The 144,179-nt window shown below is 33.0% G+C and overlaps 3 protein-coding genes and 2 long non-coding RNA genes across 5 annotated transcripts; 1 reads left to right on the top strand and 4 right to left on the bottom strand.

Moving 5' to 3' along the window:
* Positions 1–15,598: 15,598 nt before the first annotated feature.
* LOC127701099 (acidic phospholipase A2 Cc1-PLA2-like) lies at positions 15,599–37,091 on the bottom strand. The gene is made up of 5 exons (XM_052204908.1): positions 37,048–37,091; positions 35,894–35,953; positions 20,394–20,544; positions 19,611–19,717; positions 15,599–16,010 (listed from the first exon to the last, which is right to left on the bottom strand). The coding sequence occupies exons 2-5, from the start codon at positions 35,949–35,951 to the stop codon at positions 15,832–15,834; spliced, it is 495 nt and encodes a 164-aa protein (XP_052060868.1). The 5' UTR covers positions 35,952–35,953; positions 37,048–37,091; the 3' UTR covers positions 15,599–15,831.
* A 4,475-nt stretch (positions 37,092–41,566) lies between these two features.
* Positions 41,567–83,391, top strand: LOC127701090 (polyadenylate-binding protein 2-B-like). The gene is made up of 8 exons (XM_052204899.1): positions 41,567–41,697; positions 51,856–52,011; positions 55,660–55,780; positions 72,250–72,311; positions 73,033–73,139; positions 74,581–74,668; positions 79,567–79,694; positions 82,285–83,391. The coding sequence occupies exons 2-8, from the start codon at positions 51,856–51,858 to the stop codon at positions 82,319–82,321; spliced, it is 699 nt and encodes a 232-aa protein (XP_052060859.1). The 5' UTR covers positions 41,567–41,697; the 3' UTR covers positions 82,322–83,391.
* On the bottom strand, positions 82,893–86,209 carry LOC127701120 (uncharacterized). The gene is made up of 2 exons (XR_007981826.1): positions 84,084–86,209; positions 82,893–84,032 (listed from the first exon to the last, which is right to left on the bottom strand). It is a non-coding gene; the product is annotated as an uncharacterized LOC127701120 (long non-coding RNA).
* Positions 86,210–90,787: 4,578 nt separating this feature from the next.
* Positions 90,788–103,954, bottom strand: LOC127701063 (uncharacterized). Its single transcript, XM_052204856.1, has 4 exons — positions 103,872–103,954; positions 96,601–96,939; positions 95,524–95,706; positions 90,788–92,030 (listed from the first exon to the last, which is right to left on the bottom strand). Exons 1-4 carry the CDS (start codon positions 103,927–103,929, stop codon positions 91,414–91,416), a joined length of 1,197 nt encoding a protein of 398 aa, XP_052060816.1. The 5' UTR covers positions 103,930–103,954; the 3' UTR covers positions 90,788–91,413.
* Positions 103,955–121,582: 17,628 nt separating this feature from the next.
* LOC127701113 (uncharacterized) lies at positions 121,583–124,844 on the bottom strand. Its single transcript, XR_007981820.1, has 3 exons — positions 123,852–124,844; positions 122,561–122,672; positions 121,583–121,702 (listed from the first exon to the last, which is right to left on the bottom strand). It is a non-coding gene; the product is annotated as an uncharacterized LOC127701113 (long non-coding RNA).
* Between the last annotated feature and the right edge of the window lie 19,335 nt (positions 124,845–144,179).

The following is a 144,179-nucleotide window of genomic DNA, read 5'->3' on the forward strand; positions in this document are numbered from 1 at the left end:
ACAAAGCTAAAACAATAGAATCCGATGCTCTAAATTAAACTCGATCAATTCACGGGTAAACAAGAACACCAATTTCCCTAAAAATTTAGAATTTGTTTTAAACCTAAATAACAAAAGGCCATATCAAATAAATATCTTGTTCGTCGTAATCGCCGTTATTAATTTTTTCGATTTTTTGTGTATCTTGTTATATATTTCAGATCAACTTTTGCCCAGTACGTACATTCCCGGATGTTAGTGTCACGAGAATTAACAGCGCATGAATTTGCTACGGTTGGTGTGGTGTTAGAAAAAGTAACCAGAAAGGACAAGCTAGACGTGTTGAATGTTGTGCAATGATCGATGTCAGACGGGAAATTTTTTCTTTTTTTTCATGCACTTTCTTTAAGTCTTTATATTTTATGCAGGAAATATTAAGAAGAGGGATGAAATTTCATGTTTTTTAAAAACATTTGGAAGATGATTTTTTTTGGTTAAAATACTTAAGTGATTTGGTTTAGTTTTTTTTTTAAAAAGTCAATAATCAACTGTCAAATTGAATTATAGACCCCTTTATCGCAGAGTTATCTTATCAAATATTAACAGCAGTAACTGTCCTTTCCTAGATTATGTTATTTCAGTTTTACACGAGAAACTCTTCACAAAAACTGACGACAAAAGGGACGATTTTTCTTTCACTATAATTGTTAATTTCCCTTTTTTGGACGGTCATGTTCCTTTGGCACCGTCTTACGGTGTTTATATATTCCAACTCGTTCGCTATGCCCGTGTCTGTAGTGACGTTTTGGATTTCAATAAGCGTAATCTATGTATTACTGGTATATTAATAAGTCAGGGATTTCGTTACCACAAATTACTTAAAACCTTTACTAAATTATTCATAGGTACAAAGTTCTGGTTTGCAAGTTTGGCTGTATCTGTAGAAAACTTATTTCAAACGGAATAGCACATCCTAATTTTTCGGTGATGTTGTTTACCGAGCCCGGAAATTTAGATTCGATCCGGGTAAACTTATCAATTCTTTAATAAACTTATTCTTTAGGTTACCAATTCACCACTGTAATTAGATCTTTGAATATTGTATTTCTTGGTATAAATATTGATTTTGTTATCAGTAAATAAAAACCATACTAAATATTATTGTTATACACATATGCACATTCACGGTACTACAATCTGCCGATACCTATATTTTGACATTGCACAAGGTCATGTTTTTCTCTGACTGTTAATGATGTCTTTACACTAAATCCATTGGATCTTGAATGTGTACTGATTGATATTTTAGTCTTAGATACATGATTTTTTTATTAGTTGTTATTGGATTTGAACTAGCTCTCAGTAACTGCGAGTACTCTCAGATATGTACTTATTTGTACTATTTGTTGTTAGGGACGAGGGATGTATAAATTCCCTGTCATGTCCGGTCTATGTTTTTGTTTGATGTTTTTCGGCTTTGTATCGAACTGATGAGTTTTAAAAGTCCTTTTCAACTGATTTTTATATTTTTTCTATGTTGTGCCGTTACACCACTGTCCCAGGTTAAGGGGGTGGCGCCTTCAAACATGTTTTACCCGCCACATTCTTTATGTGCCTGTCCCATGTCGGTAGCCTGTAGTTCAGTGGTTGTCGTTGGTTTATGTCTGTCATATTTGTTTTTCTTAAATGTTTTGTTATAAATTAGGCCGTTAGTTTTCTCAGTCGAATACTTTCATATTTTTCATGTCGGGGCCTTTTATAGCCGACTATACGGTATGGGTTTTTCTCGGCATTGTTGAATGCCATACGGTTTCCTATAATTGCTTACATCCACTTCATTTGAACTTTGGTGGATTGTTGTCTCATTGGCGATATCTCCTTATTTTTTTTTTATATCGTTGTAATATTCTTACGTAGGGTGAATATAGTTAGTTTCAATGAAAGATGTTTTTTTTTATTTTGAACATGTCCAATAAAGATTTTTTTTAAACTGTTGAAGCAGTATTATATCTATTATAAAAGTATGAAAGAAATCCCTAATGAAATGAAAAAATATATAGATATACATAGACACATACATACAATATATATCTATAATACTAAACAAGGAGACCTATTTTTGTGTGTCGCTTCTCCATCTTCCAGATCAATTTAATTAATATGGTTCTCTACCCTAAATGTATTATTCAAACTGCAGTGTTTTATCTTCCCTAATGATTATTCATTTTGAGTTAGTTGAGGAATAATTTCGGATCGCTCTAAAACAATATGATTTTCTAATGTCCTTCCCGTCATTACCATCGGTTACGGTTTGTAAGCCTACTACTGAAAAAGTCATCGATGATGGACATTTCATATCACACACACACAAAAACAAATATTATAACTATCCAGATACAGGAGTCACCAAGGGCGGTTGCTAAAAATAATCATTATATATATATAAATGATTAAACTTTACACAACATGCATGCAAACATGTTTACAAATATATTATATAGTCGTCGTTGCGGATGTCAAATGAAAAGTATACTAATCAGTCAACTACATGCAAGAATCACCAAGGGCATGTGCTCTAACGACATGTATACTATGTTTACTGTTGAAAATTATGAGCACGGTGTAAAGGTGATTTATTTGGATTCGAAGAAAAAAATGATACTTACATTATGCAGCTTCTAGCATAAATTGTCCCAGGACTCTGAAAAACATAAAAATAATCATAGACAATGGTATGAATTATACTATTTTTTCATTTTTTGCTTTTAAAGTAAAGTTCATGCAAATAAGTTATCCTTATTTTCAAAATCTGAGAGTTCTATAACGTTAAAGTAGTCTCAGTCAAAATTAACAGATTCTAATAGCAGTCAACTTATAAAGTTAGCACAATATTTTCTAGCACACAGTAATAATGTACTTCTATCCTTTTTTTAGCGAAGAACAATTCCAAAGAAAATGCAATTCATCTTTAATTCACAACTGGATCATCTGGGACAAGGTCTATATATCGTGACGAGGAATACCCTGATATCGACCCTTTTTAACTTTAAAAGAGTCTACACGTAATCTTGTAAATCTTTTTTCTAATATCAACACTGTGAATTAAAGATAAACATTTTTTCTCAGTTACATTTATATTTAAACAGTACATAACAGCTCAGTTTACTACTATCATGAAATTATAATCTTGTAAAAAAAGATTACGAGCTCTCTTTTGCATCAAGGCTTTGTCTGTCCAAGGCTTTGTTGAATAAATATACAGTGACATTCCATGAAGACAAATATGATAAACTCATCGTAGATACCAGGATTTAAATTTTGTACGCCAGACGCTCGAATAAAAAAAGATAAAATAAGGTCAAATAAAGTACGAAGTTGAAGAGCATTGAGGACATTTAGATTCTTGAAAGGCACTATCTGTCAAGTAGTAGAAATATTAACTGCATTCGTTCAGCAGTATTGAAATATAAAGAAAGTCTGACTTTTTCAGACTTAACAGTTATAGTTGTTGCTGTCGAAGGAAATCAAGAGTATATTTACAGAATTTCAAATGCAATTTTTCTGCCGGACAATTGTCATAAATTTGGATAAGTCAAAAGATCCGGGATAGTTGATAAATTGAACATATCAAAGTTCATCTGTGACCCGGATATGTTATCACGATCAACCAAATCATAATGACATCCGTAAACGAAATTACTTGAATTTTTCAATTTTGCCTATAATCATTGGCGGATCCAGGGGGCCCTGATTATATAGGGAATCACTGAAGCATGACTGGAGCCCCCCCCCCCCCCCCTTATGAAAAGTTCAGGATCCGCCATTGATAATTATTGTAAGACGCAACTCAATACCAGGAACGAGTCATCATGATTATTTATTACTGTCTGTCTTATTTCCAATTAACTTTTAAGCGTCGGAATTCCAAAGAGACACTCCGTTGTTTCCCTTTTTCATCCCACTTCTTTCCGCTTAGTTCGCATTCAATATTTAAGTTAGATAGAAAACCTTACATTTCATTTTTAAATTATGAAATTTTGTCGTTTAAAAATTCATATTTCATATGTTTTCTTGTTATTACTATTGGTTTGATATTCGTATATATATTTGCCATTTCCTTAATTGGAATTTGAGATTATTAATCATTTATGTGATACTGCTACACGCTAAATATAAAACACGTTATGGTATGATTTCTCAATGCTCTTACACGTCGTGCTGTATTTGGCCTTTATAACCATTTTGACTGACTCGAGCGTCACTGATGAGACTTTGTAGACGAAACGCGCGTCTGGCGTACACATTTTTTTTAAATCCTGGTATCTATGATGAGCTTATATTAACCTAAATGTTGTATTATGGAAACAGTTCTGTATTGCTATCATATAGTATAAATCTTGCATAACTATTGAATGTGTAGCAAGAAAAGTTCCAAATTGGCCTGATGTTGCCTTGAATTGTAATATTTAAATTCAATTTATTCATTTTTGATTCTAAGTTTAGCAGTTTTATTTGAATAGATTATAATTAATATTATGAAAATAAAAAAAATGAACATCGGAAATGTATATACAACTTACTCGGAAAATATTAGAAGTAGGAAGAAAATGTTTTGTAGCAAGTAAAAACTCATTAAAGATACTAGGCTTACAATTCCGTACGTCAGACGCGCGTCTCATCTTCAAAACACTCTTCAGTGACGCTCGAATCGCAAATGTTTTTAAAAAGGCCAAATAAAGTACGAAGTTGTAGAGCATTGAGGACCACTAATTCCGAAAGTATTTGCCAAATACAGCTAAGGTAATATATTCATGGTGTAGAAAAGCCTTAGTATTTCGAACAATTCGAGGTTAAAGAGTTACTTTATGAATATATCCACATCAATGATAACTCATGTCAACACAGAAATGGTTTCTAACAGAGACTAGTCTGGTTTCTCTTGGTTGAAGGCATGAAAGGCTTAGTTTAAACAGTATTTATTAATGAAAAATTACAACAATAAAGTATTACAAACTTGCATGAAATTCAAATATGGGATTCGGAAACAAGTTTGGAAAAACTTTTATAAATCCGTCTAAACTACACTAGATCACTGTCTATAGAACAACGCACATCTCGCATACTACTGGACGTAATCTGATATGTATACGACGGCAAAATTGGTACTCGTCACATTAATGTTAAGGTCAAGTTACAGTAAATGAACGCCATCTAGCGGATTCCGCGAAATGTTGCGACGTTTTGTACGAGTTACGTCCCATTCACCAGATTTAGCAATGTTGCAACCGGCGACTTTCTGACGAGACAACGTTAAATTTGATGGAAAGTATGTTACTTCCAGGAGAATGAAATTGTTTGCTAAAATTGAAGATGAAGAAATGCTACAGAATTTTGAAAATTAATATGAATATAGTCAAGAAGACTATCTTCAAAATGAAAATAGGGAACTTGACTTGCGTCAGGGAGGTAGGGTGGTAACGTTTGAGCTTGGATATCTCGCCGACCAGTTAAAACAGTGTAAAAACTGTAGCTCACCACTATTTCTACATAATTGTGATGAGGAAAAACAGTGTGATCTCGGAAGTATTCTATATGTAGTATGTTAGAAAACGTCCCTACAGAAACCCTATATTCACTGGGAAAAGATATCGTCCAGCAGAAAATAAGAAGAAGGGGATGCAAGTTTGGGACATTAATACTAAACTTTTAGTCTTGGTAAGATATCCCCTATTTTGAAAATTACCACACCAGTCGAAACAAGTAAAAATATTTTCTAATTCCAGAAAAGGGAATGAACCACATACAATTCTCAGCTGCGTCAGTCAGTCTTGAAACAGATGACACAAAACGATTTTAAATTAACATTAACCCTCTTTACGATTGCAACAATCATTTAATATTTATACATCACAATTGTTAAGACTAATATAACACATGATGATAAACAAAACGTTAAAGAGATTCATCGCTATTTTGTTTTCTAACGATTTTTTGTAATGGTGTTTTCTTTCACGTCCGCAATTTTGTGGAAAGTTTTCGAAGCTAAAAATAGAACACAAATCCTTAAATAGATACATGTATAAATAGTATATGGTTTGATGTGTTATACATGGTATATTTTTCCTAATAAAAGAACATCCAGTGAATCCTAAAAGAATTTTCTTAGTACTGATTAGTATTGTTATTTCCTCAAGGTAATTGATATATCAATGGTTAAAAAAATAACTGGAAACAAATAAAAATTTGTAGCCTGAAAGTTGCATCTCAAATATAGAATAGAACTGTTCTAAATTTAGCTGCGGAACCGTAGCTCTTAGGTCCTTGTGTTATTTTTTTGACTTTTTGCGGACCATCTATCTAAAAAATAACATAAGGACCTAAGAGCTACGGTTTCGCATCTATTCTCAATTCTATTTCACTCATACAACTTGAAGGTTAAGAACGAGATTCTATCGATCATGTCGATATCAAACTACTAATATATACATGTGTGTGTATCTACTAAAAAAATATGCACACACACCTTCAGTACCCAAAGTAAAATGAAAAAAGTACTTCAGTAATACAGCAACCAGACAATAACACCAGGCCACAAAAAATAGAAAAGGAAAAGACATCTGATGATGTGCATGTTGTGCATTTGTGCAGATGGAATTTAACATGTTAAAGACAAAATTTTCAGTCATGTTTCAGTCTGTGTGTGGTTGCTTTTTTTTAGGGTTGATACGCTTTTCAAGAGCTTCATTAATATAAATTGTTTTGTTAAACATAAGGCCGTTAGTTTTCTTGTTTGGATTTATTCACATTTTTAAAATCGGGGCTTTTTATAGCCGACCAAACGACATAAGTTTTTTGTCTTTTTTAAGTCCGTTGTCTACGATAGTCTGTAATTGTTTATATCCACATCATGTGAACTTTGGTGGATAGTTGTTTCAATGGTAATCAGACCACATCACCTTGTTTTTATATTTATTGGTGTCAAATACAGTACGTTGCTCTCTGATGCACATTAATTTATTGTCACATATAATAAGATTTAAAAGGGGGTTTGCAGAATAAAAGATAATGGCGAATTGAAAATTGAATAGAGAAAAGAGCCAAAAAATAAATAAAGGATAGAGAAGAATGGTTCGCAAAAGTATAAAGAATAACAATGGAAAATAAAATAATAAGTTAATATACAAGTGTAGTGGTTAAAGACATGAACCATGTACAGAATAAAGCAATCATGCAATATTAGAAGAATTGTACAATAAAATCATTTATTGAGGATTAAACAGAATAAGCGTTATATTCAAAATTAAAGAAATTTGCCATTAAAATTAATTAAAGAATACAGAAGTTAAGGAGACACACTTCATATAGACCCTTAAGTTAATCGTTGTATTATCTCGGTGTTGTTGGTAATAAACAAAAAAATCACTAGTCAAATTATGCAGAGGGTGTTGTATTTGATGCACTATATTCTTATCTTCCCGTTCCTAATGTATCTTCCATTTTTATTGAAGTTCACATTGATAAAAGCCTTAGTTTAGTATAGTTTCATGTTAATACTATACCCCCACTATGTTGTTGCATTTTGTGTATCGTGTACTGATTCTATATATACTTCGAGCATATACGTGCTCGCTTTTGGAGTAATCTTTAACGTTTTTATTTATACAATAAATTTTATACAGAACGAAAAGAAATTATCAAAGATGTCAGTTTGTATGCGTGTTTTACTTGTTAACTTGCAGATGTATTAATAACCACATGACACTCTTTCAATAATTTGTAGAAAATTCATTGATGATAATATTTGTCGATATATGCGATGTAAAATTCTATTAAACAATTGTATAATCTTTGTAAAACAGACGACTGTACAGACATAATACAAATTGCAGCAGCATATGAGCAGAACACTTTCTGTCGTTATATAGTACCAAAAGAAGCTATCAAATGTTCCGCTTGTAAAGTTACCGGTTTTTCAAAAAGTGGCCAAATCTTATATCGGAACGGAGAAATAATGCAAACAGATGACCTGCAAGATAGTCTAAGAGATTTTATTAATTGGTTACCTGACACAATGCAAAGCTGTTTATTCGAGAGTTTTAGTTTATTCCATGGAGAATAATTCTTTCTTTGATAGTTTTGAACAAAAATGTAAGGGTTCTGTTGACTCGCTATCTTTGCTGAAAACTGTGCTACCAGAGAGGAAACAAACGGGTAAAGGTTATAACCAGGAGAGCCTAGTATTTGACATTCTTGGTGTCAAATACGACGCACATATTGCCGTTGGAGATGTTCAAGCATTACAACAACTAGTAGAACATGTGTCGCTTCCCACTGAGAAAGTGGCACAGGCACCACACTTATTCTCAGTGGAATATGTTTCACAGTCTTACGAACGTGAGGGGTCTGATGGTGTTGCCAATCTCCTATCGGAACTTCTTTTTTTGAAAAAGCCAGAGTCACAAAAGATAAAATAATTATATAACATCTTTTTTTGAGTCAAGACATTGGGATGATTTCTATTTTTATGTTATTATTTTTGCGTTCATGTACTTACAAAGTATTTTCTTCTGAATTAGTAATTGTTTTAAACATTATTATTGATAATGAACGTATCACATTTTTTACAACTGTAACAGTTATAATTTAATTTGAAATACGTGTCCATAAAAGAGGGTCTGACTGGGGTTTACGGAATACAGAATAAAAGGCAAAAACTGCAGAATAACAGGCAAAAAAAAATAAAAGAATAGAGAATGATGAGGTGCTTAAATATAAAGAATAAAGAATACAATACTGGTAGTACAAAATCAAAAAAAAATAAATGAAGGACCCTCTATCCAGACCCTTATGATAAAAAGAACCTATCAATACAAAACACATAATCATCATGCGTAATCAACACCAAGAACTTTGAAATTCATACCATGATAACTTGACGTTATGTAATAAAAATGAAGACGTCACGATTTTTGATGTTTTTTTTTCAAAATGATGAGGTTGCGTCGTTTCTAGAGGGAAAACGAAGTCGGTGACCATATATTTTTTTCACATCATCTTATTTGTTAGACATAGAGGAAGAAATCATCATTTTAAAAAAAAATTCTATGGAGTGAATCTCGTGATTTATACAGGAAACCGAAAAGAGTAGAAGAAAAATAAGGATTTTCCCTATATATTCAATGTAATTTAGTACCCTCTCGGACCATTTTAAAAATGGCTTTTTCTCGAAAACGAAGTCGGTGACATATACTTTTTTTTTAATTTTCTGATGTATATTTTCAATATCTAATTGAATTCTAAATTTTAAAAAAATCTATGGACTGGTCATTTACTGATCCTTGACCTTAATCGGAAAAACGTCCGGTCACTACAAAATCTAATGTTTCATCTCTGAATGCTGTTTCGTCTGTTTTGTATCATCCATTTGTTTCAAGAACTTTTCCTTCTTTTCATTCTTTGAGAGAATTTATGCTTTTTTATCGATTAAAGTCATTTTCAGTCCTACCAGTGATTAACCGACATTATAAACAGTGAAATCGGACGATGCTGCAAAATTTGTGTAGACACGTATTCGAGTTTTTGAATCTATATACTAGTAAGCCAAAAAAACTCTTTACAATATGTATGGAATGTATAATTGGAGCATATTTTGCAGAACAGGAAATCAACTGGTAGCAATAAAACCTTGACTGTTACAAACGTTATGTTTACTGTAATTCTCTGCAAAGGTTCCAAGGTAAAGACTAGTAGAAATCGCAACACAGTGCACTTTCATAGTTTAATTATTTCAAATGCAAAGTTTCAGATTTCAGGGATACTCCATACAATAATGAGACGATGTAACATGGGCATATCAGCATTAACCAGAAACAAGTAGCGATACCCTGCTCCGCTATTATTCCTTTTATATGCAATTGTTCATCCCAGTAATTGCTAGGTTGGCTTTTAAAAAAAAGTTTTGACAGTTTCACAATGATTCCAATGATGCTGAACTTTTTAATCAACAAAATATTTGTTGAGTTTGGTGGATTGATTCATACAGAACCTTCACAAAGAAAAAAAGAAAAAAACATATTTCTGTAATTTCACTTTCAGATATCGTGATAATGTCCTGTCACTCAATAAAAGAGAAGCGAAAGATACCAAAAGGAGATTCAAACTCATATTAAAGTCAAAAAAGAACTGGCAATGTAATGGAAAAAACTCACATTTCTGTGAGTGTTTGCATTTCATATATTCCAGTGAACTTGAGATAACCAAAACTAGAAGGTCTGCTTCATATCTTGATCTTTTCCACGATATTGACATAAATGGACGACTTTATATTACAAGCTATGATAGATATGATGATTTCAACTTTCCAATTGTCAACTTTCCGTTTCTCAGCAGTAACATGCCATTCTGCTCCATTTTATAAAGAGTATGCATATCTCAACTAATACGTTACGCGCGTTATATGTTATATGTCGATGCACCCGGTCTCGCTCCTTTCGGAGTACGTGCGATTTCCTCAGGTTTTTTGTTGTTGTTGCCTTGATTCGACTCTTTCTGGTCAATTTAAACGATTTAAACGTGTGTAAACTACTGTTGCCTTAATTTTGATAAAATTCGTGATCTCAGTTCCAAAATTCAATATAACATTTTTCTACTGATACGGATAATTATTCCATCTTCCCTATATCCATCAATATAGCTTTGCAGTTCTTAAAAAATTATATGATATCTCGTTAAATACCACCCTTATATTTGAATGACATATGTAATGGGATGCATTTAGCCATTTGAATCCCCAAACGTTGACACTAGACAGTGTCTGCTGTTCGAAAAATAAAATTTCACATGCCATTCTTTACAATTGAATATTTGAATTTACTAGGTTAATCTTAAAGTAGTGTCAGAAACGACCATGAATATGAATAAGGGTAACAGGACATAGAAGTTTTATTAAACGTGGTAGTAGAATAGTAACATACTGCTAAATAGGATATTGTTAACATTTTGCTTTATGTTTATCTGCATACAAGTGACATGGTTAAACTCTATTCAAATCAACTTCAATATTATTCAGATAATAAAACGTTATACCAGTGTTATCGATCCAGTAAGTATTTCATCAACGTCAAACGAGAAAACAAACGATCTGATTAATGTACAAAACAGTAAGCGAACAATAAATATGACATACAGCAACAAACGACAACCACTTAATTACAAACTCCTGACTTGGGACAGGTACATACGGTTAAAGACTGACCCTCGCCTACCCTGAGACAGTGGGATAACACCACAATCATAACATAAGAAAAAACTATACAAACTAGTATCTCGACTGTTTGCAAAACAATTGAAAGGTCTTTCCCTTTACGACCTTTCATTTGATATGCGACACTTGATGACCCTATCCACCTAAATGTTTGAGATCGGAAGTACGATACCTGTAATGTAGACTTGATGGCCTTTCATTTGATATGCGACAACACCATCTTCTAGAAAGTTTGATTTTTGCACTTAATAACCCCATCCAACTCATTTTATGGGGACAGGAATTTAATATTCGAAATCTACACATTATGACCTTTCATTTGATATACGACAACCTTACCTTAGAAGACAATTTATTTTTTGCACTCAATGACCCCACCCATCTTATTTTTGGGGGACGTAAATTTTATATCTAAAATGTTCGCTTTATGGAATTTCATTTGATATGCGAAAATACCATCTTACCATCTTAGAAATGTTAATTGTTGTACTTAATGACCCCAACCTCCTCTTTCGGAAGGGAAAGGGGGTTTTAAATTTTCATTTTTGAATAGAGCTCATTTAGATGTTCAATTTCATATGTCACATGACCCTGTTTTTGCAAATTCCAAAAAATGATGCAATACCAATTTAATGAACTTATGAAACTAGTTAATGTAAATATGAAAATTTCAAACTGCTTATTTTTCTTTGTTTTTTATATCATGTTTTTGGTATTTAGTCAAACATATGACCATGTTAAACTCTTCAATTTCTGAAAATTTCCGGGTGCTAGCTGCTGTTGATTAAAAAATTTTGCCTTCCCCCCCTTTCCACAAAATTTCAAACTGCAATATCTCCAAAACGACAACAGATATCTCAAATCTGCTAAGTGAAAAATGTTCTGCAGATGAAGTAAAACAATGTTACAAAAACATTGGACAAAGTTCATTATGGTCACAATCAATAATCAAATATATGATGCAATACCAAACTTGAGAACCGGAGGTCGTAGAGACATTGGACTATCACCATTCAACTCAGGCCCACTTGACCTTTTAAATGTCACAAGGTCAAGTTCATAGTACACTTTGAAGGTCAAAGGTAAAATTTCATCATGACCTTGACATTGACCTCAAACTGAAGGTCTTGAAATACTGATCATTTTTTGCATTTTTATAGTAGGTTGATATCTGTTACCGTTTCAAAGATATACACAAAATACTGTACTTTTAAGATTTATCTCGTCGTAACTTTTGAACCGATAGTCGGACAGTTTTTCGCCTTTGTATAAAATGTAGAGCTCTTCGAGAGGAGCATTTTATGTATGCAGCGATCTCTTATCGTTTTCTTGATATGTAAGCTTGAAATTTCAGCGTAAAAACTTTTTTGCACTCGGTAACCTTTGACCTTAGGTGCAAATGAAAGGTCACATGAACTTAAGATTATTGGTCAATTAAAGTCCAAAGTCTCCACAACTTCCGGTTCTCGAAATATAATGTTTCAAAAATTGTGTATAATATTTCAAGGGAAATACATGTAACTCTTATGAGGGTTGATAACGAAATAATTGTTTTTGTTTATTAACATTCCCATCTGTTCCTGTACATGTTGCCATTTTCAAATCGATTTTATCTGTAATAATTTTTAAAGAAAAATGCAAATAAAAGAAATTGTTTCAAGGAGATGATGAATTTCTACGCAGCCTCATCATGGTAATACTTCATGACTAGATCTACCTATTGTCCAACTAAGGTCATGATATCTTCAACAATAACGAGGGGGCAATGTCGGAAAAAAAAACAATAAAAGGGAGATAACTTCTCAAGGGGATGATGAAATCCTACACAAGGTCATCTGGTAATATTTCATGATGAGGTCTATCGATGGTCCAAATCTGGTCATGATAACTTCAATAGAAACGGGTGGAGGGCATGTAAAAAAAAATGTTAAAAGAAAAAAAAACATAAGAAAAACAATAAGGTCTTTCCTCACGTAGGGGAAAGACCTTAATTATTTGAAAAGGGCTATACACATTGGATCGATAAAAAGCATGAAACGACTTACAAAAACACTAAAGACACAATGTACAGCCTTTATACTATTACCTTGTTGGCACGTCAAGAAGCACAAATACATGGGAGATAGAGAGAAAAAGGAGACTGAACAACAGCTGATATATTAACGAATGATACTACTTTCTGCGCGAGTGATTCATGTTTTCAAAATCATTCATTCAGTTGGACCGTGACCTAACTTATACTTTGAAATATAACAAAACGTCAAAGCTAAAAAGACGTTAACAGAACTTAATAATAAGATGTTTTCTTATTTGTATAAATGACCTCCCAGAATACGTGTCATCATCAAACGTAAGACTCTTTGTATAAGACTGCGTTCTGTACCGTCAAATAAGAAATGAAAGAGATGCAACTATCCTACAAAACGACCTCAACGGATTGCAACAATGGGAAACAGACTGGTAGATGGAGTTCTACCCCAAAAATGTCATCTCCTAAAAGTAACAACAAAGCGGAACACAGTTAAGGTAAACTAATCCATTCCCGGCCATATCCTAGAAGAGGTTGATTCGGCGAAATATCTTGGCGTCACCATACACAAGCCATTCAGTTGAAACAATCATATTCATAACATCGCAAAGTAAGCCTACTCCACCAGAGGTTTTTTTTCAAAGAAACATAAAAACTGTCCTAAGAGAAGCATATTGACTGAGGACGAAGTCCGAGGTCGATATGCTTCTCTGGGTCGATATAACATCGTATTGACCTCAACCAAAGGCTACAATTGTTATATTATTAATCAACAACTATTGCATGAACAATGTAAAATTGGGGATTTTTAGAATCTATTTTAAGTAACATGCTGTATACCCTGTGCAATATGCTGTTTTTGACCTACGAAAAGCTAAACACACAGTATTGGCGTGCAAACTGAGCAAATACAAATGTACATGTGATCAAGTTTTAACGAATCACAAATCCTTAAAAATATTCGATTAATAATATATATACATTTAGTTAAGTACCATGCAGTATATTTTTTAAATCTTTAGAGAAAAGCGCATATCTTCAACTTTTAGAATCGCCAGCCTTTTGTCGTCAAATTGTGTGCAATTTTTTTTTTATCTACAATGTATGGTAAAAAAAACCTGATAAAGATTAAACTCTATGCTCACATCTGAATGTGTCAGATATCTTTTTTAAAGATAGTACTTGTTAATCTTTTGTATGGAGCACATTTTCACTGTAGGTAATTTGCACATACCCGCACATGTGTTGTTTTCACAGCAAACGTGTACATAAAACAGTGCGATAATACTCCCCTGGGAGGACTGTACTCTAAAGGAAGAAGAACGAACGAAATAAGTCTACTGTTATTGATAATAAATGAGGGAATCACAATTACAATAATAATGTTTATAAATGGATAATATTTTAATCTCATCATCAAGACATAGGGGTTACACACTTTCCTTTTAATTGATATTTTGTCATGTCGGGCCTTTAATCGCCAACTTATCCCTCATGCAAAGATTACCTTAGGTTAGAAGGATTTTGCTATAATTTTAAGGTCCTTTTGGGTCATATAGAACTTCACCTGTGTCGGTTCTAATATATCCTTGGCTTTCAAATATTCGGTTTTGAGTATTCCTCATGAAAGTAAATCTAGAAAAGCGCTTCGACTTAGTGTTATTTTAATTTTTATAGCACCAAGTCAATACCGCGCTGCTTGTGGACTATCGGTCTCTGAGGAATATGTATCATCAGTACTTCGGTAATTACATGATTTATAACATTCCTTTCTTAAATTGTCAGTATATCAATTTTAAAAGAAGTTATTAAAAAAAAGATAAGGGTTCAACTCCTTCGGGCAAAATGAAACTTGATTTGGCAGTTATTTTAGCTCCTTCGCCTGTTTCGGTTCTTATACATCCCTTGCTTTCAATTATTCGGCTTTGGGCGTTCCCGATCTAGGTTAATCCAGAAAAACGTTTCAGACACATACAATCTATAAAGGGTTATGTTCATTTTTTACTTTCGGGTATGAATTTCTATCTTTGACGAACGCCATACGGCTTCACTACATCTACTTCATTTGGTCTCTGTTGGATAGTTGGCTCATTGGCAATCATACCATTTCTTATTTTTATAGGATTAACTTTGCTTGCGGGACATGTGCCATTATAATTAGTCGTAAGTACAGTTGAACTGAATTAACTGAGGTTTAACCTTTTATACGTTGTGTAAAAATTTCGAACTTCGTGGCAACTGCCAAAGCACAAACTCCTTGATGACAGTCCAGTCCACCATCGGTGGATGTACATGTTTTACCAGAGTCACGAAAACGTAATACCAAATCTTGCGGTGAACTTTTATAAAGGAAAAACAATATAAATACTAAACACTACAAAAAAACACTCAACAATATACAGTCATTAATAATTTAAACGTTAACAAATAAATATTTTTTACAGATATGTAGCTATTACCAAGAAAGCAAATTCAATGCCAACAAAATCAAAGTATTTGAAATTGAAAAACAAAAAACAAAAAAATAATCATTTGTGTATACAGTTCGATCCTCATAAAGTCACTTATGCGTGAAGAAATGTAAAGCCGGATCAAGAATATGAAAGAGTCGGTTGGCAATTTTATGGATTGACCTGAGTAAAGAGGGTTCGTAAAACTCGTTGTTTTCTGCAAAGCATTCAGCGCATCTCCTATCGCATTCACAAAGATGGCGTCTGCAAAAATCTTCTGGTGCGTCACCTGCAAATAAATCAAATGGAATAAATTAGATTTTATAGACACGTTTATCCTAACCTAGGAGAAGAAAGAAATTCTGAGGAGTAAAACAATAAAATGTTACATTTTCCAGAAAAAAAAAACCAAGTCATGTAATTCTTACGACAAAATATAATACTTTCCTACCAAAATTACTTTCTTCGCATACTTGATGTTGGGTGTGTTTAACGACCTTGACTGGCTTTAAAGCCCTCGCATGGTCGGGATTTCGCATACTGATCCATACTTGAAGTATATCACATGAAGGTATATTTGACAATTTAGTTCTATTACAGACGATGATCACACACAGGCGATGTTATTGATAACTCTCGACATCATAAAGGTATATTATTTTCTTATATGTCGTAAAAATAATTCATTTTACCATGGAACTGTATATTTTACTTTCTCACTGTATATGTAAACAAAAATGTCGTACAATCTACTATACAGATAAACACATGAGATTACTACTAGAAATACGTAATAAAATATCTTTAAACCCGTTTTTATTCACTCCTGATTTAATCATCTAACTATGATAATCCTTCTAATTTAATTATATTTCCATGATTTTTTATATATTGATTTGTTTAACGTCCAATGGCAAATATTTCATGCATGAACAGGACGACACGATTTTTGAAGCGAACATTTTTATTTTGATTGAAGTGTCCGTTCGTCCTGACATCACACTTTTGTATCCTCTACGGCTCCTGTTTTTGTTAAACAGTGTCCGTTCGTCCTGACATCACACTTTTGTATCCTCTACGGCTCCTGTTTTTGTTAAACAGTGTCCGTTCGTCCTGACATCACACTTTTGTATCCTCTACGGCTCCTGTTTTTGTTAAACTTTCACAAGATCTGAGATTACTATAATACATGTTATAGTTATCTCATACAAGTTAAAGTAATCTCATACGAGAGGGGTTTACTTTTGCATGACCAGGAATTGTCTTAAAGCCATAATCAGTATGTTATGAAACTTTTTAGGGGAGGCAGTGTCCCTTAACAAATCGTGGACTTGTCCATTGCAATTGCAAAACAATTCAAACGAGAAGAGTTATGAACAAAACAACAAAGGGAAAACAAATATGATATACAGCAATAGAGACTACCACTGAATTACAGGCTCCTGACTTGGGACAGGCACATACAGAATGTGGCTCGGTCAAGTCTGACTTGGGACAGGCACATAAAGAATGTGGCTCGGTCAAGTCTGACTTGGGACAGGCACATAAAGAATGTGGCTCGGTCAAGTCTGACTTGGGACAGGCACATACAGAATGTGGCTCGGTCAAGTCTGACTTGGGACAGGCACATACAGAATGTGGCTCGGTCGAGTCTGACTTGGGACAGGCACATACAGAATGTGGCTCGGTCGAGTCTGACTTGGGACAGGCACATACAGAATGTGGCTCGGTCGAGTCTGACTTGGGACAGGCACATACAGAATGTGGCTCGGTCGAGTCTGACTTGGGACAGGCACATAAAGAATGTGGCTCGGTCGAGTCTGACTTGGGACAGGCACATACAGAATGTGGCTCGGTCGAGTCTGACTTGGGACAGGCACATACAGAATGTGGCTCGGTCGAGTCTGACTTGGGACAGGCACATACAGAATGTGGCTCGGTCGAGTCTGACTTGGGACAGGCACATACAGAATGTGGCTCGGTCAAGTCTGACTTGGGACAGGCACATACAGAATGTGGCTCGGTCGAGTCTGACTTGGGACAGGCACATACAGAATGTGGCTCGGTCGAGTCTGACTTGGGACAGGCACATACAGAATGTGGCTCGGTCGAGTCTGACTTGGGACAGGCACATACAGAATGTGGCTCGGTCGAGTCTGACTTGGGACAGGCACATACAGAGTCTGACTTGGGACAGGCACATACAGAATGTGGCTCGGTCGAGTCTGACTTGGGACAGGCACATACAGAATGTGGCTCGGTCGAGTCTGACTTGGGACAGGCACATAAAGAATGTGGCTCGGTCGAGTCTGACTTGGGACAGGCACATATAGAATGTGGCTCGGTCGAGTCTGACTTGGGACAGGCACATACAGAATGTGGCTCGGTCGAGTCTGACTTGGGACAGGCACATACAGAACGTGGCTCGGTCGAGTCTGACTTGGGACAGGCACATACAGAACGTGGCTCGGTCAAGTCTGACTTGGGACAGGCACATACAGAACGTGGCTCGGTCGAGTCTGACTTGGGACAGGCACATACAGAACGTGGCTCGGTCGAGTCTGACTTGGGACAGGCACATACAGAACGTGGCTCGGTCGAGTCTGACTTGAGACAGGCACATACAGAACGTGGCTCGGTCAAGTCTGACTTGGGACAGGCACATACAGAACGTGGCTCGGTCAAGTCTGACTTGGGACAGGCACATACAGAACGTGGCTCGGTCAAGTATGACTTGGGACAGGCACATACAGAACGTGGCTCGGTCAAGTCTGACTTGGGACAGGCACATACAGAACGTGGCTCGGTCAAGTCTGACTTGGGACAGGCACATACAGAACGTGGCTCGGTCAAGTCTGACTTGGGACAGGCACATACAGAACGTGGCTCGGTCAAGTCTGACTTGGGACAGGCACATACAGAACGTGGCTCGGTCAAGTCTGACTTGGGACAGGCACATACAGAACGTGGCTCGGTCAAGTCTGACTTGGGACAGGCACATACAGAACGTGGCTCGGTCAAGTCTGACTTGGGACAGGCACATACAGAACGTGGCTCGGTCAAGTCTGACTTGGGACAGGCACATACAGAACGTGGCTCGGTCAAGTCTGACTTGGGACAGGCACATACAGAACGTGGCTCGGTCAAGTCTGACTTGGGACAGGCACATACAGAATGTGGCTCGGTCAAGTCTGACTTGGGACAGGCACATACAGAATGTGGCTCGGTCAAGTCTGACTTGGGACAGGCACATAAAGAATGTGGATAGGTCAAGTCTGACTTGGGACAGGCACATACAGAATGTGGCTCGGTCAAGTCTGACTTGGGACAGGCACATAAAGAATGTGGCTCGGTCAAGCCTTTTTCAAGGAGATGTGAATTAATAAACTGATAAATGCAGAAGGTCAGTTTTGTTTTTGTATGGGAAACCGGCCCCAAAAATCACTCAGATCAAAACTTAAATTAGAAGGTGTACAACTACATGCTCTGAAGAAGAAATTATGCAAGTTGATTGAAGTCTGTCAAGCTCTTTAACAAGGAATTGTGGATTTATAAAGAGTTGCGAGGATCACGGCGACAACGCAAGTGACCCCGATGTACCTCTGCAGATTCGCTGTTAGACGACATAATAAATTTGGCCACAGTGAACCCATGTCTTGATGTACAATTAAATTACTATATGTTTCTTCAGCAACTTTTCTTTAGCTATCAAACTAAAAAAACATGTTGGCTTATACTAGTTATCTAATGAGAGTTGTAAAAGGGTATGAGTACGGAAGAACTGACAAATGTTCTCTATCTATTTGCACACACGACGACGTTGTACGAAAATACCATGATTTGTCCTCTGAAAACGATGAGAAATGATTTTCGAATTACTAAATCTTACTACAAGTTATTCCCATGTCGCTGAGAAACCACGAATATTTCGGCAAATATATACCACAGTGTGCTACTTTCTGGTCACCGTAACAGTCGTCATGTTGTGCGCAGCATCTGAAAAAAAAAAACACCAAAATGGTACAAATAACTATCTAAAGTAAATCATGACAAACTTCCTGGTGTATAATTAAAGTTCCTGCAGGTCAGATTGAGAACACAGCGTTCATCTTAAATGGTCCTCTTTTGCCATTTTCATCTTCAATTCCTTCTTCATTTATTGTAATTTTTGTCTAATGGGTTAACTTTTGGGACCCACTTTTTGAAGCCGAATATGTTTTGAAAATCTAAATTTAATCATGTTTTTTAAACATCTGGAACAGAATTAAAAGTACAAAATGTAACACTGAAAATGCGTATAGTTACTGATTATTAGTCATTTGACTTGTACTTTTCTAAATAAAAAAAATTCATGAACAGGCACAAAAAGTACAACAGGATCTGAAATAACTCATTACACAACACACAGAAGTCTACTCTAAATCTGCGAGGAAGAATGATAACGGGGCATGGACAAAAGCCCTTGCATTTCATTTAGGTAATGTAAAAGTTCGATGAAATCCTTAAAATAGTTTTCATTCGACTGTCATGAAATTTCTCAATCGCCAGAAGACCTTAGATATTATAGCACGATATTTGTTCATATATGTTGAAAGTTCTGACCTAGCAAATTCGATTGAATAAAAAGTTACTCATTCTGTAAGATTTCAAAGACTATGAAAAAAAAACTTACGAGTCAATAGGGTCTAAAACTACGCCACGACCACCCACGCCACAGTAATGTCCATATCCATAAAAGTCCGATGGGTCTCTGCCAGTGACTGCACCTACCATATCACCAAATTCGACAACATTTCGCTTTACTCTGCCACCATATATGACACCTAAAAAACAAATATTTGTTTATAATATAGTATCATATGTTTGTTAATGCTGTACGTCATTGTCTATCATTTCATGCAGGTGACAATTTTCGTTCAAACCCGGAAAATAATTAACAATCAACTTTCTTATTTAGAATAGACTATTCACTCAATATATGAGGGTCTGGATGGGGTCCTTCAATTGTGAATTCTTTAATTTTTTACGCCATTATTCTCTACTCTTTATACTTTCACACCCCATTATTCTCTATTCTTTACTTTTTGGCCTATTTTTCTCTGCTCTTTATTTTTTTTGGACTTTTATTCTCTATTCGGAAAACCCCACCCAGACCCTCATATATTGTGATCTATACTTTTCCCTTTTGTATGTAGAACTGAAAAGTAAAACTTATTCCGTTTGATGATATTTAAATGCTTTTTGTTAAAATATACTTTTTCACTTTTTTGGTCTTTTGGAAACTGTTTTTTTTTTTTGTGCTGTATTAAGACCCCTCTACCAAGAAATTTGTTTTGCATGCACATGTATAAAATTTGCGGATTTTATCCAATGCAATCATAGGGTTGAACGTTGTTTTCAATTTAGACTTATTTATATTTTTTCGTTTGGGCTTGTATTATATTTGCCTTCGGGTTTATATAATCCGTTCATCCTATTTCGACTCTTCAAAATTCAAGAGTCAATCCTAAATTGAGGTAAATTATATGGCCTTCCAAATACCGTGTCGATTCCTAACATCACTGAAGAGAAATTAATTGTCGAAATCCGGATATGGTGTACCAATTTTTGCACCTTATGTTTGCGGTATACCATCTTTTCCGCAAGTTTATTGTTTTTTGTTTGGTATTAAATTAATAATTAAGATCCATTGTGTTACATCTGGTGATCCGTATATTTGGCAATCGCCATGGCAGTCTGCAGGGTTTAAGAACATCTGTTGTTCGACCTGCTAGTCAAATTCGTTTTGTTAAAACATACTTTTTCACTTATTTGGTCTTTTGGAAAATGTTGTTTGTGCTGTATTAAGACCCTTCTACCAAGAAATTTGTTTTGCATGCACACGTATAAAAATTGCGGTTTTTATCCAACGCAATCATAGGTGTGAACGTTGTTTTCAATTTAGACTTGTTTATATTTTTTCGTTTGGGCTTGTATTATATTTGCCTTCGGGTTTATATGATCCGTTCATCCTATTTTGACTCTTTCAAAATTCAAAAGTCTATCCTAAATTGAGGTAAATTATATGGCCTTCCAAATACCGTTTCGATTCCTAACATCACTGAAGAGACATTAATTGTCGAAATCCGGATATGGTGTACAAATATATATATACAAGTCTAAATTGAAAACAACGTTCAAACCTATATACAAGTCTAAATTGAAAACAACGTTCAAACCTATGATTGCCGCGTTGGATAAAAACCGCAATTTTTATGCGTGTGCATGCAAAACAAATTTCTTGGTAGAAGGGTCTAAATACAGCACAAACAACATTTTCCAAAAGACCAAATGAGTGAAAAAGGATATTTTAACAAAACGCATTTGACTAGCAGGTCGAACAACTGATGTTCTTAAACCCTGCTGACTGCCATTGGCGATTGCCAAATAAACGGATCACAAGATGTAACAAAACAGATCTTATTATTAAATTATTACCAAACAGAAAACAATAAACTTGCGGAAAAGATGGTATACCGCAAACATGAGGTGCAAAAATTTGTACACCATATCCGGATTTCGACAATAAATGTCTCTTCAGTGATGTTAGGAATCGAAACGGTATTTGGAAGGATATATAATTTACCTCAATTTAGGACAGACTCTTAAATTTTGAAAGAGTCAAATAGGATGAACGGATCATATAAACCCGAAAGCAAATATAATACAAGCCCAAACGAAAAAATATAAACAAGTCTAAATTGAAAACAACGTTCAAACCAATGATTGCGTTGGATAAAAACCGCAATTTTTATACGTGTGCATGCAAAACAAATTTCTTGGTAGAAGGGTCTAAATACAGCACAAACAACATTTTCCAAAAGACCAAATGAGTGAAAAAGTATATTTTAACAAAACGCATTTGACTAGCAGGTCGAACAACTGACGTTCTTAAACCCTGCTGACTGCCATTAGCGATTGCCAAATAAACGGATCACAAGATGTAACAAAACAGATCTTATTATTAAATTATTACAAACAGAAAACAATAAACTTGCGGAAAAGATGGTATACCGCAAACATGAGGTACAAAAAATTTGTACACCATATCCGGATTTCGACAATTAATGTCTCTTCAGTGATGTTAGGAATCGAAACGGTATTTGGAAGGCCATATAATTTACCTCAATTTAGGATAGACTTTTGAATTTTGAAAGAGTCAAAATAGGATGAACGGATCATATAAACCCGAAGGCAAATATAATACAAGCCCAAACGAAAAAATATAAACAAGTCTAAATTGAAAACAACGTTCAAACCTATGATTGCGTTGGATAAAAACCGCAATTTTTATACTTGTGCATTCAAAACAAATTTCTTGGTAGAAGGGTCTAAATACAGCACAAACAACATTTTCCAAAAGACCAAATGAGTGAAAAAGTATATTTTAACAAAACGCATTTGACTAGCAGGTCGAACAACTGACGTTCTTAAACCCTGCTGACTGCCATTGGCGATTGCCAAATAAACGGATCACAAGATGTAACAAAACAGATCTTATTATTAAATTATTACCAAACAGAAAACAATAAACTTGCGGAAAAGATGGTATACCGCAAACATGAGGTGCAAAAATTTGTACACCATATCCGGATTTCGACAATTAATGTCTCTTCAGTGATGTTAGGAATCGAAACGGTATTTGGAAGGCCATATAATTTACCTCAATTTAGGATAGACTCTTGAATTTTGAAAGAGTCAAAATAGGATGAACGGATCATATAAACCCGAAGGCAAATATAGTACAAGCCCAAACGAAAAAATATAAACAAGTCTAAATTGAAAACAACGTTCAAACCTATGATTGCGTTGGATAAAAACCGTAATTTTTATACGTGTGCATGCAAAACAAATTTCTTGGTAGAAGGGTCTAAATACAGCACAAACAACATTTTCCAAAAGACCAAATGAGTAAAAAAGTATATTTTAACAAAACGCATTTGACTAGCAGGTCGAACAACTGGTGTTCTTAAACCCTGCTGACTGCCATTGGCAATTGCCAAATAAACGGATCACAAGATGTAACAAAACAGATCTTATTATTAAATTATTACCAAACAGAAAACAATAAACTTGCGGAAAAGATGGTATACCGCAAACATGAGGTGCAAAAATTTGTACACTATATCCGGATTTCGACAATTAATGTCTCTTCAGTGATGTTAGGAATCGAAACGGTATTTGGAAGGCCATATAATTTACCTCAATTTAGGACAGACTCTTGAATTTTGAAACAGTCAAATAGGATGAACGGATCATATAAACCCGAAGGCAAATATAATACAAGCCCAAACGAAAAAATATAAACAAGTCTAAATTGAAAACAACGTTCAAACCTATGATTGCGTTGGATAAAAACCGCAATTTTTATACGTGTGCATATATATATATAACTATATCTCGTCTAAACATCAGCCGAACAATGTTAGATCTGTAAATTTGTTTCGCAAATTTTTTGTTCTTCTCTCGCCGGGATTCGAACTCATGCTACTGAGATATCGTGACACCAAATCGCCTGCACTGTATCCGACGCGCTAGACCACATGACCACCTAGGCTTCACAATAATAATGCTTTCGGTGGCCGGGTATTACCTTTGCTCGTCAGTGTTAATCTAGCGTCGTAATACAGTACATGATATATAAGACATGAAGATGGAATTGTTACAGATCAGCTGAAATATCTATTGTAAAGGATCCTACAAATTACTGCAAGATACAGTCACAGAAATAATTATATTTATAAGTACGTCTGAACCAGTGACAACTCTACAACAGATTTATCCATCGGATCACCAGCAGTGATGGTGATACATGGTTGTGTACATTCTGTACATACAACTAGTCTAAACATCAGCCCAATAATGTAAGATCTGTAAATTTGCTTTCGCAAATTTTTTGTTCTTCCCTCGCCGGGATTCGAACTCATGCTACTGAGATATCGTGACACCAAATCGCCTGCACTGTATCCGACGCGCTAGACCACACGACCACCTAGGTTTCACAATAATAAAGCTTTCGGTGGCCGGGTGTTACCTTTCCTCGTCAGTTTTAATCTAACGTCGTAATACAGTACATGATATATAAGGCATGAAGATGGAATTGTTACAGATCAGCTGAAATATCTATTGTAAAGGATCCTACAAATTAATGCAAGATATACAGTTTCGCATTATGTGCAGCACACGTTGATGGGTTGGTGCAGACAGGTGAGCAAACATTTTTGTTTTTCACCTCATAATCGGCAATTTATTAGTTACTTTTCTTTCAAAGATATTTATATAAAAATAAGGAGATGTGGTATGATTGCCAATGAGACAACTATCCACTAAAATTCAAATGAAGTGGATGTAAGCAATTATAGGCAACCATACGGCCTTCAACAATGAGAAAAACCCATACCATATAGTCGGCTATAAAAGGCCCCGACATGAAAAATTTGGAACAATTCAATTGAGAAAACTAACGGCCTAATTTATAACAAAACAATTTACGAAAAACAAATATGACCGAAATGAACCAACGATAACCACTGAACTACAGGCTCCTGACTTGGGACAGGCACATAAAGAATGTTGCGGGGTTAAACATGTTTGTGAGCGCTCAACCCTCCCCTAACCTGGGACAGTGGTGTAACAGCACAACATAAGAACAAACTATAAAAATCAGTTGAAAAAGGCTTAACTCATCAGATCGATACAAAGAAAAACATTAAACAAAATCAGACAGGACGTGGCAGGGTATATACCCATCTCTCATCCCTAAAAACAAAAAGACACTATAAGATCTGAGAGTATCTTCATTCTAAACAACTAAAAATGAAAAAGAAACAAATATAATGCACAACATTCATTGGAAAGTAAGAAAAAGTGAACATTTGCGACAAGTACTTCAAATTGTGACTTTTTTTGTTCAAATTGATGAACAAACCCCAATTTAAAAATTGTTTCTCCTTACTTTTTCCCAATTTTCAATCTGTTTAACAATTGCATGCAAACACACTGACAGAAAATCTAATTTATAGGTGAACTGTGGTTTGATACATATTTTGCGGTGTACTGTGTTGTCAGGTGTCCCGATCATTTATAGTGTACTTAGGTTTCTGGATCAATAAAGAGACAAAATTAAACTTAAGCTTAAACAAAAGTTGACCACCAATAATTGTTTTAAAAAATAAACAACACAAAAACCAATATGATCTTTCCAAATGTAAGCTCCAAAAAGGGAAATTGTTTTGCTCTGCAATTTCTTTCTCTATGACCTGCTGATATGAACTTCGTCCGCGACAACTATCCACAATCAATGTATGCTTTATGTTTTGTATAACCTGATGGTCAAAAGGTAGAAACCTGGAGTTACTTGATAAAATTGAAAAATTATTAGCAAATCTCTGTAACCACCAACCAAGTTGCGGCACGCATAGTCTCAGACTTTCTTGAAATTTTGTTTGTTGGTAGCTATCGATAAACATACAAAACATATGTTGACAAAAAAATTTGTTTATGTCCTCGTTACCATGGTAACCGGTCCCTTGGATTTTGCCTCAAAAATGCATATTTTGACGTAGAAAAATGGTCAATTTTAAGCAGTTATCATGCACATATTTTAATTTTGATGAATATTTTGACATCTGTTCATTAAAATATAACACTTAAAGAGTAAGATGAAAGATAAAATTTAATTTTAATAAAATGGGTAGAAGGGGGCAGCACTGATTGACATAAGGGAACTTTCATTGTATACAAGAAGGTAAATTATAGGCATTTTGCATGCCTATATTTCACATTTTTGCATCCACACACATTTATATATAGGTTATAAATGTAAACTATCACTGTTGCCTAGGAATAATTTACAACTAAAAGTTTGGGATTCAGGTTGCTAGGATGGTTGCTATGGGAAAATAAAAGTGTCATTTTTGTTATTTTGTAAAAGAATTTTGACCTTGTTATTAAAATAGCTCATAAACAGCGACAGACGAAGGATGAAAATCACTTGAAAAATGTTGCGCATTCAATGACCTTCAGTTTGACCCAAAGGTCAAAGGTTTTTGATGACCTTGACCTTTGAACTTGAGTATTTTTTTTATTAAATTTTGTCAAAAATTGTAACATATAAACCAATACCGTATATAGAAAAAGTGTTCAGAATGATTATTGCTTTTATGTGGTAATAAAGCGAAATGTCAGAGTTCAAGGTCATATCAAAAGTTCTTAGCAACGACTCTTACTAGATATAAAAGTACCTAGCAACCATTCATATTAGGGTTCAGATTAATATGAACTATGATATAGATCCTAATTGAAAGATAAGGGGTCAATATTGTCACCATAGACTTTATCCGATATTCTCATATAGTAAGAAAATGCCTAGCAACCATCAATGTTTTGGTCCCTTGGGTCAAAATTCCGAAATTTTAAAACTAAACTTGTTCTGACTTGAAATACAAATGCTGTTTTTTCCAGGCATATATATAGGTTTACAACAGTGGTCAATATCGTTACAAAATTCTTTTGTAGCCATTCTCATATTGTGGAAAATGACTAACAACCATAAATTTTTATGTCACCGTAGACAAAAGGTACAAAAAAATCTTTCTGATCATGATTCAAAGATCTTTCCTCTTGTGACTCTTAAGAGCCTTTTGAGGTTTATACAAACACTGGGCGTTAGTCATTGTCATCATTTTATACATTGTCCGTCTAAAATATTTCCCTTTGAAACTGCATAATCAAATGTTAGTGATAATGCATATATGTAGCATATATTCTGTAAACGCCCCTTATTCTGTTACTACCTGATAACAATTATGGCTGGTACAAATAAAATAAAACACTGAAATTCAAACGATAGCTCTTGGCTTAATTCACAAAAATTAAAGCAGTTAGAGCAAGACAGAAATGTTATGGGTAGTAGGTATTGATCTATCGTAAAATTTTCAGAACAACTGGACAACATTAAATGTCAGCTTTGAGCAAATTTCGCAGTTATTTTACTTCAAAACTTTTTTTAATAAAAAGTTAAAAAAAAAGTTGAAATGACTTTAACGATTTTTACCCTTTTTAATTTTGCGAGCCTAGACTACAGGGCCAATTGAGCTTTCTCATCTCTAATCGTCCGTCGTCGTCGTCTTTAAACTTTTGCAAAAGTCTTGTCCTTTGAAATTACTGGGCACATTGCAACCAAAACATATCATTCTTATGGTATATAGATAAAGAACGTATGAAGGGACATAAATACACTATAATATGAAATAAGGAACACGTCAGAATAATAATTTGATTTTGCGTTTTTGCTTGAAATGTTATTCTAATTTTGTTGTATCAATTTCACGCAAAAATACTAGTTGAATCATAATACAGCTTCCTTGGGGCCTCATGTTTTACTTGTTTGGTCTTAATCTTGAAACTTCAATAAATTGATAGAAAGTAATACCCCCATCACACTAGGACCACGATCCCGCTACGACCTCAGAAATTATGAAAAATTCTGGAAGTCGTTGTAAGATCGTGGTGGTCGTGGTAAGGTCGTAGTAGGACGTGCCAAGGTCTTCATGATCGTGGTGGTCCACAACCAACCTTGAACATGCTCAAAACATTCGTAGTACTGTCGCGGCCAAAACTAGTTGTAGTAAAAGCGTAGGAAGGTCGTAGTAAGGACGTTGTAAGATCGGGATGGGCGTAGAAGCATCGTATTGGAAATCGTGGTGCAATCGGGAAGCCAACAGAAAAGATTTCGCTGCGACCTTACTACGATTTCACTGCGACTATCCCGATTTCACAACGTCTTTATTATGCTTCTACTAAGATAATGATATGATAATACTGCAAAGAGGAAGAAAATAGTACGCTGCCGTCCTAAGTAGCACCTTACTACGATACTACTAAGTCCTAGCCACGATAATTGCACGACCTCATTCTGTTGATATTAAAACGGATGCAAAAACTTCTACCTGTAGTTCAACCATGGACACACATGAGCAAAACCTATTTCTGCAATCTTTAATTCAGCTACACTGTATCAATTTGGCTGATCAGGATTCACTTTTAGTTATAAGAAGAAGGAGAAGACACACTAGACAGCGTAGGTCTTGTTGGGTACGCCCTTGGCTTTATGTTGAAAGAAGACTCCAGTTTGGGCATTGCGACCGACTTATGAAAGAATTAAGAACGGAGGATCAACAGTCATTCTTTATTTTTTTAAGGATGCCTCCAGAAACGTTTGATGAACTTTTGAACAAATTAAGTCCTCGAATACAGAAGATATACACACGATTCAGAAAGACACTAAATCCCGGTCTGAAAGTTACTATTACCTTAATTAAGGAACTTAGCTTCTTGCAATAGGTATCCAACCCTTCGCTACGATTTCAGAGTCGCGGGCAATACAAAAAGTACTTTTACTTCTGAGGTTTGCCAGGCAATTTCAGAGAAGATGGATCGTGTCACAGTTTGTGGCGCACTCGATGAAAAGCATGTTGCTGTTACGGAAGCCCGCCTTAAAGCGGATCCTTGTTTAATAACTATAAAGTGCTCCTTGCCTTGGTGAATGCGGATTACACATTTTTATGGATAGCAGGGGCGGATCCAGCCATTTTTAAAAGGGGGTTCCCAACCAAGGATAAAGGGGGGTTCCAACTTATGTCCCCATTCAAATGCATTAATCGTCAAGAAAAAAGGGGGGTTCCAACCACCGGAACCCCCCCCTCTCGATCCGTAACTGGATAGATGTAGGAGGATATGGTTCCATGTCAGACGCCCAGATTTACAACGCGTCAGAATCAAAGGAGTGTTTTGAAGATAATACTATTGGATTTCCAGAATCAGATCCCAGACCTAATGACGACTTGAACATATCAAACTCCATCTTGGATGACAACGCATTTGGGCTGAGAACTTATTTGATAACACCATAGTCTTGCGTGCATTGTATATTTCTTATTTATTTACTCTTGTAGCTATACATAGCAAATTCTTTATTAATATATGTTTACACTCAATGACGATTGCTACCAAAAATCGTCATTAAAGGGTTATAACTCTAATAAGGGGTCGTCAGACAATTCAAGCATGATGAATTATTTGTAATATAATTATTATTGTCTTGCTGATATTTTTTGTAATTTAAAGTTTCTTTATGATATTTTTTATATCAGGCAAAGACGCAAAAAAAAAGAGATAAAAATCGTCATTTAAGGGCAATAACTCCATAAGGAATCATCTGACGATCTACCAAGTTCAATTTTTGTAGATCTTGTGTTACTGATCATTTTTTATATTCAATGTTTGTCTCTATCTTTTTTATTTGTCAAGATAATAGGCAAACATGAAAAAAAAGGTTAAAATTCGTCATTGAAGGGCAGCAACTCCTATAAGAAGTTGTCGAACAGTTTTGATGTAAATAGACAATAGGTAGATCTCATCATTCGGAATAGTTTAGCCCCTGTCAAATTTTCTCTGTTTATAACAGTTTTCATGATGATAGACAAAATTTGCATTTTACCCCTTTGTTCTATTTTTAGTCATGTCAGCCATCATGGGACAAATTTGTTAAAGGACATACCCTAATGATGATTGAGGCCAAGTCTGGTTAAGGGTAAACGATACAGTTTTGATCCCACGGTGATTTTTTTACAAAAATTTGCATACAAGCTATTTTTCACTTAGTTAATTCAGATATGTAATAAAAAAATATACCTTCATGTGCTTAATTTAGAGATAAATGGGGTCCAATTTTTAGACATTTATTATAATTTTCGGTTTCTTGGACATTTCTATCCTTTGGAAAGACATTCTTTTTTGTTTTAAAAGATAAACACATGCGGATTTTGTAAAATAATTTGGAATATCTGCGTTACAAAGGTATGCTCTTAATTTGTGTAACAATTTTTTTTAAATAATTCATTTTTATTAAAATTTCATGATTTTGGTAAAAAAAAAAACGGCATTTTTTGCTGCATATTAATCTAATTTAAAAAAAAAATCATCGGTGATTTTTTCATAAAATTTGGTACAAATAATCTTTATGCAGTATCAAGTCAAATGTCCTTTTAAAAAAGAGGGGTCCATGTACTCGTTTTCAAGCTAATGATGAAATTCACTCGAAAAATGCATCTTTTCCCGATATGTCGCCGTTTGACGAGGGGCGTTAAGGGGTATCTGCACGGAAGAACGCGAAATAAAATTGCCATTTCACGAAGAACGAACAATTAAAAATTTCATGCATGTTGATCTTTTTACCGATTTCACGAAACACGGCGAATAACGAACCTTTTTCACGGCTGCACGTTAAATAAAAATGGCAAAACACGTTGCACGAAAATAACCCTTTACCACCCTCTTTGACATCGCGAAAAATAACATATTACGTTAGCAACGTCATTACCTCCCTGTAACTGTATCGTATGTCCTTAAATTTGGCCTATTACATTCGGAGGTGAAGATTTTTGTAAAAGTTGACGACGACAGACGCAATGTGATGGGAAAATCTCACTTGGCCCTGTGGGCCAGGTGAGCTAAAAAAAGTAAATTTTGCAGAACACACAATGTATTTTTTTTAAAGAAAGATTTTTTTTAATTATCCACTATTAGAATACAATCATAGCAATTGAGCTGATTCAGAGTAGTTCTTTTAGCTAGGGAAGACCATTTTATATTCTGTGATGGGGATAAGAGATGCTTAATGAAATGAATGTGATGGTGTCTAGAACTGAAGATCAATAATATTGCCCAAGACATGCTGAAAAGGAATTTTCTGTACATTCAGATGCACATCAGCCACATACGATTTGAAATAGGAAATAGGTGATTACACAATGAAAATCGTTTTTTTTTTCGACGGAAAAAAGAATGAAATGAGTAACCCAGCCTTATAACGTGTGAACATTATTGTTTTGTCTATGCAAAACCTCTTGCCCATAAGCCCAACCCCAACCAAAGAAATAAATTGGTCGTCCTCTTAGCAGTTCTGTTCCTTTTGTCTTGTTCTTGTAGATCCAAAGAACCAATCTTAAAAATAACCTTTGGTGTCTGGTGGAGAGTTGTCTCATTGGCAATCACACCACATCTTTTAATTTTTGTTTTTGAATTTGAAATCAATCCCTAGAAATTGAATTTGCCATATGATTTACTATTCTGTATTATACATGTGTTCTTAAAGAAAACTGCATGTTTAATATTCTTTTATTTCTGTTTTTTGTCCCAAAGAAACCGAAAATACTTTGTTGCTAGGCAGTTTTCCAATATTAATAAATGTTTGCTAGGCACTTTGCCGATATAAATGAATGGTTGCTAGGCTTTTTTCCAATATAAATGAATGCTTGCTTAAAACGTATGTGATGAAATCCACCCTTGGCCTTTTAGTTAATGTCTATGTAATAGTTTATATAGTCCTGAATCAAAACATTTATGGTTACTTGGTACTTTTTATACGACCGCAAAAAAATTTTGTGGTCGTATATTGGTATGACGTTGGCGTCGTCGTCGTCGTCGTCGTCGTCGTCGTCGTCCGTCGTCGTCGTCCGGCGTCGTCGTCCGAATACATATTGGTTTTCGCACTCTAACTTTAGTTTAAGTGAATGGATCTTTTTGAAATTTGACCATAAGGTTAAATACCACAAAAGGAAGGTTGGGATTGATTTTGGGGGTTATGGTACCAACAGTTAAGGAATTAGGGGCCAAAAATTAGCATTTTCTAGTTTCCAGACAATAACTGTGGAACGGTGTATGGATCTCTCTGAAATTATACTACAAGTTTCCATACCACAAAGGGATGGTTAGGATTTGCTTTGGGGGTTATGGCTCAAACTGTTTAGGAATTAGGGGCAAAAAAGGGGGAAAAACAAGGTTGTCCTGGTTAATGGACAAATACTTTAGTACAAAACATAATTTAAAGCAGTGTAAGGGAGATAAATCAAATACATCATTGAAATTATCTCCCTTACACTGCTTTTAAATTATGTATAAAGTAATGGTTAATGAACAATAAAGATAATCTAAAACAGTGTAAGGGAGGTAATCCAAATACAACGTTTTGGTTACTTCCCTTACACTGCTTTTAAATTATGTTTTAAGAAATGCATATTTATAAAGGAAGACCAGTAAAAATATCTGCAAATGTTTTCATCTTTTTTTTTTACAAAAAAATCCATATGAAAGATTTGACACTATATTTTTATTAATTCTATTATAAAATAGATTAAGTTAGCACTATGGTAAATTTAAATGGGTAATTATGGTTGCCAACTCCATTGGAAATTTGAATTGAGATTATGACCATATCTTGAGGGAAAGAATTTTTTGGGGGGAAAAAGGGGGGGGGGATAAAAAGAAATTGTGGGGGGCCAATTTTTTCTCATTTCAGATTTCAGAAATTAAAAAGAATTATTCTTCAAATATTATTTTTTTTTCAAATGTCAAATATTGAAAAATTTCAAGAAGTAATCTTTAATTGCACAGTATGGTGCATTAGATTTGTAAAATCTTTGATCACATTTATTTATTTGTTATGCCGAATCTAACAGTGTATTTAGATTTTTAATTTTGGGTCCAGTTTTCAAATTGGTCTACATTAATGTCCAAAGGGTCCAAAATTAAACTTTGTTTGATTTTAGTAAAAATTGAATATATGAGGTTCTTTGATATGCTGAATCTAATCATGTATTTAGATTTTTGATTTTTGGCCCAGTTTTCAAGTTGGTCCAAATTGGGGTCCAAAATTAAACTTTGTTTGATTTCAACAAAAATTGAATATATGGGGTTCTTTGATATGCTGAATCTAACCATGTATTTAGATTTTTTATTTGTGGACCCCGTTATCTAATTGGTTCATATTGAGGTCAAAAGGGTCCAAAATTAAACTTTGTTTGATTTCATCTAAAATTGAATTATTGGGGTTCTTTGATATTCCAAATCTAACCGTGTATTTAGGTTTTTAATTTTGGGTCCTGTTTTTTAAATTGGTCTACATTGAGGTCCAAAGGGTCCAAAATTAAACTTAGTTTGATTTTAACAAAAATTGAATTCTTGGGGTTCTTTGATTTGCTGAATCTAAACATGTGTTTAGATATTTGATTATGGGCCCAGTTTTCAAGTTGGTCCAAGATAGGGTCCAGTATTTAAACTTTGTTTGATTTCAACAAAAATTGAATATATGGGGTTCTTTGATATGCTGAATCTAAACATGTATTTAGATTTTTGATTATGGGCCCAGTTTTCAAGTTGGTCCAAATTGGGGTCCAAAATTAAACTTTGTTTGATTTCAACAAAAATTGAATATATGAGGTTCTTTGATATGCTGAATCTAACCATGTATTTAGATTTTTTATTTGTAGGCCCCGCTATCAAATTGGTTCATATTGAGGTCAAAAGGGTCCAAAATTAAACTTTGTTTGATTTCATCGAAAATTGAATTATTGGGGTTCTTTGATATGCCAAATCTAACCGTGTTTTTAGATTTTTAATTTGGGTCCCGTTTTTTAAATTGGTCTTCATTGAGGTCCAAAGGGTCCAAAATTAAACTTAGTTTGATTTTAACAAAAATTGAATTCTTGGGGTTCTTTGATATGCTGAATCTAAACATGTGTTTAGATTTTTGATTATGGGCCCAGTTTTCAAGTTGGTCCAAGTTGGGGTCCAAAATTAAACTTTTTTTTATTTCAACAAAAATTGAATATATGGGGTTCTTTGATATGCTGAATCTAACCATGAATTTAGAATTTTTATTTGTGGGCCCCGCTATCAAATTTGTTCATATTGAGGTCAAAAGGGTCCAAAATTAAACTTTGTTTGATTTCATCAAAAATTGAATTATTGGGGTTCTTTGATATTCCAAATCTAACCGTGTATTTAGATTTTTAATTTTAAGTCCCGTTTTTTAAATTGGTCTACATTAAGGTCCAAAGGGTCCAAAATTAAACTTAGTTTGATTTTAGCAAAAATTGAATTCTTGGCGTTCTTTGATATGCTGAATCTAAACATGTGTTTAGATTTTTGATTATGGGCCCAGTTTTCAAGTTTGTCCAAGTTGGGGTCCAAAATTAAACTTTGTTTGATTTTAACAAAAATTGAATATATGGGGTTCTTTGATATGCTGAATCTAACCATGTATTTTGATTTTGGACATTGGACCATAATAGGTAAATTAAAAAAATTCAAGTTCTTAGACCACATTCTTTCTGTGTCAGAAACCTATGCTGTGTCAAATATTTAATAACAATCCAAATTCAGAGCTGTATCAAGCTTGAATGTTGTGTCCATACTTGCCCCAACTGTTCAGGGTTCGACCTCTGCGGTCGTATCAAGCTGCGCCCCAGCGAAGCATTTTATTTTATATCAAATAAGGGAGGTTGCTAAGCACTTTTGACATGACCTTGACTTCTTACTGTTGATCTGTTAACAAAATAGTGGCTTTAAACGTCCGGAACATTTCCCCCTTGTATTTTATGCTTCTTTCTATTATCTTTTCTTACAAAATTCAATTAATAAACACAAATAACCATAAATTTGACCCAAGGTCAAAAGTCATTGATGACCTTGACCTTTGGTCAAATTTATGGTTATTTATTTGCCAATAGTTTGCACATCATAGTCATTCAATAGTTATTACTTTTTGGGGATTATCTTAATAACATCGTTAAATTTCAGAGGTAAAAAGGTAAAAAATGACACATTTTGGTTTCCATAGCAACCATCCTAGCACCCTAAATCCCAAACATTTTGTTATAATTTATTGACTAGAAACATTGATACTTTTATTTATAACCACAGCTTAAATGGAGGTGGATGCAAAAATGTATATTTTGTTCATGCAAAATGTGTACAATTTGCCTCTAGAAATATTATGAAAAATGACCTCCACTCCTGCGGTTGCGACAATATTCAGCAAAAATATTGTTATATATGACATCGCTGTTTTGTTTTTGAGTATCATGTTTCTGAAACATATTGTTAAATATCATTAAATAAAATCTGGTTTTGATTCCGAATGACTGCAAAGTAGTTGTTTTTTTCAATGCTAAATTCCCTGAAATGTACCGGAAAAATCATTGACTTTAATTTCAAAGATTTACATTTAATTTTAAGGTCTATAGGCAAGATCACATTAAGAACAGTTAACTATTATATTTGTATACTTACTTATCAAACAAATAGTGACAATTACAGGCAGATTGAGTTTCAGAGCACTGCAACCCATTCCTAAAACAAATTCAAATTCATTTTAAGTTATTTTATTTCTCACATTTTAAATTTCTATGATGAAAAGCACCAATAACAAGCGAACATTTTCTCGCTTATATTTCTTTTTTTTTTTTCTGCCTCATTTTTTGTTTTGCAGTTAAATGATTTATATACGTTCTTCTGCACTATCAAATTGTTTGGTGAAAAATTGATTGGTGATTGCTCTCAATCTTTTCAGACGTGTCTCGTGGTTAAGGCAGCCTGGATCACTATTAATATAAAAACAAAAAATATGGGGTATCCATCCATGACACAAAATCAGTACATGCACAGCAAAAAAACACAAAAGCAAAGGAACAACGCTTTTATTGTTTTTCTTCATCTCAAAGTGACATTAAGGCCTTCAACACGGAGCAAAAAAAATCTCACCTTTGCTTATCGAAATGATTTGCAATAAAAACACTACATTTTGCATGCAGTTAACAATAAGGAACTTCATTGAATGGCATTGTCTCGCAGAATAACGTCATGGAAACTCACAAGGCTCACATTTGTTTCCAAATGGTGATGTTTATTTCAAGTCATATTGACATTGAAAATTTTACCTTGAAACACAGAGGAAAAGTGCATAAAAAATGATTGCAAACAACTTGCATATAACCCCGTCCAACCTTTCCAAACTCACCATACACCAATAAAAAAAAATTGCAACCTGGATGAAAATTAAACTGAGGTACACAATAAATAAAAAAAAACCATTGATACTTATTATATAAAAACAACATGAGTACATACCTTCGTGGGTATTTCATACATTCGTGGTTTTTGTTATGCCATCACTATATGAAGTAAGCAGATAATATCATGTAATTGGCTTTGGGGGATATATCGTAATTAATATTACATTGATAGAAATCCGGAAGATCTAAGGCAATAAATACTGAGCATCAAAATCCACGCATGTAACTGTTAATTGACTAGGGGGATATATATTCTTTTTTACAATTTACAATTTACAACAACTAAAGAATCAACCACATTTCGAAGAAATTAATTTTCTAATTAACTTTAATATTTTAAAACTTTCTTTAATATTAGGTAGGTTTTTTTACCTGTGAAAGTACCTACCACGCGCAGGTTTGAATTTACAACCTCAGTGTTGACAGGCTAGTGGAACGGTAAATGAACTACTAAGACAACCTTGCCACATGAGCCCCTTGGTCATTTCATAGAGATACATGATTCACGGTTTAATAATTAGACGTCCTGGTTAAGTTTTAAAAGGTTCATCTAATACAAAGTGTCAGCAGCATGACTTTAACCAAAACGCTTTAAATCTATATGTTATATATACCAAGTACCAGAAGTCCATTACTAGAAAAATTCTACTACATATACTTTAAGGGCGACAATCAAAACCAATATAACCCTAATAAACGTAGTTAATATAAAAATTAGGAGATGATGAATGGCTACTTAACGTCCAGCGGCAGATTAATATGCATATTCAGAACGAGAAAACAAATGTGGTATGATTGCCAATGAGACAACTATCCACCAGAGTTCAAATGAATTAATTGTAGGCAATTATAGGCAACCGTACAGCCTTCAACAATGAGAAAAATTCATACCGTATAGTTGGCTATAAAAGGCCCCGACATGAAAAATTTGAAACAATTTAAAATAGAAAACTAACGGCCTAATTTATAACAATACAATTTACGAAAACCATCTACGACAGACATGAACTGACGACAACCACTGAACTACGGGCTCCTGACATAGGATAGGGACATAAAGAATGTAGCGTGGTTAAACATGTTTGTGAGCTCTCAACCCTTCCCCTAACCTGTGACAGTGGTGTAACAGCACAACATGAGAACAAACTGTAAAATTCAATTGAAATTAGCGTAACTCAAAAGATTGGTACGAGAAAAAAAGTATAACAAAAATACTGTAGTTTTAAATTAATATGTTCAAGTATATATATATATAACTGCCATTTGATGATCGATTGTTTCTTTGTCACAATTGCTGGCTCACCAGAACGAAGTTAATGTTGTTTAATATCACATTCAAGAGATACTATATTTCAAAGTATCAGTCTGTTCATAAAATAAATTCTTTTTACTCCATGCTAGAAGTGTAAAATTTCCCAGTCTATGTTATCTTGTTAAATCTAATAGTTTTCACATAAGGCTTTAAAATAGCCCATCCGAGTTCATGAATAATGTTGCAATGGTCTTTCTATATTCATTGATCATTCATAAATGCTTAAAGAAAGAAAGAAACACGTGTGGTCTTTATCCATTTCATTATTATCTTTCATTTCCCGATCACTTTATAATATTGTATTTTTTCGTATTTTGTATTAAATTTTCATATTGTAAGGGAGCTACCATTTGATTTTTAGGGGGGAGGGGCTAGGATGAAATTTGAAAAAAATTAGCAGGACAGGAGTTTTGAGGATGAGACACTTTGCAAAAATAAAAGGCAGGATGATAATTTATGTAAAAAAAAAATCAGGATAAACTAAAAACAGGACTAAAGGCAGGACCGAATAGAGTGAAAAATAAAAAGGCAGGACAGAAATTACAACTAAAAAAATGCAGGCCACAATTTTTCATCCTAACCCCCCCCCCCCCCCTAAAAATCAAATGGCATCTCCCTAAGAAGAATATATCTAAATACAGCTAGAAAAACACCACTACAGAAGAAAAGTGGCTGCTCGGCAAGAATAAAATACAACATATAAATGATAAATATGTTCCATCTAAAACATTAAGACAAAAAAGCTAAATATGCAGTGGTAAACACAAGAAATAAAAAGACTGTTAAGAAAATAGATAGAACATAAAGAAAGTCAAATCAAACAAAACCAGAACATAAACCAAATACTGTTAAAACACACATATCTTTGAAACATCTAGTACAGCAAAGCTCAAACAATCTTATTGGAACTATAGAGAAAATAGTATTATATAAGACAAAGTAAACTAAATAAAGCAAACGTAAAATATTGTCAAATATTGAAAAAAATGAGTCAAGACGAGGATATAAAGTAACTTTGAAGTGTAGCAAAAATAAATTTGTCATTCAAAAAAACAACAACAGAAAAGTGAACATATAGGTGTCGTTCCACTGTTTCAGTCTCATCTTCGCTATCCAAGGGGTACGATCCCTTACAACTGGCTCTGGAGAGGAGGGGATCGTAACCCTTGGCTAGTGAAGATGTTTCAGCCTTAACCATACCAAAACATATAAAAATATCATACATTTTTGAACTTATACCTAACCATTGCAGTCGAGCCAGGCAAGATATCACCACATTATTTGAAAAAATACTCCATAAAATTTCGCCCATATTTTTTTTTTTTTATCTGACTTGTTTAAATCATCAGGCAATATTTCCTGTAACATATGGAGTACCTCAAGGCACAGTGCTTGGACCTATCTTATTCTTAATATATAAATATGATTTGGAAGAATATATCAAATATAGTGCATGAAGATTATTCGCAGATGATAGCATTATTTATAGGAAATTGAGAAATCGGATGACACATATAAATTACAGTCTGATTTAGAAGCGGCATGCAGATGTGAGCGGGACTGGCTCATGCATGTTCATCCTGATAAATGCAACATTCCCTGTGTAACACAAAAACGAAAACCTTTAGACTTCACTTACAAATAACGTAATCACTCACTCGAAAAACTTGATTCTACAAAATATATAGGCCTAACTCTCCAATCTAACTTAAAATGGGATAAACATATAGATACCATGACATCAAAAGCAAATCAGTCTGACTCTTGGATTTATTCGCAGGAACCTTAAAATAGCCTATGAGACCTAAAGTTAAAGCTCATGCTTTCAAAGCTCTTGTCCGAACAAAATTATATATATATATATAGAGTACTGTTCAACCATTTTGGATCCACGTCAAAAACAACAAATTTCACAAATTGAATGGTACAGAGAAGATCAGCCCGCTTCACATGCAACCGCTTCCACAACACCATGCAGCTCAGTTACTGATATGATGACAGACCTAAATTGGTAACCACTTGAAATAGGCGATTGAGATACAGACTTGTTTTCCTTTACAAAATTATACATGACATTGTTGCAGTCCCTACATTTAACCTTTTGATCCCACTAGACCATAGAACCAGACATAGCAATCCACTCTCATTTAAGGCAAATACAAACATCTAAAGACAGTTATAAATATTCAATTTATCAGGCAATATTTCCTGTAACATCTGGATTACCTCAAGGCACAGTGCTTGGACCTATCTTATTCTTAATATATATAAATGATGACAGTTATAAATATTCATTTTCTCCACGTACAGTTATAGATTGGAACCAATTGCCACAACAAATAGTTTCATGCAATACAGTACATGATTTTAAGAGTATGATACCAGAATCTGCTCTAATCCCTATTGTCTATCCTTAACTGTTAAGGTTATCAAGTGTATATAGTTTTATCTAAATGTTATTTTTCAAATGTACATATATTATTTTGATTTTTGATTTTGTTTTTTTTGGTTTATCTTGTAAAGTAGCTGAATCAAATTTTATAGTCGACACCCGGAAAATAATCTTCAATCAATGAATGATCGCTAGAAACTTAAATAAGAAGATGAATATACAGGCACGGTACCAAAATGACCGGAGAGGGGCCATTGTTGTCATTGTTCAACCAGTATTCACAAAGAGAGCAAATTTAAACCAGACAAATATATATGCCAATTTCCTTCGTCTGTATTCTCTGGTCTCTTTATAACATATATATAAATGTTTCATCTGTATAAACGAAACTCCTAGACAATCACAGTTTACTATACCCACTAATGCTTGGTTTCAGTTCAAAAGTCAGTAGGCTGTCAAACACAACTACTCGCATTCACACATATCTTTTTAAAAGGTTATATTGCAAATGGTGGCTGAAATGGTTGACAAACTGATTTAGTCGTGATGGATTTTTCGGAGGCTTTCAATAAAGTGCACAATTAAAGACTTGTTCTAAGATAGTTAAGTGTTGTCTATGACCCCTTGCAGAAACCACAAATATAATAATCGAAGTGATTCAGAGTAGTGCCAGCTACTTAGCTAGACATACTTTAAATCGATACAGCTATCAAGGAAATGAAAGTGCCATGCTTGAAAACTGGCCAACTATTCAACTAAGACAAAATCTAACAAATCTTTTTTCAAGGCCCTAGAGCAATAAGGTTCTGGAATTCTTCACAGCCCTGACTTGGATTCCTTCAAGCAAAGGTACATGAGCCAGTATGGCTTTTATATCTATGCTTCAAGGATCGTACAATCACGGTAATCAATTACTAAAAATACCCTCCCCCCCCACAAAAAAAAATGCTTTGATATTTGATTGTAAAATATGTTCAGATTTTAGTTTGCCTAGCATGTGCCTCCTTATAATTTTCAACACATTGAAGTTAAAAGTATTCTGAAGACGATGTATTTGGTTTTTCTTTCTCAGTTTTATTGAAGTTAAAAGTATTCTGAAGACGATGTATTTGGTTTTTCTTTCTCAGTTTTACTGTACGTTTTTGTTCATTTTATATTTTAATGCCACAACCGGTACTGAGTTGTATCAAATCTCCTATGTTGAGGATAACTTTAGTCCTTGTGCAAAATCAACAAAGAGCCAAAACGTCTATACACGTTAAATAATCCACTACCATCTGGGATTAAAACCATACTTTTAAGAAAAATCAATACAAAGGTGAAATAGAGTGATAGTTCAAATGTTTAATTTTAATCATGTTGATTATAAAATTATGCATTTTATATAGTCGGTTTATTGAATGAATGATATATCCGGTGAAGCATTTTTCACTATGGATGCTTGTTACTTCCCTATAACGTTTTATGATGACCAAGACAGGTTAAGTACTAGAGATTGAGGTCTTTGTGCCAGTGATTAACGTTTATCCCATGAACATATTTTCAATACCGCCACAGTACCCAAATTAAATTGCACCAAATACCCAATTTCCACCCATTTCATTTTCAAGCATTTGGCAAATAATATGAGGCAGGCGTTACCTGTGAAAGGGGACGAAGTCTGTATGAATTATTTTTTTTTTAATTCAAACATATTTTAACTTCAAAATCTGTTCAAAAAAGAAACGGAAATACCCTTACGTTTCCGATTTCGGTTCTGTTCACTGTTGTTCGGAATTTTAGTTGTGACGTTATTTATGTTATGACGTCATATTCAATGTAAACAAAGGATCGCTATCAGGTAACGTTTTTTCATATCAAGCCATTCAAGGAATTATTGAAAATGGAATTGGTATTGCGTTCCTTCCTATATTTATAGGTTACAATACACCATTAGATTTTATGGGCGCAGCCATTTTATGAGCTGAGCATAACATGGTATTCAGAATTAAGAGTATAGCTAATCCTGATTGGTTGATATGTGCGCCCGTTATTTTTTGTTATTAGAGACTTCGTGCATTCTGCATTATACCAAAGGCCAAATAAATTATTTTCCTTAGCCCTAACGGAACTGAGATGTCTTTTAAACGCTAGGATGAGACACATATTTTTAAGTGCAATATGGATAGGCATGGGAGAAGTACAAATTACGCTAAGAAAAGCAACGCGAACCTATATTTTTTGGACCAAAACATACTGTCCTAATAACTTTTCTTTAATTCTAGCAAGGTTTCGTTAAAAAAATCAACTTTCTGAAGTCTGTATCTCGAAAAAGGCTATCATTGTCGCCTATGGGGAAATTAATTGTTTATTTCAATCTTAAAGACTCATGCAAACGAGACCGGAAAAAGGAAGTAGATTTCTGCGCAAATGCGGGAAAATAAAAAAGTTAACGATTTTGAGTTCATTAGTAGAATGAAAATTTCGGTCAATTTTCCCGATTTTTTTTTTTTTTTTTTTTTATTGATTTTTCTACAGTAATCACGCTAGAAAATTGACTCCTCAATACATATCTTTATGTCTCTATATCCCATGAGCCCCCCTCCTCAAACCACCTGAATGACCCAAATGCATCCTAAATTCTATCGTAAAATCGAAATATCATGTATTAGTCTAACCAGAAAAATCATAGTACTGAAGTACTTAACATCCGATGACTGCAAGTTCTTGTGGATGGTCTAAAGCACTTGTCACAGAAAAAAATCACATTTCTATACCTGAAACTGAGGTTAATGTACAGAGATATTTTTTTTTCTGAGACAAGTTCGTGCGTGGATGATGAATTAATGACAGGAAATTCAACCTCACCGTAATAACTATTATATTGTAGTGATACAAATCAGTATACACTGGTTTGTTGTTATATATTATATTAATATAACAGTTACATGTATATATAATTTTCATCCATTTGTATATATCATTCTATTCTACTCTTCTAATAATAGTGCAGTGCAAGTGCATGGTTGACACTCTTCTGTAAAAAATCGATGTTTCTAAAAGATTGGATATGAGTAGGAATTCATATTGTTCCGCGAAAACAATCTTCCATGCAGAGTAACCGGTCCTTGCCGGGATTGTAGCAAAACTTTCTTGAGATATTCTTCCGCATGCTTTAACACAATTTTTTGGTACGTGTGCATACATGTAAATATTATCAATGATTTTTTACTCATATATATATATATATCTAACGACAAAACATTTTCATATTATTAATTTATGTTCTAAACAAAAATATTTTTATCAGTATTCATTGAAGCTGGGAACAGTATATCTAACGGGAAATGAATCTTATACGCTTTTCAGTATAAAATTGATAAAATCATGGACTCCGCGAGAATTCCCGAGATTTACGGATTTTGGTAGCGTCTGACTGAAAAACTATCAGAACTGCTCAACAAATACATGTAAAAACAAGGAATTATTTGAATCTGGAATAATTTTGAATTCTGGAAAATTGATTAGAAATGTATGATGAAAACTAATCCAACTAAATAGGGTTAGCCATGCATGCATGGCTAAGGTTAATTTTACTTTCACTATCATTACAGTATGAACTAACTAACCCACCTTAGCCATGCGCGCATGGCTAACCCTATTTAGTTGGGTTAGTTTTCATCATATATTTCTCATCAATTTTCCAGAATTCAAAATTGTTCCAGATTCAAATAATTCCTTGTTTAAACCACATAACTCTAATTGTAAATAATTACAAGTTTTATCATTTAGTAGATATATTTCGTCATATAAAATTTCCAAAATAAGTTTGATTTATTTGATGTGAAGTGTTTTATAATAGTTTGGGAATTTGTAAATCATCGCGGCAATGGCGGACATTTTTTTATTACCTTGTTTGCATTCTGCACAATTCTGTGATGAAATGCTTGCAATTTTAACAAATTTGAAGTGACAGAATACAAGTTTGATACACTAGCATCACTATAAAACTAGTTTGAATGACATTTTATTGATAATATCAGAAACTATTAGGATAATAGCGAGTCCGTTTTTAACACATGTCCGTTTCTGTATCGTATCTTTATTAACTACGGCACGACAATAAAATCGACTACAATCAGGTAGTGTCAAGTCCCTTCAATATATATGTTCCTGATTGAAGAGATGTATTTATAACAAACGATAAGGAATGTTATTTTGCACTCGTTAATATCCACGTATTTACCATGTTTATAGCTCGGTTACAAACCCAAAACAAAGTGACGTAACGGAAATGTAGGCGATAGCAATACATGGGAGTGCCCTCACGGTCATCGCGATGTAAAAACAGTTTCTTAGAAAGCAGTCAGTCGAAAAAAAACAAAAATGATCAGTAATGAGCTGACAGAGGAATAAATTTCGATAGAGAACATTTTGATACTTTATAATCATAATGAAACAATGTTTTCAAGACAAAAGTAATAAAAATGCTTTGTTGGAAGTGTTTACGATGGTTTAAACATGTCTCAGTTTTATGCACAATATATTGTTAAACAGGGCCCCAGTTAGCTTCAAGTTCAACTGGTTTGTGACGTTTGAAAAAGTTGTGTAATTTCAGAACTTATCAAGATTGGAATAAATAGCGATAAGGTCTACACTGGCCAGAGAATTTGCAACACTTGAACTATTGACCATGTTGACGTTGTACAACAATCTCTTTTCCTTGTGTCTTCAAGACATTTTTTCTTTGTCAAAATTTTGTGGGAACTTCTGTTATGTCCAGTAATGACGGACAAATAGCGATAAGGTGAATAAAGAATTTGTTCAAATAATAATGAGATATTGAAAGGCTATTTTTAATTTTTTGCTGTGAAGCCTTCCTACGACATATTTTATCCAAATACAATGTTTTGATTACCTCCCTTACACTGCTTTTGAATTATGTTTAAAGAAATGCATATTTATAAAAATATCTGCAAATGTTGCAACTTTTTTTTTTACAAAAAGATCCATATGAAGTTATGAACATGATGAAAGATTTGAAACCATATTATAAATTCTATTATAAAATAGTTTAAGTTAGCACTATGGTAAATTTGAATGGGTAATTATGGGTGCAAACTCCATTGGAAATTTGAATTGAGATTACGACCATATCTTGAGAAAAGAATTTTTTAAGGATAAAAGGGGGGGGGGAGAAATTGTGGGGGGTAAATTTTTTCTCATTTCAGATTTCAGAAATTAAAAAGAAAAATTCTTCAAATATTATTTTTTTTGCAAAATAAAAGTGGGGGTTGGATGGGGTTAATACGCAACAGCATAGTGAATTGCACAAAAGTAAAAAAAAAAGGGGACGTAAATTTTTTATTTTTTTTTGTGGGGTGAGGGGGGGTCAATTCGCAACAGAAAAGTGTATTGCACAAAAGCAAAAAATTGAATATAAATTCAAATCATATAACCAATTCTAAGTTCTTTGTCTACAGTTATTCTGTGTCAGAAACCTTTTATGTGTCAAATATTTAATTACAATCCAAATTCAGACCTGTATCAAGCGCGAATATTGCGTCCATTTTTGCCACAACTGTTCAGGGTTGGACCTCTGCGGTCGTATCCAGCTGCGCTCGGCGAAGCAATTTATTAGAAGTTACTATTTTAAAAATGTTTAATAAAGGTAATTTAATTATAGCCATGATTATGTATGTGAAGGAATTTTATTTTTAGATATTACTATTTTATGTTGCTGATGGAGGCTTTTTGATTTTAGGCATGATTATGATGTCATTTTCTATTTTAAAAATTATTTAATTTTAGCCATTATTATGTATGTGAAGGAATTTTATTTTTAGATATTACTATTTAATGATGCTGATGAAAGTGTTTTAATTTTAGGCATGATTATGATGTCATTTTCTATTTTAATACTTTTATGATGTATTTAAATGGGTTTTTATGGTTGCAAAGTCCTAGCTGTCAATTTAATTTTAGAAGTTACTTTTAAATGCTGATGAAGAAATTTTATTTTTAGATATTACTATTAAAAGTTGCTGATGAAGGTTTTTTAATTTTAGTTATGACTAGGATGTCATTTTCAATTTTAATACTTTTATGATGTATTTAAATGGGCTTTTATGGTTGAAAAAAAGCATGTTTCTAGTTTCCAGACAGTAACTTGTGATTAAGTGTATGGATCTCTCTAAAATTGTACTACAAGGTTCCATACTACAAAGGAAAGACTGCAATTGAGTTTGATGGTTAATGCTAAAAGGGGGATTCTAAAAGTTTGGGGGGAAGGAGGGGTTTCCAATTTTTAAGCAGTTAAGCTGCTTTATGCGAGCACCCTAGATTTGTGTTCTACCCAATAAATGCTGAAATATGTGCCATTGTTATTATCTGGCTGGCTATTATGTTATTTATAACTATTTGAACACTTTTTTCATACTTTTAATTCTGGAATACAAAAAATATGACCAGAAAAACCTTAAATGATCGTTGAATCACCCAAAAGTTTTGAAGTTGCATATAGGAAGTAGTGCTCAATAGAAATCCTTATGTAGTTTATTATCCCCTGTGCTTTTGGCCAAGATGTCAAAGAACAATTGCATGAATTATTTCATCGCCGAAAATCTCTAATTACAAGTCGTTTACAGTTGCCAAATGGCACAAAGCGCAGGAAAATTGTATAAGGGCTGTGACTAATATGACACGGAGTTGAAGTCTCAGTTGGCGGTAATTTTAACTTCGTCGACAAAACGTAAATCAAGGACGTTTTAAATTTGGTGATTTCTGAAAATAATCATTTTGTTCAGCCGCTAACTTTATACCGAAAATCGCCAACATGTTATGTGTAAATCGGAGTAAATCGTATCTGACTGACAAAAACAACATTGAAAAACAATGGATGCCATAAACCGGAAATGAAGACAATTATAATACCGGATCTAATTCCGGGAGCGGATAAGGGTAATTCCGGGTTTGCCGATCAAATACAATAAAAATATAATAATTCCAGGCATGAGACAAAATACATCTATCATGATGAAATATAAACTCTAGAATTGAAAACCAAAGATATATTGAAAAGAAAGAAAAAGCAGGAAATATTTTATACAGAAACTCAAAATTACTTTTAGTTCACAAATTTTCATGTCAAAAACCAATAAAATGTGACAGTATTTTCCTTATCATTAATAAATATTGATATTACATGTAGATGTTTTTATTGTTTAAACATATTACTACAATTCCATGAGGTAATTTCTTCTCAATTTGGAAGGGCCTATAAAAATCTGGAAGTTTCTTACTTTATTTTCACAGAGGAACTAGCTAATATAATATATAGTGCAACTAGATACATGAGATATGATACACTTAAACAGTTTTGAATTTGAACTGTTTATTATAATGGTATAATTAGTAATAAATAATCAATTGTTGAGACAACACACCCACCCACAGTGATACCCTCAGCCTCCCTCAGCCTTCCTAATACAAAAAAAAAAGATTATTTGAATTCATAAATTAATATACAAGACAATTACATTTATTATTAAACATGTTAAACGACAGTGACACTGACAATGAAACAAGCTAACTTAACACCAAAAGCACATTAAAGTATCTTACTGAGTTATGAACTATTTCAAGGAAAAGCAGGACCTGGAATTTAGGTTGTGGACCTTTCAGTTTGGAGTGTCAAAGGTCCTGGACTGTCCAGTACAAAATGTTAATTTTAACCCCTGCATTCACAGTAAAGCGATTTTGACGTGTATTGCAATTCCAAGTAGAATTTACTTTTGGACATTAAACGTTTCGATTGCGTATTAAACTTATTCAAATCAGTTAATAATGTGAATCGAATTCGAATTATGTGTGAACGCAGCATTGATATATCTAAGAAATGAAGAATATTAAAAAAAGATGGACAAAATATTTGTATTAAATTTGTTGCAATTTTTGTCTTGCCTTGACAGAGTCAAAAAGTGAGACATACATATATATATATAGGCATGCTGTTTTGGCGGAATCAACAATGTATTAGTTTGTGATTTTGTGATAAGGTCTGGTTTCTGGTAGGTCAATGACATTTTGTAAGTAGTTGTGTTAGCATAGGCACATCTCATTACCATAGAGAATATTTGGCCCCACCCCCTTAGTCATGGTCTATTGACTTTGAAACTTTGCATAGTTTACATGTATATATGTTTGTGATTAGGTCAGTTTAGGGGGAACCACTAGTGGTAGGTCAATGATATTTGGTGTGCAGTTGTATAAACTTTTTCATTTCTAATTTCCATTGAGATTATTTGGCCCCGCCCCCTCAATCATGCTCTTTTTACTTGGAAACTTATGTTACTTTGAAATTTCATTTATTAGTTTTCGATTAGGTTCGTATTAGGGAAACCAATAGTGGTAGGTCAATGATAATTGGCATGTAGGTGTAGAAGCATTAGTACATCTCATTTCCATAGAGGATATTTGGTCCTCACCCCTCAGTCATATGCATGATCTATTGACTTTGAAACTTTTACTTAGTTTACATGAATGAGTTTGTGATTATATGATTATGTCAGTTTAAAATTACCAGTAATCTTAAGTCAAAGCTATTTGGTATGCGAACGTATTGGTATTCAAAAGTTTCATTTCCATGGATATTATATAACCCCCTCATTATGGTTCATTGACTTAGAAATTGAATTTGTGTTAAGGTTTGTTTAAAGGGAACGACTTATGAAAAGTCAATGGTATTTGGTTTGCAGTTGAACAAGCATTGGCACCTTTCATTTCCATAGAGATTGTTTAGCCTTGTACCTTCAGTCATGGTTCATTGGCTTTGAATATCACTTACATGTTAAAGTATTACTATTTTAAGTGTAACATTTGCATTATCAAAATAACAAATAGGCAAAACATTACGTTGTGTTAATAGCTTATTATAGATTAGACATGTGTAATTATTATAAAAATAAGGAGATGTGGTATGATTGCCAATGAGACAACTATCCACCAAAATTCAAATGAAGTGGATGTAAGCAATTACTGGCAACCGTACAGCCTTCAAAAATATATGTTGCATCATTGCTAGGCCATTATAACAACATCAGCATTTCTTGTAATACTAGTATACAAGAAAATTACACCATTTCAGATAAGTTTCAGGTATGATTTTATAATTGTGCATAGTGGCACCAGCTGATGCAACTAAAAGCGCTAATATGGCATATTCAAACTCTAGTACATAGTGGAATTAAACCATACACCACTGTTGGACACCATAATTGAAATTATTATTCTGAAAAGAATATTCCTCCATGCAGCCTGCAACAATTAGCAAAACCTATACTGCATAGTAAGATATAAACGACCACGAAATGACAAATGTAATACAATAAAACTAAAGCAGCCTGATTTATGTACAAAACAATTATGAAAAATAAATATGATATACAGCAACAATCAACAATCACCAAATTACTGGGTCCTCACTATGGACAGGTACATACAGAATGTGGCGGGTTAAACATGTTAGCTGGCACAAAACTCTCCCCTAACATGGGACAGTGTATGTGCATAATCTCAGACATTAAATCTTTAAAAAATTAATTGGAAATAACTTTTGAAAGTGGTAGGATTGGATAGCAGAAACATTACGGTACAAACATTATTTGATACTTGAGAAATAGCTGAGATATATAGATTCTACCACTGCATCGAGTGTGATACGATATTTATCCACTCGAGACAGTTAAATTTTCAAATTTAAAACGCGAGGCTTGCCGAGCGTTTTAAATATTTAAAATTTAACTGTCGAGAGTGGATAAATATCGTATTACACGAGATTTGGTGGTGGAATCTGTTTCTCTAATGATTTTCAAACAATATGCAGGCAAACTTATTCCGTCTTTTCGAATGATCTGTAAAAAGATGTGTTCTTTCTATGTGACGTCATCAGGCATGGTCGCCTTTTTTCATGCCGTCAAAATAGGAAATTCAGAGGAAAGCAAGTAAATTCGACGTCATAATCGGATTTTAACCAATGAAGAACTGAGATCAAACGAACTACACGTTGATTAAATTTTTTGTATACAATGGGTGCAGAAAGGGATAAATTGACGAAGAATTAGAGAAAAATATTTTCATCCATTCTTCCGCTATATTCATCTTAACTTCTGCCAAGTTTACCTTTGATTTTTGTCGAGCCTTCGACTTTAGTCGAAAAAGCGAGACATAGCGATCCTACATTCCGTCGGCGTCGGCGGCGTCCACAAATATTCACTCTGTGGTTAAAGTTTTTGAAATTTTAATAACTTTCTTAAACTATCCTGGATTTCCACCAAACTTGGACAGAAGCTTGTTTATGATCATAAGATAGTATCCAGAAGTAAATTTTGTAAAAATAAAATTCCATTTTTTCCGTATTTGACTTATAAATGGACTTAGTTTTTCTGCCGGTAAATATTACATTCACTCTGTGGTTAAAGTTTTTAAAATTTTAATAACTTTCTTAAACTATCCTGGGTTTGTACCAAACTTGGACAGAAGCTTGTTTATGATCAAAAGCTAGTATTTAGAAGGAAATTTTGTAAAAAAATAAATCCATTTTTTCCGTATTTTACTTTTAAATGGACTTAGATTTTCTGCCAGGAAACAACATATTCACTCTGTGGTTAAAGTTTTTAAAATTTTAATAACTTTCTTATACTATTTTGGATTTGTACCAAACTTGGACAGAAGCTTGTTTATGATCAAGAAGGAAATTTTGTTTTCTTCCAGTTAACATTACATTCAGTCTGCAGTTAAAGTTTTTAAACATTTATTAGATTCATAAACTATCCTGGAATTTTACCAAACTTGGACAGAAGCTTCTTACAATCAAAAGATAGTATCAAGAGGAATATTTTTATTGATTTACTTCCTCATTTTTGTTGAGCCTGCGATTAACAGAAAAAGTAGGCGAGACACTGGGTTCCGCGGAACCCTTACAAATTTTTTTAATTAACTGCCTATAGCGCCTTTGGTGCTTTGATTTTTTAAAAGGGTTCATATTTTTTTCTCAAAATTTTCAAAATTTCAAATTTTTGAAAAGTTTCAAGAAGAAATCTTCAATTGCACAGTATTGCGCATTAGATTTGTAAGATCTTTGACCACATTAATTTTGTGTCAGAAGCCTACATGTATATTATGTCAAAAATTTGATCACAATCCAAATTCAGATAGTATCAAGCTTGGATATTGTGTCCAAATTTGCCCCAACTGTTCAGGGTTCAACCACTGCGGTCGTATCAGGCTGCACTCAGCGAAGCATTTTATCTAATATGTTCATGTTTTTTCTTGTTTTAGATAGCACATAGGTATACACAAGAGAACATAGATGTATTGTCCTCTGCAGGTGTCAATATATTGGCAAAGTCTTAGTTGTTGCAGTAAATTTGTAATTTTAAAAAAGTTGATTTGGAATGAACACGTAGCAAGTCTTAGTACATCTTCTCCCTTGTTTCAGATGGCTGAAACACAAGAGAATGGAGAAGATGCTTTGTTAAACTTACAAGGAGACCAGGTAGATGTAGGTCTGACAGATTTAGATGGTGAGAATCAGTTTGAAGGAGGGGATGGAGATGCTACAACAACACAGGAAGAAAGTGCAGTGGAGGATCCAGTAAGTTTCTACATTGAAAATTCTACTCGGTGACAAAATCAGTATTAAGCAAAAAAATATATGTGTGTGGTTCCATTTTCATTTTAATGAAAAATACAAAGGGTAGGTTGGCAGGTAGGTAGGGATTTTTATGCCCCCGCCATAGCGGAGGGGGCATTAAGTTTACCCTTATCCGTCTGTACGTCCTTCCATACGTCCGTACGTCCCAAAGTTGGTTTCCGTTCTCTAACTTAAGTTTGCCTCAACCAAATGTTATGAAACTTATACACAATGCTTATTATCACAAAATACAGATCAAGTTTGAATATTGGGGTGTCACTTTAACCATTCTAGAGTTATGCCCCTTTACAAATGGAAAAATTGCTGAATTTTCCGTTTCCATTCTCTAACTTAAGTTTGCCTCAACCAGATGTTATGAAACTTATACACAATACTTATTACCACAAAACTCAGATCAAGTACAAATTTGGGTAGCATCACTTTTACCGTTCTTCAGTTATGTCCTTTTGTAACTTTATATGATATGCAAGCGGGGCATCATCTGTGTACCATGGACACATTCCCCATTTATTTTTAAATGTATTTGTCAGACATATAGAAAACATATATATATATAATGCGTGAAAAATTGGCAACTACACTCAAGAGTACTCCTTTTTTGTGTTGATGCTATTCATCAAGCTTTGTATTCATCTTTACTGTGAATTGTACCCTGTTATTGATAAGCAGATTTGTACATTTTGATAACTACTGTATTGCATACAAAACATTCTCATTTCTGACCGTATAATTGTGCAGTTTTTGTGTGTAACAGTAACATGTTGATATTCTTTATACACAAAGAAAAAAATCTATTTTCACAAAGAACTTTAATTCAAAAACTAAAACAACTTAACATTTAAACTCTACTGTTAAAGTATAACAAAAGTACAACATAACATGATTTAATAGTTATTAGGCCTTGTCAGAATGAAGCAGTGAAAGACTGCCTTCACCCGTGTCAGTGACATCTTCCAATACTTTTTTCCAAATTGATTGTTTTCCAAATGCATATAATCTGTTGTTTACTAAAGTTTTTATTTTTCCTGTGTGTGGATATTTTATCCTTACACACCAAGAGAGGGTAATTTTGTCTGCCATTGACGCGGATCAATCAGAACTACTCAGCCTTTGTCGATTTTTGTGAAGCGGAAATGGCTGAGTAGTTCTGATTGGACGCAGAAACACATTAAATACATGTAAGAAGTCGAATATGGATCGCTTTTTCTGGAAATCAGAGTTCGGTCAGACAAGAAGGGAAAATATTTAGAAAGGACCCAAAAAAAATTTTGAGGTGGCTGCATTTTTCCAGTTGGTCAGGGTGTGGTGAAACAAACCTATCGCAAAAAGTTTTTGCGGTTGTATATTGGTATGACGTTGGCGTCATCGTTGTCGTCGTCCGAAGACACATTGGTTTTCGCACTCTAACTTTAGTTTAAGTGAATGGATCTCTATGAAACTTTACCTTAAGGTTCAATACCACAAAAGGAAGGTTGGGATTGATTTTGGGGGTTATGGTACCAACAGTTAAGGAATTAGGGGCCAAAAATAAGCATTTTTGTAACTTCCAGACATAACTTGTGTGTTAGTGTATGGATCTCTCTGACATTGTACCACAAGGTTCCATATCACACAGGGAATGCTGGGATTGATTTTGGGGGAATTGCCTCAAAATATTAGGAATTCAATTAGGGGCCAAAAAAGAGGCAAAAAACAAGCATTTTTCTAGTTTCATGACAATAACTTGTGTGTAAGTGTATGGATGTTTCTGAAATTGTACTACAAGGTTCTATATCACAAAGGGAAAGCTGGAATTGGGTTTGGGGGTAATTGCCCAAAACGTTTAAGGAATAAGGGGCCAAAAATAAGCATTTTTCTAGTTTCCAGACAATAACTTGTGTTCAAGGTTACGTATCTCTCTGAAATTGTACCACAAGGTTCCATATCACACAGGGAATGCTGGGATTGATTTTGGGGGTAATTGCCTCAAAATATTAGGAATTAGGGGGCAAAAAACAAGCATTTTTCCAGTTTCATGACAATAACTTGTGTGTAAGGGTAGGGATCTTTCTGAAATTGTACTACAAGGTTCCATATCACAATGGGAAAGCTGGAATTGAGTTTGGGGGTAATTGCCAAAAACGTTTAGGAATAAGGGGCCAAAATTTAGCATTTTTTCTAGTTTCCAGACAATAACTTGTGTTCAAGTGTATGGATCTCTCTGAAATTGTACTGCAAGGTACCATACCACAATGGGAAAGCTGGAATTGAGTTTGGGGGTAATTGCCCAAAACGGTTAGGAATAAGGGGCCAAAAAAGGGGCCAAAATTAAGCATTTTTCTAGTTTCCAGACAATAACTTGTGTTCAAGTGTATGGATCTCTCTGAAATTGTACTGCAAGGTACCATACCACAATGGGAAAGCTGGAATTGAGTTTGGGGGTAATTGCCCAAAACGTTTAGGAATAAGGGGCCAAAATTAAGCATTTTTCTAGTTTCCAGACAATGACTTGTGTTCAAGTGTATGGATCTCTCTGAAATTGTACTGCAAGGTACCATACCACAAAGGGAAGGCTGGGATTGATTTTGGGGGTAATTGCTTCAAAATTTTAGGAATTAGGGGCCAAAAAAGGGGCAAAAAACAAGCATTTTTCTAGTTTCAGGACATTAACTTGTGTGTAAGTGTATGGATCTTTATGAAATTTTACTACAAGGTTCCATATCACAAAGGGAAAGCTGGGTCTGAGTTTGGGGTTAATTGCCCAAAACGTTTAGGAATTTTGGGCCAAAAAGGGGCCAAAAAACAAGCATTTTTCTAGTTTCCAGACAATAACTTGTGTTCAAGTGTATGGATCTCTCTGAAATTGTACTGCAGGTACCATACCTTAAATGGAAGGCCAAAAAATTTGGGGGGGGGATTTTTTTTTCTTTTAAAATTTTCCATTTTACATTGGTTATTTCTGATTTATATATAAAAGCAAATAATGATGATATGGTTAGAATAGATAAATTACAAATTTTTAAGTTCTTAGACCACATTCAGTCTTTGTCAGAAACCGTTGCTGTGTCAAATATTTAATCACAATCCAAATTCAGTGCTGTATCAAGCTTGAATGTTATGTCCATACTTGCCCCAACTGTTCAGGGTTCAACCTGTGCGGTCGTATCAAGCTGCACCCAGCGGAGCATTTTATTTATTTTGGCCTTACCAATTACATTTTGTATTTCAAATTTGTTGATTACAGTACTTTTCCAAAAGGCTTCTGCATGTACATATACATGTATTTTGAAATTATAAATGGACAGTCATATTAGTATAAATTATTGAACCATATTATTTCATAGCCTATATTATCATATTGTTTCAGTCATTCTTACATTATGTGGGTTTAGTACAAAGCAAAGTACATGTATCTTATAGTGTTTATAAATACATGTACTACCATTAGCCACTAGGTAATAAATTAAAGATTATGGAAGAGTATCATCATAGCAAATCTTTGCACCTGTAAAGATGGTATAGTTAGAACTAGACCTTATTGGTTATTGTATATTAATGTAATTATAAATTATGTATCTGTCAGCAAAAAGTGAAATCGTTTCTTTTAAGGAATTAGAAGCCATTAAAGCTAGAGTTAAGGAAATGGAAGAGGAAGCAGAAAAGTTAAAACAAATGCAAAAATCTGTAGATGAAGAAATGCAGATGACCTCACCTACATTAGCACAGCCAGGTAGATTTTTGATTTTATCACTGCTATATGTATAATGAATTGTTATGATTTAAACTACAAATATTATTACTGTCATGTAACATGTGTAACAATTTTACAGTCTAAAATTTTCAATTTTTATAGGACAGCAAAAAATTTTGCGGTCGTATATTGGTATTACGTCAGTGTCGTCCGAAGACATTTGGTTTCCGGACAATAACTTTAGTAGATGTAAATACAAATCTATGAAATTTAAACACAAGGTATATAACCACAAAAGGAAAGTTGGGATTGATTTTGGGGGTTATAGTCCTAACAGTTTAGGAATTAGGGGCCAAAAAGGGGCCCAAATAAGCATTTTTCTAGTTTCAAGACGATAACTTGTGATACGGTGTATGGCTCTCTCTGAAATTATACCACAAGTTTCTATACCACAAAGGGATGGTTAGGATTGGCTTTGGGGGGTTATGGCTCAAACCGTTTAGGAATTAAGGGCAAAAAAGGGGGAAAAACAAGGGTTTCCTGGTTACTAGACAATTAAAAAAAAAGTACAATGTTATGTTGGATTACCTCCCTTACACTGCTTTTAAATTATGTATAAAGAAATGTTGTATTGTCTTGAGGTGATTAGCTGTCAATTTATTTTTAGAAGTTACTATTTAAAAATGCTGATTAAGGAATATTAATTTTAGCTATGATTATGTATGTCATTTTCTATTTTAAGACTTTTATGATGTATTTAAATGGGTAATTATGGTTGCAAACTCCATTGGAAATTTGAATTGAGATTATGACCATATCTTGAGGGAAAGAATTTTATAGCCCCGCCATAGCGGAGGAGGCATTAAGTTTAACCCTTGTCTGTCTGTATGTCCGTCCATACCTCCCAAAATTGGTTTCCGTTCTCTAACTTGAGTTTGCCTCAACCAAATGTTATGAAACTTATACACAATGCTTATCACCACAAAACACATATTAATTTCGAATTTTGGTGGCGTCACTTTAACCATTCTAGAGTGATGCCCCTTTATAAATGGAAAAATTGCAAAATTTTTAGTTTCCATTCTCTAACTTAAGTTTGCCTCAACCAAATGTTATGAAACTTATACAGAATGCTAATGACCACAAAACACAGATCAAGTTTGAATTTTGGTGGCATCACTTTTACCGTTCTAGAGTGATGCCCCTTTATAAATGGAAAAATTGCAAAATTTTTATTTTCTTCTAAATATCAAGTAATTTTTATACGACCGCAAAAATTAAAAATTTTTTGGTCGTATATTGGTATGACGTTGGCGTCGTCGTCGTCGGCGTCGTCGTCGTCGTCCGGCGTCGTCCGAAGACACATTGGTTTTCGCACTCTAACTTTAGTTTAAGTGAATGGATCTCCATGAAATTTCACCATAAGGTTCAATACCACGAAAGGAAGGTTGGGATTGATTTTGGGGGTTTTGGTACCAACAGTTAAGGAATTAGGGGCCAAAAAGGGGCCAAAAATAAGCATTTTTGTAACTTTCAGACAATAACTTGTGTGTAAGTGTATGGATCTCTCTGAAATTGTACCACAAGGTTCCATATCACAAAGGGAAGGCTGTAATTGATTTTGGGGGTAATTGCCTCAAAATTTTAGGAATTAGGGGCCAAAAAAGGGGCAAAAAACAAGCATTTTTCTAGTTTCATGACAATAACTTGTGTGTAAGTGTTTGGATATTTCTGAAATTGTACTACAAGGTTCCATATCACAAAGGGAAAGCTGGAATTGAGTTTGGGGGTAATTGCCCGAAACGTTTAGGACATGGGGGCCAAAAAGGGGCCAAAATTAAGCATTTTTCTAGTTTCCAGACAATAACTTGTGTTCAAGTGTATGGATCTCTCTGAAATTGTACTGCAAGGTACCATACCACAAAGGGAAGGCTGGGATTGAGTTTGGGGGTGATGAATCATAAGGGGGTTCAAAAAATTTGGGGGGGGGGGGGGGGGATTTTTTTTTTTTTTTTTTTTCTTTTTTTCCTTTTTTTTTTCTTTTAAAATTTTCCATTTTAAGTTGGTTATTTCTGATTTATATTTAAAAGCAAATAATAATGACATGGTAGGAGATACACACCAAACAGGATGTGTAAATTATTATATAATAAGTATTGTGCAATAGCAAGAAATTTTCAATTGCACAGTATTGCACAATAGCAAGAAATCTTCAATTGCGCAGTATTGCGCAATAGCAAGAAATCTTCAATTGCACAGTATTGCGCAATAGCAAGAAATATCCAATAGCACAATATTGCGCAATAGCAAGAAATTGTCAATTGTACAGTATTGCGCAATAGCAAGAAATATTCAATTGCACAGTATTGTGCAAAAGAAGATACTTCATATAAATTGCTTATTTCTTGATCAATTTCAATGGGGTTTTATTCTTGAATTCTTGGGGTTCTTTAATATGCTGAATCTAACCGTGTATTAAGTTTTTGGATTTTGGGCCCCGTTTTTAAATTGGTCCACATTGAGGTCCAAAGGGTCCAAAATTTAACTTTGTTTGATTTCATCTAAAATTGATTTATTGGGGTTCTTTGATATGCCGAATCTAACCGTGTATTTAGATTTTTAATTTTGGGTCCCGTTTTTTAAATTGGTCTACATTAAGGTCCAAAGGGTCCAAAATTAAACTTAGTTTGATTTTAACAAAAAATGAATTCTTGGGGTTCTTTGATATGCTGAATCTAAACATGTGTTTAGATTTTTGATTATGGGCCCAGTTTTCAAGTTGGTCCAAGTTGGGGTCCAAAATTAAACTTTGTTTGATTTCAACAAAAATTGAATATATGGGGTTCTTTGATATGCTGAATCTAAATATGTATTTAGATTTTAGATTTTTGGCCCAGTTTTCAAGTTGGTCCAAATTGGGGTCCAAAATTAAACTTTGTTTGATTTCAACAAAAATTGAATATATGGGGTTCTTTGATATGCTGAATCTTACCATGTATTTAGATTTTTTATTTGTGGGCCCGCTATCAAATTGGTTCATATTGAGGTCAAAAGGGTCCAAAATTAAACTTTGTTTGATTTCATCAAAAATTGAATTATTGGGGTTCTTTGATATGCCAAATCTAACCGTGTATTTAGATTTTTAATTTTGGGTCCTGTTTTTTAAATTGGTCTACATTAAGGTCCAAAGGGTCCAAAATTAAACTTAGTTTGATTTTAACAAAAATTGATTTTTTGGGGTTCTTTGATATGCTGAATCTAAACATGTCTTTAGATTTTTGATTATGGGACCAGTTTTCAAGTTGGTCCAAGATGGGGTCCAAAATTAAACTTTGTTTGATTTCAACAAAAATTGAATATATGGGGTTCTTTGATATGCTGAATCTAAACATGTATTTAGATTTTAGATTTTTGGCCCAGTTTTCAAGTTGGTCCAAATTGGGGTCCAAAATTAAACTTTGTTTGATTTCAACAAAAATTGAATATATGGGGTTCTTTGATATGCTGAATCTTACCATGTATTTAGATTTTTTATTTGTGGGCCCGCTATCAAATTGGTTCATATTGAGGTCAAAAGGGTCCAAAATTAAACTTTGTTTGATTTCATCAAAAATTGAATAATTGGGGTTCTTTGATATGCCAAATCTAACCGTGTTTTTAGATTTTTAATTTTGGGTCCCGTTTTTTAAATTTGTCTACATTAAAGTCCAAAGGGTCCAAAATTAAACTTAGTTTGATTTTAACAAAAATTGAATTCTTCGGGTACTTTGATATGCTGAATCTAAACATGTGTTTAGATTTTTGATTATGGGACCAGTTTTCAAGTTTGTCCAAGTTGGGGTCCAAAATTAAACTTTGTTTGATTTCAACAAAAATTGAATATATGGGGTTCTTTGATATGCTGAATCTAACCATGTATTTTGATTTTGGACATTGGACCATAATAGGTAAATTAAAAAAATTGAAGTTCTTAGACCACATTCTTTCTGTGTCAGAAACCTATGCTGTGTCAAATATTTAATCACAATCCAAATTCAGAGCTGTATCAAGCTTGAATGTTGTGTCCATACTTGCCCCAACTGTTCAGGGTTCGACCTCTGCGGTCGTATCAAGCTGCGCCCAGCGAAGCATTTTATTAAAATTGGAGTTATCTTCCTTTGTCCATGATTATAGTTGAATCAACTACAATCAATGCTTTATACAATGCAATGTTTAATTTTGACACCCACTGATAAAACACAGATTAAATTGAATTTGGGCAGTGTCACTTTAACCATTATTGATGCCCCTTTATAAATCGAAAGATTGCAAAATTTTTAGTTTCCATTCTGTAACTTAAGTTTGCCCCAACCAAACATTATGAAACCTGTACACAATATTTATTACCACAAAACTAAGATCAAGTACAATTTTTTGTTTCCGTTTTCTAATTTTAGTTTGCCTCAACCAAATGTTATCAAACTTATACACAATGCTTATTACTACATAATACAGATTAAGTACGAAATTTGGTGGTGACACTTTTACCATTCTTGAGTTATGTCCCTTTATAAACATAAAGATTGCTGAATTTTTTAGTTTGTCTCAACCAAATGTTATAAAACTTATACACAACCGTTCTAGAGTTATGCGTGTTTACAAATAGATAAATTGCTGAAATTTTTAGTTTCTGTTCTCTACTTAAGTTAGCCTCAACCAAATGTTATGAGACTTACACACAATGCTTCTTACAACAAAACTCAGATCAAGTTCAAATTTGGGTAGCGTCACTTTTAATGTTCTTCAGTTATGTCCCTTTATAACTATATGATATGCAAGCGGGGGCATCATCTGTGTCCACATGTGGACACTATCCATATTTATTTTTTTGGGAAAAGGGGGGGGGGGAGGTGAAAAAAAAATTGGGGGGTGGGGTAAAAAAGAAACTGTGAGGGGGGGGCAATTTTTTCTCATTTCAGATTTCAGAAATTAAAAAGAATATTTCTTCAAATATTTTATTTTTTTTTGCAAAAAAAAAGGAGGGGGGGGGGGGGGGTCAATCGCAACAGCATAGTGTATTGCTCAAAACCAAAAAAAAATGGGGGGGGTAAATTATTTATTTATTTTTGTGGGGGTTGGGGTCAATTCGCAACAGCATACTGTATTGCACAAAAGCAAAAAATTGAATATAAATTCAAAACCATATAACCAATTCTAAGTTCTTTGACTACATTTATTCTGTGTTAGAAACCTATTATGTGTCAAATATTTAATTACAATCCAAATTCAGACCTGTATCATGCGCGAATATTGTATCCATTTTTGCCCCAACTGTTTAGGGTTGGACCTCTGCGGTCGTATCAAGCTGCGCTCGGCGAAGCAATTTATTGTAAATAGATATACATACATTAAAAAATGATAAGGTTCGTTGAAAGTTTTGTTTTTATTCTAAATCGTTTCAGCAAAAATGGGAAGGCCTTTGAAATTCATTTGCAGAAATTATGTATTAATACAATAGGAGAGTTCTGAGACAGTTGCTGTTTCAACATAGAAGTTGAAAAAAATTATATCACATGAAATTTTTCTAGGCATTTCCCTAATTTTCAATACAGGCGAATAAAACAAGTGGAATGATTTCAATAGATTTCCACTTCAAATAATTTATTTTGACCCCTTGCCCTTGTGAAAATATATGGTAAGGTGACATTAATCATAATTTGATGTTTTATGCAGATAGCATATTGTTGATCCCAACACTGCATAGATTTATGACTTTAACATGTTTCTGGTGTGTGTAAACTGAGATCGGTCCAGGAAAAACAGATTATCTTTGAACTAAACCATTTCAAGTAAAGACTGTTTCTTTGCTCGACCAAATGTTCAGGCTAACCTTAAAAATATGTTTGTTTGCAGTTTCCCGACTGTACCTTCAGACTGAAGGGTCGGTAGGTAGGAAAAATATTTTATTTTATCAGCCAAAAAGTTTAAACAAGCAGTTACACAAACCAAGTTTCTTGTCAAGAAAAAAAAAACCTATTTTAAAACAAAACACTGAAAACCAACATGAAATGAACAGGCATTGTCAGATAAAAAAAATCTTTTTAACTAAAACTGAAACTTTAATTCAATTTATGATATATTATAAAATGTGGTATTATTGAATACTGAAACACTTGTAAACAAGGAATGACAAGAACTGTTTTAAAGAAATATATTCAATGACATATAAGCTTCTTGACTAGAAAGTTTTCATGAGTAGAGTATTTTCATCAGAAAAATGTAGATATTGAAGATTTATAAGACAATGTATTAAAGAGTGTATTTTTAATTAAAAAAAATCAGCCATTGAATCTTCCTCAATTGAAAAAAAGGGCAACTTAAAAAAGACTGTTTTCATATTTCTAACAATATTTAATTAATTGCAATAAGATTGTATTTTGAAAGATATGTTGATGCCAGACTTAAATAAAAACCAAAGAAAACTTACTAGTTTGTGGTGAAATCCATAGCACCCCATTAAAGTAAATGGTCTGTACTGAAATGTTTTGACTGCATAAAAAAATTGGCAGCATAGGTCCTAAGAACATGCTTTAAATTCAATTCACACAGTGACAGGCCACAAAGTTTGGGTATATTTAGTATTGTAAGAAAGAGAATAGTTGCAATGAGTGGGGCAGCCCCCCTTATCCTAAAGGAGCATACTCATTGCAATCGAAGATAGATTTAATATAGAGAGAGTATATTTATTTTTCAAGCTAATCATTCATTTTCTCTTCATCTTTGTGTATTTTGGGTTGCTTCTCATTGATTTGGCATGGCCGCTATCCATTTACATTTTAAATGAGTTCTTTCTCCGTACAGGCATGTTTACAGGTATCAATATATTCACGGAGGAGTGATTTAATCTTTGTCTTCTTCACAACGATTTATAAAAAAAAAAAAAAAAAAAAAAAAAAAAAAATCGGGAAATTTCCCGAAATTTTCATTGTACTAATGAACTCAAAATCGTTAACTTTTTTATTTTCAGACTTTTTTATTTTCCCGCATTTGCTCAGAAATCTGCTTCCTTTTTCCGGTCTCGTTTGCATGAGTCTTTGAGTAAAATATATATTTATCAGTCTAGTAAAATATAGGAAGGAACCAATTCCATTTTTAATAATTCCTTGAATGGGTTGATATGAAAAAACGTTACCTTATAGCGTTTCTTTGTTTACATTGAATATGACGTCATAACATAAATAACGTCACAACTAAAATTCCGAACAACAGAACCGAAATCGGAAACGTAAGGGTATTTCCGTTTCTTTTTTGAACAGATTTTGAAGTTAAAATATGTTTGAATTAAAAAAAAATAATTCATACAGACATCGTCCCCTTTCACAGGTAACGCCTGCCTCATATTAGAAAATATGACATACTTCAAACTGCTTTTTGAATTGTTTAACGAATGAAATTGGTTCCATACAGTCGGGCTCAAAAGATTCTGTACCCGATTTGTGTGAGACAGAAAGTTGACAAAGATGAGTTATCGTGTCGGTTGTGAATATCCGCTGCATCTTCTTCAATGATATCATCAAAGACATCATTCGATGTGCCTGAATCTGTATAAACAGTTTACTATTAAACTTTTTTGTTTGTTATTTGTCTTAAAATTGACAGAAGTTGACAGCGTAAAGGACATAACTTCATGGATACCTGTAAACAATTTCCATGTGCTTTATCATTAAACGGTCACATGAACGCTTGACGGGAAGGCAAGAAAAACCGAACTTAAACATGTAATCGACCTAGACTGAAATCAATTTCGGAAAGGACCTGCATTTCTGGATCTCGGCAATAGAAGTTTTAAAAATAATTTCTTAAAATTTAAAGCAATAAAATTTTCACAGTCGGGGGGATTTTCAAGGGTCAGTCGGTAAACTGCAAACAAACAATATTTTAATTTAAGCCTCAGTAAATACATACATTGTAGATATCAATGATATCATTGTCATTTAACATCCTGAATCTTGCCTTTTAACATCCTGAATTTTGCCTTGTACATGTAGTCATTCCCATCCACAATAATTGCACAACCTTTCCATGACAGTGAGAATAATCCATGTAGGTGGCTCGGGTGTCTTCCTCCATCTTTGATTTTGAAGTAGCAGATAACGTTGGTCTAGATATTTGATGAAATGTGCAAATTTTGAGAAAAGTATGTAATTTATGTAAAAGACTTTTGATGTAAATATAGGAAATTGTGTGTTTTATCATAATTACGGCTGTAATCTCTCAAAAACACCTTATGTGTGTTTGATAAGATTTTTGGAAAATGACGCTGTTAAAGCGTCAATTTTACTATACCATTGACCAGATTTCATTTTATCGCTTCTGGTCGCTTCCAAGCTGCCTTCCGAACTCGGTTCCGTGTTTTACATAACTATGTCCTGTACAGAATTTCATTCTTAACCTGTCCATATGTTTATTGTTATTAAAATTAATGGTATTTTGAGCTATCCCTTTGGTATATTTTTCATATTTATATGAGGTTTCGCTTTTTTGTGCATGACTTTCCATCAGTAAAAAAATCAGAATATAAATAGATCCGTATTGTTATGGTTTTGGGCTTTTTACATACCAATGATAACAAATCGCTATCGCTAGAAAATAGTTCTTGAAAGAATGTTTACCTTTCTTGTCAGCTGAACTTTGAAATCATTCAAAGAATAATAATCGGAATCATCTTGAAATCATACGAAAGATAATGGTCTTTATCAAGATTTAAGAAGCTTTAAAGAATCGAAAATTAGTAATACGGTTTTATCCACGCGGTGCATATGTATTTGTAAGTTACTGCTGCAGACATAATATAGGTCAAATATCGCAGGGGCAAGTTCTATTAAAAAATACAATGGTGATAATTGCAGAAGTTTTCTTTTGTCATAAAGACTTTATTTCTTTCTGGATTTCTTCACTTTAAAAGGAATTATAAGATGCAGAAACTTTATGAAGGGAGTAGGCAGTGCTCAATGAATCATACCAAAAGTATTTAAGGAAAGTTTTACCCTTTCTCTGACAACGTGGTCTCGTCCATTTTTAAAACATAACGATTATTTCATTACTCTTTCGAGTTAACAACTAAACTATTGAACCTGTATTGATTTGAGAAAAGCATTCCCGTTGTCGAATCGGGGTCCGTTCGCGCCCAATCAAGTTCGCCCCCATGCACGTTCGCCCCCCTTTCACTTTCGCACCCTACACGTTCACACCCAAAGTCCGTTCGCACCCTACACGTTCGCGCCCATTTTTTATTGGTTTTGTTTTTAATAATTTGTAAACGAGTTTTGGTAAGTGTATTGCTATAAATATATATTTTTTCATTGTTTCTAAATAAAGTGAGATTCTGACAAGGTTTTTTTTGTGTCATGGTAAATATATTGCTATAAACATTTTTTTTTTTTAAATAAAGTGAGATTCTGACGACCAGTATTTTATTTTTGTGTTGAATAATTTTTAATCATGTTTGGATAGTGTATTGCTATAAATAGTTTTTTTCATTGTTTATGAATAAAGTGAGATTCTGACACACATGAGATCAAAGGAGCCAAGCAGTTAAAAACAATTATCTTTCATGTTTTTTATTTAAAATCTTTAAAGTTTTACTCATACCAAGCTAAATACATGCAGTATTTACATCAACGCAAGTTAAAACAACCATGACAACAATCATGATTTTCAAACACTCAACAATAACACCAAATTAGGCTGTGAATAAATACCAATTAGCAGTAATCATACATAATTAACATTTAATAATTAATCAACAAATCAATTTAAAACTATATTCCATTTAAAAATTCCCGAATTTTTATTTATAAAAATATTTTGATATCTACAAAACATCTAAAAATTTATCAGGTTTTTGAATAAAAAAAAGGGTGTGAATGTGTAGGGTGCGAACGGACCTAGGGGCGAACGTGTAGGGTGCGAACGTGTATTGGGCGCGAACAGACCCGATACCTCTGATACCCCCGTTGTCCAGGTGTTCATTGAGGGTGGTAAAGGGTTATTTTCGTGCAACGTGATCGCCGTTTTTTATTTCACTTTCAACGTGTTTTTACTTTTTTATTTAACGTTCAGTCGTGCAAGACAGGTGCCTCGTTCAACGTGTTCTGCTTATTTAATTTTACGTGCATCATGATTTTCAAATGCTTATTTTGCGTGCTCGGTATTTTTCAAATAAAATTCAAATACTTGGCAGGGATCGTCAAAAAATACTTTTTTAAAAGCCGTAAACCATTTACATCATAAATGTGTATACTAAATCGGGAATAACAAGTAAACCAGAGAGTTAATATATACAAGAAGACAGTGACTCAGTCACAAAAGGTTCACAACAGTAGGCTTAAATTTATTTTTCGTGCAACGTTCATGACAAATTATTTCATGTTCAACGTGAAATTATGTCTGTCTTATTTCACGTTTTTTCCGTTCAAGCACCCCCCTTTACCACCCTCTTCATTACAAGCCCGTATTTTACGATTACTTTTCAAAATCGGATACGTAAATTTCTTGAAAATAAATAAAAAGTATTGAGATTTGCCATCCACTTTTCAATAAATATTAATTTAAAATCAATGTTAACTGTGGATGACTTGGATAAGGAATGGCATTTAATGATTCCTAGAGATACGGCGTCAGCTAGAAGTGATCCCACTCAATGCACGGAAAAAATGCATTTTTTTAAATCAGGATCAGCTTTAATATTCAGATTTACAACGTGTATGGCTTTTCTTATTTTCCTGAGGGGTTTATAGTTTTCAAAACCAGAAAGTGGCTGTAAAAAAGTTTTTCCGCATATTTTTTCCGCGTTTTTGCGACGTTTTTAAGAAATAACTGCTGTATACAATAATTTTTCATTATTTGATGCAATGATTTACCTAAGTTTTTCTTCTAAAGACATGTTCACTAATCTATGATGATTGCTCTAGCCCATTTTAAATTATAAAATATAGTAAAACTAGAATAAATATTTGTAAATCCCGCTTGAATGCACTCTCCAATACGCAGATAAAAATAAACCCAAATTGATGACGTTTTATTCATGAAGAAAAATAAAATCAATACCGGTCGCTAAAGACGTCCGCATACATCGAGTGGGATCACTTCTAGCTTCCACCTAGAGATACAGCAAAATTTGTTAACAGGAAGTTGTGAAGGGAGACAATTTCAAAAGTGCTAAAAAAAGTATTGTCAAATCTTGTAAAATATTTCTGGTGGCAATAATTCACATATTCATAAAATAACCAAACACAACTTTTAAAGGTAGTTGTTATGTTTCAATTGACAAACATTTATTTATTGATAATCCACCTTTAATAATAAAAAAAAAAACTTCTTTCTATCATATTTATCTTGGAATATGATCAAATATGTAAGCCTATTTTAAACATGCCTTTAATAACATTTCAGTACTTATGGAAAGAGTAATTCCATTTGTTCCTTTGATATTTAAGGATATACCAATTTTAATTGCAAAATTGTAATTTGATGACTGTAAATAAAAATTAATGAAGAAATTCCAATTTTGTCATTGTAAACCTTCTTAAATATGTGTGTAAGTAAATTATGAAGCTGTAAAGGATACATAACTAGTTTACAAGTCAAACAACTGAAAGTGAGAAAAAAAGATATACCTATTGTGCTACATTTTGGGACGGGTGGTAATAAAATCAAATTATTTATGTTATCTAGGCATTTTAGTTTTTATACAACCGCAAAAAATTTTTGCGGTCGTATATTGGTATGACGTTGGCGTCGTCGTCGTCCGAAGACACATTGGTTTTCGCACTCTAACTTTAGTTTAAGTGAATGGATCTCTTTGAAATTTTACCATAAGGTTCAATACCACAAAAGGAAGGTGGGGATTGATTTTGGGGGTTATGGTACCAACAGTTAAGGAATTAGGGGCCAAAAAGGGGCCAAAAATAAGCATTTTCTAGTTTCCAGACAATAACTGTGGAACGGTGTATGGATCTCTCTGAAATTATACTACAAGTTTCCATACCACAAAGGGGGGTTATGGCTCAAACCGTTTAGGAATTAGGGGCAAAAAAGGGGGAAAAACAAGGTTGTCCTCATTAATGGACAAATACTTTAGTACAAAACATATAATTTAAAGCAGTGTAAGGGAGATAAATCAAATACATCATTGAAATTATCTCCCTTCCACTGCTTTTAAATTATGTATAAAGTAATGGTTAATGAACAATTAAGATAATTTAAAACAGTGTAAGGGAGTTAATCCAAATACAACGTTTTGGTTACTTCCCTTACACTGCTTTTAAATTATGTTTAAAGAAATGCATATTTATAAAGGAAGACCAGTATGGCGCATTAGATTTGTAAAATCTTTGACCACAATTATTTATTTGTTATGCCGAATCTAACCGTGTATTTAGATTTTTAATTTTGGGTCCAGTTTTCAAATTGGTCTACATTAAGGTCCAAAGGGTCCAAAATTAAACTTTGTTTGATTTTAACAAAAATTGAATATATGGGGTTCTTTGGTATGCTGAATCTAACCATGTATTTAGATTTTTTATTTGTGGACCCCGCTATCAAATTGGTTCATATTGAGGTCAAAAGGGTCCAAAATTAAACTTTGTTTGATTTCATCAAAAATGAATTATTGGGGTTCTTTGATATGCTAAATCTAACCGTGTATTTAGATTTTTAATTTTGGGTCCCGTTTTTTAAATTGGTCTACATTAAGGTCCAAAGGGTCCAAAATTAAAATTAAGTTTGAATTTAACAAAAATTGAATTCTTGGGGTTCTTTGATATGCTGAATCTAAACATGTGTTTAGATTTTTTATTATGGGCCCAGTTTTCAAGTTGGTCCAAGTTGGGGTCCAAAATTAAACTTTGTTTGATTTCAACAAAAATTGAATATATGGGGTTCTTTGATATGCTGAATCTAAACATGTATTTAGATTTTAGATTTTTGGCCCAGTTTTCAAGTTGGTCCAAATTGGGGTCCAAAATTAAACTTTGTTTGATTTCAACAAAAATTGAATATATGGGGTTCTTTGATATGCTGAATCTTACCATGTATTTAGATTTTTTATTTGTGGGCCCGCTATCAAATTGGTTCATATTGAGGTCAAAAGGGTCCAAAATTAAACTTTGTTTGATTTCATCAAAAATTTAATTATTGGGGTTCTTTGATATGCCAAATCTAACCGTGTATTTAGATTTTTAATTTTGGGTCCTGTTTTTTAAATTGGTCTACATTGAGGTCCAAAGGGTCCAAAATTAAACTTAGTTTGATTTTAACAAAAATTGAATTCTTGGGGTACTTTGATATGCTGAATCTAAACATGTGTTAAGATTTTTGATTATGGGACCAGTTTTCAAGTTTGTCCAAGTTGGGGTCCAAAATTAAACTTTGTTTGATTTCAACAAAAATTGAATATATGGGGTTCTTTGATATGCTGAATCTAACCATGTATTTTGATTTTGGACATTGGACCATAATAGGTAAATTAAAAAAATTCAAGTTCTTAGACCACATTCTTTCTGTGTCAGAAACCTATGCTGTGTCAAATATTTAATCACAATCCAAATTCAGAGCTGTATCAAGCTTGAATGTTGTGTCCATACTTGCCCCAACTGTTCAGGGTTCGACCTCTGCGGTCGTATCAAGCTGCGCCCAGCGAAGCATTTTATTAAAGTTTAACTAATTATTGAAATGTCACTTATTTGCATTTCAGTTAATGCACATGGCACATGTATTAAAAAACCAGGTCTTTGTCTATTCAATAAAATAAAACTGACATGGTAGTTATAAATAAATGTAACATCAAGTCACAAACATGAAACTTAAGGTGAATCAATCTTAAATCGGGCGCTAATACCACAGCGCTATAAAAAAAATCCTGGGGAGAACACTGGATTGTATTGCTTTCAGAGTTATATAATACACCTTGCCTAAGACAAAGGTCTAGCTAGGTCCTTAAAAAAAATGAGGCTATAATGATGTAAAGTGACTTATAACTGCCAACAGCCACATTATTTAGACCCTGGTGGATAGCTAGCTAGTTATCAGACTGTTATCTCATTGGCAATCATGTAATCACATCTCCTTATTTTAGTACGGGTTGATTATTTGAAATAAATGACTCACAAACATTAAATCATTTGAAAAAAAGATAATTCTGCAATAATTTATGTTGTCATTTAAAGATTTCAGTTTATATACTGTAACATATTAATATCAACAATGAAATTTGGTTGTACATGTATAAATGGTGTCACTATATTTGTAATTGTCAAACTAGTATAACAATACTATTGTCTAAATCTACAGAATTTGATCATCCTTTAAGTAACAGAAATAACAATGTCACTAAGTCACTTGTAACTTATCTCTTAAATAAGGACAATGTGGGGTATAAGAGCTTGCTTACTGCAGGCTCTTCATCATCATTTTGTTAAATAATTCCACAAAGAAGGGGATAGTCTGTTAATGTATCCTTGACTAAGAATAATAAATTGCAAGAAACAAATTCACATATTACTTTGAATATTGAATATCATTCAGGTATTCTTAAGATATTTCTATATACAAAAGAAACAACCAGTATATAAATATAGTCATGTTACACCGCTGTCCCAGGTAAAGGAAGGGTTGGGATCCCGCTTACATGTTTAACCCCGCCACATTCTGTATGTATGTGCCTATCCCAGGTCAGGAGCCTGTAATTCAGTGGATGTCGTTTGTTGATGTGTTACATATTTGTTTTTCGTTCATTTTTTAGCTCACCTGACCTGAAAGGTCAAGTGAGCTTTTCTCATCACTTTGCGTCCGTCGTCCGTCGTCCGTAAACTTTTACAAAAATCTTCTCCTCTGAAACTACTGGGCCAAATTTGACCAAACTTGGCCACAATCATTATTGGGGTATCTAGTTTAAAAAATGTGTCCGGTGACCCGGCCAACCAACCAAGATGGCCGCCATGGCTAAAAATAGAACATAGGGGTAAAATGTAGATTTTGGCTTATATCTCTAAAACCAAAGCATTTAGAGCAAATCTGACATGGGGTAAAATTGTTTATCAGGTCAAGATCTATCTGCCCATAAATTTTCAGACCAATCAGGCAACCCGTTGTTGGGTTGCTGCCCCTGAATTGGTAATTTTAAGGAAATTTTGCCGTTTTTGGTTATTATCTTGAATATTATTATAGATAGAGATAAACTGTAAACAGCAATAATGTTCAGCAAAGTAAGATCTACAAATAAGGCAACATGACCAAAATTGTCAATTGACCCCTTAAGGAGTTATTGCCCTTTATAGTCAATTTTTTACAATTTTCATAAATTTTGTAAATTTTTGTAAATTTTTAAAAGTATTTTCCACTGTAACTACCGGGCCAAGTTCATTATAGATAGAGATAATAGTAAGGAGCAAGAATATTCAGTAAAGTAAGATCTACAAACACATCACCATCACCAAAACATAATTTTGTCATGAATCCATCTGTGTCCATTGTTTAATATGCACATAGACCAAGGTGAGCGACACAGGCTCTTTAGAGCCTCTAGTTTGTACGTAAATTAGGCCGTTAGTTTTCTCGTTTGAATTGTTTTACATTTGTCATTTCGGGGCCTTTTATAGCTGAGTATGCGGTATGCGCTTTTCTCATTTTTGAACGCCTTACAGTGACCTTTAGTTGTTGATTTCTGTGTCATTTGTCTCTTGTGGAGAGTTGTCTCATTGGCAATCACACCACCTCTTCTTTTTATATTCACTTCACACATGCATATATAAATATATATCTTGACAAACAAATAAAAAAGCCATAGGCATTGAAAACAATTCATTTTTATTCTATTGTCAGTCAGCATACCTACCATGAACTGAAAAGTCTCTTAAGATTCAGTAGGTAAATTATGTGAAAATCAAGACTTGCATAAGAAATATCCCAATAAAAGAGGCGTCATTTTTCCTCAGAGCTTTCAGCTCTTTGATTTTCATCTTTGCCAAATAAGGGGAGATAACTCAGATAAAGTAATTTTTATAATAGAAAGTGTTGTGAATCTACCTATTTTGATATGTAGCAAGAAAACAAGTTTTTTGACCCCATTTTTCTTTTTCTACTCTGAAAGCATGTTATAAGAGCTATCTTCTCACATTTTATTTTAAAGTTCTATCAAGTAGTTTTCTTTTTATCACACAAAATTTGATTTTCCATGCATAATCTATACAAAATCTTACAATTTTGCACAACCTGTAGTGTGAAAAAAAGTCCGGTGACCCATACTTTTTTTGAAAAAAGCATTGATAAAAATTCATTTTGACGAATTATCAAAAAATTCTATCGATTTTAATTAAGACGCCCCAGCCACCTTAAGCTTGTTAAGACATGAATATTTTAACATCAGATACTAAAGGTTTTTATAATTAATGCATTTTTTTTCAAATTTAAGAATATGTTCTTCAATGCAAAATTTGCTTATATAAATCACAATTATTTAATATTTTTAGCTGGTTTCCCAACAGTAGAAGAAAAAATAGATGCAGATGCAAGGTCTATATATGTTGGTAATGTAAGTTGTTTAGATAGTAGCTTCAGAATATAGTTTATTTAGTCTCTACTACAATCCATTTAAAATACAGTCTTTAAAAAGTTGGAGTGTAGTTTCTAGATATTTATATAAACAACACAACATGTTATTTTGGAAAAACAGTATAATGACATGAAGCAACAACATAGTATTAAGAAAAAGGGTATTAGAATATCAATGCAAGTAAGTTAACACCTGTACAAGTTAAATGCATAAATTATTTCCCGAAATTAATTTTATTACATGTGTTACAAAAATGTACAGTCATATTGAAAGTATTGAACTTGCCAAATTTGAAATAGAATATCTCGGCGTAAGTCGTTAGGGTTTATATTTTTCTTTGCAAAACTTAAGAATGCATATAAACAGAATTGACATTGTGTCAATTTTTAGGATGTTGTGTGATCTAATAAAGTTTCATGAACAGCAAGCTGAAGATAAGTCATGTGTTCATGTAGTAACATCAAGATCTTTAGTAAAGGATGAAAAGTGGACCACAATCATGTTACTGAGAAAAATGTTGACTATTTTTCTTGCAAGATACAATTAAGCTTAACACATTCCTAGTAATTATTTGAAGATGTGAATCAAAATTTAATTTGAAAGATGTGTGTTCAGATATAACCCAAAAGTTTTAAACCTTTGAAGTTTGACTATATAGTTGTGTACAGACATGTTTAGTTATTTGACTCTTTATTTACAGGTAGATTATGGTGCCACTGCAGAAGAAATGGAACAACATTTCCATGGATGTGGTTCAGTAAACAGAGTTACTATCTTATGTGACAAATTCACAGGACACCCTAAAGGGTAAATATTGTCTCTGTGTATGCATGATACTAATTTTAGTATGTGCTAGGCACATGTTCCTGTAATAACTTTCATCAGGTATGCTTAGCCATACCAATACAACCTAAACAGAACAGTCAAAATAGTTTGTAATATTGTTTACTGGATTTTCAAAGGAAAATATCGGTTATTAATTTGGTGATGTACGGCGGGCAGCTGGCAAACAGTGTCCATGCAATAACTTAAAAACACTTTAACGAAATCTTTTCAAATTTAGATATGTTGTTTCCTGTGACTAATTGAAGGTCAAGTTTGATTTGCACAATTTTAACTTTTATAGTTGTTGAGTAGTACCTTTAAGTAGTGAAAAGTGATACTTAAATTGATTTTTGCCTTTCCATTTCTGAACACTACAAAAATTAATTAACATTTTCATGCCCCCGTCGTTGCAGAGGGGGCATTAAGTTTTACCCTTGTCCGTCTGTACGTCCGTCCGTACATCCCAAAATTGGTTTCCATTCTTTAACTTAAGTTTGCCTCAACCAAATGTTATGAAACTCATACACAATGCTTATTACCAAATAACACAGATCAAGTTCGAATTTTGGTGCTGTCACTTTTACCGTTCTAGAGTTATGCCCCTTTACAAATGGAAAAATTGCTGAATTTTTTTGTTTCTGTTCTCTCCTTTAGTTTGCCTCAACCAAATGTTATGAAACTTATACACAATGCTTATTACCACATAACACAGATCAAGTTGGAATTTTGGTGGTGTCATTTTTACCGTTCTAGAGTTATGCCCCTTTACAAATGGAAAAGTTGCTGAAATATTCGTTTCTGTTCTCTAACTTTAGTTTGCCTCAACCAAATGTTATGAAACTTATACACAATGCTAATTACCACAAAACACAGATCTATGTTATGAAACGTATACACAATGCTTATTACCACAAAACTCAGATCAAGTACAAATTTTTGTTGAGTCACTTTTACAGTTATTGAGTTAAATCCCTTTTAACAATATATGCAAGCAGGGGCATCATCTGTGTCCCATGGACACTTTCCCCATTTATTTTATTTGATCCTGTTTGGGGGACCAGATCTGCAAATATCATTTTCATGCAGGAAATTCCAGTTTGCTGTCAATCTAACAGCCTCTTGTTTTAATTGGTTTAGTAAACAATTGAAAATAACTCATGTTACTGTTTGAAGATGACCTGTCTAAAGAATAAATCTGTTTCAATAAATATAGATTATTTTCTTTTAAAAAAAGTATTAAAAGTTTAAATACAAAAGTTAAATCTCCACAATAAACACAAAATACTTGTTGAATATAATATTTTTAAAGAATGACACTTGTATAGCAAAGATGATTTAATGTCTTGGCTTTCCTAGTTCATTTTTTTGAACATTAAAATATTTGTTTGGTATTCATTCAAACTATATTTTTGTCATTTTGAAGGTTTGCCTATGTAGAATTTGCAGACAAGGATTCAGTAACAACAGCTCAAGCATTAGATGATTCTTTATTTAGAGGAAGACAAATAAAAGTATGTAAATATTTAGAGGAAGACAAATAAAAGTATGTAAATATTTAGAGGAAGACAAATAAAAGTATGTAAATATTTAGAGGAAGACAAATAAAAGTATGTAAATATTTAGAGGAAGACAAATAAAAGTATGTAAATGTGGAACATAGAATTATTTATAGAATGTACCTTGTATACTAAGATATTATCAATCTTTAGAGGAAGACAAATAAAAGTATGTAAATATGGAACATAGAATTATTTATCCAGCAACACTGGATAGAATGTACCTTGTATACTAAGATATTATCAATCTTGTTATACAGTCACAAATATTTGAAGTGTATCAGAATAACTCAATTATTTGAATGAGGCTTAGAATTGGTAAATAATTTTGTAAGTCTTGCTGTGCATTATATCCTGTTTGTTGCAGAGAACAGTTAAGTATTAGAAATGAGACAATGTATAAATGGTTATTTTTATACGACCGCAAAAAAATTTTGAGGTCGTATATTGGTATGACGTTGGCGTCGTCGTCGTCGTCGTCGTCCGGCGTCGTCGTTCGAATACACAATGGTTTTCGCACTCTAACTTTAGTTTAAGTGAATGGATCTCTATGAAATTTTACCATAAGGTTCAATACCACAATAGGAAGGTGGGGATTGATTTTGGGGGTAATGGTACCAACAGTTAAGGAATTAGGGGCCAAAAAGGGGCCGAAAAATAAGCATTTTTGTAACTTCCAGACATAACTTGTGTGTTAGCATATGGATCTCTTTGACATTGTACCACAAGATTCCATATCACAAAGGGTCAATGCTGGGATTGATTTTGGGGTTAATTGCCTCAAAATTTTAGGAATAAGGGGCCAAAAGGGGGCAAAAAACAAGCATTTTTCTAGTTTCATGACAATAACTTGTGTGTAAGTGTATGGATCTTTCTGAAATTTTACTACAAGGTTCCATTTCACAAAGGGAAAGCTGGAATTGAGTGTTGTGGTAATTGCCCAAAACGTTTAGTAATAAGGGGCCTAAAAAGGGGTTTAAAATAAGCATTTTTTAGTTTCTAGACAATAACTTGTGTTCAAGTGTATGGATCTCTCTAAAATTGTATTACAAGGTACCATACCACAAAGGCAAGGCTGTTATTGAGCTTGGTTTGGGGGGAAAGGGGGGTGGGGGTGATGAATCATAAGGGGGGCGGGGGTCAAAAAAGGGGTAATTTTTTTTTTTCCTTTTTTTTTTGTTTAAAATTTACATTTTAAGTTAATTATTTTTTATCACGAAGAGAAAGTAGGAATTGAGTTTTGGGGTTAATTGCTCCAACATTTATGAATAAGGGGCCAAATATTGGTCGAAAATAAGGATTTTTTTAGTTTGCAACAAAAACTTGTGTTCAAGTGTATGGATCTCTGTGAAATTGTATTGCAATGTACCATACCACAAATTGAAGGTTGTGATTGAGGTGGGGGATGATGAATCAAAAGGGGGTTGAAAAAATGTGGGGGTAGGATTTTTTTTTTTCCTTTTTTTTTCTTTAAAATTTTCCATTTAAAGATGGTTGTTTCAGATTTATATATGAAAGAAGATAATAATGATACGGTTATATATCATGAGGAATTGAAATTTAAAATTATGTATATTGGAAATTTAGGTTACATTGGAAAGTAAAAATTGGCTTTGGGGGGGGGGGGTTATGGCTCTAATGTTTAAGGAATAAGGGGAAAAAAGGTTAAAAAACAAGGGTTTCCATTTTAATAGACAAATAATTGAGTAAAGAACATTATTTAAAAGCAGTGTAAGGTTGGTAATTCAAACTCATTTAAATATCTCATCTACACTGCTTTTAAATTATGTAAATTGGAAATTTGCCAATAACTTTATTGTTAATAAATGCATTGGAAATTTGCCAACAATTTTAGTGTAATAAACTTCATTGGAAATTTGCCAATATAAAATTTTGCTGATGAAGGTTTTTTGTTTACCTTTAGCCTTGACTATGAAGTCATTTTCTATTTTTATAGCCTTATGATGTAGTTGAATTATTTAATACTTTTATGATGTGTTTAAATGGGGTTTTATCATGTTTATGGTTGCAAATTTATTGTTTTAGTATAATAAACTCCATTTAAAATTTGCCAATAAAAAAAGTTTTTGTTTATTTTTAGCTATGATTATGATGTCATTTTCTATTTTACTTTTATGGTTGCAAAGAAATATTTATTTTTAGATATTACTGTTAAATGATGCTGATTAAGGTTTTTGCTATGTTTAGCCATGACTATGATGTCATATTCTATTTTAATATCTGTTATGATGTATTTAAATGGGCTTTTATGGTTACAAAGGAATTTTATTTTTAGATATTACTATAAAATGTTGCTGATGCTGATTAAGGATTTTGTTTATTTTTAGCCATGACTATGATGTCATTTTCTATTTTAATACCTTTATGATGTAATTTCTATTTTTAGATATTACTGTTAAATGATGCTGATTAAGGGTTTTTTGCTATGTTTAGCCATGACTATGATGTCATTTTCTATTTTAATATCTTTATGATGTATTTAAATGGGCTTTTATGGTTACAAAGGAATTTTATTTTTAGATATTACTTTAAATGTTGCTGATTAAGGATTTTTGTTTATTTTTAGCCATGACTATGATGTCACTTTCTATTTTAATACCTTTATGATGTATTTAAATGGGCTCCCATGTATTTAGATTTTTGATTATTTATACATGTTACCAAATTGGTCCACATTGAACAAAAACGGTCCAAATTTCAACTTTATTACATTACATCAAACATTGAATTCTACATATTCTTTGATATATTGAAATTAACAAACAATTTAGTTTATGGATATTCCACCATAATAGGTAAATTAAATTTTTTCCAGTTCTTACACCACATTCATCCTGTGTCAGAAACCTATGCTGTGTCAAATATTTAATGACAATCCAAAGTCATAGCTGTATCAAGCTTGAATTTTGTGTCCATACTTGCCCCAACTGTTCAGGGTTCGACCTCTGCGGTCGTATCAAGCTGCGCCCCAGCGAAGCATTTTATTTTCATACTGCAACACTCAAAACTACATATTTTTGATGAATTTGACCATTGTTAAGTGTATAATGTACAAATGCCACAAACTTGTATTACTTAATGTCATGAATAAAATTTTACTGATATCAATTTAATCTTATCACAAATAAGGCTTAATATGGCCAGTGACTATATATGAGAAGTGTGCATACAATCAATCAATACAATTTAAATCAGCAAATTGCAAAAGTCATATTTTTTCAGGGAATGTTCATTTCAGAAATTTTAATCTTAAATTCTTTTTGATTCTTAGATATGCTTAATTGCAAGATAAATAATAATATACATCTTCGCTAGCCAAGGGTTACGATCCACTTCCCTCCTCTCCACCCTTGTCAGATTAAGCCAACATTTATGATAACAATGTTGCGCCATCTATCGGTAGATTAAAGTCATGCCCATTCCGAATACATTATTCTTGACCAATGGTAGCACTTGAACTCTTCAATTTGGAGGTAAAAACACGGTAGCGTCTAGATTCTACACACTTGGTAAAGCAGGAAACGAAAATATACATTGACATTCATGCATTTGTGCAAGAACCATACACAGGAACTTCTATTAATTGATTAAAAACATTCAAATTGTCACTAAATATAGTCGTATGTTTAGGGATGTAAAGACTTGTTGCACAATAAGCATGTGCCAATTGTTTACATACACTTTCTACATTTACACGTGATCATGTTATAGGCGCTTTTTGATTGGATGCAGCGAGTTTCGACTGCAACCAATGAAAATCATTACCTTGTGTCTCCGAAATTCTATCTCAATCCGCCAAGGGTGGAGAGGAGGGAAGTGGATCGTAACCCTTGGCTAGCAAAGATGAATAATATAGGGCATATATACATGTAGTAACTCAGAATGAACCAAGAGTATGGGAAAGGATTTGTTAAAAACAATTAAATGCTTCAAACATAGAAAAAACGAAATTATTATTATCAAACAAAACAGGGTTCTCACTTTAATAGTTGAGTCCAGGAATCCTGGACTAATGAAAATCTGTCTGGACTCATCATTTTCTGAACCTGTGAGTCCAGAGCTGCATTGATGTATCAGTTGAGCACAAATATCATCATTTTGTTGCTTGTTTTGTCATGAAAACTTAAATAATAGCAGTGACATCACTTTTCTTTTTACTGTCTGGACTATGGATGGTCATAAATTGTGAGTCAATTAACTTGCCGTTAAAAATCCTTAGTGAGAACCATGCAAAATGCACTGATTGAGGTCTCTGTTTCTTAACAATCCAATTTTTTAATGAATTACTACTACATTTATGTTGACTTTCACTATTAACATGATATGAAGAAGAATGATTTTAAAGTTAAGTCAAAGAACTGCCATCTAATGATAAATCATTCATTGTAGAATTCAAAATGTTCATGACATTACAGCTTCCTATCAAATATACAAATATTATAATAAATTACTACCATGACTTTCACTATAAACATAACAAATCTCAAATAAGAATGATACTAAGGTTAAGTCAAATGACTGCCATCTTATAATTTATTGCTTCATTGTAGAACTTGAAATTTCATGACATTACAATTAAACTTCATTTAGGCATACAACATGAACCTGAACCAAAATTTGTCCACTTTTCACGTGAAGCTAATTTATTTATCATTATGAAAAAAATGCAAATATCGAATGTATTTCCATATTTTATGTATGTCTGTTTAAAATAGATCTATCAGCTTGCCATAAATGAGAATTCTGTAGGGCATCAGGTCAATTACTTAAGCTAGATCTTAAATTGAATTTCCTTTTGTATATTGTACAGTTTTGTGTTATATTTGTTAAAGGTAACAGCTAAAAGAACCAACAGACCAGGTATCAGTTCAACCAACAGACGACCACGAGGTGGTAGAGGAGGGGGTTATAGAGGTTCACCAGGGGGATATTACCAACCAAGACCAAGAGGCAGATTCAGGTAGGATAATAGAAAACAAAAATACAAGTCCAAAGAACCTTCAGACATTCTTGTATAAGTAGTCTTTTTTTTACCAATTTGTTATACTGTAAATCAACTGAATTTCACATCTAATTATTTTCACAAATTACAATTTTCAGCCAATATTGTGGCATCTTATTTTCTCTTTCATCAATTCTTTTCTTTACTGCACAAGTAAAATATTGTTTTGGAGGTAATTTGCAGCATTTTATTTTTGAGAGCTCATTTGGTCTTTGAAATTAGCTAGAATATAAGAATCAAATTAACACGAGTTATCTCTCTTTACCAATAATTGTCCAAGTAAGAAATCTGTGGATGACATTTTTAATTAGTGTTATCTCCTCATTTTGAAAGCAAGAATTATTTTAGCAGTCGTGCCTATTTTAGTATACATAAGAATATGAACTGCAATGTGGACTTTCAGCAACTGAAACCCAATTTTTACAATGAGAATACAAATTAAACCAGGGAAATTTTATTCACCATTTATTTTTTTATCCTAATATCCAAATTATCTGAATACTGAAAAAACGGGGTTTCATCAGTCAAGGCCAACATAGGCATTGTATTTTAAGTCTATGAAAAAAAGATAAAAACGCAATAATGTACTTTAAAGCGATATTGTTGTTGTACTTAATGTCAGGCTCTTCTGCTGTCTCACATTGTACATTTGTGGTAATGCCATTTAAGTGTTAAGACAGTGAATTCAGAACATTGATATTGTTGGCTGGATCATTATAATCAGTTCTAACCCACATGTATGCATATTCAAGTTTGGTCTAACTTGGTAAGAAATTTGAATTTATAACATTGATTATGACTTGCACAAACTGATCCCCTTAATGCTTAAGTAAAAAGAGAATTTGAAAAAAAAAAACAAATCCAAAGATAAGGCAAAAAAACGAAACTTGGAAATGATTATTATTTCATTGTTATCAAGACAGATCTCTACCACATAGTAATTTTCCACTCAAGTAAAAGTTCTTTCATCGTGCACTGTGATTTGTTATTTTATATTCCCAATCTAGGATTAGAGGCTATATTGCATTCACCTTATCTGTCCATACTTACAACAAATATTTCCGTCACACTTTTCTCAGGTACTACTGAACAGAATGACTTCATATTAGCTTGATAATTATAAGTAGTAATGTGTAACCACTATTTTGATCTGTCAGATACTTTGAATTTTTCAATATGTTTCGTCACCATTTTCTCAAGTGCTACTGAACAGTATCACTTCATATTAGTCAGCAGCTTGGAAATTATGATTTGTAACATGCGAGTGCTTTTCAGATCTGAGAGACACTTACATCCAGTTATCTGATTACGAGTGGGTGTATGCTTAGCAGGACATCGCATGTAATTTTATTGAAATGAGTGATGGTGCGACATCATTGAAAGATGCAATGGCAGCCTTGCCTTTGACTTTAATTAAACAGTGAATTTATAACCTTTAAGGTAGATAGGGTGTCTTCCTCCATCTTGGATTTTGAAAAAGCAGATAACATTCGGTCTAGATCTTTAATGAAATGTGCAAATTTTAAGAGTGGTATGTAATTTATGTGTAAGACTTTTCATTTTAATATAGAAAATTATGTGTTTTATCATATTTACAGCTATATTTTACAAAAATCAGATTATTTTTGTTTTATTCATTTTTTTTTTAATTTTGCCATATAAGGGTAGATAACTCAGATAAAAGGGGAGATAACTCGATAAAGTAACTTTTGTAATAGAATGTGTTGTGAATTTACCTCTTTTATAATGTAGTAAGAAAACAAGTCCCGTGACCCCATTATTTTATTTTCTTATCTGAAAGCAAATTATTAGAGCTATATTCTCATATTTTATTTTAAAATTCTATGGTGTAGTTTTCTTTTTATCACCCAAATTTGGGTTTTCCATGCATAATCTATACAAAATCTGACAATTTTGCTCAACCCGTAGCGTGAAAAAAAGCACGGAGACCCATACTTTTTATTAAATTTTTGAAAAAAGCATGATATAAACTTCATTTTGACAAATTATCAAAAAATTCTATGGATTTGAATTAAGACCCCCCATCTACCTTAAAGGGTATAAATGTGTGAGAGAAACAAACTCTGCAGCTATCTTGAAATCATGCTTATTTTCAGGTTAATCCAGCTGGAAGGGGAATACACAAATAGACCTGGAATCAATCTCAGTTTACAATCTACTATATTAAATATATGAAGGTTTAATATTTCAATTTGTGTTTTCAATTCAAAAATTGAAAAGAAATCTCAGATTTAATGTTATTATAACTTGATGGTGATATACTGTCATTAAGATTAGGTTTAAAAGACATGTATAAGAACAGATTACCTAATGCCTATGGACATCACAACTATAGGAACTTATATTGGACAAAATAGTAAAAGTACATGGCATTTACTTATTTGAGTTGTGGATATAAGTAACCTTTGGAATATTTCAAAAATTTGATATGTGTAGTTTAGAAATTTTAAATTGATCGCAGATTTGATTCATAAGGATTTTGAGCTTGTGTTATTTGTATTAATCTTTTATGTTTTTATCTTTTCAGTCGATTCAGAAGGGCAACATACTACTCCCCATATTGAAGAACCATATTTTACGGCGACCAAAAAATTGTGGTCATTTTACCAGTCCAGAAGATGCCAAATTTATTTATCATTTTGCTATAAATATCTTTCATTTTATCATATAAAAACTGTTGTACAGCTCTTTAACATTAGAAAAAAGGCAAATTGTTTTAAAAAAAAAAGAAATGTTTTACTCTTTTAAATTTTAAAATTAAACGTGCAGATTTATAAATCCCTGTCAAAGAAAAAAAGAGAAAATAGGTTAAGAAACAGAAATATTTTTAAATTTTATTAAAAGATTTCATGCTTGTTTGCAAAGTATGAACAATAAAAAAGAGAAAACACCAAAAATGTTTCCTTTGTCTATAAAAACATTAAACATAAAAAAACAATTGTACCTATAGACATTTCTATGTTTCAAGTAATTTTGATTGATAATTGTCAAATGGGTTAGTCCATGATACTAAGGAACCTTCTTCATATGGGAACTAATTTGGAACAATGTAGGCATGTAATTTGCATTCTTCAATTGACAGACAGATCATGTTTGAGTTTGATTGGTCAAATATAAAGGTGTAACTTGTCTTGATTCATTGATTGACAGGTTCTTTTTCAGGTTTGCCACCATCAGAGCTGACCAGCAATGCCAACATCTGTTGGTTTTGTTGCTTTCCAACAGCAAGGCATATGTAATTGTTTTAATGTGCAATAATTTTCATTTTTTTAGAAATGTTATGCCTTGCTTTTGGAAAGGATTTAGACTAGGAGAAAATCAGGAGGGAGGGTTAAAAAAAAGCAAAAGAGAAAAATAGAAAAGGAGAAAAAAAATAAGTTGAAAAAATAATGAGATATAAATAAAAAGCAGAGAAAAAAATATCTGAATGGTGAGAGAAAAAAAGGGAGAAAAAATTAAGGTGGGATGAATCTAAAAAAAAGAAAGGAAAATATTGGTGATCTTAATAAAAAAAAATATAGGAATAAAAGAAATCAATTTTTAAAAAAAGGTTAAAAAAAAAAGGAAAGAACGAAAGAAAGAAAGAAAAAAAAAATGTAAAAGAAGTACTTGAAATAAAGATATAAAAGTGACATTTAATGATTTTTATTTTGTTCTACAAGATATTTGCCTTGTCCATAGCTGTTTCTATTGTGTAGCATTACACCTTCAATACAACTTCATGGAAGTCAGTTTTACTTATTTAAGAATCCTTAGTGCTGGGGTAAACCACCAGCATTGAGCAAGTAACTGGAACTGTTCTGTTTTCATACCAGCAATCTAAATGTGGTTATAGGAATTTCTTTTTAGGGGTTGTTCTCTAACCCACACCATACAGAAGTTAAATTTAGAAGATCTAAGCATAGTTGTAATAATTGTTTATTCAGTATAACCTCAACAAGTTGGAAGTTACAGGGACTCCCAAGGTTTAATTCATCCAAAATTACATCATGTTTTTCTGTTTAAATATTGTGCCTTGTTTTGTTAGTCTGGTATATAAAAATAAGATGTATGATTGACAATGAGACAACTTCCCACAAGAGACCAAAATGATGTAAAAGTTAACAACTATAGGTCACCGTATATTTACATTGGAAACCTTTTTTTACATTTTCATAAAAAAAATGAAACAATATTTGATGAAAAAGTTTGAGAGGACAATTCAGTATAAATATACAGAAGTACCTGTAGGACAAAAGTTTGGGAGGATAAGTCAGTATAAATATACAGAAGTACCTGTAGGACAAAAGTTTGGGAGGATAAGTCCGTATAAATATACAGAAGTACCTGTAGGACAAAAGTTTGGGAGGATAAGTCAGTATAAATATACAGTAGTACCTGTAGGACAAAACAGATCCTGGTTGATGATTGCATTCAAGTTAATCATTAGCCGCTATCTAGAAAGTTCAGTCTTGATTTCTTTTACCCTTTTTTTATCAATAAATTATACACCACGACTTGAATGATTTATCTTCAGTGGATATTGTCTGAGTTTTAATTTGTTCTATAGTTATTGCAGGTTAAGTGATCAATTTTTAAAGGCACTAACTCAACAAAACAGTATAAAAATGTCTTTTCTTACTGCTATACAAACAAATTATGAAACACCCAAAAATACATATACACTCATACCACATCTTCTTATTTATATTATCTAACACATTTCCTTAGTTTAAATGGTAGTTTGTTATTAGGTCAGTTTATGGAGAACTACTTGTGATATTAAAAGTCAATAATATTTTGTATCCAGTTGTTTAAGGTTTGGCATATCTTCATTTCCAAGGAAAATATTTTGCCATTTTGCCTTGTACCTTAAGTCATGGTTCATCGACTGAATATTTTGCATATTTCACATACATTGTATTCAAATAATGCTATTTCAATTTCAACATTTGCATTTTATTATCAAAATTACAGACCAGGAGACATCTCTGTGTCGACAGTTAATTGAGTGATCTGGTACAAATGAACTTGTCTACATATGAGGCATGCTTTATCAGATTTTCAAACTGAAGGAGCTTATAGAAAGCATTAGAAAAAGGTGGGCTTCAACAGAGACATGTATACGTATATATGTCTGGCTTCAACAAAACAAATGAAAACCTTGAGTATATCACGGTGTGTTGACCTCTTAGATGTCTTTTGTTTGTTTTGTGTTATTTTGTTGTTTGTTTGCTGTTTATTTTTATTTTTCAATCTTTCAATCAATTTTCATTATACTGCTATCCAATGTAGACGAAGCGATGGTTCTTGTTATATATCACCTGCTCGTCATGATGTTTGTCATTTATACAGAGGTTGTTGGGTATTCATCACAACTGCACAAAGCTATATTCACTATCCATTTCAAAACTTCATTCTCTTAACCTCTGTAAACTAGATACAAATACCCATTCAAACCAATACAAACTTACAGCTATCCTCTCGGATATTGCCCATCACAGACTTTTCAGACCAGTTGGAATTGGGAATGATGTAACCGATATTTTTTATACGACCGCAAAAATATAATGCTATCATGTCGTCGTCTGCGTCGCCCGAAGACGCATTTAGTTTCCAGACAATAACTTTAGTTTAAGTAAATGGATCTCTATGAAATTTTACCATAAGGTTCAATACCACAAAAGGAAGGTTGGGATTGATTTTGGGGGTTATGGCACCAACAGTTAAGGAATTAGGGGCCAAAAATAAGCATTTTTGTAACTTCCAGACAATAACTTGTGTGTTAGTGTATGGATCTCTCTGACATTGTACCACAAGGTTCCATATCACAAAGGGAATGCTGGGATTGATTTTGGTGGTAATTTCCTCAAAATTTTAGGAATTAGGGCAAAAAAAGGGGCAAAAAACAATCATTTTTCTAGTTTCCTAACAATAACTTGTGTGTAAGTGTGTGGATCTTTCTGAAATTGTACTACAAGGTTCCATATCACAAAGAGAAAGCTGGAATTGAGTTTGGGGGTAATTGCCCAAAACGTTTAGGAATAAGGGGCCACAAATAACCATTTTTCTAGTTTCCGGACAATAACTTGTGATTTAGTGTATGGATCTCTCTGAAATTGTACTGAAAGGTACCATACCACAAAGGGAAGGCTGGGATTGAGTTTGGGGGTAATTGCCTCAAAATTTTAGGAATTGGGGGCAAAAAACAAGCATTTTTATAGTTTCAGGACAATAACTTGTAAGTGTATGGATCTTTATGAAATTGTACTACAAGGTTCCATATCACAAAGGGAAAGCTGGGTTTGAGTTTGGGGGTAATTGCCCTAAACGTTTAGGAAATTTGGGGCCAAAAAACGCATTTTTACAGTTTCCAGACAATAACTTGTGTTCAAGTGTATGGATCTCTCTGAAATTGTACTGCAAGGTACCATACCACAAAGGGAAGGCTGGGATTGATTTTGGGGGTGATGAAACATAAGGGGGTTCAAAATATTTGGGGGGGGGGGGGGGGTTCTTTAAAATTTTCCATTTTAAGTTGGTTATTTTTTATTTAGATATAAATGCAAATAATAATGATATGGTTTGATTTCACCAAAAATTGAAATTATGGGGTTCTTTGAAATGCTGAATCTAACCGTGTATTTAGATTCGTATTTTTGGTCCCGTTTTCAAATTGGTCTACATTAAGGTCCAAAGGGTCCAAAATTAAACTTAGTTTGATTTTAACAGAATTTGAATTATTGGGGTTCTTTATGCTGAATCTAACCGTGTATGTATTTAGATTTTGGATATTGGACCATAATAGGTAAATTAAAAAAAAATAAGTTCTTAGACCACATTCATTCTGTGTCAGAAACCTATGCTGTGTCAAATATTTAATCACAATCCAAATTCAGAACTGTATCAAGCTTGAATGTTGTGTCCATACTTGCCTCAATTGTTCAGGGTTCGACCTCTGCGGTCGTATCAAGCTGCGCACAGCGGAGCATTTTATTCTATAGCTTTTCTTTGCCATCAAAGTTCTAAAATAATTAATTATAAACACGTATTACAGGATATCAGTGTCTTAACCACTTGATTGCAACTGTGCTATTTCCCCATTCATATATAATCTGGCTGACCACCTTATTACTAGTGACCTGAACATTGTCAACAACACCTCTTTACGAAATGTGTTGACCGAAGGACCCAAATACTGTTACCGTAAATCCATAAATTAGAACAAATTTTTTAAATACTTTCGTATTTTTAAGACACGTAGACACTCTTTCTGGATCGGTTGAGGCAAAAATTTAAATGGTCTATGTACACTCTTGCTACATCTTTCTCAAAAGACCCAAATGTTGCTAAGCGCTTGTCCAACCTACATGACAAATATGTTGTTGTCTCCGTTGATAAATTCCCAAAAATCCTGAATAATTATAGGTGTGTTCGATGTTCCTTTTGTGATTTCAACTAAAGATGACAATCCTTCTCTGTACTGTATACCAAAATTACACAAGTGTCCTAAAAACAACGTTTTATTTCCGCATCTGCCAAATGCTACACGAAACTTCGGTCAAACTTAATATGAATTTTATCAGCAATCGAACTACCTACTCTCGGGTTGGTGTGAATCAGATGTTACTGAGAAATTCCAAAGCTCTTTTAGAGTCCTATCAGACAATATGGGATGCGTGGTTGCATGGGTGTTTTATAAGAACAAAATAGGAAAGGATAAATCATACTTTATCAAATAAAAACTCCGATTCAAATAACAATTCTCTGAAACTGACATCAAAATACTTATTTTTTTATTGACAGGATTGCTACTTTTGGAGGACGTGTTTTTCAATAATGATCGGCATTTCTGTGGAATCCAACTGTGCTCCACTTCTTGTCCTTTTTCCTTTATTTATATGATGTATACTTCATTCAAGAGCTTCTTGTGGAAAATGAAAAGAATCTAGCATCCTTTAACTTCACGTTCTGCTATATAGATAATGTCCTCTGGCTAAACAATTCAAATTATCGGACTTGAAATGAAGGATACCACTGATACAGTTAAGTCTGCTTCATATCTTGGCTTACATCTAGAAATTGACAACGAGGGTCGGTTGAGAACAAATAAGTTACGACTAAACGGATGATTTCAGCTTCTAAATTGGGAACTTTCCAATTGGTATGTAGTAACATTCCAACAGTGCCTGCATATGAAGTTTATATCTCCCAGTTGATACGATATTCCAGAGCTTGCGTTTCCTATCATGATTTCCTTGATAGAGGGTTGCTGCTTACGAGGAAGCTCGTTGAATCGAAGGATTCCAAGTATAGTAAAACTGAAGTCATTCCTTCGAATTTTACGGACGCTATCACTAAGTCTAGTTGGTTTACCGGAGATCTGTGTCAAGGATGACCACGAATATGTTCTGTCGTAACAACAGTCCCGTCCTCTTGTTCATCGATTGTGGCATCAATTTGTATTTATCATGAGCATCATGGCGGGTGATCGGTTTACCCTTTCCGGGGCACCTGAGATCACCCCAGTTTTTATATGGTTCGTAATGCTCAAATATGGTGTTTAGTGGATTGGTTTGTCTTTTTGTCGTCTTTCGTTTTCGTACGAACGCAAACAAATTTTGCGGTCTTGTATTGGTATCACGTCGTCGTCGTCCGAAGACACTTGGTTTCCGGACAATAACTTTAGTATTAGTTCATAGAAATCTATGAAATTTAAACACAAGGTTTATAACCACAAAAGGAAGGTTGGGATTGATTTTGGGGGTTATGGTCCTAACAGTTTAGGAATTAAGGGCCAAAAAAGGGACCCAAATAAGCATTTTTCTAGTATTCAGACAATAACTTGTGGAACGGTGTATGGATCTCTCTAAAATTGTACAACAAGTTTCAATACCACAAAGGGATGGTTAGAATTGGCTTTTGGGGGTATTGGCTCAAACCGTTTAGGAATTAGGGGGAAAACAAGGGTTTCTATGTTAATGGACAATCACTTTTAGTACAATGTTTTTGGATTACCTCCCTAACACTGCTTTAAAACTATGTATAAAGAAATTTTGTATTGTCTTGAGGTGATTAGCTGTCAATTTATTTTTAGAAGTTACTAATAAAAATGCTGATTAAAGATATATTATTTTTAGACATGGTTATGTATGTCATTTTCTATTTTAAGACTTTTATGATGTATTTAAATGGGTAATTATGGTTGCAAACTCCATTGGAAATTTGAATTGAGGTAATGACCATATCTTGAGGGAAACTTTTTTCTTTGGAAAAAGGGGAAGGGGAGGTGAAAAAAAAATTGGGGCGGGGGGGGGGGTGACATTTTTTTTTTTCTCATTACAGATTTCAGAAATTAAAAAGAAAAATTCTTCAAATATTATTTTTTTTTTTGTAAAAAATAAAAGGGATGGGGTGAAAAAAAAATTTTGCCAAAAAAGGGGGAGTAAATTTTTTTTATTTGGGGGGGGGGGGGGATGTTCAATTTGCAACAGCATAGTGTATTGCACAAAAGCCCCAAAAAAATGTACCCCTTTTTTTTTGGGCTTTTGTGCAATACACTATGCTGTTGCGAATTTTTTTTATTTGGGGGGGGGGGGGGGGGTGGGGGGTGGGGGGGGGGGGTGTTCAATTCGCAACAGCATAGTGTATTGCACAAAAGCAAAAAAATTGAATATAAATTCAAATCATATAACCGATTCTTAGTTCTTTGACTACAGTTATACTGTGTCAGAAACCTATTATGTGTCAGATATTTAATTTTAATCCAAATTCAGACCTCTATCAATTACGATTATTGTGTCCATTTTTGCCCAAACTGTTCAAGGTTGGACCTCTGCGGTCGTATCCAGCTGCGCTAGGCGAAGCAATTTATTTTGTCATGACGTTGTCAGGTTCCCTTCGACTAATGAGGTTTGAATGTCCCCTGGTATCTTCCACCTCTTTTCAAGAGATAAATAAACGCAAAAGTATGTTCAATTCTAGAAACTGTATTAAAATCGTTTTTATTATAATTTTATTATGCTTACCCTTCCGGAGCACCTGAGATCACCGTCAGTTTTTGGTGGTGTTTGTGTTGCTCATTCTTTAGTTTTCTATGTTGTGTTTTGTGTACTGTTGTTTGTCTCATTCTTTTTTAGCCATGGCTTTGTCAGTTTATTTTGACTTATGATTTTGAATGTCCCTTTGGTATCTTTCGCCTCTCTTTTTTCATCTAGTGCACATTTTTTTGATACAGCACCGGTATTGATTTCTGGGAGACTTGTTATACCAGTATTGTCATAATGTTAACATGTAAATTTATATAGAAGTACAATTTTACTGAATAACGTACATATACGTATATACATATTAATAAACAATATAATGAATCATTACTAACAATGAGGAAATAATTAAAGGCGTTTACAGGAAGTATTTTAAACAACATGCATTCCTTGAAAATTTAAATTGAACTTTATATTCAAACTGTTACCAATCATGATCTAGTTTATGTTCCAAATTAGATACAAAAATGTGAAACAGAATAGGTTTCTGTGAAATTTGGATTATTTTTTTAATTCTGCATATGTAATTTAGAGATGAGATATGAAATTTTAGTTTTCTATAATCACTTAATTGATTTGGGAATTTATAAAAGCTCTCATTTTGACTAGGGATTTTGCAAAATCACTGAAATTATTGAGTACAGTTGTATGTATTCACTGGTTTAATTCATGGAAATTCAATTTAGAAGTTAAAAACAATAGACAGCTAGTCTGGATGCTAGTTATATGGAAATTTGCTTTTATTTTTATTTATCAATGACTCTCTGGGAATAAGACAAATCTTGTATATCAGATTAGAAAAATCAATTGTCTGCAAAATGGGATTTTTTTCAGTCTTGACTATTACTTTGCTATTAGACGTGCATTTTTATACACCGGTCTTAATCAAAACAACAATAGGTCAATTTGATCACTTTTTCTTACCTTGGTTTACGTCGTATCTTAGATACTATAGTATCTGAAGCTATTTAGATTCATGGAAGCACAAAAGATCACCAAATACTATACAATAAACAAAAAATCTATATTTTCTGTTATCAGTTTCATCCTAAATCAAATCTACTCAAATAACATTTAAAATTTAACTTATCTAGTAACACAAAGCAAATAATTGATTATACATACACATATACATGTCCGATGCTTTTATCTGTTGTTCATTCAATACATATCTCCAGTCGCTGCATTAATTTTGGAGTTTATCATTCAGTTGCAATAATTGCATACATAATCGGGGCAAGGCAAATGCATTTATCATATAAATATATTAATATTTGTGAGATATTATCATGAACGATCTTAATTTTCTACGTCTTCATCAAAGATTGATATATATATATGAATATTATACCTCCTTTAAAGATGATTTGTTTTAGCGATACATATTATTTAAACTAACTGGCACTTATCTATTGAGTTTTTTTTTTAAATAAGACGTCCTCAAGGGTATCTTTTATGGGTAGTTTAATATAGAACAATGCCTATGCCTTTACCAACAGGCAGATCAATAACTAATCTTGAAAGAACTTGGCAAAATGTTAGCTTTAAGAGTTTTAGAGGTAAATATAAAGTCTCCAAGAACACCCATTAATAAGAGACATATGCCAGAACTCGAAAATGATTATTTCCTCTTAAAGATAGCTTTGAACAGAATCTGTACATCCCTTCACTAATGGTTGGTATACTCCAGAGTTTGGCACGGATGTATCACATTCATCGTAAATATGCTGTGTAGTATCTACCTTTTTATTTTTCAGTTCTGTCTGATCACTACTTTCCACACACTGTTGGTAAACTGGTGAACAATTTGACCAGTTGTCAGTCAGCTGTTCGTACTGATTCCTAATACCAGTATTCATACTACTTGACTGATTGCTTAGAAGTGGCAAATCGCCAGCGTTTTGTTCGGGTTCTGGTTGATACGAACTTTTTATTGATTTTAACTCAGTATTCGCAATAGTTGATGATTCAATGTCGATTTGAGAACGACGAAGAACGTCAGTGTGAGCTGATTTGTCATATTGAGCCTTTGGAATTGTTTCATGGTTTTGCTCATGTTGTTCTAATCCACTAGTTATGGAACTGTTTGCTGTAGGCCTCCTGTCATTTTCTCTGTGATGCTGGTGATTCTGAATAGCAGCGATATAACGCCTTTGATTTTGGTAGAGAACAAATGATGCTATACCAATGAAAACTATAACTATACCGGCTGATGTTATAATCAGATACGTCTGTAGATATGATGGCCCTATAAAAATATAGCATAAGACATTATTAATGAGGGTTTAAATGGGGTTTACAGAATAGAAAACAATGGACAAAAAGTGCAGTATAAAGAGCAAAAAGAAAAAGGATAATAATAGACAAAAATAATAAAAAATAGAGAAAATTGGGTGCTTAAATATAAAGGATAGAGAATCATGGGCAAACCAAACTAAGAATAGACAAAAATGGCCTAAAAAATTAAGAAATAAAGAAATAAAGAAGAGGTCCCTAGAACACACAGAAACCTTTCGTACAAATGCTATTTCTATGTTTATACTCTTTGTATTATACCGACAAAAACATAGTATCGTGCATTTTCTGCAGTAAAAAAAAAGAAAATATTTTTCGTAGGAGGACAGTCAACATGCCCCGCTTGCACTATCATTTTCCTTGTTCAGTGAACTTAAAAAATTGGATCCCAATCGTAATTTTGTATATATATAAGTTCAAATCGTAAAATTGACAGTGGCTTTCCATTCATATAAATACTGTTGTTTTTTTTTATTGGCTGATAACGTCATGCCGTCATGTTTCCAGTTCTATATACCAGTCAGTCATACTAAAGTCCCAACTATTCAATTGCGCTGATAAACGAAAGTGGATAGTAGGGGTTGACTTTAGTCAGACTGAAGAATTATAAGCTTCGCCCAACTAATTTAAAAAAAAAAAAAACTTTTTTTTACAAATTGTAGGTGTACTTAGTTTGAACGGTTACGTTTATAAAAAAAAACGTCAATTTAATTCAGTTGAAAAAGAAGTTGACATTACATAGTGTAAGTATGAATAATTAATAGAAATATGCGATATACATGAATTATTATTATTGCAATGTGATGATCAGTTTATGAGCTATCAATTTTGAAATCGACATTTTCATTTAAATGACGTAATATATAGAATAGAGAATAGAAACGGGGAATGTGTCAAAGAGACAACAACCCGACCAAAGAGACAACAACCCGACAAAAGAGCAGACACAGCCCAATGCCAACAATGGGTCTTCGACGCAGCGAGAAAATCCCGCACTTGGTACGGGCTTCAGCTGGGCCCTAAACAATAACATATACTAGTTCAGGGAAATGGACGCCACACTAAACTCCGAAACATACAAATGAACCAAAATTAACAAAACACACAAGACTTTCAAAAACTGATTTCACGTGAATTCTACTGCTTTCATCTCGATAGACAACTTCTGTCGAAGTTTTCACCTACTGAACGAGGAGACCTGTTTTGTTTGTCGCTTCTTGAGCTAGGTTAATATACTTATATGCGTGACTCTGTGTTCTGGATCTAGCATGCATGCATATTGGTATTTTTACCCAATCTCCAGGAGCGTCTGTGTGATCTAATACGATGCTAGGCAAGTAAATATCTTGCAAATAGCTATGACACCTTCTAAATACTACCAAGTTAAAATCTTATAACAAGTTATAGAAAAATGAATTCATTTAACTTCAATTTCTTTCAATTTCTTTCAAGTTAAATAGGAACTATTAAAAATTTAGCTCGTGCACATGAATAATGAGTAAAAACAAAATATTCCGTCAAATTTTAAGGCTGTTCCGGAACAAAGTTTATGTATGAGTGTCTGGAGGGGTACTTCATTTCTGTATTCATTAATTTTTAGGTCATTTTTCTCTCTTCTGAATTTTTTTTGGGGCAATTTATTCTCTTTTTTTAATTAAGCACTCCATATTATTGTTTTCTTCGGGAGGTTACTTGGCCCATTTTTCTGTATTATTTGACCATTGTTCTCTATTCTGTAAACCCCATCCAGACCCTCATGTATCTTGCCACTGACTAGTCACGCCTTACTGTAACTCTTCGCAAACGTTAAAACGAAACCAAGTCGTGCCCGAGTACAAGACAACTAAGCCTGAAGACAACTCGGACGTCTATAAAACATAATTCTTGCTAACTTACTTTTTCTATTGAATAAATCAAGATTTTCAAACAAAAACGCACTGTGACGTTCACAATGAAATTGAAATATGGTCTAGACATGCAAATTAGGTCCATGGATTTTTTTTAATATATCGCATATATTTCAAACATGTACTGTTTATGTTAGCAATTAAGATTTTTAAACTAAGGTTATTATTTCAGAATGTTTGGGTATAGGCGATTCCTTTTAAAACCTTAGTCCACAAAAATACTAACACAGTCACTATTGTGTTGTGCAAACGAATATTCACAAATGAGCATGTGTGCTCAAGAATCATACACATGTTTGTCGTGTTTAGTTGCCTAAGTATCATATTAATTTGGGTTTCTTTAAAAACATTTATTTTACAAGATGCGGACGGATCCGAAATTTGCGGAGGGATCCAAAACCCGCGGAAGTATCCGAAACCCGCGGAGGGATCCGAATCCCGAGGAGCAATTACATGATACCGCATACGGTGGGTCAGTAAAATCTGGATCCGATTCTCACGGCCGATTTTGCCACGTTGGAATCGGATCCAGATTTTAATTCACGTTTTTACGGTATACAAGATTTAAAGTGGTGTTGTAGGTGAAAGAAATACCTCAATACGTCGAAATAAGCGTTATCGCGTTGTAGGCCGTAAAATGTCGATTTCAGGGTACGTTTTCCACTCCCAACTAGCATTTCAATTGGTATTTTATAGTGTGTCTTTTATGTTGTAATGGTACACTTCTGTCTCAGGTTAGGATGAAGGTTGGCGCCTGTAAAAGCGTTTAGTAAACCCGCTGCATTTTTAAGCACCTGTCCTAAGTCAGGAGACTGTTGTTCAGTGGTTGTCGTTTGTTGGTGTGGTTCATAGGTGTTTCTCGTTTTTTATATAGATTAGACCGTTGGTCATTTTGGGGCCCTTTATAGCTTGCTGTTCGGTGTGAGCCAATGCTCCGTGCTGAAGGCCGTACTTTGACCTATAATTGTTAACTTTTTATACATTATGATTTGGATGGAGAGTTGTCTCATTGGCACTCATACCACATCTTCTTATATTTAAATAGGTAACAGATTGATTACTTAATAGACCGTAAACGAAGTCGGTGACCATAATTATCATTAGTTTAAATTGTACGCCAAAAAAAATGTGCACGCTTAAGCAAATGTTTCAGTTTTGTCTTCTTTTTTTCCGTTTGTCTTGTAAAGGCTGTACCATGATTTACTGTCGTATTAGCTGTTGTTGTAACAGATGTACTACGTACCATGATTTACTGGCGTATTAGCTGCTGTTGTAACAGATGTACTACGTACCATGATTTACTGGCGTATTAGCTGTTGTTGTAACAGATGTACTACGTACCATGATTTACTGACGTATTAGCTGCTGTTGTAACAGATGTACTACGTACCATGATTTACTGACGTATTAGCTGTTGTTGTAACAGATGTACACTACGTACCGTGATTTACTGGCGTATTAGCTGTCGTTGTAACAGATATACTACGTACCGTGATTTACTGGCGTATTAGCTGTTGTTGTAACAGATATACTACGTACCATGATTTACTGACGTATTAGCTGGTGTTGTAACAGTTGTTGTGTTTGTTGAGGAAGAGGCTGTTGTTTTAACAGTTGCTTTGTTTGTTAAGGAAGAAAACGTTAAATCCTGCGATGTTTCTTTGTAAGCAACAGTTGTTAAATACGTATCGTTCTGTAAATAACGAATGGTCGTTTGCAAGTCTGAAAAATGTCAAATATATAAAATTACAATTTAAGCTTTTTGTCTGTAAGGAGTATGTGTGCGAATAGATTATATTTTTTCATATTTATGTTCTCTAGTGAAATAGAGCTAGTTAATAAACTGAGAATTCAATGAAACAGCCGAAAACGGGAAAATGTTCAAGGACACTTATTGTAATTTCTCCGCAGGTGAAATTTCTTTTAAAAACATTTTATGAGTCCCTTCCTCTTAAAAATTGGTATGGGGGACATCCGCCATCTTTGATAGTTAAATAACAGAAATCTATAGGTCTGGATATTTAATGACATATATAAGCAAATTTTGAGACAGGAATGCAATTTACTTAAAGATAATGATGCGATTTTAACTGATTACTTCGATTGGTTTTTAAAAGTACAGAATATCATTTTATTGATTCAAAATTTTTTTAATTTAGCCTTTTTAACGGGAGGTACCTCAGATAATTTGATTTTACAGAGGAATGTACAGTAAATGTTTCTATTTTGTATTAAAAAGGAAGAAAAAATGTACAGCGACATCATTTTTCTTCTTATTTTCTAAAAGCATTTTTATAAGATATCTTCTCCAATTTATTTCAAAATTCTGTTTGGTTTTCTTTCTATTTACATAACAATGCGTTTCCCCTGTAAGATTCTTGCACATTGAGCAAATTCACCACAGAGGCAACCTGTATCTTGAAACCAAGCCCGATGACCTGATATTTAAAAGAAAATTGAACCCTCAGGCTATATATTGGTTTGTTTTTGTTTTTGTAAAAGCATTATATATATAAGGGAGTCGATGGGTAAAATCTTCAACACATTCATATGATGGTCAACGCTGTTTACTAATCTAAAGAGATGAACAGGTCAATGCTAATTCACATACAGTACCTTCAACTTTTAACGTGACATAGGAATACTGAGTGCCATTTGGATTATCAACTGCACAGCTATATCTTCCAGAATCTTCTATTGTTAAATTGGATATTTTCAAATTGTACTTTTCTCCACCTTTTAAGCCAACGATCCCCAGCCTTTCGTGGTGCGGTAAATTTCTATTAACTGTCCAACCATCTGTGTATGTTGTAGTATAAGTACTGTCTACTGTTTCTGTGTTCTCGTTTAGACGCAACCACTGAATTATTATGTTTCCCTGTATATTGATGCAAGGCAAATATGCTGTGTAACCAACGGCGGAATTTATGTATGGTTCTGACAGACCGATTGCTCCTACAAAATAATTTAAGTGATAATGTTTTATAATTTAGAGTGTGTATATTTTGCTGGTTGCGGGTTGCTGGTTGCGCGCTGCGCGTTACGGGTTGCGGGTTGCGATCTATAAGTCAGTTGAACAATAAAGAGGGAATAAAAAAAAAATCATCAAAACACTGTATATACTTGTAAAAGGATCTATTTGTGAAACTTCGAAAAATTGTGTATTGTTATTAACAAACTTTTAGTGATTTATTGCTGGTCATTCATTATATATATATATATTATATATATATACCAATATATCAGAAAATAAATACAATATCACTTATTTTAGAATTGATTAAAAGTAAAAATTGTTAACCAGCTAGGCCAGTGCTCTAGAAAAATCACACAAAGCAATGACACTATTTAAAGTGTACGAAAAGGAACTTTTTAGGAAGAAATTACATAATTTTCTTAAAATTTCCCTGAATTAAGTGTGATAATAAAAATAATGATCATACTTTTATTTCAATACATCGTTGTCAAAGTGTTGTCAAAGCCTATCCCAGCACCCCAACTCAATAGATCACAAGGTGGTTCAAACATCTATTAGGCCAATTAAAATAAACTAATTGACCATGGCCATGTCCATCGTCAGGAGCTCAAGCCATTGCATGGTGACAATCTTAAAAATACTGTAATTTTTATAAGGGGCTCGACACCTCGTGATCTGTTTGACTAATACTTTTCTATACTCTTTCTTTTCTTTCCATATCAATTTAACAAACATAGTATAGAACATATTTTCATAATTTGCAACATGTTTTACCAAGAGTCGCAGATGTTACTGTGTCTTTCAAGTTTTTATGCCTACGGAAATCGAAAAGAGGTCTTTTATCAAATAAAAGTTTAGCCTATTCGTCTTCTTTTTCATTTATCCAAGTGTTTTAAAATATTGCTCTTTAAGTGAAGAGAATACACAGGGAGGCGACTGTAATACAGATTTGGGTGTAACCAATAATGTGTCATTTCTTTGTTTTGCAGTCACTTCCTGCATAACTGTTTTAATTTCATTTTCTTTATAACCCCTTTTAATAAGGCGTTCAGAGAATAACGCGTATTGTGTTTGTAAATCTACTGGATTGTTCGTACATCTCTTAAAGCGAAGCATATCTCCTTTACTTATGCCTCTGAAAGTAGAGGATGGATGGCATGAGGACCTCTCTAAGTACTGATAATTTTCAGTTTTTTTTCCGGAATTTCGTGAGGTCTAAGATTCCTGTTTCTCTAAATCTTGGACCTTTGAATACCAACACATCTGAAAACTGCATTTTAGTTTGTGATTTCTCGTATGTAAATTTTAGTAGTGCATGGTGTCTGTTAGCATGTCATGTAAAAAAATTGTAAATAAAAAAGCCATCGTCCCAAAACCTATAGAGGCTCGATATTTTCTGTTTATGTTGGAAAGTCCTTAAAGTACTATTTAAGACTTCATAAACTCTCAGATCGGTAATTTCAGGTGATAAACTATTTCCCATTGGAACTGAAGTTGAAGTTTTGTAAAATTTATCATTGAACATAAATTCATTATTTTCAAGAACTAACTTTAGAAGCTCCAATATATATCGCAGGGGAGGCAATGGTATCGTATGTTTACATTTAATTATCGTAGGCCAAGCATGTTTGACTGCGTCAATCATTTCTGCATGGGACATATTGTTGTAAAATTCTTTTATGTCAAAACCGACTAAGTAGGCGTCAGGTTTTACCCGCAATTTCTCAATAATATTTATAAATTCTAAAGAGTCCCTTAAATGTGTTTCTTGTTGTACTACTGCTGAATACTTCCCTATTCTCTCTAAAGCAGTACCAGATAATGAAACAATAGGCCTCCCTTGAATTCTGACATTTTTATACAGCGTAGGATTCTGTTGAACCTTTTCTATTAGTTCAGGATCCAGTTTGAGCAATTTAGGCAGAAGATACAACCTTCCTGGTTTAAGATTTCTCTTAGCAGAAAGATATTTAAATGTGATTTCATCTATGACCTCTTTCCTATGCATTTCAAAGATAATATTATTGATTTTCTGGTTGGTCTCTATTATATTTAATTTTTCAATTTCTATGAAGTGAGTAGCACTACTAAGTTGCATACGTCCTTCATTTATATATTCTGTTTTATCCAAGATCATTATGGTGTTATTTGTATCTGCTTATAGAATAACTATTTTTTTGTTTTGTTTCAGGGAAGAAATTGCCTTTCTTTCCAGCGTAGTGAGATTATCGTGGGCTTTTTGTATTGTTAAGTTATCTATCTCAATCTTAGTTTTGAATATATATGTCTTAATTGCATTGTTTGCAAGTTCCGGTTCGTATCCGGACTTGTAAAAAAGGGATGACGTTTAAAAATATCACCCTTGTCAAAATGATATCATTACATCTTAGTTTTCTTGCAAATTCATTGAAATCTGATGCAATACTAGATTTTGCAAATTTCCTCGAGGGAGACGGTATATACTTGTATCCTTTACTAGTAACAAAATCTCACTGTCTTTTATTTTTTCAGTCGTGAAAATTTTAACATATTCACGTGCCTTTTCAATTGATTTTTTTCTTCTTGAGAGAGCGAATCTTAATCTTCTATTTTTCTGATAGACGGCCTTTTTCATGATAGCCGTTTTTGTTTTTTTCGCTCTTTTAAGAATATATTCTATACTATGTTTGTTAAATTGATAAACATGGAAAGAAAAGAAAGAGTATAGAAGAGTATTAGTCAAACAAATCACGAGGTGTCGAGCCCCTTATAAATATTACAGTATTTTTAAGATTAAGTGTCACCATGCAATGGCTTGGGCTCCTGACGATGGACATTGCCATGGTTAATTAGTTTATTCTAATGGGTCTAAATAGATGTTCGAAACACCTTGTGATCCATGGAGATGGGGTGCTGGGATAGGCTTTGACAACGATTTATTGAAATTCCGAGGTGTCTCATGCATCTACAACCCATTGTGGTGGTTCCAATCTTACAGCCGATTTCAATGAGTGTGTAGGCAAAGGTAATATCTTTGGTTAGCTTGCTTGCTAGCTGAACCGTGAAGTCATTGTTAGGTTAGGTAAACTATCCTCCTTTAAGAGTAGACTAGTCCGACAGATAACCAATCTATCTGTCTGTAGGACTAGGCTACTTCGAAAGGAGGGTAGTATACATTACCTAACTATGACTTCACGGTTCAGCTAGCAAGCAAGCTAACCAAAGATATTACCTTTAGCTACACACTCATTGAAATCGGCTGTAATGATACAAACAGCTGTTTTTGATATATAAACAGCTGATTGCTTAAAGTACGGACAGGCTGTGAAAGGTTACTTTTCTGGTGTAGTAAACCTTCGATCTGGTCCATCATATCAGCGAAAACAGATGATTTTGGAGCAAAAGGCCAATAGTCGAGCAGAAAATCTTTTACATGCGTTAGATGATCAATTCAAAGGTGGTAAGGCTCCACAATTACCAACAACTTCAACATTCATGGCTGAACCAAGTTCATCGCACAGAGCAGACAAAAGCTGAGATAAAGACAAAAGACCAATTGGAAAGACAAGGACCAATAATTCGAAAGAGTTTAACATCAGGATTGAAAAAGCTAAGACAATGGGGGATTATAAGTGCATTGAAGTAAACATTCATTCACCAATGCAAGCTACTGCGAGTCTTGTTTCACCCAGGGAGAAACATGTGCAGTTTATTTTGACTATAAATCTACTTGCTCGTGTCCCTTATCTAAACTTCAAAGTACTGAAAAATTGAGAAAGGTGGCATGTAAACACAGAATTTTCATACTGATTTGCTTGGACTATTCACAAACCTGCAATATTATTAAACAGTATTGTTACACTCTAACTGAAGTGGGGAATATAGTAAACAGACTTTATGCATTTGCCTTAGAACCAAACTCGTTAAAACTGAATAGTCCGTCAACTTTTAATTATTCAGATTTGAAAAACAGATATTGGCATTCAACTTCAAGTGACCCTTTTGAATTGACCTATCAGTTCATGGTATTATATCTAAATGCTATGGTTGTGATAAAAAATACACACTAAAGTTCAATTCCTAAATTGGTGAGATAATGCCTGTGCTCTTCTGACAATGTTTGTTTAAGTTCATTTGTGATTATTATATCGCATATATAAACAGAAAGCCCCCATTTGATGTAATAATAAAACATTTGGAAGTACGCTCTCGTTTCTATAAAGACAAAAAGGAGTGGAACATTTCACCTAATAAAGAAGAAAATCAAACGCGGGTTATCATTTACAGACTGACTGTGTGCAAAAAGTGCATCCAAATTTGAAAGCTGGCGATATAATAATCACAAATGAACTTAAACAAACATTGTCAGAAGAAAACAGGCATTATCTCACCAATTTAGGAATTGAACTTTAGTGTGTGTTTTGCTTTTGCATAATTATGTCATTTCATCAGACGCACCCGTTTATATTACTTTACTGAGAACACTGATAAATGTTAGCAATTTACACACGTGAATGGTTAAGAAACATTTTCTGCATTCTTTTCATTTTGATATTCCAAATTATATGTATTTGAAGAAAAAAATTGTAGGTTCTGAATATTATATTGCAAGTCAAATAGACTGATACTATCAAGACTAACTAAAAGACGCATGAATGTAGTAATACTGTACATATGTTTGTTGATACTTTGTACGGACTTTGTCTTCATTATTCCAAGGTAAAAGTCTCAATCGTTATGCTGAATAAAGTCAATTTATCATAATTAACGAAACTGCTATAATAAAGTTATTGTACGCTATGGGTTTATTCATTGTCAGATTAAAAATTAATGAGTTTATGTTTGTTTAGAAAAATTAAGATAAAGACAAAAATAGAGCAGCCCGCAACCCGCAACCCGCAAAATAGTGATACTGCATACTTTATTATAAAATTTTAAAGTGTTTCATAATTCATCATAGAATAAGATTGGTTTCGTTCTTTCTCATTTTCGTTTAGTGGGATAACCATTTATTTTCTTGGGGGCAGGAGGATTTTGAAAATGAATATCAAGCTGGCCTGGTAAGAGCTGAAAAAATATCCTTGCATAATACGGGATAAAAATGAATATTCTGCAACACAAAATGAAGGAAAAAAATGTGTACAAAAGTGCAAATAAATTTTCGCGCGGCTCCGACTAATCAATCCGGAAAATAAATCCTTCATTATGAAATTATAAGAGTGTTTCACAATTCATCATAAACTAAGAGTGGTTTCCTTCTTTCTAATTTTCGTTTAATGGATAACCATTTAATTTTCTTGGGGGCAGATGGATTTTGAAATTGAATATCGAGCTGGCCTAGTAAGAGCTGAAATAAATATCCTTCCATTATACAAGGTGAAAATGAATATTCTGCAACATAAAATGCAGGAAACAATTGTGTACAAAAGTGCAAATAAGTTTTTGCGCGACTCCGAATAGTCAATCCGAAAAATATATCCTTCTGCCCCCTTCCCAAATATCAAATGGTCGTCCCGGATGAAGACCTTACACATGTTACATATTCGAATCTGGTTCAATATCGATTCTTATTTTTATTTTGAATGGAACTCATAAAAAAAAATTCTACTAATAAAAATGATATTGACCAAAAAAAAATCAACTGTTTTGTCCTTTTTTACCATGCATCTGACAAAAAAGTCTTAAATGTGTCGGCAAAAGAGTAACATTGAGATGCACAAACATTAGACGATGAATGTCCTTGAACTTGTGTTCAACTAAATGATTGCAGATGCACATTCATGTCAATGGCTGAATTAAGAGCCTATGAGAAACACAACTTTCCCATCATGCATTGACTTTCTAATTAAATTAAAAAGAAAAGTTTCAATTTATATCTACATCCTGTTACTGTTCAACTAAATTGCATTTATGTTTCCGTCCTGTTGATTTGCACTGACACCCACATATGAGCTTTCGATACAACCACATAAGGTTTCATCAAACACAATAAATGGGCTTTCGATAAATCTGAGTGTGAGTTTATCTATAATGATTTAAATCGATATGTTTCTTTTTTAGTACTAGAACTTTCAAAAATACATTTGTACGCTAATTTGACTTGAAAACAATTTCAACCACTGATAGTGATTGTGTATAGAGTGTGTTTCCAGGGGAAAAACCAATTCAGATTCAGATTCATTATTTCATTATAAGCATAGTACTTACTATGTTACTGAACATTTCAACGTATCGGCATGAACATGTATCTAGCATTAATTATTTATTTTAAAGCACTTTTTCCAACATTTCAATCATCATTGTTTTTAATTAAAAGATCTTGAATATTGGGAGGAAATAAATATCAGATGGATATTGTTAAATGGTTTTGCCCCATCTTATTTAGAAAAAAAGTATTGAAATATCATGTTCCGATTGATCAGTTTCATTAACATTTACACTTTTTACCTGTCAAACACAAACCCAATTATATGAAGACAATATTAACATTGATATTCTTTCAGAAACTGTTCATAGATGATATGATATAAATAGTATACATCTAATAGTATAATAGATTTTATTTTTGAAATGAGAGTGAATGCTCGAGTGGTTCCGAAAACAATATTACACTACCTTTTTCTAAATCTAAATTTCATTACGAAACAGATATAACAAAATACAAAATTGGTTAGTAAAATTACAGTCAAGTTATTTACAATAAAACCATCAACAGTTTTGGCTTAGAATCGGGAAGGAAAAAAAAAAACCCAAAAAAACGCACTAAACTTCAATGTGAACAAAATAAACAACAAACTATTATCAGATTATGAAAACTTTCAAATATGTTTAAATGCAAATACAAATGTCAAATGCAAAGCTGATATTCTTATGCTGTTGTTAATTCACATACTAGTTTAATGGAGTTTTTCAAAAAATTAAACAATCATACCTTTTAGTAGTACGACAGTGAATAAGCGAGAAATAAGTGTATCCCTTTCCCTTGACATGACTTAAATGTCTTTTTATCAGTTTGAATACTAGTATATGGTACCACTACCATTTTAAAACTATTTTTGCTAGTAAGTTTTTTTCCTGGTATTGTAAATTATGTGGAAATTATAAAGTAAAACAATTTATCATATCCGTTTTAGATTTTATTTATTTTTATAAATTAATTTAATAATACTTCCTTCAATTTACGCTTTTACGACCAATACAATATCACGGTTATAAAATCCACTCTGGAAATTTACAGAAAGAGGATATAAGCAATGTTCTTACTTTTATTTTATAGGTAAAACTAAAAAGCTGACATTATTTTGACTGTTGAAAATTATAAGGTCATTGCATATTCTCCTTTATATAATTGTTACAATATAGCAATACACTCAAGATGTCCTGTGAACTATTGTGTGCTAATTGTGTGCTAATTGTCGAGACTCGATTTTTAAGTATTCGGTAAAAAGAAGTTGATAAGCGACTCTCATGGGAGATAGGAGGCTGGGGGTGTCTCATCATAACAATCAGGGTACAGCTGCATGGAGTTTAAGTTTAGAATAATCTTTTAAACTACCATTGTAAAGTGGAAAATTTTCGCGAGGTGTATGTTTCGCAACTATAATCGCCAAAATATCCCCTTGTGTAAATTTTATATTTAAGGAAGATTAGAATCATGAATAATAATAAAAAAAACAATTAAGAAATGAGCTGTAAAATTGACAGCGAACAAGGTTGTCTTTATTTAGAAGGTAACCATTATGATTGTTGAACTTCAGATGGCAACTATCAGTAATGAAATTGATGTTCGAAGCACTTTTCTGGATTTTCCTTCATCAGAAACGCTCAAGCCCGAACAATTGAAAGTCAATGATGTTTGAGACTATCGGACCTAAAAAGACTTAACAAAAAGCCAAATTCAATTATAGTCAGTTTGACCTGCCACGTTCAGTGCCTATTTTCCAATCTATCAAGGACCAAAGCTCCTAAAGGGTAAAAGTGAAAATAGTCAATATCAAACTTGAAGTCCATTTTGTCAACGACAAAAACATATGAAATCTGAAAAAGGATTGGTTGAACAGTTCGTAAGTTATTGCACTGAAAATGTTGACAGCCGCTCGCATTCCGCCGAACTTTATTACTTTAATAGCCGGATTATTCCTCCGGATAACCCGGTTAAAAAGGAGAACGTAAAACTTAACGAACAGGTTTGAATTAAAACATCGTTACATAAACTCCGCAAGAATGGCCTTTACAGTATGTGTTGTTCTTGGGCCGTACAAGTCAAGGAAATAGTTGTGCCTTAGTTACATTTCTAACCGTTTTTATGGTTGGTCGTTATCATTGCACATACTAGTAGTCCATTTCAGTCATTTTAAGCAAGGAGATTTTTAGAAGCAAAACTAAATAAATAATCAACCTGGCAAAGCTCTTCAATGATTTCACCACAAAAACACTTTTTATTTTATAAGTTCTCAAAAATTATTTCTGGTAACTATAACAATAATCAAAAATATAAATTCAAAACGAAATTATCATATAATGTATCGTTTCCCTTTAAATATTACGAGCGGATATAGACCTGCGGGCTATAGGAGTTTCGGCGCTTCATTGAAAATTTGAGCTTTTTTAAAGGATATTTGTACTTTGTCTTTTATTACACTGTAATAAAAAGGACATTCACGCCTTTCCTACAGAACTTTTTACCCTGGCGAAGTTAAAGTCATATTGTTACAAGACTGTTAAATGTCAATTTATATCATAACCACAGAACATTTATTTATTTATAAACATCTTAAAGGTACAGTCATCACAGGCTAGTTGGCCTGATACATGTGGCCCGTTTATCATTATAATACACTTTGAAATTGATATTCCATCTTTCTGTCCGAAAATATGCAAATATGGAACTTCATCATATTAACTTCAACAACAAAAAATCTATATCTTCGTTATTGTAAATTCAACATGAATGTTTAAACATCAAATTACGGGTTTCATAACTAAGTTAATATGAATTATAAGTAAGGACAAAGTTGATTTCAACAAGCGTAATGATTACAACTGATCAATTTTACAGGAAAACAGCGGAAATGTGAAGATTCAAGATTTTATTTCCAAAAACCCAGACACACAACTGGCAACATAAGCATTGCACAAAACATAATATTATGCAATATACAAAAGCAATATTGTATATGATAAACAGTGTAAATAGTAACTAGAGGCTCTAAAGAGCCTGTGTTGCTCATTTAGATCTATGTGCATCGACAAAAATGGACACACTCCTACAATGAGGACTAGATTAAAATTCATAGCAAAAATCTCTATCTTGTTGATCTTGTATCATTGATAATTTTTTCTGTTTACGGTTTATTTCTTCTTAGTTTTTGCCCAAAACACAAAAAGGGTAAACCTTCGTCATTTAAGGGCAATCACTCCTATAAAGTCTTCTAACGATTTCAGCAAAATTTGACTGATTTGTAGATATTGTCTTGCTGATCATTTTTGCTTTTTAAAAAATGTCTATCTATCCTTTATCGGTGGCCGAGTGGTCTAAGTAGTCGAACTACTGCATCATTAGCCTTTCAACATTGAGGTTGTGAGTTCAAAGCCCGCACATGGCAGGTACGTTCGACTTCAATCTTAAATGACTAGGATTGTTAGTTTTCCTACCGAAGGTCAGTGGTTCTCTGCGGGCACTCCGGCTTCCTCAGCCAATAAAAAGAGACCGTCACGAAAAAGCACAATGCTGCTGAAAGTGGCGTTAAAACACCAAACTATCAATCAATGATCCTTTACAGTTTCAAGATAATAGGCAAACACGCAAAACATCAATAAAAATTGTCACTTAGAGCAAGAACTCCAATAAGGAGTCGACTGACGATTTCGGTAATGTTGATTTATTTGTAGATCTTATTTTGCTGGTCATTTTTGCTATAGAAATTGAATATCTATCTTTTATAGTTTTCAAGATAAAAGGCAACCGCACTTAAAATGGGTAAACATCGTCTTTAAAGAGCAATACTCCAATAAGCAGCCAACTGACGATTTCGACCAACAGACTTCGTTGTAGATCTAGTCTTGCTGATCACTTTCGATAATTTAAGTATTTGTCTATCTATTATAGTTTTTAGATATTAGGCAAAAACGCAAACAATTGGTAAAATCTCATTCAAATAGTATTAAGTATATCAGAACTTCATTGATATTAACTAAGTCAACTGATAGAGTAATATTCATGTCTTCAATCAAGTCATTAATGAAAAATAAAAAAGTAAAGGTGATAAAAGTTCCCCTTGTTTTATTCGAAGAAAATTTTTGAATGAGTCGAACAGTAAATCACCAGTTCTGACACGCATTTTCACAGACGAATATACTGATTATATAGTTGCAGACTTTGACCTAATATCACTCCGTCATAGTATATCCTGCTAATTTTGTCGAACGCTTAGCGGAAGTCCACAAACGAATAATACAGTTTTTTTTATTATTTTGTATTGGATGAGCAATTATTTTATGTAGTGTAGAAAATGTTGAGTTACTTAAAATAATATGTAATTTTATATACAAACATCTTCCTTAGTGAAGATTAGTTAAAGGGAATCTATGTGTGTATATACATTTGATTGGACATAGAAAATTATATTCATCTGAATATCACAAACATACTAGCCGATTAAAAAAAAAAATTAATTGTTATGATATATTATTTATTCAAATGTTCTCTTATATCCTTGAGGCATCGTCCCCTGGTATCAACTGCATTCAAGTTACCTATGATGCTTCCTTGTTTGCTTTTGATACAGGTAGGAAAGAGACATTTACACACATTTTACATGCCTATGGCCCATAAGGTATCGCCCCCTGGTGTCAGCTGCCTTTAGGAAACCATAATACTTTCCTATTTGCTGCTGACACAGGATGAGTCATGGACATGCTTAATTTCTACTTTCTTTTTGGCTAATTATTATATGTTTAATTGATCCAACTTTTTGTGTACTATACATATATGGATATCTATTTTTCTTTTTTCTTTTTGGGCTGCTTGTTTGTTATCTATATCAACCACACTTGCAATAAAATGCATTAGTATTAAAAAAAAAACATACTATAGATTCTTTATCTACGTATTCTTTAAGAACTTAAATAGTTCTCGTTAAACTTTCTTTTTTTTTCTCATTGTTTGTATTGTATTATGAAAAATTATTGATGTTGTAATGTTTATGCCCTTTGGGGCCCATAATTGGAAATAAATTATCTTATCTTGTAATATAAATATAGCGTCAACAGTTGATTTGCCAGGTCTAAATCAGAATTGGTTATTGATCAATTTGTCTCCTTCTTCTTACCAATTAAATACATGATTTGTCAATATTGTAGTGTAAAGCTTCGCGGTGCATTACGTTTGCTCGCAAAAATCATTACGTTTGCGCGCAGCTTTTGATTACATTTGCGCGCATTTGTTTTACAGGTAATCTCAGGTAAACTGAGGTAAATACAGGTAGATTATACTTATTTATTTAAATTTTATTTCAAGCAGGATAAGTCCGTTTTATTATGCACCTGCACTTAAGTCCTAATGATAAAAATATAAAAACATAGCAAATCGCATGATCAATATATATTTTTAGAAGTCAATTTGAAAAAATATATAATTTGAAATTAAAAATATTTTCAAAATTCATAACAAATATAAACTTATTTATTTTGAGTTATCATTTATTTTTACCTGTGTTACCTGTAAAATGATATCAAAATCCCAAATGCGCGCAAATGTAATGCGCCCAAGCTTCGATGAAACACTGATTAATACAACCAGTCGATAGTTGTTAGGATAGAGTTGATCACCACTCTTTGGAAAAGCAAACTATAAATATTCCGACCATGACCGGAAGAATAAATATGATTGAAAAGAATTTTCAATATTGGCGCAAATAAGTTAGGACAGACAGAAAACATTTCACTTATGAGTCCATTGATACAAGAACTTTTACCAGACTTCAACTTTTTGATCGATACTATTATTTTATCTACAGTAATTGCAGAGTTTAATTGTGTTTCATTTATATATTGTCAAATGCCATATTGTTTATGAGATTACGAACTTCTTCACATAGATCTTGCGAACTATCTCCTAGGATCGACTTAAAATGTTTCATCATTGTTTCATTATCAATTTTACACTTATAATTCACTCTTCGTTTAATTGACGACCAGAACTTCCTCGTTTATTTAAGAGTTCGATACCCTTCCGACGTTTACATTTAATTTGTGCTTTTCGTTTCACTTTATTATAGTTGTTCATCGTGACAAAAGTATGCCTTTCTGTTGACATCTGACGGATGATGAAAAAAAAAACATTTCTAGCCAGATGAAAATCCTCACGAGCGATCGCACAATTATTATCAAACCACTCGTTGTTCGGCCTAACTTTATTTTCATCTCCACGTATTACAATGTAACAATTTTAGGTTCTGCCAAAAACTTCATGTGCGCTATATTGCTTTTATGGCAATGTTAAATATAACATTAAAATGACAACATTACATGACAGGACTACAATACAAATAAATGGGAGAACATATAGGACAGAGAAACATACGAATAATAGCTAACAAAAGGTACCAGGTTTAAAATTTACTAGCTTTCTATCTATAGAAATACCATCAGTTATTTTTTTTTTACAAAAAATAGCTAATCCACCTTCATATCGAGTATCTATTTTAACATTTCTATTCAAACAATAGTTTAACAAAACATTCTATATATATTGTTTCCTTGTTACCAAGTTTCACATAAAAAAAAAACATCGTATTTATTTACAAAATTAAAAAAAAAAAATTGTCTTCACAACAAGAGGTTAAACCATGTACATTTATATTCCAATTTACACATTTAAAATTGTTCGATTGTTTCCTGCGCTGTCCTTATCATAGGGAGCATTTTTTGACCACCCACACATTTTGTCCATCACAAATAACGCCTTGATATCCATTCAATAATGGTAATTTTTCTTTTCTACCTTTTTGTATTTCTAATGGTTATTGTTCAGATATTCCAAAAAGTGAATCTTTCAAATTCTTTGAACTTTTCTTTACAAGATCCCGCATCTCAAAATTTGCCATTTTACAAGGATTGTTCTATGTTTTTCACTTTTCTTTCCAAATCTGAACGAATCACATAATTTTATCTGCAGGGTTTTCACAGTACCAGTTTTTACTGCACCAGTTAACTTCAACTTATTTTGATTTGTTAGTGTGTTTAACTATTCAATCAATTCCAATCATAAAATTTAATCCATTGAAGCTGATTAATGTGCTTCGGGCAGTTAGACATTTTTAGACATTCTTTGTTTTGAACTGTTTGTACAAAATGTAGACATAAACAACAGGACAATCCCTTGATAAGAACATGATTTACATTCTTTCTTCACAATTTAAACACACCAAATCCTACATTTTAATTAGTCGAAAGTAAAATTGCAAAAATACCGAACTCCAAGGAAAATTCAAAACGGAAAGTCCTTAATCAAATGGCAAAATCAATAGCTCAAACACATCAAACGAATGGAAACTAGCTGTCATATTCCTGACTTGGTACAGGCATTTTTTTTTATGTAGAAAATGGTGGATTAAACCTGGTTTTATAGCTAGCTAAATCTCTCACTTGTATGACAGTCGCATAGAATTCCATTATATTGACAATAATGTGTGAGCAAAACAAACAGATATAATAATAGGTAAAATTGTAAAAAATTGGGGTACTGCAGTCAAAATTGTTTTATAATCTTAATCACTATAATAACAAACAAATATGTCAAAAGAAAAACAAAATGGCATATAGACAGAGCACATAAGCAAAAAAGAAAGACAAGAATACAAAAAATAACCACATCACAACAACACATTGGCGGGATGCATAAGTACTGGGCAACGGCACAAGGATATTACCAAAAATGGACTAAACAGTAAAGGTTAATAAATTACAAAGACAACTAAAAGAACACTATAACACGTAATTAAGATGATAAACAACGTCATTACTTATAATCTATACTTCAAGACCATCATGTATCATGTGTGAAGTTGAAACGGAATATTTATCAACAAGGTCTTGGTATCCTTCTCTCATACATATATATATATATGTGTGTATATATATCAGAATAGATTAATATGATTCATTTACATCATAATCATACTGAAGAAGGATATCTGTTATCAAAATATTTATAGATAATTACATTTAATGTTTCCTTTGTTTTAATATTGGTGTTGTTTTGTACACTTGGCGTTTATATAATTTATTTATTGTGAACATGTAACGTTACTCGTAACGATCCAGCGCCCTCGTAAGAAAGATAGTTGACTAATATCTAGACGTATACTAGTATATACTAAATCCGTTATCGGTGTCAGTTAACGTCAAGGGTAAGAAGAGTTTTTTTTTTTTTTTTATCTTAGGCGTGTTAATAAGTTCAATTAAAGAAATAAATTTATATACTAGTACGTAGGTGTTCCTGAGGCCTTGCAATTAATTAAAAATTCGGGTTATATGTTATGTAAGTTTGGTTTAAAATTTGGATACCATCATAATAATATTCATGTAGATCACGAAGAGGTTTAAAGCTTAAGTAGGATATTCCCAACCGTCACTAGGTATTTCGTTTTAAGTTGGTTACCAGTTGGTTCATCTACGTTTTTCCAAAAAATTTGAGGCCATTAGTTAAAGCATTATTTTTACGTTATTGTTTAGAATAAGTTCCGTTAGGGCATTAATATTTTTGGAGTTTATTTTACGACAAGTACCGTTTGGGGATATTTATTTTTCTTCCAACATTTTTTTACATGGCCTTCCCCGTTTCTATTGAAGTTATTATGACCAAATTTGGACCATCGATAGAACTAATCATGAAATATTACCAGGTTACCCTGTGTAGGATTTCATCCTCCCCTTTAAAAGTTATCTGCCTTTTATTGGTTTTTTTTCAACATCCCCCACGTCCTTCGTTGTTTTTAAAAAATATCACGACCTTATTTGGACAATAGGTAGATCAGATAAGCTGTCTGTTGTTGAGTATGGTTTATTCATCAAATGGCTGCCTTAAAAACATCAAAGATGTCAGACACAACTATTTAGTGTAAAACATGACTGGGCAACTTCCATAGACATCAGGAAACAGACTAACTTCTGTAAACTTGATTTTGAAAAGGCATTTGATACGACCTCACGAACTTCTAAAATGTAAGCTCAGTATATATGGAGTACGAACAAACATATTCAATTGGATAGACGTATTCCTATTACAGAGGACACAATGCGTGGTAGTAAATGGTTGGAATTTAATAAAAAAGAAAGAAAACATCAGTGCTCTAAGGTGTCTCGCAAAGCACTGTCATGGGTTCCATATTAATTCTGGAACCGTGACATCATCAACATCTCCAACAATATTTTATCTGATATCCAACTACTTGCCGATGACTGCGTTTGCTGCAGAGAAATCAACATCATCAATAGACAGACTATAAAATTGGGCAATAATCTGAGATGGAGATTCCAACCGGTCAAATGTAACATGCTGAAACTTAGCAGGAAGAAAAATAATGTAAAGTTTGATTACACCCTGAAAGACACCAAACTAGTATTTCTCCAATCATTTAGATATATTGGCGTTAACATAACAAGTGTCTTACACCGGGGAAAACACATTAAAACATATGTAATAAATCATTCAGAACACTAGGATTATTAAAGCGTGACCTATCATCTTACCCCAAGAAGTCAAATTACAAGCGTACACAAGACTTGTACGACCCGTCCTTTATTATTCAAGTGTTGCCTCGGATTCCCATTAAACGTGTCTCCAGAAGAAATTAGAACTATTAACCTGGATTGATGACAGCGATTCTAAAACGGTTAAATTTACTTTTCAACACAGAGAAGGCTACTAATTTTGCACAAAGGACTAAACAATCAAGCCCATTTACCAACAGAGCATTTACGGAATGAAGAAATAACATAAACAAATATGGTGGTCACTGAATAACCCGCGTAGCGTGTTATTTAAAAGTTCTTATTTTACAGAAAAAATATTACCGTGTCATTATATTATAATTCTAAATTTTAAATATATAAATCATTTTCAAGGAGTAAATCATTAAAAACGTTAATGACGTCACGATCACATGACAAAATTATGTCTATGAGCTGATAGACGAAAAAACTTTTAAACAATTAGAAGACGTGTTAACTCCAAAATTAAATTATTTGAAAATACCAAGAAGAATCGCAATATTCATGTATAAATATCATTTCCTCAGACCGTCTCCAACGAGAAAAGACTTGCTTAAATTCATCTTTATCCTGAAACTAAATATCACCGGATATTTTTCAAAAAGATATAATCTTCTACAGATTTGCAGATTTTGTTTGGGCTTAGGGGTGTTTTTTTTTGTATATTTATCGCTATCCGATGGATGCACGGTTCCATAATGTTCGTCGGATATATCACCGTACCATATCAAGATCATCATATTGAGGGGAGAAACTGAAATTTAATACGATAGTAATGCCAGATATTAAACGCACAAGTGCGGTTATATGAAGGCCACTTTACAAATAGATATTTATAGATAAAACCAAGTACCATGACATGACAGTTTTTGCTATGGGGTCGCTGGTTGTTAAAAAAAAAACGTAGACGTTTTGCATTTTTTTTCTTAATTTCAGTTAGATTGGTTTGAATGAATTTACAAGTAATGATTTAAACGATCATCGCGGGTATCTGTGTTGGTGCTTATTAACTAACTTTGCAAATTTATACCATTATGATATCCATTTAGAGACGTGGTGTTTACTTTAAGGAGACAGCAACCCGACCCTAATAACAATCACAATCAGTAATTAGTAGCCTCCAAATAATTTTACTGTAGCGTAGATGCTGTAATAGACACATTTAAACGGTAATTTAGAGGCACTAAAGAGACTGTATCTCATCTAGGTCTGTATGCATCTTCAACAATGGACGCTCTCCAAAACTGTATTGACTAAAAAGAACAGAAGGTGATCTCAACATTCTAACATTTCTGCCCATGTCAGATTTTCTCTATCTATAGCAATTTTAAAGATAATAAACAAAATTTGAGTTTTACCCCTATGATCTATTTTAAGCCATGTCTGTCATACCAGTTGGAAGCAAGAAAGAAAAATCCGAAATAAGAATAAAAAATATCACCTGTTTGCTGAAATATTGGAGAACATAAAAATATTAAAAATCAAAACAATTTATATATAAGAAAATGTTTAAATCGTCAATTGAAATATATTCCATGTTGAATTTTATATACTGTTTCCATCAATAAAAACTATGGCCAATGACGTATGCGCATTACAGACCAAACCCTTTCTTGATAATGCGGGGTCGTCGGACACAAGGATGATTGTGTCTCCGTTTGGTTCCTTTGGGCCAGGTGAGCTTAAAAGGCAAAATACAAGTTCTAAAATGTGAGCCTCTCCTTTAAAAATCTGTTGAATCATATTCAAACCCAGTTAGAAGAACATTCTTACGGAAGTCTATTTAGGACCTTCCAAAATATAATTTGAATTCGAAATCACGAATTTAAATCGTCATCAATTGTAGAATTCGTTATCACAGATCAAATTTGTGGAATTCGTTATAACAGATTTTGTAATTCGTAATTACGAATTAAACTCGTTATCACAATCACAAGATTAAATTCGTGATAACGAATTTGTTGAATAGGTTATCACAGTTTTTTTGTAATTCTTGGGTACGGATTATCATTCGTTATCACAGATTTTTATAGCTCATAATAACAGATTAAAATCGTAATCACGAATTGTATAATTCTTGATCACGAATTAAATTCTTGATAAAGAATTTGTGAAATTAGTTATCACAGTTTTTTGTAATCCGTGATAACAAATTATACAATTTATGATTATGATTTTAACCCGTTATCATGAATTATTATTAGATGTAACGGAAGCCCATTTAGGACCTCCCAAAAATATATATTTGAATTCGAAATCACGAATTTAAATCGTTATCACGAATTGAAGAATTCGTTATAACAGATTAAATTCGTGATAACGAATTTCTGGAATTAGTTATAACAGTTTTTGTAATGTAATGTGTTCGGGAGGGCCTAAATGGGCTTCCGTATCAGGCAATGTTTCCTTGTTTGAGGACACAATATATTTTAAAATATGCATTGGTATTTTCGACTTTTTCGACCGCATTAGTTAAATACGGAAGCCCATTTAGGACCTCCAGAAAATATAATTCGAATTCGATATAACGAATTTAAATTGTTATCACGAATTCTATAATTCGTTATCACAGATTAAATTCGCTATAGCGAATTTATGGAATTAGTTATAACAGTTTTTGTAATTCGTTATAACGGATTTAATTCGTTATCACAATTTTTTGTAATTCGTAATAACAGATTAAAAACGTGAAAACGAACTTTATAATTCGCTATTACGGATTACAATCGTTCTCACTAATTTGTGTAATGTGTTATCACAGTTTTTTTTTTGTAATTCGTGATTACTGATTAAATTCGTTATCACAGATTATTGTAATTCGTGATAACGGTTTAAAATCGTTATAACAAATTGTATAATTTGTGATAACGGATTAAATTCGTTATAACTATTTCTACGAATTTATGATAACGAATTTAATTCGTTATAACTAATTATGAAATTCTTTATAACGATTTTAATCCGTTATTACGAATAACCAAAAAAATGTGATAACAATTTCTACAAATTAATTAAATCCGTTATAACGATTTATACAATTCGTTATCACGATTTATAAAATTCATTATAACGATTTTAATCCGTTATTTCGAATTACAAAAAATTGTGATAACGAATTTAATTCGTTATTTCGAATTACAAAACTGTTATAACTAATTCCGGAAATTCGTTATCACGAATTTAATCTGTTATAACGAATTCTTCAATTCGTGATAACGATTTAAATTCGTGATTTCGAATTCTAATATAAATTTTTAGGAGGTCCTAAATTGGCTACCGTAAGATGCCAAGAACCGATTTCGCTCACCTTGATATATGTGCATTTTCGACTTTGAAGACTAGAATAAAATTCATGACTGAGATCTTGTCTAGCTGATCATTTTTCAAATTTTTCTATCTACAATAGTTTTGTGAAACATGCAAAACAGTGGTATAAATCATAATTAGGGTTACAATTCTCTTAGCAGTCAAACTAAGGAAAACCGCAAACTAATTGGCCAAATGGTGATTAAAGAGCAATAACTCCTATTAGAGGTCAATTGCCGCTTTCAATCATTTGGAATTATTTGTAGATCTTTGTTTTCTGATCATTTTCCCTATAATTGATTGAAAGATTCTCTCTATTCTCTTTCTATTGTAATTTTCCAAATAATAGACAAAACACAATATTAAGAAATATAGGAAAATTAATTCCTATAAATAGTCATCCTTTGATGTAAATAGGCAGTAGGTAAATCTCGTCATTCTAAACAAATTTCTTTCTACAGTGGTTTTTCAAGATGAAAGAAAAAACTTATTTTACGCTTATGTTCTATTTTAAGCCATGTCGGGCATGTTGCTCCGAAGGCGGACTCATCGCACACATTCATTAAACTAGACACCCTAATTTATTTCTCTCACTTCACTTTACTCCAGGCTAGCCTTATATACTTTTGCACATTATATTCTATTTCTTCTTCTTTATATCTTTTGTTCGTTTCAGAATTACATGCACTCCTTTTATGTTTTCGTCATTATCAAATAATTCTTATACTATTTTTCATATCTACAAATACTTGAATGTGATTGGCCTCTTAGATTTTCTTTCGTAGGCTTACTCTTCGATAATCAATTTTGCCGAAACTGCTTCCGTTACTTCTGTGTAAAATATATTCATATGCGATACACACAAAAAGAGTTTAAATAAATAATAATGAATAAAAATTTATCGGTTAAGAATTATGAGGATTAAACACATTTTTTTTCTAGAGAATATTGGAGTGTATACTGGGTCGCTGGCTAACAAACTTAATATATCAGTTTGTGAGTTAACCCACCTGGTTTACCTTCTAGGTACATGTATAATGTTTTTGTGTGTATATTTGTACAGGGAGAGGACGTCACTTATTGTTATTTGTGGGTATAATCGGACAGGAAGGCTCATTAATACAAGAATTGCTTCAGGCAGAATAACAACATCAACTTGCTATCATGATGTGTATTGTAGACAAAGGAATATCTAATTACAGACACAACATCCGGTTTAAAAATACATCTATAGATAATTAGCCATGTGTCGGTTATTATAAAATATAGACTCAAATTTGAATGAAAGAAACGAATCACAATTTATCAACATCCCCTTTTCTTAAGAAAGATATCTACTTTTAAAATTCGCAACTATTATCAAACAATTTAACCAAAAATAATAATCTCAATTATAAAGTCTTTTCACATATTTTAAACAAAGTCAGTATCTAGAGTTTGTGATAGCAGTTCATTTTTAAAAACTAAACTAATTATGAAAACGACTAGAAACTAAATGATTGACTAGAAAATAAACTACTTGAAACAAATAAAATTGTCATATCCGTAACGCACAAAGTCTTTCAAATAGGCTGGTTCTCTGGTAGTACGTTTTGGTCTAGTTATCGGTTCGACGCGCTTTTGTTCCTTTTCAATTGGTTTGCTCTCGCTAACTAAATTGTCTGAGTTCATTGACAGTTCTACAGTATTTGGTGTTCCCGTCGGTACAGCAGTTTTTGTTTCTGCCATTTTATCAAAATTCAATAGTTCCCGTGGTGGTGACATATCACGGATTTGTACATTTACACTTGTCGGTCGCATGTGAGATCGATTACGTCTGTACGGAACTCCTTCCTGGCTTTTCACTATGTATGCTCTTTCGCTTATTCTTTCTTTTACTTTTCCCAACTTCCAGTGCTGTCCTTGTTTGTGTTCGAAATACACTGGGTCACCAGATCCTAACGGTGGTAAGTTCTTTGTGCGTCTGTCATAACATTTCTTGACAGATTGTTTCCTTGCTGATCGTAATTCTGTAGCTTTCGCATTCGGTACTTTTGCTTTGTGTTAATTGATGGAATCATCGATCGGGTTTTTCTTCCGAACATTATTTCGGTCGGACTGAGACCAGTGTTCTGAGTAGGTGTATTTCGCAATTCAAGAAGCGCCTCGTATTGATCACGACCATCTTGAAGAGTTTTCTTGATCATATTCTTAATCACTTTAACGGCAGATTCGGCTTTTCCGTTTCCTTGAGGATGATTCGGAGACGACACCATATGATTTATTTCCCATTTTGTTGTAAATTGTCGAAATTCATCGGAACTAAACTGAGGTCCGTTATCGGATACAATTGTTGTCGGGATTCCAAATCTCGCAAACTGTTTCTTAAGTATTGTGATCACTTGACTAGAGGTTGTTTTCGATAAGTAGTCTACTTCGGTAAAATTCGAAAAGTAATCAATGACCACAAGGTATGGTCTGCCTTTTATTTCGAACGAGTCCATTCCTATTTTCGTCCACGGTGATTGACCATCACTGTGTTGTATCAACGGTTCCCGTTGATTTTTCGGTTTTGACTCTTGGCAAATTTCACATAACTCTGTCATTTGTTTTATCTCTTTTGCCATTCCTGGCCAAAATATTGTTCCTCTGGCTCGCCTCATCATTGAATCATAACCTAAATGAGCACTGTGTAAAAGGTTTTTCATTTCATTTCTTAATAATTTCGGAATGAGGATGGCTTCTCCTTTTACCACAATTCCTTCTTAGATACTAAGTTCGTCTCGCCATTCAAAAAACGGTAATGCACAGTACGGCATAGTGTCTCTGTGTTGTGGCCATCCATCATTGATGATTCTTTTGAGAGTCTGTAATTCGGTATCTTCTGCTGTTGCCAATCTTATTTCTTGCAGTCGCGCATCCGGTATATCTTCAAAAATATTTAATTGCATAATTCGTGGTCTTGCTGTCTCTGTAGCATTGTCATTTTCCAAAAATGCTCTGCTTAGAGTGTCTGCTAATACAAGGTTGACTCCTTTTACAAATCGGAATTCAATGTCTTATCTGAATAATTTCATCATAATGTTTTGTAATCTTTTTGGTGCACGACTTAGTGGTTTACTTAATATCGCAGCAAGTGGCTTATGGTCATTCTGAACTATAACTTTACGTCCATATGTGTACTGGTCAAAACGCTCGAGACCATATAACATTGATAATGCTTCTTTTTCAATCTGAGCCCAATTACACTCTGACGGTTTTAGTGCTCTTGACGCAAATTCAACAGGTTTCCCTTCTTGCAGCAGTACGGATCCCAGACCACTCTTACTACTGTCGACTTGCAGTACAACTTCTTTGTTGACATCAAAATAAGCCAATATGGGTGCTTCAGTAAGTCTTTTCTTTACTCTTTGAAATGCCGCCTCGCATTCATCGGACCATTTCCATGGTACATCTTTTTTAGTGAGTTCTCAGATCGGTGCTAGATCATTAGCAAGATCTGGCAGAAATTTTGCCATGTACTGTACCATGCCACACAATCTTTTCACTCCTGACACGTCGGTCGGACAGGGTATTTCATGTATCGCCTTTACTTTAACATCGTCAACTTTTACCCCTTCTCTTGTAATACGGTGACCATGAAACGTGATCTCGGTTAATCCAACTTCTTTCTTTTCCTCATTAAGAAGAATGTGATGGTCATTACAACGTTGAAACAACATTTTGAGTTTTCGGTCATTGTCTGTTCGTGCTTCCTCATTCGTACAACCACAACCTGCAACAATGATATCGTCTGCTATTGTGAATACTCCTTCTATGTCTCCAAGAGCTTCTGTGAGCTTTCGTTGAAAAATTTCGCTTGAAACTTTGAGACCAAACGGAAGTCTCGCCCAACGGTATCGCCCAAATGGTGTTATCATTGTTGTTAAATCACTAGACTCTTTGTCAAGTTTTACATGCCAATATGCTTCTCGGACATCAAGTCGGCTAAATATCTTAGCATTTGCTAATTTCGGAAGTACGTCATCTAGAGTTGGTAGTTTATAATGTTCTCTCATCAGTGCAGTATTAAGCGGTTGCGGATCAATGCAAATTCTCAGTTTTCCATTCGGTTTTCTTACGACTGCCATTTGACTAACCCATTTAGACGGTTCGGTCACTGGTATCAAAACTTGTCTCTCAACTAACTTGTCAATTTCCTTCTTAACATCGTCTTGTAAAGAGAGCGGCATTTTCCTACTCGGTAATGTTTTTGCAGGTACATTTTCATCAACTTTCTCTCCTAGATCGCCAATTTTCTGTGTTTCAACTTTAGCAATGAAACGGTCATCATTGACAGTTATTAATCCCATTCTACGGATTGTATCCAGGCCTAGTAAATTCATATGTCCATTTGGCACAACGACCAAAGTTGCCATGGTTTCATCGCCATTTTTTGGATTTATCAATTTTATAAGTACCTCCCCTATTGGTTTCATACCCAGCAAACACAAAAACATCTTTAAAATGTTTTTAAAATGTTGTGTCTAATGTCATGAAAATATCACAAAAAAACGTGAGAAAAACATTAAATGTATGGTAGAATATATATCGCTAAAACGTTTTCTAATATATTTTCTAAAATATTTGCATAATATAATTAAAATGTTGTAAAGAAATATCATGATAATGTGAAAAACAATGGCGTATAAAACATTTTGATAATCTTTTAAAAAATATTTTCTAGAAATATTTTCTGAACGTTTGAAAAACATCATGAACATCAAATAATGTTATAGAAATGTTTTTTGGATGTTTTCTTGCAAGTGAGACTGTGCCTAAAAAATGTTTTCAAAATGTTTTAAGAAGATGTTTTTGGTTGATATCTAGATCATATCAATATAAAAATTTCTGTACTTCTGATTGAGTTTCCTGCTTTTTTAAATAACAAATCATTAGTTAAATTATTTATACACAGTGATTAATTCTATATACAAACAAGAATAAATCAGTTGTTTTGCTAAGCATATGAAATTCACAATTCAAAGTCTCTAAAAACAAGAAGTATCTACAAATGTTGACACATCCAAAATGGCAGACACAACTCATCATGGTCAAGCCACTTACCAAATATGAAGTCATTCTGTTCATCAGCATTACTAATTAAAGTAATGAAAAATTTGAGAACATTCAACATTAAATATGACCTCATCTTGATCAGCAGTTTTGGGAAAAACAGTGATGAAAATATTTGTTGGACAAAATCTGACAAATATAGGTGGACAGACGCCAGACAGTGCAAGAAAGCCCACATTCTAACCACAATGGTATAATTTTTAGTTTTTCACGCTCAACTTTTATTACCTATCTTATACACATCATGCATATGTCAACCTGAACATGCATGACATATATGCCATTGGACATTATGCAAACATTATCCACATTTTTAAGTTCAAGTTACATTGACTAAAACTTGTGTCCCAAATTCAGATTTTTCAATACAACTTCTCTTTCTAAACTAAAACGCTACACTTCTAATAGGGTTAAATCTTAAGTCAATAATCATTGATAATTGGCTGAAGAGATGAGAACAAAACACCATTTTACATCAACTATTTGATTTATTTAAGAATACATTGAAAAAGTCAATCAATTGTCTTATTCAAAATCACTTGGAATGTCTTGTAGTGTCTTATATCTTTTTCTTGCTGTGCCATGCTTCTGAAAAAAAATTAATCTTACATTCATATATAAACTTCTTGCACATTCCTTTATTATAGAACGATTCACGTTGCCTGAAGGATATACATCCCCTCCCCTTTAAAGTTTTGAAACAAATAACGATGATAGTCTGTCGGAAGGGGACGATAAATGACTGACCGTGTTAAGAGAGAGCAATATGCCACGCTGAACTTCATTAAGTTATTAAAAAAAAAAACACATAAAAAACTCTAGACTAGATATGTGTCCAGTCAAGAGTCTTATTTCATTATACTCGTTGATTGTTGTCTATCATAATTTTTTTCTTTTATTGTTTTGTATAAATCAGGCTGTTGTTTTTCTTGTTTTTTTTTAGTTTTCATTGTATCATGTAGGGGCCTTTAAAAGCCCTGCTACATAATGTCATTAAACATCTTATTGTCATTTTTAAGTGTTAAACTCTGTAGAGTGACATAGTTTATAACTTGTCATTTGTATCTAAGGGCATATGATACAGTCCTAGAAGTATACTATAGGCACATAATAACTTATCGAAGTGTTAAGCATTGTTTTCACAATGATGATAATAATATAACTTAACTTCCGAGAAACACACAGATGTCATTAAATGAGTTGTTTATATGTATTTGAAATACTTCAAAGGAAAGCAAATATGTTGTTTATGAAAGCACACTGTTGGACTAAAAGATTGATTTAAATAAACAACTTGTTTCTATTTTGTCACAAAAAAAATTATTTATTCAAATATCCAGATATCTTTTCTGTATTGTATGCCCTTAATCTTGAATGTAATGCATTGTTTATGCTAAATATTTGAATTAAATATGGAATAACAGTAATTCTGTATGAAAATCTTACTTCAAAAAAAAAAATTCTCCTGAAAGGTTGTAGACATTCCAAAGAACCTGCGCCACTTCCAAATTGTAAACCTGCATATTGAACTTGTCCTTTGTGGCTTTTCTTTTAGCTCCTGTTAAAAAATAAAAGATACATTGTATGTACATTGTGTGTATGAAGCAATAAATATAATTTTAAGCAACAGTTTATATTATCTTGCTTGTACTGAAGTCTTACATAGTCTTTGTAATGTTCATTAAGCTGTTAAGGGAAATTTAATTTACTGTTTTGCAAATACATACATACACTGATTTTACTAGAAAAAAAAATCTCCATATTCAAATGGTGCTTATATTAGTGTTATTGTAACTTGTTTGTGTGCCTCGGAAACAAGGTATTGAGTCATGCTTATTGCAATAGTTGTTGTTGGTTTAAGTCTGTCAAATTTTTTCATAATGTGTATTTAATGTAGGCAGTTTGTTTTGTTTCAATTGTGTTGAGAAAAGTTTAACATTTGTTTGTCAAGGCTTCAAAGTGGACTATATGGCATTGGTTTTCTCAGTTTTGAAAGCTGTACAGTGACCTATAATTTCTTTTATCCAAGTCATTTAAATTCTGGTGGATAGCTGTCTCATACACCTTATCTCTATTTCAGTATTTGGAAATCTGTCCCGCTTGAACTTTTTACGTCAGCATACGTCATACAATAATACACCTTATCGCTATTCCCGCTTGATCCGAGAATCTATCCTGCTTGAACTTTTGACGTCAAACAACAATCACTTTTCCATTGTGGCATCAGATATTTTTTATGATGACGTCAAAATTTTAAGGAAACTTGTGACAGTTGTGTGATGTGCAGTAATGGCGGACAAATAGCGATAAGGTGTATTACTTTCAATTGTGGTGTCAAATATTTTCTAATATGACGTCAACATTTTATGGGAACTTTTGTGATGTCCATGGCCAGTAATGGCGGACAAATAGCGATAAGGTGTATTGGCAATCAAACACACAAGCCACATATCCTTATAATTTTTTTATATCAATGAACAAATTCATAATTGGTGTACGTAGTTGCTTGAACAGTGGCGGATTTAGGGGCCCCGACCCCCTTATGGAGCTACTTATAAGATAAATGTATAGACTATTTGCAAGTATCACTCCAAACGTTTGCTTGCCTTGGGCAGGGGGCCCCCTTTTTTCAAAACCTTGATCCGCACCTCCAGAAACAGATGTAATTTGGTTCCGATTATGATTGAACACACACGATGAATGCACAAGTTCATCTTAACAGATTAATCATTCTTACCAAGTGAGTATATATCGCGTAACAAACAATTTTCTTGGCTCTCTTTGTTGACATCCTGTCTTCGTTTCGAAATTCAAATTTCAAAATCATTTCCGGTGATAAAACAAAAGTCGATTCCGGAAAAGGTCGGTTTTCCGTAAGACATTTAAACGATACGAAAATTGAACTTAGTACAGTTACAGTTTTCATTTCTTAATTTCTAAAATATACACGAACGAAATGAATAAACATTAAACAAAAAAGGTGATTGTTTATTAATACATTATTGCGTAATTTAATGTTGACTCTTTTGAATTTTAATATAAGAAGGAATACAATCTGACTTCAAGGATCTTCAAGATATCAATTAAGGATTTCAACCATAGTATCTTGCTTGTCATGATATTGATGAAATGTAGTACTATATCTTATCCTGAAAAAAACGAGCTAATTCCACAAAACGTTGTGTGTGGGGTTTTGAATAAAGTTTAAATAAAATGTTATTTTTATATCCGTAAAATGTTGAATAAAATATCAGTAAGACTATTAAGTAATGTGTATGTCAGAATATTTTATAGAAAACATTTAGCTGATATTTTTCAGATGTTTTATGTAAAACATTTTAATTTTACGTTATAAAACATTTTATGCAAATAGCAAAACTATATTTTCTGTAAAACATTTTTTTGCAGAATGTTTTTTGGATATTTGGAAAATATTTACTTTAAATGTTGTTAAAATATAAAATACCAATTGAAGAAAATATTATTTTTTTATATTATAAAATATCTACGGGATATTTTAGAACAATGTTTGAGAACATGAATAAAAGATATTAGCAAATAATATTTTGTTAATGTTGTAAAAACATTTTACTTAAATGTTAGAAATAAAACATTTCAAAAACAATAAAATAAACATTTTTTTTATGTTTAAATGATATCTTATTGAAATATTTTGTGAGAGACGTCCATATGACATTTAAAAAATGTTTTTAAAATGTTGTGTGTTTGCTGGGTAGGGGTTTTGTTTCACATACGCAGTGTGATTGTGCTTGGTTTTACTTGTTCTTTACGGATATATCGTTTACAGATCGTATTTACATTGTATCTAATTGAAATCTTACATTGCAATCATTTACATTCATTAAAGCTGAAATGTTTTTAGACTCTGCACATATTGCCTGAATTACATTTTCAGATGTATGGCCAGTGATAGCATTCAACCAACAGTCATCTTCTTCTTGGTCACTTTGTGTTGAGCTGATTGAGTGTATGTTCTTGCATTTGGCTTTAAAATGGTTTCTACCTTTGCAAGCATCGCATGTTTTTCCCCATGCTGGACATTTTTCCTTTTTCCATTCATGTTTGTAACCACAGAAATTACATTCTTTGTTGTTAATTTGTGTGTTGTAAGAAGTTTTACTCTGTGATTGAGGGTGTCTATTTGGGGTCTTTTACTTTCAGGTTGGTAAGTTTTCTTTTTGAACTTATCATGATGTGTAACTTTATTGACTGTGTGAGTCGAATTTGTAGATTCTCTCAACTCCTTAACATGTTTATTTGACTGTTCATAAGCTCTACAAATTTTGATTGCCTTCTCCAAGTTAATCTTGTCCTCTCTTAATAAAAGTTCCTGCAGTTTGCCCGTGACGCTAAAGATAATTTTGTCACGCATCATACGATCTTTCTCTTGGAAATTGCACGAATCTGCTCTAGTTCTCAATTCAGTAAAGAAATTGTCAAAAGGTTCTTGATATGGTACCATCCAAAATCTATGGGACTCTAGAACTTCATTTTTTCTTGGATTGCAGTAGGACTCTAGTTTTTCGAAAAGTTAGTCGGGTTTCTTTTCATCACCTCCCTCTGTCCACTGAATTTGGTCAAATATGTCTACAATGTTGGAACCGGCGCAATTCAAAATTATCGCTACTTGGACTGCACCGTCCTTTTTTACAGCTCCGCTAGCCACAAGATATATTTCAACTTGCCGTTTCCATTTCTTAAAGTTTTCTGACACATTTCCTTCTGTGACATTTAATTGTGGGGGTAGACGGAAAGTGTTTGTTCAAGCCTCGGCCATTGCTGATTCAGCGTCTTTCAACCACGTGGAGAATTATTATTTTGGATCAGGGTACGGCAGCGGTGCACTTCCCCAGAACCATTACTTGTGCAGAACCGGAGTACGTTCTCAGAACCAATATAAGTCTTGCGCAGATATGTCTTTGATTGACATCTCACTCCCGTAAAATTAAGACAGATAACAACGACCCTGAAATAAAACATTAAAGTTGTTTGCATAACAGAGCCGGCGTAATAAAAATGTCTACGTGGTGATTACTTTACCATGTGAGGTTATATAAGCTATATATTAAAATTTTATATGAATTACAAATTAGTATTTAAGTGAAATAAGCAGCCGATAAACTATTGTAATTTTACAAATATAGATTTAAGTTAATTAGAAAAACAGGAGACATGTAAAAACATCAAAGATAGATAACCCCAACATTAAATAGCTCAATTTCAATATGATATAGCTCTCTTATTTTTATCAAAATACATAATATGTATTTATACCCCACACTAGCTGACACGGATGATACATGAAACACCCCCTTTCGATATCGTTGTCACTGCTCCCTAGGGAACCTTAATTGGAACAAACACACATTGTATTGTATTGTATAATGTATTGTGTAGTGTATAGTTTGTAATTTACTCAGTACAAGATTTAGAGTATTCTTCAACAGTTTGCGAATTTGCGAGCGATGCCCCCGGAAATGAAAGTAGTGATTTTTATTTCATTTTTTTCAAATTGCCATTGGGTCACTTCCAAATATTCATTTCATGAATATGTTTCTTTTGAATTTCTTTCAGTATCTTCTCACCTTCTCTTCCAATTCCTTTCAGGGGCTTTTCCGTGTTGTCCCCTGAACTAACAGTAGAAATTATTTTTTTTTTTAATTTTAATGTCAATGGATACCACAGCTAGGTGACATTGAGTTTTACCCCAATCACAATAAAAGTGTGCATTATTCAATCAATGAAAATTATTCAAACAACATTTTGTGTAGCCGAGCTAACATATAATGCATTAATATATCAAACGGTAATAAAAGAAGCGATATAACGTATAAATATAATTTTAGTTATACTGATCATATGTGTAAAACAGTTGCTTGGATTAGAATACTTTTATCTATTTGTGAGAAAAAAATGTTGGTTCTGACAAGGCATACTTGTTTTTACCGAATATAATGAAAAGTTGTAGCAGGTCACTACCTAAAGTCTGCATTAAAAGACAACTATTCAAAAAAAGTATTAAAATATCTACTTAAAATAACGGTTTGTTCCTGAGGAGGAAACGACCAAAAGTCTATATAGAAATTTTGGTTCTGACACGGTATTCTTGGTTTTCAAAGTTATTCTGAAAAGGTATATGAGAAAGTCTGCACAGAAAGAGAATTATCCCAAAAAAGGTATTGTTATATTTACTGGAACAAACGGTCTGTTCCGAGAAGGTAACGATCTTAAGTATAAATAAAAAAAAAAATGGTTTTGATAAGGTATTGTTTTTAGTTTAAAAAACAGTTGGTTTTGAGGAGGTTACACTTTAAACATTAGTTAATAACATTTGGTTCTGACAACTGACAAGGTACTGAGGAGGTAACGATATTAAGTCTACATAGAAATTTTGGTTTTTACTGTAAATAACGGTTGTTTCTGAGGAGGCACCGACATAAAGTTTACTTAGAAAATTTGGTTCTGACAAGGTACTTATGTTTTTACTGTAATTTAAGGTTGGTTCTTAGGAGGTACCGACATAAAGTTTACTTATTAAAATTAGTTCTGACCTGGTATTGTTGTATTTACTGTAAATGAAGGTTGGTTCTGAGGAAATACCAACATAAAGTTTACTTATAAAATTTGGTTCTGACAAGGTACTTATGTTTTTACTGTAAATTAAGGTTGGTTCTGAGGAGGTCCCGTCATTAAGTTTACTTATAAAAATTAGTTCTGACCAGGTATTGTTTTTTGTTACTGTAAATGAAGGTTGGTTCTGAGGAGGTACCGACATAAAGTTTATTGAGAAAATTAAGTTCTGTCCAGGTATGGTTGTTTTTACTGTAAATAAAGGTTGGTTATGAGGAGGTACCAAGTTGAACCTAAAATTTACTTGGAAAATTTAGTTCTGACAAGGTATTGTTGTTTTTACTGTAAATTAAGGTTGGTTCTGAGGAGGTACCAACATAAAGTTTACTTAATACGAAATTTGGTTCTGACAAGGTTTTGTTTTTTGCACTGTAAATAACTGTTGGTTCTGAGGAGGTACCAACATAAAGTTTACTTATAAAATTTGATTCTGACAAGGTACTTATGTTTTTACTGTAAGTTAAGGTTGGTTCTGAGGAGGTACCGACATAAAGTTTACTTATAAAAAGTAGTTCTGACCAGGTATTGTTTTTTGTACTGTAAATAAAGGATGGTTCTGAGGAGGTACCGTCGTAAAGTTTACTTAAGAAATTTGATTCTGACAAGGTATTGTTGTTTTTACTATCAATAAAGATTGGTTCTGAGGAGGTACCAACATAAATTTTACTTTGAAATTTTAGTTCAGACCTGGTATGGTTGTTTTTACTGTACATAACGGTTCGTTCTGAGGAGTTACCGACATAAAGTTAAGTTAGAAAATTTGGTTCTGACAAGGTATTTATGTTTTTACTGTAAATTAAGGTTGGTTCTGAGGAGGTAACGACTTAAAGTTAACTTTTAAAAATTAGTTCTGACCAGGTATTGTTGTTTTACTGTAAATAAAGGTTGGTTCTGAGGAGGTAACGACATAAAGTTTACTTATTAAAATTAATTCTGACCAGGCATTGTTGTTTTACTGTAAATAAAGGTTGGTTCTGAGGAGGAACCGACATAAAGTTTATTGAGAAAATTTAGTTCTGACCAGGTTATTGTTTTTTACTGTAAATAAAGGTTGGTTATGAGGAGGTACCAACATAAAATTTACTTAATTAGAAATTTGATTCTGACAAAATTTTGTTTTTTGTACTGTAAATTAAGGTTGGTTCTGAGGAGGTACCGACATAAAGTTTATTGAGAAAATTTAGTTCTGACAAGGTATTGTTGTTTTTACTGTAAATAAAGGTATGTTCTGAGGAGGTACCGACATAAAATTTATTGAGAAAATTTACTTCTGACCAGGTAATTTTTTTTACTATAAATAAAGGATGGTTCTGAGGAGGTACCGTCGTAAAGTTTACTAAGGAAATTTGATTCTGACAAGGTATGGTTGTTTTTACTATCAATAAAGATTGGTTCTGAGGAGGTACCAACATAAATTTTACTTAGAAAATTTAGTTCTGACCTGGTATGGTTGTTTTTACTGTAGATAACGGTTGGTTCTGAGGAGGTACCGTCATAAAGTTAAGTTAGAAAATTTGGTTCTGACAAGGTACTTAAGTTTTTACTGTAAATTAAGGTTGGTTCTGAGGAGGTAACGACATAAAGTTTACTTGTAAAAATCAATTCTGACCAAGTATTGTTGTTTTTGCTGTTAATAAAGGTTGGTTCTGAGGAGGTACCGACATTAAGCTTAGTTATAAAATTTGGTTCTGACAAGGTATTATTGTTTTACTGTAAATAACTGTTGGTTCTGAGGAAGTACCAACATAAAGTTTACTTATAAAATTTGGTTCTGACAAGGTACTTATGTTTTTACTGTAAATTAAGGTTGGTTCTGAGGAGGTACCGACATAAAGTTAAGTTAGAAAATTTGGTTCTGACAAGGTATTTATGTTTTTACTGTAAATTAAGGTTGGTTCTGAGGAGGTAACGACTTAAAGTTAACTTTTAAAAATTAGTTCTGACCAGGTATTGTTGTTTTACTGTAAATAAAGGTTGGTTCTGAGGAGGTAACGACATAAAGTTTACTTATTAAAATTAATTCTGACCAGGCATTGTTGTTTTACTGTAAATAAAGGTTGGTTCTGAGGAGGAACCGACATAAAGTTTATTGAGAAAATTTAGTTCTGACCAGGTTATTGTTTTTTACTGTAAATAAAGGTTGGTTATGAGGAGGTACCAACATAAAATTTACTTAATTAGAAATTTGATTCTGACAAAATTTTGTTTTTTGTACTGTAAATTAAGGTTGGTTCTGAGGAGGTACCGACATAAAGTTTATTGAGAAAATTTAGTTCTGACAAGGTATTGTTGTTTTTACTGTAAATAAAGGTATGTTCTGAGGAGGTACCGACATAAAATTTATTGAGAAAATTTACTTCTGACCAGGTAATTTTTTTTACTATAAATAAAGGATGGTTCTGAGGAGGTACCGTCGTAAAGTTTACTAAGGAAATTTGATTCTGACAAGGTATGGTTGTTTTTACTATCAATAAAGATTGGTTCTGAGGAGGTACCAACATAAATTTTACTTAGAAAATTTAGTTCTGACCTGGTATGGTTGTTTTTACTGTAGATAACGGTTGGTTCTGAGGAGGTACCGTCATAAAGTTAAGTTAGAAAATTTGGTTCTGACAAGGTACTTAAGTTTTTACTGTAAATTAAGGTTGGTTCTGAGGAGGTAACGACATAAAGTTTACTTGTAAAAATCAATTCTGACCAAGTATTGTTGTTTTTGCTGTTAATAAAGGTTGGTTCTGAGGAGGTACCGACATTAAGCTTAGTTATAAAATTTGGTTCTGACAAGGTATTATTGTTTTACTGTAAATAACTGTTGGTTCTGAGGAAGTACCAACATAAAGTTTACTTATAAAATTTGGTTCTGACAAGGTACTTATGTTTTTACTGTAAATTAAGGTTGGTTCTGAGGAGGTACCGACATAAAGTTAACTTATAAAAATTAGTTCTTACCAGGTATTGTTTTTTTACTGTAAATAAAAGTTGGTTCTGAGGAGGTACCGACATACAGTTTATTGAGAAAATTTAGTTCTGACCAGGAATGGTTGTTTTTACTGTAAATAAAGGTTGGTTCTGAGGAGGTACCGACATAAAGCTTAGTTATAAAATTTGGTTCTGACAAGGTATTGTTGTTTTACTGTAAATAACGGTTGGTTCTGAGGAAGTACCGACATAAAGTTTACTTATAAAATTTGGTTCTGACAAGATTTTAATATTTTTACTGTAAATGAAGGTTGGTTATGAGAAGGTAACAACACAAAATTTACTTAATAAGAAATTTGGTTCTGACAAGGTTTAGTTTTTTGTACTGTAAAGAAAGGTTGGTTCTGAGGAGGTACCGACATAAAGTTCATTGAGAAATTTTAGTTCTGACCTGGTAACTTTAAGGTTGTTTTTACTGTAAACAACGGTTGGTTCTGAGGAGGTACAGACATAAGGTTTACTTAGAAAATTTGGTTCTGACAAGGTACTTATGTTTTTACTATAAATTAAGGTTGTTCTGAAGAGGTACTGACATAAATTTTACTCATAAAAATTAGTTCTGACCAGGTATTGTTGTTTGTACTGTAAATAAAAGTTGGTTCTGAGGAGGTACTGACATAAAGATTATTGAGAAAATTTAGTTCTGACCAGGTATGATTGTTTTTACTGTAAATAAAGGTTGGTTCTGAGGAGGTACCGACATAAACCTTAGTTATAAAATTTGGTTCTGACAAGGTATTGTTGTTTTACTGTAAATAACGGTTGGTTCTGAGGAAGTACCGACATATAGAGTTTACTTATAAAATTTGGTTCTGACAAGATTTTATTGTTTTTACTGTAAATAAAGGTTGGTTATCTGGAGGTACCAACATTAAATTTAAATAATAAGAAATTTGGTTCTGACAAAGTTTTGTTTTTTTTACTGTAAATAAAGTTTGGTTCTGAGGAGGTACCGACATAAAGTTTATTGAGAAAATTTAGTTCTGACAAGGTATTGTTGTTTTTACTGTAAATAAAGGTATGTTCTGAGGAGGTACCGACATAAAATTTATTGAGAAAATTTACTTCTGACCTGGTAATTTTTTTTTACTGTAAATAAAGGATGGTTTTGAGGACGTACCGTCGTAAAGTTTACTTAAGAAATTTGATTCTGACAAGGTATTGTTGTTTTTACTATCAATAAAGATTGGTTCTGAGGAGGAACCAACATAAATTTTACTTAGAAATTTTAGTTCTGACCTGGTATGGTTGTTTTTACTGTAGATAACGGTTGGTTCTGAGGAGGTACCGTCATAAAGTTAAGTTAGAAAATTTGGTTCTGACAAGGTATTGTTGTTTTTACTATCAATAAAGATTGGTTCTGAGGAGGTAACTACATAAAGTTTACTTATAAAAATTAATTCTGACCAAGTATTGTTGTTTTTGCTGTTAATAAAGGTTGGTTCTGAGGAGGTACCGACATTAAGCTTAGTTATAAAATTTGGTTCTGACAAGGTATTATTGTTTTACTGTAAATAACTGTTGGTTCTGAGGAAGTACCAACATAAAGTTTACTTATAAAATTTGGTTCTGACAAGGTACTTATGTTTTTACTGTAAATTAAGGTTGGTTCTGAGGAGGTACCGACATAAAGTTAACTTATAAAAATTAGTTCTTACCAGGTATGGTTTTTTTACTGTAAATAAAAGTTGGTTCTGAGGAGGTACCGACATACAGTTTATTGAGAAAATTTAGTTCTGACCAGGTATGATTGTTTTTACTGTAAATAAAGGTTGGTTCTGAGGAGGTACCGACATAAAGCTTAGTTATAAAATTTGGTTCTGACAAGGTATTGTTGTTTTACTGTAAATAACGGTTGGTTCTGAGGAAGTACCGACATATAGAGTTTACTTATAAAATTTGGTTCTGACAAGATTTTATTGTTTTTACTGTAAATAAAGGTTGGTTATGAGGAGGTACCAACATAAAATTTATTGAGAAAATTTGGTTCTGACAAGGTATTGTTGTTTTTACTGTAAAAAAAAAGTATGTTCTGAGGAGGTACCGACATAAAATTTATTGAGAAAATTTAGTTCTGACCAGGTAATTTTTTTTTACTGTAAATAAAGGATGGTTCTGAGGAGGTACCGTCGTTAAGTTTACTTAAGAAATTTGATTCTGACAAGGTATTGTTGTTTTTACTATCAATAAAGATTGGTTCTGAGGAGGTACCAACATAAATTTTACTTAGAAATTTTAGTTCTGACCTGGTATGGTTGTTTTTACTGTAGATAACGGTTGGTTCTGAGGAGGTACCGTCATAAAGTTAAGTTAGAAAATTTGGTTCTGACAAGGTATTGTTGTTTTTACTATCAATAAAGATTGGTTCTGAGGAGGTACCAACATAAATTTTACTTAGAAATTTTAGTTCTGACCTGGTATGGTTGTTTTTACTGTAGATAACGGTTGGTTCTGAGAAGGTACCGTTATAAAGTTAAGTTAGAAAATTTGGTTCTGACAAGGTACTTAAGTTTTTACTGTAAATTAAGGTTGGTTCTGAGGAGGTAACGACATAAAGTTTACTTGTAAAAATCAATTCTGACCAAGCATTGTTGTTTTTGCTGTTAATAAAGGTTGGTTCTGAGGAGGTACCGACATTAAGCTTAGTTATAAAATTTGGTTCTGACAAGGTATTATTGTTTTACTGTAAATAACTGTTGGTTCTGAGGAAGTACCAACATAAAGTTTACTTATAAAGTTTGGTTCTGACAAGGTACTTATGTTTTTACTGTAAATTAAGGTTGGTTCTGAGGAGGTACCGACATAAAGTTAACTTATAAAAATTAGTTCTTACCAGGTATTGTTTTTTTACTGTAAATAAAAGTTGGTTCTGAGGAGGTACCGACATACAGTTTATTGAGAAAATTTAGTTCTGACCAGGAATGGTTGTTTTTACTGTAAATAAAGGTTGGTTCTGAGGAGGTACCGACATAAACCTTAGTTATAAAATTTGGTTCTGACAAGGTATTGTTGTTTTACTGTAAATAACGGTTGGTTCTGAGGAAGTACCGACATAAAGTTTACTTATAAAATTTGGTTCTGACAAGATTTTAATATTTTTACTGTAAATTAAGGTTGGTTATGAGAAGGTAACAACACAAAATTTACTTAATAAGAAATTTGGTTCTGACAAGGTTTTGTTTTTTGTACTGTAAAGAAAGGTTGGTTCTGAGGAGGTACCGACATAAAGTTTATTTAAATTTTTTAGTTCTGACCTAGGATGGTTGTTTTTACTGTAAACAACGGTTGGTTCTGAGGAGGTACCGACATAAGGTTTACTTAGAAAATTTGGTTCTGACAAGGTACTTATCTTTTTACTGTAAATTTAGGTTGTTCCGAAGAGGTACTGACATAAAGTTAAATCATAAAAATTAGTTCTGACCAGGTATTGTTGTTTGTACTGTAAATAAAAGTTGGTTCTGAGGAGGTACTGACATAAAGATTATTGAGAAAATTTAGTTCTGACCAGGTATGATTGTTTTTACTGTAAATAAAGGTTGGTTCTGAAGAGGTACCGACATAAAGCTTAGTTATAAAATTTGGTTCTGACAAGGTATTGTTGTTTTACTGTAAATAACGGTTGGTTCTGAGGAAGAACCGACATATAGAGTTTACTTATAAAATTTGGTTCTGACATGATTTTCTTGTTTTTACTGTAAATAAAGGTTTGTTATGAGGAGGTACCAACATAAAATTTAATTAATAAGAAATTTGGTTCTGACAAAGTTTTGTTTTTTGTACTGTAAATAAAGGTTGGTTCTGAGGAGGTACCGACATAAAGTTTATTGAGAAAATTTAGTTCTGACAAGGTATTGTTGTTTTACTGTAAATAAAGGTATGTTCTGAGGAGGTACCGACATAAAATTTATTGAGAAATTTAGTTCTGACGAGGTAATTTTTTTTTACTGTAAATAAAGGTATGTTCTGAGGAGGTACCGTCGTAAAGTTTACTTAAGAAATTTGATTCTGACAAGGTATTGTTGTTTTTACTGTAAATAAAGGTATGTTCTGAGGAGGTACCGACATAAAATTTATTGAGAGAATTTAGTTCTGACCAGGTAATTTTTTTTTTACTGTAAATAAAGGATGGTTCTGAGGAGGTACCGTCGTAAAGTTTACTTAAGAAATTTGATTCTGACAAGGTATTGTTGTTTTTACTATCAATAAAGATTGGTTCTGAGGAGGTACCAACATAACTTTTACTTAGAAATTTTAGTTCTGACCTGGTATGGTTGTTTTTACTGTAGATAACAATTGGTTCTGAGGAGGTACCGTCATAAAGTTAAGTTAGAAAATTTGGTTCTGACAAGGTACTTAAGTTTTTACTGTAAATTAAGGTTGGTTCTGAGGAGGTAACGACATAAAGTTTACTTATAAAAATTAATTATGACCAAGTATTGTTGTTTTTGCTGTTAATAAAGGTTGGTTCTGAGGAGGTACCGACATTAAGCTTAGTTATAAAATTTGGTTCTGACAAGGTATTATTGTTTTACTGTAAATAACTGTTGGTTCTGAGGAAGAACCAACATAAAGTTTACTTATAAAATTTGGTTCTGACAAGGTACTTATGTTTTTACTGTAAATTAAGGTTGGCTCTGAGGAGGTACCGACATAAAGCTTAGTTATAAAATTTGGTTCTGACAAGGTACTTATGTTTTTACTATAAATTAAGGTTGTTCTGAAGAGGTACTGACATAAAGTTAACTTATAAAAATTAGTTCTGACCAGGTATTGTTGTTTGTACTGTAAATAAAAGTTGGTTCTGAGGAGGTACTGACATAAAGATTATTGAGAAAATTTAGTTCTGACAAGGTATTGTTGTTTTTACTGTAAATAAAGGTTGGTTCTGAGGAGGTACCGACATAAAGCTTAGTTATAAAATTTTGTTCTGACAAGGTATTGTTGTTTTACTGTAAATAACGGTTGGTTCTGAGGAAGTACCGACATATAGAGTTTACTTATAAAATTTGGTTCTGACAAGATTTTATTGTTTTTACTGTAAATAAAGGTTTGTTATGAGGAGGTACCAACATAAAATTTAATTAATAAGAAATTTGGTTCTGACAAAGTTTTGTTTTTTGTACTGTAAATAAAGTTTGGTTCTGAGGAGGTACCGACATAAAGTTTATTGAGAGAATTTAGTTCTGACCAGGTAATTTTTTTTTACTGTAAATAAAGGATGGTTCTGAGGAGGTACCGTCGTAAAGTTTACTTAAGAAATTTGATTCTGACAAGGTATTGTTGTTTGTACTGTAAATAAAAGTTGGTTCTGAGGAGGTACTGACATAAAGATGATTGGGAAAATTTAGTTCTGACCAGGTATGATTGTTTTTACTGTAAATAAAGGTTGGTTCTGAGGAGGTACTTATGTTTTTACTATAAATTAAGGTTGTTCTGAAGAGGTACCGACATAAAGTTAACTTATAAAAATTAGTTCTGACCAGGTATTGTTGTTTGTACTGTAAATAAAAGTTGGTTCTGAGGAGGTACTGACATAAAGATTATTGAGAAAATTTAGTTCTGACCAGGTATGATTGTTTTTACTGTAAATAAAGGTTGGTTCTGAAGAGGTACCGACATAAAGCTTAGTTATAAAATTTGGTTCTGACAAGGTACTTATGTTTTTACTATAAATTAAGGTTGTTCTGAAGAGGTACTGACATAAAGTTAACTTATAAAAATTAGTTCTGACCAGGTATTGTTGTTTGTACTGTAAATAAAAGTTGGTTCTGAGGAGGTACTGACATAAAGATTATTGAGAACATTTAGTTCTGACAAGGTATTGTTGTTTTTACTGTAAATAAAGGTATGTTCTGAGGAGGTACCGACATAAAATTTATTGAGAAATTTAGTTCTGACGAGGTAATTTTTTTTTACTGTAAATAAAGGATGGTTCTGAGGAGGTACCGTCGTAAAGTTTACTTAAGAAATTTGATTCTGACAAGGTATTGTTGTTTTTACTGTAAATAAAGGTATGTTCTGAGGAGGTACCGACATAAAATTTATTGAGAAAATTTGGCTCTGACCAGGTAATTTTTTTTTTACTGTAAATAAAGGATGGTTCTAAAGAGGTACCGTCGTAAAGTTTACTTAAGAAATTTGATTCTGACAAGGTATTGTTGTTTTTACTATCAATAAAGATTGGTTCTGAGGAGGTACCAACATAACTTTTACTTAGAAATTTTAGTTCTGACCTGGTATGGTTGTTTTTACTGTAGATAACGGTTGGTTCTGAGGAGGTACCGTCATAAAGTTAAGTTAGAAAATTTGGTTCTGACAAGGTACTTAAGTTTTTACTGTAAATTAAGGTTGGTTCTGAGGAGGTAACGACATAAAGTTTACTTATAAAAATTAATTCTGACCAAGTATTGTTGTTTTTGCTGTTAATAAAGGTTGGTTCTGAGGAGGTACCGACATTAAGCTTAGTTATAAAATTTGGTTCTGACAAGGTATTATTGTTTTACTGTAAATAACTGTTGGTTCTGAGGAAGAACCAACATATAGTTTACTTATAAAATTTTGTTCTGACAAGGTACTTATGTTTTTACTGTAAATTAAGGTTGGTTCTGAGGAGGTACCGACATAAAGTTAACTTATAAAAATTAGTTCTGACTAGGTATTGTTGTTTGTAGTGTAAATAAAAGTTGGTTCTGAGGAGGTAACGACATAAAGATTATTGGGAAAATTTAGTTCTGACCAGGTATGATTGTTTTTACTGTAAATAAAGGTTGGTTCTGAGGAGGTACCGACATAAAGCTTAGTTATAAAATTTGGTTCTGACAAGGTACTTATGTTTTTACTATAAATTAAGGTTGTTCTGAAGAGGTACTGACATAAAGTTAACTTATAAAAATTAGTTCTGACCAGGTATTGTTGTTTGTACTGTAAATAAAAGTTGGTTCTGAGGAGGTACTGACATAAAGATTATTGAGAAAATTTAGTTCTGACAAGGTATTGTTGTTTTTACTGTAAATAAAGGTATGTTTGGAGGAGGTACCGACATAAAATTTATTGAGAAATTTAGTTCTGACGAGGTAATTTTTTTTTACTGTAAATAAAGGATGGTTCTGAGGAGGTACCGTCGTAAAGTTTACTTAAGAAATTTGATTCTGACAAGGTATTGTTGTTTTTACTGTAAATAAAGGTATGTTCTGAGGAGGTACCGACATAAAATTTATTGAGAAAATTTGGCTCTGACCAGGTAATTTTTTTTTTACTGTAAATAAAGGATGGTTCTAAGGAGGTACCGTCGTAAAGTTTACTTAAGAAATTTGATTCTGACAAGGTATTGTTGTTTTTACTATCAATAAAGATTGGTTCTGAGGAGGTACCAACATAACTTTTACTTAGAAATTTTAGTTCTGACCTGGTATGGTTGTTTTTACTGTAGATAACGGTTGGTTCTGAGGAGGTACCGTCATAAAGTTAAGTTAGAAAATTTGGTTCTGACAAGGTACTTAAGTTTTTACTGTAAATTAAGGTTGGTTCTGAGGAGGTAACGACATAAAGTTTACTTATAAAAATTAATTCTGACCAAGTATTGTTGTTTTTGCTGTTAATAAAGGTTGGTTCTGAGGAGGTACCGACATTAAGCTTAGTTATAAAATTTGGTTCTGACAAGGTATTATTGTTTTACTGTAAATAACTGTTGGTTTTGAGGAAGAACCAACATATAGTTTACTTATAAAATTTTGTTCTGACAAGGTACTTATGTTTTTACTGTAAATTAAGGTTGGTTCTGAGGAGGTACCGACATAAAGTTAACTTATAAAAATTAGTTCTGACTAGGTATTGTTGTTTGTAGTGTAAATAAAAGTTGGTTCTGAGGAGGTAACGACATAAAGATTATTGGGAAAATTTAGTTCTGACCAGGTATGATTGTTTTTACTGTAAATAAAGGTTGGTTCTGAGGAGGTACCGACATAAAGCTTAGTTATAAAATTTGGTTCTGACAAGGTTCTTATGTTTTTACTATAAATTAAGGTTGTTCTGAAGAGGTACTGACATAAAGTTAACTTATAAAAATTAGTTCTGACCAGGTATTGTTGTTTGTACTGTAAATAAAGGTATGTTCTGAGGAGGTAACGACATAAAGATTATTGAGAAAATTTAGTTCTGACAAGGTATTGTTGTTTTTACTGTAAATAAAGGTATGTTCTGAGGAGGTACCGACATAAAATTTATTGAGAAATTTAGTTCTGACGAGGTAATTTTTTTTTACTGTAAATAAAGGATGGTTCTGAGGAGGTACCGTCGTAAAGTTTACTTAAGAAATTTGATTCTGACAAGGTATTGTTGTTTTTACTGTAAATAAAGGTATGTTCTGAGGAGGTACCGACATAAAATTTATTGAGAAAATTTGGCTCTGACCAGGTAATTTTTTTTTTACTGTAAATAAAGGATGGTTCTAAGGAGGTACCGTCGTAAAGTTTACTTAAGAAATTTGATTCTGACAAGGTATTGTTGTTTTTACTATCAATAAAGATTGGTTCTGAGGAGGTACCAACATAACTTTTACTTAGAAATTTTAGTTCTGACCTGGTATGGTTGTTTTTACTGTAGATAACGGTTGGTTCTGAGGAGGTACCGTCATAAAGTTAAGTTAGAAAATTTGGTTCTGACAAGGTACTTAAGTTTTTACTGTAAATTAAGGTTGGTTCTGAGGAGGTAACGACATAAAGTTTACTTATAAAAATTAATTCTGACCAAGTATTGTTGTTTTTGCTGTTAATAAAGGTTGGTTCTGAGGAGGTACCGACATTAAGCTTAGTTATAAAATTTGGTTCTGACAAGGTATTATTGTTTTACTGTAAATAACTGTTGGTTCTGAGGAAGAACCAACATATAGTTTACTTATAAAATTTTGTTCTGACAAGGTACTTATGTTTTTACTGTAAATTAAGGTTGGTTCTGAGGAGGTACCGACATAAAGTTAACTTATAAAAATTAGTTCTGACTAGGTATTGTTGTTTGTAGTGTAAATAAAAGTTGGTTCTGAGGAGGTAACGACATAAAGATTATTGGGAAAATTTAGTTCTGACCAGGTATGATTGTTTTTACTGTAAATAAAGGTTGGTTCTGAGGAGGTACCGACATAAAGCTTAGTTATAAAATTTGGTTCTGACAAGGTACTTATGTTTTTACTATAAATTAAGGTTGTTCTGAAGAGGTACTGACATAAAGTTAACTTATAAAAATTAGTTCTGACCAGGTATTGTTGTTTGTACTGTAAATAAAAGTTGGTTCTGAGGAGGTACTGACATAAAGATTATTGAGAAAATTTAGTTCTGACAAGGTATTGTTGTTTTTACTGTAAATAAAGGTATGTTTGGAGGAGGTACCGACATAAAATTTATTGAGAAATTTAGTTCTGACGAGGTAATTTTTTTTTACTGTAAATAAAGGATGGTTCTGAGGAGGTACCGTCGTAAAGTTTACTTAAGAAATTTGATTCTGACAAGGTATTGTTGTTTTTACTGTAAATAAAGGTATGTTCTGAGGAGGTACCGACATAAAATTTATTGAGAAAATTTGGCTCTGACCAGGTAATTTTTTTTTTACTGTAAATAAAGGATGGTTCTAAGGAGGTACCGTCGTAAAGTTTACTTAAGAAATTTGATTCTGACAAGGTATTGTTGTTTTTACTATCAATAAAGATTGGTTCTGAGGAGGTACCAACATAACTTTTACTTAGAAATTTTAGTTCTGACCTGGTATGGTTGTTTTTACTGTAGATAACGGTTGGTTCTGAGGAGGTACCGTCATAAAGTTAAGTTAGAAAATTTGGTTCTGACAAGGTACTTAAGTTTTTACTGTAAATTAAGGTTGGTTCTGAGGAGGTAACGACATAAAGTTTACTTATAAAAATTAATTCTGACCAAGTATTGTTGTTTTTGCTGTTAATAAAGGTTGGTTCTGAGGAGGTACCGACATTAAGCTTAGTTATAAAATTTGGTTCTGACAAGGTATTATTGTTTTACTGTAAATAACTGTTGGTTTTGAGGAAGAACCAACATATAGTTTACTTATAAAATTTTGTTCTGACAAGGTACTTATGTTTTTACTGTAAATTAAGGTTGGTTCTGAGGAGGTACCGACATAAAGTTAACTTATAAAAATTAGTTCTGACTAGGTATTGTTGTTTGTAGTGTAAATAAAAGTTGGTTCTGAGGAGGTAACGACATAAAGATTATTGGGAAAATTTAGTTCTGACCAGGTATGATTGTTTTTACTGTAAATAAAGGTTGGTTCTGAGGAGGTACCGACATAAAGCTTAGTTATAAAATTTGGTTCTGACAAGGTTCTTATGTTTTTACTATAAATTAAGGTTGTTCTGAAGAGGTACTGACATAAAGTTAACTTATAAAAATTAGTTCTGACCAGGTATTGTTGTTTGTACTGTAAATAAAGGTATGTTCTGAGGAGGTAACGACATAAAGATTATTGAGAAAATTTAGTTCTGACAAGGTATTGTTGTTTTTACTGTAAATAAAGGTATGTTCTGAGGAGGTACCGACATAAAATTTATTGAGAAATTTAGTTCTGACGAGGTAATTTTTTTTTACTGTAAATAAAGGATGGTTCTGAGGAGGTACCGTCGTAAAGTTTACTTAAGAAATTTGATTCTGACAAGGTATTGTTGTTTTTACTGTAAATAAAGGTATGTTCTGAGGAGGTACCGACATAAAATTTATTGAGAAAATTTGGTTCTGACCAGGTAATTTTTTTTTTACTGTAAATAAAGGATGGTTCTGAGGAGGTACCGTCGTAAAGTTTACTTAAGAAATTTGATTCTGACAAGGTATTGTTGTTTTTACTATCAATAAAGATTGGTTCTGAGGAGGTACCAACATAACTTTTACTTAGAAATTTTAGTTCTGACCTGGTATGGTTGTTTTTACTGTAGATAACGGTTGGTTCTGAGGAGGTACCGTCATAAAGTTAAGTTAGAAAATTTGGTTCTGACAAGGTACTTAAGTTTTTACTGTAAATTAAGGTTGGTTCTGAGGAGGAAACGACATAAAGTTTACTTATAAAAATTAATTCTGACCAAGTATTGTTGTTTTTGCTGTTAATAAAGGTTGGTTCTGAGGAGGTACCGACTTTAAGCTTAGTTATAAAATTTGGTTCTGACAAGGTATTATTGTTTTACTGTAAATAACTGTTGGTTCTGAGGAAGAACCAACATAAAGTTTACTTATAAAATTTGGTTCTGACAAGGTACTTATGTTTTTACTGTAAATTAAGGTTGGTTCTGAGGAGGTACCGACATAAAGTTAACTTATAAAAATTAGTTCTGACTAGGTATTGTTGTTTGTACTGTAAATAAAAGTTGGTTCTGAGGAGGTAACGACATAAAGATTATTGGGAAAATTTAGTTCTCATCAGGTATGATTGTTTTTACTGTAAATAAAGGTTGGTTCTGAGGAGGTACCGACATAAAGCTTAGTTATAAAATTTGGTTCTGACAAGGTACTTATGTTTTTACTATAAATTAAGGTTGTTCTGAGGAGGTACTGACATAAAGATTATTGAGAAAATTTAGTTCTGACCAGGTATGATTGTTTTTACTGTAAATAAAGGTTGGTTCTGAGGAGGTACCGACATAAAGCTTAGTTATAAAATTTGGTTCTGACAAGGTACTTATGTTTTTACTATAAATTAAGGTTGTTCTGAAGAGGTACTGACATAAAGTTAACTTATAAAAATTAGTTCTGACCAGGTATTGTTGTTTGTACTGTAAATAAAAGTTGGTTCTGAGGAGGTACTGACATAAAGATTATTGAGAAAATTTAGTTCTGATCAGGTATGATTGTTTTTACTGTAAATAAAGGTTGGTTCTGAGGAGGTACCGACATAAAGCTTAGTTATAAAATTTTGTTCTGACAAGGTATTGTTGTTTTACTGTAAATAACGGTTGGTTCTGAGGAAGTACCGACATATAGAGTTTACTTATAAAATTTGGTTCTGACAAGATTTTATTGTTTTTACTGTAAATAAAGGTTTGTTATGAGGAGGTACCAACATAAAATTTAATTAATAAGAAATTTGGTTCTGACAAAGTTTTGTTTTTTGTACTGTAAATAAAGGTTGGTTCTGAGGAGGTACCGACATAAAGTTTATTGAGAGAATTTAGTTCTGACCAGGTAATTTTTTTTTACTGTAAATAAAGTATGGTTCTGAGGAGGTACCGTCGTAAAGTTTACTTAAGAAATTTGATTCTGACAAGGTATTGTTGTTTTTACTGTAAATAAAGGTATGTTCTGAGGAGGTACCGACATAAAATTTATTGAGAAAATTTAGTTCTGACCAGGTAATTTTTTTTTTACTGTAAATAAAGGATGGTTCTGAGGAGGTACCGTCGTAAAGTTTACTTAAGAAATTTGATTCTGACAAGGTATTGTTGTTTTTATTATCAATAAAGATTGGTTCTGAGGAGGTACCAACATAACTTTTACTTAGAAATTTTAGTTCTGACCTAGTATGGTTGTTTTTACTGTAGATGACGGTTGGTTCTGAGGAGGTACCGTCATAAAGTTAAGTTAGAAAATTTGGTTCTGACAAGGTACTTAAGTTTTTACTGTAAATTAAGGTTGGTTCTGAGGAGGTAACGACATAAAGTTTACTTATAAAAATTAATTCTGACCAAGTATTGTTGTTTTTGCTGTTAATAAAGGTTGGTTCTGAGGAGGTACCGACATTAAGCTTAGTTATAAAATTTGGTTCTGACAAGGTATTATTGTTTTACTGTAAATAACTGTTGGTTCTGAGGAAGAACCAACATAAAGTTTACTTATAAAATTTGATTCTGACAAGGTATTGTTGTTTTTACTGTAAATAAAGGTATGTTCTGAGGAGGTACCGACATAAAATTTATTGAGAAAATTTAGTTCTGACCCGGTAATTTTTTTTTTACTGTAAATAAAGGATGGTTCTGAGGAGGTACCGTCGTAAAGTTTACTTAAGAAATTTGATTCTGACAAGGTATTGTTGTTTTTATTATCAATAAAGATTGGTTCTGAGGAGGTACCAACATAACTTTTACTTAGAAATTTTAGTTCTGACCTGGTATGGTTGTTTTTACTGTAGATGACGGTTGGTTCTGAGGAGGTACCGTCATAAAGTTAAGTTAGAAAATTTGGTTCTGACAAGGTACTTAAGTTTTTACTGTAAATTAAGGTTGGTTCTGAGGAGGTAACGACATAAAGTTTACTTATAAAAATTAATTCTGACCAAGTATTGTTGTTTTTGCTGTTAATAAAGGTTGGTTCTGAGGAGGTACCGACATTAAGCTTAGTTATAAAATTTGGTTCTGACAAGGTATTATTGTTTTACTGTAAATAACTGTTGGTTCTGAGGAAGAACCAACATAAAGTTTACTTATAAAATTTGATTC

The sequence above is a fragment of the Mytilus californianus genome, unplaced genomic scaffold (genome assembly GCF_021869535.1).
Source record: "Mytilus californianus isolate M0D057914Y unplaced genomic scaffold, xbMytCali1.0.p SCAF_5, whole genome shotgun sequence".
Classification (NCBI taxonomy): domain Eukaryota; kingdom Metazoa; phylum Mollusca; class Bivalvia; order Mytilida; family Mytilidae; genus Mytilus; species Mytilus californianus.

Bases quoted from the DNA above. Each gene is read 5' to 3' on its own strand.
- LOC127701063 (XM_052204856.1), bottom strand. From the start codon at position 103,929: ATGTCAAGGGAAAGGGATACACTTATTTCTCGCTTATTCACTGTCGTA. The intron at 96,940-103,871 runs GTATGATTGTTT...ATTATTTTGTAG, and splicing joins CACTGTCGTACTACTAAAAG to GAGCAATCGGTCTGTCAGAA. The intron at 92,031-95,523 runs GTACGTAGTATA...ATATTTTTATAG, and splicing joins TAATACGTCAGTAAATCATG to GGCCATCATATCTACAGACG.
- LOC127701090 (XM_052204899.1), top strand. From the start codon at position 51,856: ATGGCTGAAACACAAGAGAATGGAGAAGATGCTTTGTTAAACTTACAA. The intron at 55,781-72,249 runs GTAGATTTTTGA...TAATATTTTTAG, and splicing joins ACCTACATTAGCACAGCCAG to CTGGTTTCCCAACAGTAGAA. The intron at 79,695-82,284 runs GTAGGATAATAG...TTATCTTTTCAG, and splicing joins AGACCAAGAGGCAGATTCAG to TCGATTCAGAAGGGCAACAT.
- LOC127701099 (XM_052204908.1), bottom strand. From the start codon at position 35,951: ATGGGTTGCAGTGCTCTGAAACTCAATCTGCCTGTAATTGTCACTATT. The intron at 20,545-35,893 runs GTAAGTATACAA...TTTGTTTTTTAG, and splicing joins TGTCACTATTTGTTTGATAA to GTGTCATATATGGTGGCAGA. The intron at 19,718-20,393 runs GTAAGTTTTTTT...TTTTTTTTTCAG, and splicing joins GTTTTAGACCCTATTGACTC to ATGCTGCGCACAACATGACG.